At 45.3% G+C, this 118,311-nt stretch overlaps 1 protein-coding gene across 1 annotated transcript; it reads left to right on the top strand.

Annotated features, from left to right (window-relative positions):
* Window positions 1–32,292: 32,292 nt before the first annotated feature.
* LOC119972012 (protein LSM14 homolog A-like) lies at window positions 32,293–102,364 on the top strand (the record flags this gene model as incomplete). The annotated part of the gene is made up of 9 exons (XM_038808435.1): window positions 32,293–32,463; window positions 52,104–52,236; window positions 61,291–61,413; window positions 67,930–68,097; window positions 74,684–74,764; window positions 81,916–82,086; window positions 94,614–94,791; window positions 97,082–97,328; window positions 100,407–102,364. Coding segments are annotated over 9 exons (1,296 nt in total), but the record flags the coding sequence as incomplete, so codon positions are not given.
* Between the last annotated feature and the right edge of the window lie 15,947 nt (window positions 102,365–118,311).

Consider the following 118,311-nt stretch of genomic DNA (forward strand, 5'->3'; position numbering starts at 1 on the left):
CATTTGTTGGTTTAAAAACAAACACACCGTTACTCTGCCATTCATTGTCCCCAAGGGGTCTCTCTCTCTCTCTCTTGATGGTTTTCGACCCTCGTTTCATTGTTTTTTTTTTCTGCAGCATAAACATTGGAGCCTTCTTTTCAAAACACAATTGTCGTGTTGAGATTTCTGGGCATACAAAGTTCTTAAGTGTTAATTTACAGTACTTGCATTTATTTGTCCGGTGATAAATGTGGCAATGTCCAAGGTGCTGTTTGGAGTTGGTTATCACTTGGATTACTCTGAAGTTGTACCCTGCACACGTCGACCGTTTTTTGTCTCAAGTTATTTTTGTCTTGATTATTGGCAAGTCTCTCTCTTTCTTCACTTTCCCTTTGTTTCTCAAAAAGCAATCGCCTTATAACTTAATCTGTGCCAATGTTAGATGGCGAAGGCGTTTTTTTGAGCAGTATTAGTTTGGGGAAAAAATAACTTGGATCTATGATCATGGATCGATGCAATTAGAGTGCACTGTTTGATTACTTGGGTTAAATAGCCATCTGCCATCTGTTTTTTATGATGAGAGGATTTCATTCAATAGTGACAGTCTTCCAATGTACTATACAGGGGAGCTATAATATATTTTTGTGCTGGGGCCCTAAAATGGTAAGATTGTTGTTTGTTTTTGTAAACGATTGCACGTAATGGGTACCCTCCAAGAAGGCTTTCTTTAAAGACCTAACTTTGGGTCTGTTGCAGATGGAAACTGCTGATTATCTATTTGCAGTGCAGTGTATCCCACACATTGTACTGTACAAGTTATAGAATCTCAGAAGGAAGATATTCTGCCCATCGAGTCTGTGCTGGCTCTCTGCAAGAGCAGTTTATTTGGTCCCAGTTCCCTTGCAGATTTTGTCCCTCCTAGGTGCTGACCTAATTTCCCTTTGAAAGCCATGATTGAAATTGCTTCCCCCATACTTAGTAGAAATGTATTCCAGATCATAACCATTGGTTGTGTTTTTGGAAAGAAAATCCTTCTGTCACTGTTTGTTCTGCCAATCACCTTAAATGTCCTCTCAATAATAATCTTTATTATCACAAGTAGGCTTACACTAACACTGCAATGAAGTTACTGTGAAAAGCCCCTAGTCACCACATTCCGGCGCCAGTTCAAGTACACTGAGGGAGAATTCAGAATATCCAATTCACCTGACAGCACGTCTTTCAGGACTTATGGGAGGAAGACCCTGGAGCTGTGAAGCAACAGTGCTGCCCACTGTGCTACTGTGCTGCTTTATCAATGCTTTCCCCAACAGTGCAGAAGGAGGCCATTCGGCCCATCGGATCCACTCTGACCCTCTAGAAGAGCACCCGACCGAGGCCCACTCCCGCCCTATACCCGTAACCCCATAACCCCACTTAAACTGCGCATTTTTGGACTGTGGGAGGAAACCAGAGCACCCGGAGGAAACCCGCACTGACACGGGGAGAAAGTGCAACCTCCATACATGCATCATCAAGGCCGGAATTGAACCCCGGTCACTGGAGCTGTGAAGCAGTAGTGTTAACTATTGTCCCGCCACGCACAGATGCACCATGACTTTGAACAGCTTTATCAAATTCCTTTTCTCGAAATGAAGATTCACATGAGCTTTGATAATCTCTCCTCCGAACTGTTGCCAGGAATAAGGGCCTTCGTTGTCATAAATCTTTGCATTCTATTGAAAGCCTTCTGAAGGTCCGGTATCCAGAAATGGGCACAATACTTCAGTTGAGCGGAACCAGTGCTTTATATAGGTTCAGCAAAACGTTTTTACTTTTGCACCCTGACATATGCTTCTACTTAGCCCAGGATCCATGTGTCTCTTTTACTGTTTTCTGAACCAAATTGGATAAAATTGACAGCAGCGAAATAAACCATTTGTCCCAACCGGTCTACATTGGCTAATATTTAAATCCTACACCAATTTCTCCCACTCAACTTCAGCCCTATCAACATATCCTTCTGTTCTTCTGTGATGTGCACTTCCTCTAAACGTAGATTAACATAGAGCATATAGTGCAGAAGGAGGCCATTCGGCCCATCGAGTCTGCACCGACCCACTTAAGCCCTCATTTCCACCCTATCCCCGTAACCCAATAATCCCTCCTAACCTTTTTAGATACTAAGGGCAATTTAGCATGGCCAATCCACCTAACCTGTACGCCTTTGGACTGTGGGAGAAAACCGGAGCACCCGGAGGAAACCCATGCAGACACTGGGAGAACGTGCAGACTCAGCACAGACAGTGTCCCAGCGGGGAATCGAACCTGGGACCCTGGCGCTATGAAGCCACAGTGCTAGCCACTTGTGCTACCGTGCTGCCCTAAATGCATATGAAGGAAATAACTTCTTACCTCGAAATGGCACAGCAAAGGTTCACTAGATTGGTTCTTAGGTTGAGATTATTGTTTCAGGATGTGAGGTTGAGGAAATTAGACTGATATTTATATTCTCTTGGAGTTTAGAAGAATGAGAGGTGTTCCAATTTCATTGTGCAGGATTCAGCAGGGGCTTGAAAAAGCAGACCGTGTAGTTGACTGAGTCAACTAAATGTTCACTGTTAAATGCTCTCTGGGATGGGCAATAGTGACATCTACACCCCATGAAGGAATTAAAAAAATCTGAGCGATTACTTCCTCAGTCTGCAGAACCTAGAACATGGGCACAGCCTCAGGAGATGGGTGTCAAGCCATTCGGATTGAGATGAGGAGAAATTTCTTCACTCAAATTGATATTAATCATAGAATTCCTACAGTGCAACAGGAGGCCATTCGGCCCGTCGACCCATGGCCCATTGCCCTGCCCTATCCCCGCATACCCAGAGAGTAGTGGGGGCATGGAATGCACTGCCTGTGGAAGTAGTTGAGTCAGAAACATTAGGGAACTTAACGCGGCTATTGGGTAGGTACATGGATTACGGTAGAATGATGGGGTGTAGATTTGTTCTTAATCTCGGATAAAAGTTCGGCACAACATCGTGGGCTGAAGGGCCTGTTCTGTGCTGTATTTTCTATGTTCTATGTGAACCAGTAGCCCCACCTAACCGTTTGGCCACTATGGGACAATGTAGCACAACCAATCCGCCTAACCTGCACATCTTTGGAATGTGGGAGGAAACCGGAGCACCCGGAGGATAGCCACGCAGATACTGGGAGAATGTGCAAACTTCACACACGCAGTCACCCAAGGTTGGAATCGAACCCGGGTCTCTGGCTCTGTGAGGCAGCAGGGCTAACCCCTTGTTCGGACTTGACTGACCAGACATTTGTAGATGCTCCAACATTGGATCTATTTAAGAATGAGATCGGTAGATTTTTAATCCCTCAGGGGATGAATGGATATGGGGAGCTTTCAGGAAAATGGAGTTGAGGCAGAAGATCAGCCATGATTGTTTCCGATTTGGAGCAGGTTCAAGGGGGCACCTAGTTCACTGCAATTTCTTACATTCTTACCCACCTCATGTGTGCCCTGTGGGAGTGCGTTCCAAATTCTCACCAATCTCTGGGTAAAGGAGTTCCTCCTTTACTCCCTATTGGATTTTAGTGGCAATCTTATATTTATGGCCCCAAGTTTTGGACTTCCCCAAAAGGGGTGAACATCTCATGTCTCCCTTGTCAAACCCAATCATAATGTTAAATCAAATCACCTATGGACACCTTATTTTGGTCTGCACTTGCTAATATTGACACTCCTGGGTGATCCCTTGTCCCAAATTCTGAACTGTCAGCCAACCCCGCAGCAAACACTGCCGTCCTCACCAGAATTTAAAAAAAAACTAAATAATTGGAGCGAATAATATATTTGTTAAGCTGTGCATGCAGTGTGACCCTAGAGATTTGAACATGTAGCCATCTTACAAAGGTTCCTGGTAAACTCAGTTTTGCAAGATTTCCCACAATTGTCAGATTAAAAACACCCCATTCATTCAATTTACCTAAAATTGTTTGTCTGACTACGTTTTAAATTTCTTTTTATTATTGAGGGACAATTTAGCATGGCCAATGTGCCTTCTTTGCACATGTTTGGGTTGTGGGGTTGAGACCCACGCAGACAAGGGGAGAATGTGCAAACTCCACACAGGCCGGGATCGAACCTGGGTCCTCGCTGTCGTGTGGCAGCAGTGCTAACCACTGCGCCACCGTGACGTCCCTTGTCTGACAACTTGTTATTTATTTTGGTAATTAATTTACCGTAAAGATTATTTGAGTCATAGATACATAGAACATACAGTGCGGAAGGAGGCCATTCGGCCCATCGTGTCTGCACCGACCCACTTAAGCCCTCACTTCCACCCTATCCCCCACAACCCAATAAACCCTCCTAACCTTTTTGGACACTAAGGGCAATTTAGCATACCAATCCACCTAACCGGCACGTCTTTGGATGTGGGAGGAAACCAGAGCACCCGGAGGAAATCCACGCAGACATGGGAAGAACGTGCAGGCTCTGCACAGACAGTGACCCAGTGGGGAATCGAACCTGGGACCCTGGCGCTGTGAAGCCACAGTGCCAGCCAAGTGTGCTGCCATGCTGCCCTTGGACGTCAAGTGTTTTGAGGTGATAGTTTTTGATCTCTTGTTTTGGTGGCTGGCAATGCACAAGGAAACCTCTCCTTGGCTCAGATAGCCTTGGCTGACATCAGGAAACTGTTTTTTTTTCTGTCTGGCTTCTGAGTATTGAGCAGCCAGTTAGCACCAAATGCTGAGTGTGTGGCTGAATTTCTGATTTGGAGTAAGTACTGCTTTTCTGCTATTTTGTGGTGTATTACAGGATAATATCCACTGTTGAATTACACACATAGGACTTTGAGAATGCACCTGGGAGTTGTGTGTGTAGTTTTTGTGTCCTTGCCCAAGAAGTTACCTTCAGGAAGCTGCAGCCAGTTGGAACATAGTGCAAGAAATAGGAGCAGGAGAAGGCTGTTTGGCCCCTCTAGCCTGTTCCACCATTCAATAAGAACATGGCTGATTGCTTTAATTCCACTTTCCTGTATGTCTGCAATAACTTTTGACTCTCTTGTCAATCCAAAATGTGTGCAACTCAGCCAATGACCCAGCCTCCCACTGCTCTCTTGGATCGTGAATTTCAAAGATTAATGAAGAAAGTTCTCCTCAACTCCACCTGAAATGGGAGACTCCTTAGCTTTAAAATGTGGCTTGCCATTCTCAGTTCTTCCATGCGAGAAAACATCCTGTAGGTATCCATCCTGTCATACCGGTTGAATCTTATTTGATTCAATCAGATCACCTCTTGTACTTATAAAAAACAGTGAATATGGGCCCATTCTGCTCAACCTTTCCTCATTAAACAACCTTTTCATCCCAGAAAGCAATCTGGTGAATTTTCTCTGAACTGTTCCCCAGCCAAGCGCATCTCTTGTTAAATAAGGTGACCAAAAGTGTTCACAGTCCTCTAGGTTTGGTCTTGCCAATGACCTGTGCTGTTGTAACAAGATACTCCATCTCACTTGCATAAGGCCAGAGTTCCATGTGTCTTCCTAATTACTTGCTGACATTTTGTAATTCTTGTGCAAGGTTAGGCAGATCCCTCTGTACTACCACATTCTGCAGTCTTTCTCCATTTAAATAATGTGCTATTCCCACCAAAGTGGGCAACATCACATTTTCACACATTATACTCCTAAATTTCTGGTCACTTAACCTTTCTACAGTATACAGTCCAGTTTATTCCGTTTCTCTATATCACTGCAATGTTTTCTCCAATTGTACTTTTTAGTAACCTTTTATGTGTTACCTTAATTAATGTATTTTGGAAATCCACATATACTGCATCTACCGGTCCTCCTTTATCCATTGTGCTTGTTATTTCCTCAAAGAACCCTGATAAATTTGTCAAATATAATTTTCCCTTCATCCAATCAAGCAGAGTCAGCATGGTCTTATCATATTCTAAATGTTTTGCTTATATCCAAATGTGTTGTTTGTCCAATAGAGGCCCCAAGCACCATGATCCCCATCACCAGTGAGGCAGGTGCTGAGCCCACCCTAACCAGAAGGGGAATTGAATTGAAACCGTTTTGATCCTCACCGGTCATCCAGCCAACTAGTCCTTCCTACCACCACGACATAAGAGTTATTGTGGCATCATGTATGTTGTAGCGTTGAGCCATGGGTAGAGGCATCAAATGGCTGACTCCACCTTTTATCGCTCCCCAGTGTGTGTTTTGGAAGGATATACAAGTTGATACTTGAACTGTTTGGCTGCATTATGAATGCTCATTCCTTGGCCGTCATGTTCGTCAGTGGGACTTGACCCAGAGCTTCCAGCTTGGGGCAGGGATGACGTGAACTGTGCCACAACACCATCTCATGCTGGGTGACTGGCATTTTCCCAGTGCCAGATGTTCGGCTAACATGCCTATAGATTCCTACTTTCTGTCTCCTTCCTTTCTTGAACAGAAGTGTGACATTTGTGGTTTTCCAATCCACTGGGACCTGCCCAAAGTCTAAGGAATTTTGAAAGGTTACAACCAATGCACCCACTATCTCTGCAGACATTTCATTGAGGAACATAGGAGCATAAATAGGCCATTAAGCCCATCAAGCCTGTTCCACCATTTAATTGGATCGTCTATATCAAGACCACTTTCCTGTAGTATCCCCAAATGCTTTGATGTCATTAGTATCCAGAAATGTATTCATTTCTGTCTTAAACCAGCTCATTGATTGAGCTTCCACAGCTCCTGGGGGTAGAGAATTCCAAAGATTCACCATCCTCGTGAAGAAAACTCCCTAAAATGCAGGCGTTCAGGCCCATGGGACGTGTCAGCCTTTTGTCCCATTAGCTTACCCGGCACTTTCTCTCTTGCGATAATTAATTTTTGCACCCTGATTTTTATCCTATACTTTGGATGCTATTTGCATATTCTACCGTGAAGTAAGATAGAAAACATTGATCAGAAGTTTATGCCATTTCTTATTTTTTTTAATTTTTTATAAATTTAGAGTACCCAATTATTTTTTCCAATTAAGGGGCAATTTAGTGTGGCCAATCCACCTATCCTGCACATCTTTTGGGTTGTGGGGGCGAAACCCACGCAGACACGGGGAGAATGTGCAAACTCCACACGGACAGTGACCCAGGGCCGGGATTCGAACCCGGGTCCTCAGCGCCGTAGGCAACAATGCTAACCACTGTACCACCGTGCTGCCCCGTTTATGCCATTTCTTCTGAAGGACCAACATTTACTACAGCTACTTTCTTTTTTCATTGTCTTTTTTTTGTTGTGGGAATGTGGGCGTCGCTGGTTGGTAAGCATTTATTGCCCATCTCCAGTTGCTCTTGAGAAGGTGGTGAGCCACAATCGTGAACTGCTGCAGTCCATGTGGAGTAGGGGCACCCACAGTGATGTTGTGAAGGGAGTCCCAGGATTTTGACATGGCAACAGTGAAGGAATTGTGATATGTTTCCAAATCAACATGGTGTGTGGCATGGTGGGGAGCGTGCAGGCGGTGGGGTCCCAGATAACTGCTGCCCTTGCCCTACAAAAGACAACCGTGGCAACAGGTAACAAAAAGTCCCCTCTCCCTACATCACCATCAACCCCCCCCCACCACACACACACCGACTCTCGCCCACTTAGCTGCCACCATGGTTCCTGCCTCCCTTTTCCAACTTATCGTGCCCCCCCCGCCAACAAAAAGTAACCCCCCCCCCAACCCCCCTGCTGACAACTCAATATTCCTTAAAAAAATTGATAAACAGCTCCCATCTCAAGGTGAACGCTTTTCCACCCCTCGAATGGCACTCGTTAAGTTTTTCCAAATGCTGGAACTCTGCCAAGTTCCTCTCCATTACCCCCACCTCTGGGCTATCAGGGAGACGTCGGCCTCTTCTCACCTGTACTTCTGGATCCTCCAATACTCGAAATATCGCTACCTCCGGACTCGGAGCTACCTCGGCCTCCAAAATCTTGAACATTACATCCAAAACTTCCTGAACCTCAGTCATGCCCAAAATGTATGCACATTGTTTGGTGGTCCCGTTCCAGTCCTTCTTGATGGTAGTTTGATCATGTGTTTGGAAAGTCTGCCGAAGGAACCATGGTAAGTTGCTGAAGTGTATCTTGCAGATGGTATAAAATATGCAACAACAGTGGACGGGTTTAATAATTATTGTGATGGATGGGTTGCCAATCAAACGGGCTGCTTTGCCCTGGGTGGTGTTGAGCTTCTTGATTGTTGTTGGAGCATTTATCCGGGCAAGTGGAGAGTATTACATAACATTCCTGACTTGTGCCTTGTAGATAGTGGACATGCTTTGGGGGGAGTCCGGAGGTGGGTTACTGTCCGCAGAAATTACTGCCTCTGACTTGCTCTTCTAGCCCAGTATTTATATGGTTGATCCAGTTCATCTGGGCAGCAGTTCATCCAGGGCAGCCACGGTAGCATTGTGGATAGCACAATCGCTTCACAGCTCCAGGGTCCCAGGTTCGATTCCGGCTTGGGTCACTGTCTGTGCGGAGTCTGCACATCCTCCCCGTGTGTGCGTGGGTTTCCTCCGGGTGCTCCGGTTTCCTCCCACAGTCACAAAGATGTGCAGGTTAGGTGGATTGGCCATGCTAAATTGCCCTTAGTGTCCATAATTGCCCTTAGTGTTGGGTGGGGTTACTGGGTTATGGGGATAGGGTGGAGGTGTTGACCTTGGGTAGGGTGCTCTTTCCAAGAGCTGGTGCAGACTCGATGGGCTGAATGGCCTCCTTCTTCACTGTAAATTCTATGATAATCTGGTCGATGCTAACCCCCAGGATGTTGATAGTTGAAGAATTCAGAGATGGTACTGTCATTGAATGCTGAGGGCAGATGGTTCGATTCTTTCTTGTTGAATATGCTCATTGCCTAGCACTTCTGTGGCATGAATGTTACTTGCCACTTGTCAGCCCAAGATTGAATATTGTGCAGGTCTTGCTCTTAATTGATAGGGACGACTTGAGTAACTGAGGAGTCATGTAAAGTGTTAAATATTGTACAGTCAACCACGGAAATCCTCACTTCTGACCTTGTGGTGGAAGGGAGGTCGTGAATGCAACAGCTGTAGATGGCCGGCCTTGGGGAACGCTGAGGAACTCTTCCTGCAGTGATGTCCTGAGACTGAGATGATTGACCTTGGCCAATCCCAATTGACGTCCTTTGTTCTGGGTATGACTTCACCCAGTGGAGAGTTTTCCCTCGATTCCCATTGACTTCAGTTTTGCTCGCCCTCCTTGATGAGGTGAGGAATTGAGTGACCCTTGCAGAACCCAAACTGAGGGTCAGTGGGCCTGTTATTGTAAAGCACTTGTCACTTGATAGCACTGTCGATGATACTTTACATTACTTTGCTGATGTTTGAATGTTGACTGGTGGGATGGTAATTGGCTGGGTGACCTAGGCAATTTTCCACATTGTTGGGCAGCTGTGCAGGAACAACCAGGCCATTTGGCCAATGAAGTTTGCACCGACCTTCCGAAAGAGCATTCCCCTACCCTCTCAGTAGCTCCATCTAATCGTTGGACACTAAGGGGCAATTTAGCATGGCACAGTCCATCTAATCTGCACATATTTAGACTGTGGGAGGAAGCAGGAGGATCCAGAGGGGACGCACGCAGACACTGAGAAAACGTGCAAACTCCACACAAGCCACCCAGACTGGAATCGAACCCAGTTCTCATGTTACCTTGCCATCTGGAGCACTAGTTTTCAGTGCTGTTGCCAGAATGTTGTTGGGGCTTTCAGCCATTTCTTGATATCACATGGAATGAATCGAATAGGCTGAAGATTGGAATCTGTGAAGCTGGGGTCCTCCAAAAGAGGCCGAGAAGGATTATCCACTCGTCATTCGGATACAAACATAGAATGTCCAAAGATGTGCGGGTTAGGTGGATTGGCCATGCTAAATTGCCCGTAGTGTCCTAAATAGTAAGGTTAAGGGGGGGGTTGTTGGGTTACGGGTATAGGGTGGATACGTGGGTTTGAGTAGGGTGATCATTGCTCGGCACAACATCGAGGGCCGAAGGGCCTGTTCTGTGCTGTACTGTTCTATGTTCTATGTACTGTTCTATGTTCTCTATGTTCTAATAGGAATAGGACACTCAGCCCCCTGGACCCGCTCCACCATTCAATAAATCATGGCCAATCTACTGGTAACCTCAACTCCACATTCCTGCCTGCCCACAACAATCTTTGACCGCTTGCTCTACCTCGGTATTAAATAGTATTCAAAGTCTCTGTTTCCACTGCCAGTTGAGGAAGAGAGTTCCAGCGATTCACAACCCTCAGCAAATAATTCTCATCTCCGCTTTAAATGGATGACCCTTAGTTCCAGATTCTTCCACAAGGGGAAACATCCTTTCTACATCCACCCTGCCAACTCTCCTCAGGATCTTGTATGCTTCTATCAGCTTACCTCTTGTTCTTTTGACTGAAGGTGGCTGCAAATGTTTCAGCATTTTGCACTGATGTGCTGGAAATCCTCCCATTTTGTTTTTTTTACATAAATTTAGAGTACCCAATTAATTTAGCATGGCCAATCCACCTAATCTGTACATCTTTGGGTTGTGGGGGTGAAACCCACGCAGACATGGGGAGAATGTACAAACTCCACACAGACAGTGACCCGGGTCCTCAGCGTCGTAGGCAGCAATGCTAGCCACTGTGCCGCCTCACATTTTGTTTAATTGTCCAGTACCACTCAACTGGATGTGGTAGAACCTGCTCACGTTTGATCTGATGTCATGAGACTTCATGGGTCCAGAGTGGATTTTGAGGATTCCTACGGAAACTCCCTCCCCACTGTGTCCCATGTCTCACCACCTCAAGTGGGTGTGACCTGCGTGTGGGACAAGATACTGGTGTCTGGGGAATTTTCTGTAAAGCATGATTCTGTGAGTTTGACTGTCGGGCTGTTGCGTGATTAGTCTGTGGGATTGCTCTCTGAATTTTTGCTCAAGACCCAGGATGTTAGTAAGGAGGGCTTTGCAGGGTCGACAGGGCTGTATGTGTTGTTGTTTCTGATACCTCGGTTGATGCCACGTAGTCCGTCCAACCTTATTCACATGTAAGATTTCATTGATATTTGGTGCACTTCAGAGGGCTGTTAAGAGCCAACTACATTGTTGCCCAGACCAGGTAAGAATAGCAAATTTGATTCCCTAAAGGACAACAGTGAACCAGATAGGTTTTTACGACTGTTGACGAGATCTCCACCATTGGATGAGATTTTCATTCCAGATTTATTAATGGAATTGAGATTCCAGCTGCCATGGTGGATTTGAAACCGGGTCCCCAGAGCACATCGCCACCACCTCCCCCCAAAATGTCTGCTGCTTAATTGCTATCTTAGCTTGTAACCCATTTTCCTAGTCCACTGTAGCTAATTTGTCTCCATATCTTGATTTGCCTTTATTTAAGTTTAAGAAACTAATTTCAGATCCCAGTTCCTCAACCTCAAATGTGGAATGCGATCATGTTCTGACCACTCACATCATGGATGAGACAAGAATGTTATCCTTTCAAGACTTGAATGAAATAGGCCTATATTCTTAATAGACAATGAGGGTGATCTGATTGAAATGTATATATTTCTGTGAGGACTTGATGGAGTAGATGGTGAGAGTTACTTGATGCATGGTAGCACGGTGGTTTAGCACTGTTGCTTCACAGCACCGGGGTCCCAGGTTCGATTCCCAGCTTGGGTGCGGAGTCTGCATGTTTTTGCGTGGGTTTCCTCCGAATGCTCCGGTTTCCTCCCACAAGTCCCAAAAGACAAGCTTGTTGGGTGAATTGTAATTATGAATTCTCCCACAGTGTACCCGAACAGGCGCCGGAGTGTGGTGACTAGGGTATTTTCACAGTAACTTCATTGCAGTGTTACTAATACCTGTAGCTACACCTGTAGCACTAATAAAGATTATTATTGACTGGAACTAGAGGCCACAGTCTCAGAATTAGGGGATGATACAAGGAGACATTTATCTACTCAAAGGATTGTGAATCTTTGGAATTCTCTACCCCAAGGGTTTTGGGTGCTTCATTATTGAAAATATTCAAGACAAAGATCGATGCATTTTAGGCACAAAGGGAATCCAGGGATATGGGGATCGAGCAGGGAAGCCATGATATTAAATGGCAGAGCAGGTTTGAGTGACCATATTCCATCTCTCGCTCTCTCTCGTCTCTCTCTCGCTCTCAACCAGGAGACCTGCTTTCTGATCACCTGCAGGATTTACAGGCTGATAATCAACCTGTGTGGCCCATGTTATGAACATACGGCCATCAAGCCCGACATGGAGTGGGGCTCGAATCCGGAGCTTCTGGCTTGGAGATAGTTTACTCCTCCTATTTCTTGTGTTTTGCAGTTTGTCCTGTGTGTTGTATGTTTTTAAGAAGCTGGGTATTTTTTTTCTTTCTTTTATATAAATTTAGAGTACCCAATTATTTTTTTCCAATTAAGGTGCAATTTAGCGTGACCAATCCACCTACACTGCACATCTTTGGGTTGTGGGGGCGAGATCCACGCAAATACGGGGAGAATGTGCAAACTCCACACGGACAGTGACCCAGAGCCAGGATTCGAACCTAGGACCTCGGCCGTGAGGCAGCAATGCTAACCACTGTACCACCATGCTGCCCTGTTTTTTGTGTTTTTTAATCACTTGCTAAATTTATTTCTCATGGCTGCAGTTAATGGACCGTTGCACATCCAGAAGCCACGTTTTGGATTTGTTTAGATGATTGGATAGGGAGGGAAAGACGGGGAGAGAAAATGAGCCATGATTTCTGGTTAATCAAGTACGAGGGATGGCTGTAAAATTAAAATCCGCATTAAAAAAATCTCTGTGCCCTGCCTTCCCCTGATGTTAATTCCCATGGAGGTGAAAAAATGTGCAATTCTTATACTGCATTTCCTGAACTTAAGTAATAATGAACTTTATTAGTGTCACAAGTAGGCTTACATTAACACTGCAATGAAGTTACTGTGAAAAGCCCCTAGTCGCCACACTCCGGCACCTGTTCGGGGACACTGAGGGAGAATTCAGAATGTCCAATTCACCTAACAGAACATCTTGTATGTAACTACATGGTTCTTCTTATGCATATCATAGACTAACACAGGTATTTTGTGCACAGCAAGACCCCTTAATAAAGAGATGCACAAGTCCTTCAGTGTTGTTGATTGAGACGGAAGTGTTAATCTCGACACTGGAGGAGCACCTCTTTTGAAGTCTGCCATGAAATCCGGTTTAACGTTTCCTCTCGAAGGGTAATGCCTCTGAACAGTTCAGTATGATTCCAGAATTGCAAATAGTGACAACCAGGTTATGTGCACAATTTCTGGATGCTAGTCTGGATGGTTATGAGGTAAGTTATTGCTCAAGCTAGGACAATGACAATGTTATGCTGATACTTTTCATGGGTTGATAGAAATCTGTCAGGGGTTTCACTATAGTGCCTCGCTTGCTCAACAGTCAAAGCCTTGGCTGCGACAAGTTCCATATCAATGATCCACTTTAGTGTATGCCCTCTGAGATATCAATTTGTATTGGTTTGCTGTCTGAGCATTAAAAATTCCACAAACCTCTTAGTTGCAGATCTATTGGGCAAAGTCTTCTGTTGGGTGAAGTCTTTTTTTTTATAAATTGAAAGTCCAATGTTTCTTTTTCCCAATTAAAGGGCAATTTAGTGTGGCCAATCCACCTTCCTGCACATCTTTGGGTTGTGGGGGGTGAGACCCACGCAGACACGGGGAGAATGTGCAAACTCCACACAGACAGTGACCCGGGGCTGGGATCGAACCCAGGCCCTTGGCGATGTGAGGCAGCAGTGCTCGCCACCGCACCACCCTCTATTGGTGACCTGGCCATTATACCTGGCTATGATGGTAGTTCAGAGGTTTGAATCTCTCCCATCCAATGCATCTCTGGTTATCCCCGAATACGAAAGTCTTCATGTTAAAACTGACACTGACTACATAAAACTTCATTTTCTTTTAATTCTTACTTAACTTTTAGAGCTTTCTTCTCCCTGCCCTGAACAGCCTTCAAGTGTACAATGCCATTTTTTGATCATGAGGATCAAATCCTCAATAAGCAATTATTATTAAATCCTAACTTGGTTCCATGCCTTCGTTCCTCCTGTTCTTCAATTGTGTGAACATGGCCTTCTATGTGAGGCACTGTTCAACCTCAATTCAAGATATCCAATATCCTGGTACAATTTATAAATTGGAAGCTTGCTGTCAGCTCCCAACTTGACTCGCTGGCCCACTTCTACCTTCAGCTCAAGGTGGCGGGTGTGCAGGAAAGAGATTTGATTGGCAATGGCAGCCTCTGACATAACTGGCTGGAGCTCGAAGGCTAGACAATGTGTTGGTGTGATATCTGAGCATTGCAGTTGGTGTTGCATTTGCTACCATCTGACATGACTCCTACTCCTGTCTCGACACAAGTGCGCATCCCATAGTCAGAAGAAACAATTGTTACCTTTTTTAATTAATTCATTCTTGTGATGTAGGCATTATGATAGGCCCACATTTATTGCCCGTCTCTAGTTTTCCTGAGAAGGGGTTGGTGGGCTGCCCACCTGAAAAACCCCAATGACCAGCTTTGATACAATTTGACCCTTCACAGGAAAGTTTAAGAATCGTATGTGGGGGGCAGCATGGTGGCGCAGTGGGTTAGCCCTGCAGCCTCACGGCGCTGAGGTCCCAGGTTCAATCCCGGCTCTGGGTCACTGCCCGTATGGAGTTTGCACCTGTGTTTGCGTGGGTTTCGCCCCTACAACCCAAAGATGTGCAGGGTAGGTGGATTGGTCACGCTAAAATGCCCCTCAATTGGGAAAAAATTAATTGGGTGCACTAAATTAAAAAAAAAGAATTGTGTGTGGGCCGGGTGGGGGAAGCCCCCCCCCCCCCCCCCCCCCTAGTGTGAACTAGTTGGGTGGGGTTTTGAGACAATCTGATATCTACATTGGTTCCAGATTTTTATTTCTAATTTTTTGAAAACTAAATTCAAATCCTCGGTTTGACCTGGTGGATTTGTATTTGAAGTCTTAGATTTCGCCCAGAAACAGCCACAACACACAACCCTTGGATGTAGAGGTCAATTACTGCTCCTCTACAATCACACCCACTTGGCTTTGTGTTGAATCCATGTTTAGAACGTGATCATTTAGTACAGAGCCAGTTGGTGCTTTTTCTTGCAGAGTCACCCCAGAACATGACCATCTTATTGTTGTGTAACATGTGTATTGTGCCAATGAAAGTAAAAATAGAAGTTCCCTTCAAACTTGTTAAATCCCTAAAGGTATTTTGGTGATCTTGATAAATGTATGTTTTATAATCTCACTTGCCAGACGTGGTAATGATGTCAACACTGGGGGTGACCATTGGTGAGATTGGGACATTAAAGGACAAGATCAGAATTGAATTCATGGTGTGCTTTCAGTTTCTATATTTTAACCAGTTATGTCTGAAGAGGTACTTGATGGCAGTAACGCACTTTCCTGCTCGAGAATCATGTTCCTGATCCTACGCTACTCTGTTACTCTTCCTGTATAATTGTAGATCTTGGTTGTGTCCAAAGAGAACTCTTTTTGAGCAATGCAACATGAGGGTGAGTGAAAGTGTGCCATTGAAAATTAAGCACATCTCTCAGACTTGAAATTTATTGGCTTAATAATTACTTTTTGCTGATTACCAGTCTGTCACTGGAATGATGGAAATACATTTGAGATGAATTTGAGACTGCATTGGGAATCTCCCCCTTCCAGTGTAGGGTTTGGGTGTAAAACTCATGAAAGGCAAAACTTGATTAAAAATGTCTTTGGATGCTTTTTCTTTGGTCTGTTGGACACTTTTGATTACTTTTGATCCAGAGGGACCTGTAATATAATGCAATGTGATGGACAACTTTTGCACACCGCGGTGCCACAGGAAATATATTATGTTTTTTCTGCTTTTGGGGATGATAAAATGCCAGAGCAGAGCCATCAGGGATAGTGCCACTGGATCTTCACTGAGCAGATGAGACTGGCCTTGGTTTAGTATCTCATCTGAAGGACAACAGTGAAATGTTAACCCCTATTGTGCTCAAATCAACAATGGTGCTTAAGCTTGCTTGAACTTGCAGGCTGATGCTGTAAATTAGATTATCATAGAATTTACAGTGCAGAAGGAGGCCATTCGGCCCATCGAGTCTGCACCGGCTCCTGGAAAGAGCACCCTACCCAAGGTCAACACCTCCACCCTATCCCCATAACCCAGTAATCCCACCCAACATTAAGGGCAATTTTGGACACTAAGGGCAATTTATCATGGCCAATCCACCTAACCTGCACATCTTTGGACTGTGGGAGGAAACTGGAGCACCCAGAGGAAACCCATGCACACAAGGGGAGGATGTGCAGACTCCGCACAGACAGTGACCCAAGCCGGATTCGAACCTGGGACTGGAGCTGTGAAGCAATTGTGCTATCCACAATGCTACCGTGCTTGACACAGGTACTTTTCTAGCTTAAGAAGGAAACACTTGCCATGATTTGTTGGGTTATGCTGCAAAAAATAAATCTCAATGTAAAATTTTTTGGATTCACAGTAAAATCAAAATTGGGCAAATGTGCTCTCAAAGCCATCTTCTGTCAGACTTAAATATCTGTACGTCTGTGCAATCTCTCGTGGCCTCTTGGTGAAATTTAGCTATTTGTAAAAATAAAAACAAATAAACTAGAAATTGTTCTTCTGAACTTTTTGAGCTAAAGCTCCAGAAGTTCAGCCCAAATTAAATGCTGATATTTGTACCCAGTTGAGCCATGTCGTGTGAGTGTCCCTTTAAGAAATGTTTTTGTCTTATCATATGGCTTCAGTGATGTCATTGTGTGGGTGGAGCTGGGCTGTGGCACTGAGTTCACTTTCACTTTTGAGTTTGGACTGGTTTGTACTGCACAGGTTGAAAGAAGGGTTTCTCTATCTTCATTTTAAAATCAGTTTCCAGACTGCTTGATAACTTAAAAAAGATAATTACTTTATGGAAGGAATTCCAATCTGCTGTTTGGAAATGAAACAAGAGCATCTATACCAAGTTTTAAAATCAGTAAAAATGCTGGGCCACACCTTTGAAAAGGGGATTCTGGTTTTTACTTGGATCTTGTTATTAAATTGGAACGGTAAAGGGGGATTCATTCAGGGTTATGCATAGATTACTGGAGCTGTGTTGGGTCTTTCTGTTTGTAGTTGATAAAAATGCTTACTGTGTGTGTTTATGAAAATGTTAACTAAATTTGTAGAATAAAGCTTGTTTTTTGATTAAAAGCACCGAAAACCGCTGTTGAATAACACCTGAAAGGCAGATTCTTGTGCTCATCGTAACCAAAATCAATAAACAGCTGTAGGTCAGGTGAACTCCATGATATACTTTGGAGTTTTCTAAACCCTGGCCCGTAACAGGCAACATAATGCGAATAACAGAAATGAAAGCATAAGTTGTTTGAAAATACATTATTTTTGTTCATTGAAGGAGGAAGTGCCATACATGTTGACCTTTTCTTTGGCTTTCAGTGTCTAATTTTTGACAAGAACGAAATAACTCCTGTTAAATGAATCAGTTAATTATTACAATGAGAAACTTTGGAGTTTAAAAGGGTAGCACAGGTGGCTAAGTCAACTGTTACTGGGTAATTTATTAATGATTTCAGGAATTCCAGGCAACAGATGGATCGTTTAGTATTATTTATTCTTTAATAGTTACTTCTTATACCACTTATTAATGAGTGATATTATTTTTAAGGGGTTATCCCAGGTCATCTGTGCCTACAGGCAGCAAAACCTGGTTAGCATTCAGGCATGGGTTAATAATGGCATGTAGCTATTGTGTCAGGTAACGACATGTCCAATAAGAGTGATCCTTATTATCCCTGCCATCCAGTGCCATTCCGATTGCTGCTTCTCTCACCTCAGCACCCGGACCAGAAACTGAACTAGACCAGTCATATAAATACTGTTGCTACAAGAACTGCGTCAAAATCCTGGAATGCCATGCCTAACAGCACTGTGGGTGCACTTCCAACACATCTATGGCGGCTCACCACCATCTTCTCCCAGGCATTTAGGGATGAATATTCAATACTGGCTGTGATAGCAATGTCCACATCCCATGAACTAATTAAAAAGCAACACGCATGTCATTAGAGTTAGCACTGTCTTCAGATCCAAAGGGACATGTGTGTGCTTGGTCATGAGTCACTGAAAGCTAGCATGTAGGTGTAGCAAGCAAGTCAGAAGGCAAGTGATTTGTTGGCTTTCTTTGCAATTGTATAGAGTCTTGGTGAGGCTGCACCTGGTATGTTTTGATCTCATGTACGGAAGGATGTACTTGCCATGGAGGAAGTGCAGAGGAGATTCACCACACTCCTGGGATGGTGGGATTGTCTGATGAGGAGACGGGGCCTGCATGCTCTAGAATCTAGAAGGTGATGTCATTAAACCATACAAATTCTTGAAGACCGTGACAGCGCGAACAAAGAGAACACAGCCCTCCAAGCTTGTGCCGATCATGATGCCCTAACTAAAAACACAACTTTCTGCCCTTACTCAGTCCATATCCCTCTTACCCCCCTATTTATGTACCCATCCAGATGCTTCTTAAATGTTGCTAATGTTCCTGCTTCCACCACATCCTCTGGCAGTGTGTTCCATGCACCCACCACTCCTCTGTGTGAAAAATTTACCCTGCACATTTCCCTTAAACTTCCCCCTCTCACCTTGAACCTGTGCCCGCTTGTAATTGTTACTTCCACCCTGTACAAAGCCTCTGACTATCCACCCTATCTATGCCTCTCAACATTTTGTAGACCTCTATCAGGTCTCCCCTCAGCCTCTGTCTTTCCAGTGAAAACAATCCTACTTTATTCAACCTCTCCTCATAGCCAACACCCATGAGACCAGGCAACATCCTGGTGAACCTTCTTTGCCCTCTTCAAAGCTTCCATGTCCTTCTGATAATGTGGTGACCAGAACTGCACGCAAATCTCCAAATGTGGCCTAACCAAGGTTTAATATAGCTGCAACATGATTTCCCAACTCCTGTACTCAATGCCACGGCTGATAAAGGCAAGCATACGATTTGCTGTCTTGATCACCGTGGCCACTTTTGTTGCCACTTTTGGGGAACTGTGGACTTGCACGCCCAGGTCCCTTTATATGTTAATGTTCCTAAGGGATTTACAGTGTAATTCAAACCTAGATTTCATACTCCAAAATGCATCACCTCGCATTTGTCTGGATTAAACTCCATCTGTCATTTCTGTGCCCAAGTCTACAATCTAGCTACATCCTGTTGTAACCTCCAAGAATCATCAGCACAATCAAGAACTCCGCCAATCTTTGCATCATCCGCAAACTTGCTAATCGGACCACCCACATTCTCCTCCAGATCATTGATATGTACTACAAACAACTGTGGTCCCAGCACTGACCTCTGCGGAACACCACTAGCTGCGATCTCCATTCTGAAAAACCCCCTTCCATCGCTACCTTCTGTCTTCTATAACCAAGCCAGTTCTATATCCATCCACCAGCCCACCCCGAATCCCAGGTGATTTTAGTTTTTCTACCAGTCTGCCATGTGGGACCTTGTCAAATGCCTTACTAAAGTCCATATAAACTACATCCACTGCCATTCCTTCATTTTTATTTGTCATCTCTTCAAAAAACTCAGTAAAGTTGGTGAGACATGACCTTCCCTGTTCAAAACCATGCTGCCTGGCACTAATTAGTCCATTTTTCTCCAAATGTGCATATATCATATCCCTCAGTATCTTTTCCAAAAGCTTCCCCACCACTGATGTCAGGCTCACCGGCCTATAATTTCCTGGGTTGGGGTTATCCCTCCTCTCCTGGCTGAACTTCTCATTTAAGAAGTCCACCAGCTGCGCCATTGACCACTGGGCAGGCATAGCTGACCCTTTAATAATAATAATAATCACTTATTGTCACAAGTAGGCTTCAATGAAGTTACTGTGAAAAGTCCCTAGTCGCCACATTCCGGTGCCTGTTCGGGGAGGCCGGTACGGGAATTGAACCCGCATTGCTGGCCTTGTTCTGCATTACAAGCCAGCTGTTTAGCCCACTATGCTAAACCAGCCCCTCTGCCATCTTGACCTGTGCCATCTTGACCTGTGGCAGATGTAGATTCTCTTGCTCAAACTGCTCCCTTCTTCTCAACCCACTTCTGCTCCGTGGATCCATCCACCAGCCCCACCAGTGGAGTGTAACTTTCTTCAGTCACCTCTACACCCTTCTTCCCCAAAATATCCGTCCAGCAATTGGGGAAAAGGACCAAAAACGCCGCCTCGAGTGGGAGCTGCCAAATCGTGACCACTCACTCCATGGCCGCCACCAGAAGTCCAAATCCCGCAACATTGCATTTTAAAGAAATTATCCAGTTGATTGGCAGAGCAGTCTCATAGGGCCAAATGGCCCACTGCTGCTCTTGTGTTGCTTAAAGATTGGCAGTCCACTGATTGGGAGGCGGGGAATGGAAGAGGTGAAATCCGTTCGGACTTGCAGTAGCCGGTGGGATGGGAGGTTTGGGCATAATCTATTACAGTTTGGAGAGGATGCTGCATTGTCCAAATCATTGAACTGTATGCGAGATATCAAACCATGTCAGTCACGATGTTTCAGCGAGATGTTTGGTAATTTTAACTCTGTTGATTGAGATTTCACTGTGCAGAGTTGCAGCAAGGTAAAGGAAAACCCACCAACTTATTGTCTCCACTTGAGAAGTGCATTGAGATGTCATTGACCTTTCTATCAGTTGGAAGTAATGTTTTTAATAATTTAGTCTGACTTTTCTAGACTTTTGGGGATCAGATTTAATTCTTTCCACTTGCACCTGAGAATCATAACAGCACAAGTAGGCCATTTGGTTCACCAAGTGGAGATTAACCATGTGTTTTGATGACCTTTTTGTGGTTAAGTTACTGCAAAGGCCACTTGGGCCACAGGTTTTGAATGAGGAGCTCTGAAGGTTTAAACATGAAGGTCAGAGATCCATTTAAAGATGGAAGGCCATCTTGGGGAATTATTGTTAAACTTTAAGTCATCTGACATGTTTATCCTAATTTTGCTGCAAGTCCTGTTCCTGTGCAGTGCACTTGGTGTTGTCTGCCCTTGCCTTGCCTCGTGCGTACTAGTGAACTTAAAGGGGCACTAACAGATAAGATATCATGTGTGCTGGGTAAATAGTTAATACAGTAATCAGCTTGGCTCGGTCTGAGTGAATTCGAGCCCCATTCCAGAAATTTAAATGCGTAATCTTGGCTGACACATGAGTGCAGGACTGAAGAGCTCGTTGGACATGTACCTCTTCAAATCAGCTGTTTCAGCTAAAAGGACAAACTGGATAGCTTGACATGTTCTTGTAGATTAATCTGGGGAAAAAGTGTACCCTGTCCAACATTACTCTCTTCACCAAAATGACAGAAAACAGGAGCTGGCTTATTGACTCATTGCAGCTTGCTGAATCTTGATGTGTATAAATTAACGGCACAGGCTCAGATATGCCGGTGTGCTTCTAACCAAGTCATTTTATATGATCAGTTTTAGCATGGAAATGCAGCATTTTTCTCTCTCATTGTACTTACTGCAACAATGTCCCATTTCCTTGAGTAATTTTGTGCAATGGGAGAAAATGAGCTTGTGATCAAAAATGAGCAAATCCTCTTTAAACATGGCTGGAACAAGAGAAGTGTACAGATGGATGTTTAACTGTTGGCCATATGGCAGTGGTAGTGGTGGAGTTATTTTTTAAAAATAAATAAATTTGGAGTGCCCTATCATATTTTTTCCATTTGAGCGACAATTTAGCGTGGCCAATCCACCTACCATAAGACCATAAGACATAGGAGTGGAAGTAAGGCCATTCGGCCCATCGAGTCCACTCCACCATTCAATCATGCACATTCAATCTACCCTGCACATCTTTTTGGGTTGTGGGCGTGAGAGCCATGCAGACACTGGGAGAATTCCACACAGACAGTGATCCGGGGCTGGGTTTGAACTCGGGTCCTCAGTGCTGTAGGCAGCAGTGAGCTACCGTGCTGCCCATGGTGAAGTTGTTAAACAGGCCATGTGTCCATTCATGTTGAAGTGAGGAGGCAGAGAGCCTGGGTTGAGGGGAATAAAGGAAGAGCAGAGTAGCAAGGGTCACGTTGGAAAATCTGAATGGGTTAGAGGAGCAAAGGAATCTGCAAGAACAATTGCTGTACATAAATCACTACGTTGCAAGGTTTATTTCAGGAGGGATAGATTGAAAAAGTAGATAAATTATGCTAAATTGACAACAAACCTTGGTTAGACCATCAGTATTTCTACTGAGCTGCGCACATGTGTGACCTTGCAGCAACCTGGAAGGTATCGTGCACACCCTGTTCTGTGTTAAATTTGGTACATGCCATGAAAAATGTTGAAGGTATCACACAGTAAAAAACTGGATATGCACACAAGCACAAATGTACAGAGAACATTGTAGATGGGCCAGGGGGCGGCAACTTTTTATTCTGAAGAGCCCTTTTTAATACTGTTGCAAAACATCACTTTTCTATTCTGAATAAAACATCAATAACAAATTTAATTATAAAAATGAATGTTTTGAAAATGAATGTAATAAGTGAAATTGCCTTAAACTTGTTGATGAAGTCATCTTAACAAGATTTTTGTTTAAAATGCTCAGATCAAAGACAATTTTCCAGCCCATTGATTCTCATCATCTACAAATTGCTTGAAGTGGTATTCTGAATAATTAATTGTTTTGAGCTGTAAGAGAAACATGAATGTCGCAACAATAGAGCTTGATCCTCAGACCCATGGCCTTCTCCATAATCAGTATGACCCAAACAGATTCATTTCAAGCATAATGCAGTTTTCCATGAAGAAAATAATTTGAAACCATGCAAAGTATTATTAATTTTCATGTGGAAATCAAAGCTTTTGCTGGCTTCTCATTCCTTGAATTGACAATCTCTCAATATTTGTGTTTTTTCATGAAACTGAGAACAGTCTGGAGTTACATATGAAAAAAAAAATGAAATGAAAATCGCTTTTTGTCACGAGTAGGCTTCAATGAAGTTACTGTGAAAAGCCCCTAGTCGCCACATTCCAGCGCCTGTCCGGGGAGGCTGGTACGGGAATCGAACCGTGCTGCTGGCCTGCTTGGTCTGCTTTAAAAGTCAGCGATTTAGCTCAGTGAGCTAAACCAGCCCCATATGAGATGTCAAAAGGATCCATGTGGCTCCACAGCAGCCAATTATTGATCCCGTTTGCAGACTGCACTTGGAGTACTATTTATGGTTCTGGTTGCCTTTGTAAGAGAAGAGAGGCACAGGGAAAATGTAAAAAAAAGATTTCACCTTTGTGTTTTTCACATTTCTATCAAATCTCACCACTTACTCTGAGGAAAAGATCCCAGCTTTTCCAGTCGGCCTGACTAACTGGTCCCAGTGCAGAGGAGTTTCATTCTTGTCAATTTTTTCTGCATCCTCTCTGAAGCCTTCGCCTCATTCCTAAATGTGGTGCCCAAATTGACAACAGTACTCCAATTGAGGCCGAGCCAGTGTTTTATAAAGGTTCATCATAACCTCCTTGCTTAATGTATACGCCGGGCGCTGTCCTCTGCAAACAAAACGTGTCCAGACGTTGTGCCTTTTTCAAATAAACAAAGATTTGGGAGATGACCTGGCATTGTCCCGGGAAGTAAAAAAAAAAATTATTCATGGGACATGAGCTGGGCCAGCGTTTATTGCCCCATTGAACTGAGGGCATTTAGGGGTCAAACACCTTGCTGTTAGTCTGAAGCCAGGCCAGGTAAGGATGGCAGCTTTCCTTCCCTAAAGGAGAAGGAACCAGATGGATTTGAATGATAATTGACAATGATTTCATGGTCATCATTCGACTCCAGGTTTTCATTGAATTCAATTTTCACTATCTGCCATGGGATTCGAACCAAGCTATAATTTGGCTCTGAGTAATTTTAACCTACCCCTCTGTGCCCACCCTGTTTTGGCTCAATCAGCCCCACAAATATGATTGAGGCAGTGAGCGGTACCAACATTGAGCTAAGCTGGTATGTGCCTCGGCTAAATCAACTCACTGCGCGAAATTGAGCGAAGTGAATTGAGTCTTGTGGAAGTCAAAGTTTTATGATACTTTGTTCAAATTTGTTTTTCTCTGGTGTTGAGCAAAAATGTAATTATGAAAAATCAAATCAGAGGGTAGCATTTAATCACTTCATCATCGACATTTTCAAGTTTGCTTCTGCCCATTTGTGAGGCATTTTATTTGTAACCTTCTGGCTGTAGAACATTGGAACTGTGATTATCTTTGTACTCCTTGATCTTAATGGAATGCAAAATAGAGGTGAGGAGAGGTGCCCCCACGGCATTCAGGGTGAGCAGTAGAGCTCTCAAAATTGTAGGGCCTTGTTTCGATGACCTATTAAACCACTGAAAACCACCTGCAGTTGGTCATTTGAGTGCAAAGCAATAAACTAGTGATAATGTCATCGGATGAGGAAGTCCAGGCTAATTTTCTGGGGGGCACTGGGTTCAAATCCCACCACAGCAGCTGGTGGAATTTAAATTCCGTTTATGAATCTGGAATTAAAAATCTTGTTTCAGCCCATGAAACCATTCATTGTCAGTGTGGTATAATAAGCCATCTAGTCCAGGAATGTCCTTTTGTGAGGGATACCTGCGGTCCTTAGCTGGCCTACATGTGACTCCAGACCCAGAGCAACATGGTTTACTCTTAGCTGCCCTCAGATGACCGAGCAAGCCAACTCGCTTGCATCAAACCACTAGGAAGTCTAAAAGAGATGAAATCGGACAGACCACCCGGCATCAACCTCGGCATGGGAAACAATGGTGCACCCAGCCCTGTTGACCCTGCAACATCCTTCTTGTTAACATCTTTGGCCGAATTGGGAAAGCTGTCCCAAAGACTAGTCGACAACAGCCTGACATGGACTTGGACTAACATGGAATCTGACAAGGGCAGCACGGTGGCGGTGGTTAGCACTGCTGCCTCACGGTGCTGAGGACCAGTGTTCAATCCCTGGCCCGGATCATATCCATGTGGAATTTGCCCATCTCCCTGTGCCTACGTGGGTCTCGCACCTTTCCCTGAGATCCAGCCTCCAACCAGATGGTTCAAAACTCCTTCCGGAAAACAACTCCATCTTTAAAGTTACCAAGGTGGTTTGCCACACCCAATGTGCTTTTAGTTCACTGAAACAGCTTTCAAATGAAAACAGAGAAACACTGCTTTTTTTCTTCTGCAGTCCAAAGCAACAAACCAAAATGAAACCCCAATACTAAACTCCCTCTTGCCTGACAGCCACAGCCCAGCTCCACCCACAAATAACATCACTGAAGCCGTGCTACAAGTCATGTGGTCAAACAAAACATTTCTTAAAGATTCACTCGCATGACAGTTGTCACCTCTGGTTGTGATTGCGCGAGGTCTAAATGGAATCTGGGACTTTGGCTGTAAGCTATGATTCTGGGTTATAACTATGTCAGGCTATTGCCAGATATCTGGGACAGCTCTCAATTTTTCTGTGTATATTCGTAAGGAGGTCTTCACGTGGTTGACTACAAAAAGTTTGATTGGATTGGATTTGTTTATTGTCACGTGTACCGAGGTACAGTGTAAAGTATTTTTCTGCGAGCAGCTCAACAGATCATTAAGTACATGGGAAGAAAAGGGAAGAAAAGAAAATATATAATAGGGCAACACAACTCCCTCTCTCTCTCTCTCTCTCTCTCGCGGTAACTGCCCCTCACGCTCCCCCCCTATGTCTTTCTCTCTCTCTCTCTCTCTCTCTCTCTCTCTCTCTCTCTCGGTCACTGTCCCTCACGCTCCCCCCTCTGTCTCTCTCTCTCTGTCGGTCTCTGTCCTTCGTCCTCCCTCCCTCTCTCTCTCTCTCTCTCTCTCTCGGTCTCTGTCCCTCACGCTCCCCCTTTCTCTCTCTCTCTCTGTCGGTCTCTGTCCCTCTCTCTCTTGGTCCCTGCTCCTCGCGTTCTCTCTCTCTCTCTCTCTCTCTCTCTCTCTCTCTCTCTCGGTCTCTGTCCATTTCTGGTGTCTAGGTCGATGCCAGTTGGTTTGTCAGATTTTATTCTTTTTTTGAGTTGTCAGTTGTGGTTTGGTGCAACTGAGTTGCTTACTGGACCATTTAATTGCTGTCACATGTCGGCTGGACTGGGTACGAACAGTCGTTTCCTTCTCGAAAGGCCAGCAGTGAACCAGATGTGTTTTTTAATGACAATTGGGTAGTTTCATCGTCGCCATTGCTAACAACTTGTTTTCTGACTTTATTAATCAGTTGAGTTTTAAATGCCGCCAGCTGCCATGGTGAGATTAGCCTGGACCTGGATTACAAGTCCAGTAATGTTACCATGACGTCACCACTACTCTTATGAATCTTTAGATTGACTATGAAACTGGCTGTTGAGCCGATTGTGGCTGCAAACTCGTCCCGCTTCAGCGCTCTTAACCTGTAGCCCTGCAGTTTATTTTCTCCTTGGATTCTTACCCAATTCTCTTTCAAAAGCCATGAATGAGTCTGTACCCATCACCCTTCTGAAGTCAAACGTTCCTGTTCCTGATTTAGCTAGTCATCATTGGTTCTTTTGCCAGCATACAAGCCCGGCAGCATGGTAGGACAGTGGTTAGCACTCTTGCTTCACAGCGCCAGGATCCCGGGTCACTGTCTGCGAAGTCTGCACCTTCTCCCCGTGTCTGTGTGGGTTTCCTCTGGCGCTCTGGTTTCCTCCCACAAGTTCCGAAAGATGTGCTGTTGGACATTCTGAATTGCCCCTCAGTGTACCTGAGAAGGTGCTGGAATGTGGCAGTGTTAATGTAAGCCTACTTGTAACACTAATAAAGATTATTAGATTATTATTATTAAAACACATGTGCCCTGGTTCTCAACTCTTCTACCAATGGGAACAGTCTCTCTCTACTCTGTCCATCCCTCGATAATTTTCTCTGCCAGATTTCTGCTAAAGTTGAGAAGAAAACTTAATTATATTGAAAGGTTACAGACTCAAACCTCTGCCACATCTGTACGAGAGAGAAACAAAACCTGAGTATTTCCAGCATTTTCTCACTTTATTCCTCTCAACCTTTTCCAAGAGCCCTATGTTCTATCGACCTAAATCTCTCATCCCCGGAATCTTTCCTGCAAACTCTCTCATGCCTTCGTAACTAAAGTGTGGTGCTCAGAAATGGATGCAATACGATTGAAAAAGAGTTGTCATTTTTTGGCTTTTATAAAGCCTCAATCCCATTTGTGTTTTTAGTTGCCTTTTTGACCTCGCCTACCATCTTCAACAATTTATGCATATCCACCCTGAGCGCTGTCCTGCACTAACTACCTCTTTTAGAATTGCATCCTTTATTTTAAATTTCTTTCATTTGTTTTACCGTCGAAAATTTATCGCTTCACACTTCTCTGCATTAAATTTAAATTGCCACTTTCAATCCATTCCATCAGCCTGTCTATGTCCTGCATAACGTGCAACTGAAGTCTTTTGCTGCCTTTTTGCAATTCACACACTATTTGGGCTGTTTGCATTCAATCCCACAGTGCTTTGCAGAAGTCGCATATAGACCCAGATTGAGTAATGGTGGCAGGTATCCTTCCCAAAAGAAATCAGGGAAGCAGTTGGATTTTGGAGCAATTTTGCAGCATTGTGGTGTGATGAAACCTATATTTTTTTGGTGTTGGGCATGGTGCCACAGTTATTTTGCACCTGTGGGGTGGTCTGAGGGTAACTGGAGATTGTAACATTTTTTAAGGTTCAGGAGATTGTAACTTATTTTTAAGGTTCAGGAGATCGTCACATTTTTTTAAGGTATAGAATGTGCCCAACCTGGTTAAATGGAATTCTGACAGTTCTGTGTTTGGAGATATTAATACATCACATGGATCAGTTAAAGGGTTACTTAGTCTGGATCAGACGAAGGGGAATATCAGATGTATGCAGCTGAAGTGCTGTGATTAGCTCTGTGCTGTTAAGAAGGGCTGGGATTCAAGGGCAGCACGGTGGCACAGTGGTTAGCATTGTTGCTTCACGGCGCCAAGTCCCAGGTTTGATCCCGGCTCTGGGTCACTGTCTGTGTGGAGTTTGCACATTCTCCCCGTGTTTGCTTGGGTTTCGCCCCCAAAACCCAAAGATACGCAAGGTAGGTGAATTGGCCACGCTAAATTGCCCCTTAACTGGAAAAAATGAATTGAGTACACTAAATTTATAAAAACAAAAGGGCTGGGATTACAAAGCCTTGGGAGCCATTGGTAGCTCAGTGCTGCTAATAGAGGCCCAGGGCCAATGGTGTTCTGCTCCGAGGAACTGGAGTGTTGAGACCTTGTTGGTGATTTGTTGGTAGCTCTGAAAAGCTGGCAGTTGGGATAAAGAGGAGCCTGTAAGAGGTAGAGAGCTAGCGTTGTGCCAGTGATTTGGATGCTAGAGTCAATGGAATGCAGTCATACATAGAACATAGAAAATACAGCACAGAACAGGCCCTTTGGCCCACGATGTTGTGCCGAACTTTTGTCCGAGGTTAAGAACAAATCTACACCCCATCATTCTACCGTAATCCATGTACCTACCCAATAGCCGCTTGAAGGTCTCTAATGTTTCCGACTCACCTACTTCCACAGGCAGTGCATTCCATGCCCCCACTACTGAATGAAAATTGCTTTATTGTCACGAGTACGCTTCAATTAAGTTACTGTCAAAAGCCCCTAATCGCCACATTCCGGCGCCTGTCCGGGGAGGCTGGTACGGGAATCGAACCGTGCTGCTGGCCTGCTTTAAAAGCCAGCGATTTAGCCCAATGAGCTAAACCAGCCCCTCTCTGGGTATGCGGGGATAGGGCAGGGCAATGGGCTAAGGGTTGACGGGCCGAATGGCCTCCTGTTGCACTGTAGGAATTCTATGATTCATATCAATTTGAGTGAAGAAATTTCTTCTCATCTCAATCCGAATGGATTGACCCCCATCTCCAGAGGCTGTGCCCATGTTCTAGGTTCTGCAGACTGAGGAAGTAATCGCTCAGTTTTTTAAAATTCCTTCATGGGATGTGGATGTCACTATTGCCCATCCCAGAGAGCATTTAACAGTGAACATTTAGTTGACTCAGTCAACTACACGGTCTGCTTTTTCAAGCCCCTGCTGAATCCTGCACAATGAAATTGGAACACCTCTAATTCTTCTAAACTCTAAGAGAATATAAATATCAGTCTAATTTCCTCAACCTCACATCCTGAAACAATAATCTCAACCTAAGAACCAATCTAGTGAACCTTTGCTGCGCCATTTCGAGGTAAGAAGTTATTTCCTTCATATGCATTTAGGGCAGCACGGTAGCACAAGTGGCTAGCACTGTGGCTTCATAGCGCCAGGGTCCCAGGTTCGGTTCCCTGCTGGGACACTGTCTATGCGGAGTCTGCACGTTCCCCCCGTGTCTGCGTGGGTTTCCTCCGGGTGCTCTGGTTTTCTCCCACAGTCCAAAGACGTACAGGTTAGGTGGATTGACCATGATAAATTGCCTTTAGTGACCAAAACGGTTACGAGGGGCTATTGGGTTACAGGGTTAGGGTGGAAATGAGGGCTTAAGTGGGTCGGTGCAGACTCGATGGGCCGAATGGCCTCCTTCTGCACTATATGTTCTATGTTAATCTACGTTTAGAGGAAGTGTACATCACAGAAGAACAGAAGGATATGTTGATAGAGCTGAAGTTGAGTGGGAGAGATTGGTGTAGGATTTAAATATTAGCCAATGTAGACCGGTTGGGACAAATGGTTTATTTCGCTGCTGTCAATTTTATCCAATTTGGTTGAGAAAACAGTAAAAGAGACACATGGATCCTGGGCTAAGTAGAAGCATATGTCAGGGTGCAAAAGTAAAAACGTTTTGCTGAACCTATATAAAGCACTGGTTCCGCTCAACTGAAGTATTGTGTCCATTTCTGGGTACCGGACCTTCAGAAGGCTTTCAATAGAATGCAAAGATTTATGACAACGAAGGCCCTTATTCCTGGCAACAGTTCGGAGGAGAGATTATCAAAGCTCATGTGAATCTTAATTTCGAGAAAAGACGGCGAAGAGGAATTTGATAAAGCTGTTCAAAGTCATGATGCATCTGTACGGGGCGGGATAATAGTTAACACTACTGCTTCACAGCTCCAGTGACCGGGGTTCAATTCCGGCCTTGGATGATGCATGTGTGGAGGTTGCACTTTCTCCCCGTGTCAGTGCGGGTTTCCTCCGGGTGCTCTGGTTTTTCCTCTCAGTCCAAAAATGCGCAGTTTAAGTGGGGTTATGGGGTTACGGGGATAGGGCGGGAGTGGGCCTCGGTCGGGTGCTCTTCTAGAGGGTCAGAGTGGATCCGATGGGCCGAATGGCCTCCTTCTGCACTGTTGGGAAAAGCATTGAGAAAGCAGCACAGTAGCACAGTGGGTAGCACTGTTGCTTCACAGCTCCAGGGTCTTCCTCCCACAAGTCCTGAAAGACGTGCTGTCAGGTGAATTGGATATTCTGAATTCTCCCTCAGTGTACCCGAACAGGCGCCGGAATGTGGTGACTAGGGGATTTTCACAGTAATTTCATTGCAGTGTTACTGTAAGCTTACTTGTGATAATAAAGATTATTATTAACCAGAGGACAGTCTTTGGAGAAGAGATTGAGCAACGGGAGGTGAGCAGTTATTAGGGCAGTCTGAGTTGGAGTTGCTATTTGAGGGAAAGTAGTATATGATCCTTGAAAGATAGAAACTGTATTCCTTGGTGAAGAATTACGAATTTTGAAGAATTATTGTGACAGACTGTGATTGCTGATGTCTCGGTGAGTTTCTGAGAAAATTCATGTGACCTGTCATTTAGTATGCAGTTTGAGGTGTTTGACCATAGTTTGCCTGTCAATGTTTACCTCCTGTTAATTAATGTGTATGTTAAAATATAAGATGGATCATCTGGACTCATTGCTCACTCTTTAATGGTAAAATTTACGTTTGTTCAAAACAGTACTTTCTTGTGGCTTTATTCTTAGTAACTGGGATATCAAATGTTGTCTACTTTAACCGAGAAAATGTTACAGGTCATGAACCAGATCAGAATGAAATTTTGCAGTCTTGTCCTAGATTATCCCAAAATTTGGCTGTCTGGCCCAATGCTAAACCTGTAAAAGTTTTTTCGAGAATTTTCAAAGCTTGTGCTCTGTGTTGTTGATTCCATAGCTTCACCAGAACGTGATATAACCACCACATTGACAGAAAGTTTGAAGTTGGAGAATTTGGTTTTTAACTCCTTGCTCTTTCCTTTCCTACAAGTTCTGTGGCGCAGCACAAACCTTCATTTCTGGTCACGCAAAAGCCTCTTGGCAGAGTGTTTAACTTTGAGGCGGCAGGGTGGTGCAGTGGTTAGCACTGCTGCCTCATGGCTCCGAGGACCCAGGTTCAATCCCAGCCCCGGGGTCACTGTCCGTGTGGAGTTTGCACATTCTACTTGTGTCTGTGTGTGTCTCATCCCACAACCCAAAAAGATGTGCAAAGTAGGTAGATTGGCCATACTTAATTGCCCCTGAATTGGAAAAAAAAATGGGTGCACTAAATTTATTTTTTTAAATGTTGAGATATCGGCTATTTCCTAGGGCCGGTGCAGACTCAATGGGCTGAATGACCTTCTGCACTGTAGGGATTTTCTGGTTCTATTCCGTGATCACAATCGTGCTCAAAGCGTTCAAACCTCTTTCCTGGGGTTGAAGAATGCCTTCCAGTAGGTATTAAATTAGAAGTGAACATGCAATGTTTTATCATGGCCACTCCACCTAACCTGCACATCTTTGTGAACATTCACTGACTTGAACCATAAAGTGCCCAAGGAGTCATATGCACAGACTTGAGCGTTGTTGCAGCACGCTTGTAGTAAATGTTGCCGGGCCACTAATGCGTAATGTGGGGAGAGAGACAGTTCATGTTTCAGGTTGATGCTCTTTCATTACAATTGATTTGTTAGACTGCTTAACTCTGTTTCTCTCCAGATGCTGCCTGACCTGAGTAGGTCCAGGATTTTCTGTTTTTATTTCAGATTTCTGGCATCAACAATATGTTACTTTTGTGTTGTCTGGAAACTAAACCTATTTGTCCAAGAATTTATTTGTTTTAACTTTGTACTGTAAATGTTGTGAAAATCTCTGGTGTAATGGACCTTGTCTTGTCTTGCAGTTCGTTCTTTTGGGACTGAGGATAGGCCTACAGACAGACCAATACCACCACGTGATGAAGTATTTGAGTACATCATATTTCGGGGCAGTGACATCAAAGACCTCACAGTATGTGAGCCGCCAAAGCCTCAGTGTTCTCTGCCTCAGGATCCTGCTATTGTTCAGGTGAGCTGAGGTGACTTGTTGGGAAGATGTTGCTGCTGTATTCCAGATTGTGATTTGCGACTTCTGATGGGTGGGTACTCTTTTCTGGGTTTGCTGTTCGCACTGGCAGTGTACTGAAACGTGTGCAGTCATGAGCTGAGGACCAAATTGGGCAAATAAACCTAGAAGCACCCACATGAAGATGGCCATATTGGGAGAATTGTGCTCATGGTTCACCCCAGCAAGGAGCTGGCGGCTTTAGGGTAAGTTGGCAGAACTAAGCCTCGTTGTTCCTGAGGTGAGACTGTGCAGTGAGTTCCAGCAGGCTCTTTAGCAGGGTAGCACAGTGGTTAGCACTGTTGCTTCACAGTTCTGTGGTCCCGGGTTCGATTCCCGCTTGGGTCGTTGTCTGTGTGGAGTCTGCACGTTCTCCCCATGTCTGCGTGAGTTCCTTCCGGGTGCTCCGGTTTCCTCCCACAAGCCCAGAAAGACGTGTTTGGACATTCTGATTATATTATATTTAGTCAGACAGTGCAAGTCCTTCCCTCTCCTTATCTGCATTCACATCAGGATTATTAACTTGCCTCACCACACTAAGCACGCAAGAAATATTTACTCCTTTTCTGCACTGTTTCAGATTGGAAACTCAAGCTCATTTTTTTTAGGAATGTGAAAATTGCACTCAAGTGCTTCCAGTCCCCTTCTAGTCAATGTCATTGGACAGTGAGAAATAGGTTAATCTTGACTGTTCTCACCTACTCCTCTCTTTCCCCTCCCTCACAATTCTCCCAGCTAATTGAGGCTATTTATCGAAGGTAATTTTAAAACATTAGGCAAGAGTTAGGAAAGCCCTTGAGATATTTTGAGCCTGTCAGGTGGAGGTTTGTGTCCATGATGACCGTTCTATGCTACTCATAATGTGAAGGAACGTTTTTTGGGAGCACGGGCCATATGTAAATTGGGACTCATCACTTAATTAAGCATTTTTTTCCTCCTTTTTTCTTTTTTGTTATACATTTAGAGTATCCAATTCATTTTTTCCAATTAAGGGCAATTTAGCGTGGCCAATCCACCTAGCCTGCACATCTTTGGGTTGTGAGGGCGAAACTCACGCAAACACAGAGAGAATGTGCAAACTCCACACGGACAGTGACCCAGAGCCGGGATTGAACCTGGGACCTCAGCACCGTGAGGAAGCAGGGCTAACCCACTGCGCCACTGCGCTGCCCTTAATACAGCATTTTAATGCACGTATTGTTACGTATGGTGAATTCGGGTGACAGTTGACTATATAACTGGTGGTTTAAAAAGTTTATATTTCTGAAATGCACGATTGGAGGCAGCAAAAGCACATGTGATGAAAGCCATCTTAAACTGACCTGGCCTACTGTCCACCAGATATACTGTCCACTGTGTCACCCTGGCTTGAGACAGCAAAAGTAAACACTGGTCTGAGATTGAATTTGGGACCTTCCTGGCCTCTGCCAGGTCCATTCCACAGCAGGGATTGGTTTTCTCTTTTAAAAAAAATATAGAGTACCCAATTAATTTTGTTCCAATTAAGGGGCAATTTTGCGTAGCCGATCCACCTTCCCTGCACATCCTTTGAGTCGTTGGGGTGAGACTAGAGCAGACATGGGGAGAATGTGCAAACTCCACACGGACAGTGACCCAGGGCCGGGCTCGAACGCAGGTCCTCAGTGCCGTGAGGCAGCAGTGCTAACCACTGCACCACCGCCTGTGTGAATTTACACAGATAGGAGCTGCATCGGTGCCATCTTGAGGCATTGTTGTATGCAGTGTCAAACCAGGCAGCAAATTCTGGGACCACGTTTTTGTGATTTGGCTTTAAATTTAGTGTATTTTGTAAAGCCAATGGAATCAATCTACGCCCTTCATATTTATTCCTTAATGTTGTTAAATGCAGTGGAAAAAACAAAATGTGGTCTGTTAAGTTATTTTAGTGGATTGCTCACAGTGAATGTGTTCCCCTCAAACATAGTTCATCTGTGAATTTGTGAAGTTTTTGAGTTATTTTTTTATGTGAGACTGATGTGGGAATGGAGAGGGGCTGCATCTTCATTATAATTTAAGTAACTCTGTTGAATTTCACTTCCAAGTTGGGTCAACATTAGATTAAGAGATATGTTCTCTGCCGATTCCTGGACAAAAGGGATAACTTGTGACTCCTCTGTGAAGGTCTCTGATTAAGATTTGCATGGAAAATAATTCCAATTCCATGATTCCCAAAAGACTGGTTTAAAAAATGTCATGGATACTCAATAAATTCACTTAAAAGTGACTCCGCCCACAGATTGTGGAAACATGGGATTTGGATTAAAACGTGGCTTTCTTTACTGATTTTATCCCATTAGTTCCCTTTCTCATTCTCCATTCTAATAGAGAAACCTCTCAATGTGGTTTGATTGACATCAGTTGGCATCCAGCAGCTCCTCTTTGTTAAAGTAAAGTTAGCATAGTCCCAGGTGACCCGAGGCTGCTTTTCCCTTTGAGGGAGAGAGCTAACTGGAAAGAGCTGACTGGTGGTGATTTAACCTGAGGGTCACCGTACCCGAGGTCAGGGACAAGGTTGAGAATGCAGGAATTAAACACGCGTTGTTGGCCTTGCTCTGCATCATTAACTAGCTGCCCGGCCAAATGAACTAATCCAGCCTCCTCTTAGTAACCAATCATAGAATTACATGGCATACACAGCAGCAGGCCAATCAGGCCAACTGGTCCACGCTCCATCAAGTGTCTTCCCATCACACTCTACCCCCTCGTCTCAACCCATCAACATAACAGATTCCTTTCTCCCTCATGTGATTACTTAGTTTCCCATTAAATACCATATACCTCAACCATGCTAATGGCAACACAGAAGTTCCACTTTCTGGAGAAAGAGATTTTTCTCTAGTTCCTTCACTCATTTATTAGTGACTTACATTCATGATCCCTAGATTCGGATTCACTCACGGGGTAGATATGTCAATGCTTAAATATCTATTTATGTCACCACTTTGCCTTTTTTCCAGAGAAGCATTGTGCTTCAGACTTCTTCACTGTACCTCCTGGTGTTCAGTTATTAAGTGGTCAAGGTTTATGTGGTGGATGCCCTTGACTGGGGTTGTGGGAGGTGTACTAACAGAGAAACTGAAAAGGAGGCCAGTTGGCCCATCTTCATTATAGTAACATAGAAATCCAATAGGAAATTCAGAAGAAACCTCAACCCGAGAGTGGTAAGGCTGTGGAACTCACTAAACCGGCAGTGGTTGATGTGGACAGCATAGGTGCATTTAAGTGGGAATGAGACACGTTTATGAGGGAGAACGTGTCTCATAACGTTAGATTTAGCTGAGGAGTGTTTGGGGGGAGGGGGGCTCAAATGCACCATAAACACCAACACGGAGCACGGATTGGTTGGGCTGAAGAGCCTGTTTCTGAGCTGTATAGCCTATGTGTTGGTTGAAAGAACTCGCCAGCCCAATCCCACTTTCAAGCTCTTGGTCCATATCTCTGTGTCGGTTATTGCCTTTCCAAGTATTACTTTTACCTCTACCTGTGAAGATTATGGCCCATACTTCCTGCCGCTCGGCATCTGATTTGGGGAGTTACCAGGTTAAGGATTTTGGCCACAGTTGTCCAGTTAACTTCGACGGACAATTGCACTGCACTGGCAACCATCCGACAGCAATTTTATCGCTAACGTCGGATGGTTCTGCCAATGTAATGCTAACAGTTATTCTAAAAGAATGAGAAGAAATCAAAGCATGTCTAAGTTTGGCATAACTATTTTAAACACCCAGACCGAGCACCACCCAGGAAAACCCTCCCACTCTGGAGCTCCAACCCTCCGACTAATTACTTGTTACACACTTTTCAGAGAGAATGTTTTTGTTCCAGTTACTCTGGTTTGAGATGTATTGTTTGCTGAGAAATAGTGATTGGATTTCAATGAAACTTGGTTTACAGGGTATGACCCAGGTATGAACTGACTTAGTTCTTGATTCTGGAATGTTTTTTTTGAAGGATCGGTTAACGTTAGTTTTCGGATGAATTGCCTCTTATGTCTTTATTAGAATGCTATTGGCTGTTTGATTTTGAATGTTACAGATTGTCTCAGCTGCTGTGATGGAATTGTTCACAGCTGTCAGACTGTGCAGAGATTTCAGAGCAGCTTGTTGAATGTGGATTGACCTGAAGCCACCCATGAGATGGAGGCTTTTAATAAAAAGATTTGTATTTTCAGATTAATGGGTAGCAGAGCATCAACCAGGCAGCAAAGTGTCTCAAGACACTCAAGAAGAGCGACATAATTGTAGTCATGTTGAGTTAGCACAGCATGGCAGAGGTATGCGCCCTACTGAGTTCCCTCTTCACTTATTTTAAATCAATGACGTTTTTGGCCTCTGCCATCCTTTTCCAGTTCTAGGCATCCACCACCCTATGACTGTAAAGGTTTCTCCTGAACCGTCCTCTAATCCGCCTCCATATTAGTTAAATGTGCTACCTCGTTATTGATGAGCTTCTGACTGTCAGGCAAGGAGACCAACACTCAAATCTATACTCCATTTTGGATTTCCTCACAAAGTGAAACCTGACCAATTTTTCTTTTTTATAAATTTATAGTACCCAATTCATTTTTCCAATTAAGGGGCAATTTAGCGTGGCCAATCCACCTGCCCTGCACAGCTTTGGATTGTGGAGGTGAAACCCACACAGACATGAGGAGAATGTGAAAACTCCACACGGACAGTGACCCCAGGGCCGGGATTCAAACCCGGGTCCTCAGCGCCGTAGGCAGCAATGTACCACCATGTTGCCCGAAACATGACCAATTTATAGGTCCTAAACATTCTAATCCACCACCAGTGTATACTCTTTTGAGTACAATAGTTAAACAAATGAACTAACAAACCATCTGTGGGCAGCATGGTAGCACATTGGTTAGCACAGTTGCTTCACAGCTCCAGGGTCCCAGGTTCGATTCCCAGCTTGGGTCACTGTTTGTGCGGAGTCTGCACGTTCTTGCCGTGTCTGTGTGGGTTTCCTCCGGATGCTCCGGTTTCCTGCCACAGTCCAAAGATGTTCAGGTTAGGTGGATTGGCTATGCTAAATTGGCCTTAGCGTCCAAAAAAGGTTAGGTGGGGCTGCGGAGATAGGGTGGAGGTGTGGGGATAGGGTGGAGGTGTGGGGATAGGGTGGAGGTGTGGGGATAGGGTGGAGGTGTGGGGAGAGGGTGGAGGTGTGGGGAGAGGGTGGAGGTGTGGGGAGAGGGTGGAGGTGTGGGGAGAGGGTGGAGGTGTGGGGAGAGGGTGGAGGTGTGGGGAGAGGGTGGAGGTGTGGGGAGAGGGTGGAGGTGTGGGGAGAGGGTGGAGGTGTGGGGAGAGGGAGGAGGTGTGGGCTAGGGTAGGGTGCTCTTTCCAAGGGCTGGTGCAGACTCGATGGACCAAATGGCCTCCTGCACTGTAAGTTCTATAATTCTATGATCCCTGACAGGGGCACGGTAACAAAACAGACCCTTTTGAGCAGTAACATTTTGTGGGGAGACGAGCGCTCTGAGGTCTGCAGTGGCTACTGGTCAAGGATGGCCTTGATTGTTCCAGAGGATCCCCCAAGCTACCTCTTGAAAAACGTCCAGGCACAAATGTGGCCGTTGTTTAGAAACAGATAGTTGGGTTTAATGACCCTCTCGACCGCCTGCTGCCTGGAGCAAGGCCAGGCCCATGAGTAGGCCAACGAGGAGGTCTTGCAATCTGTCCACCCCTTCCTGCATCTGGTGGTCAAAAATACTGAACATGGGTCTAAAGGGCAAAGAAAACCGAAGTAGCAGCTGCCTAAGAGAATGAAACAGGCTTCAACCTCACGCATCCTCTGTAAATATAAAACACTGGTACCTGAAGGCTGCAGAAATTACAGGTGCCCTGGGAGTCCATAAGCCATTGTGATCTACTGTGTGCTACACCCTCAATGCCAAATCCCTGAGGACTTGGACGTAGAACGCCTCAGACTGGGGTTGCAAGCCACCTCTGGGTGTCGAGACCGTTGATGAGGGTGAGGAAGTGGTGGGTACACAGGAAATTCATCCAAGCAGAGTGGGATGGCACAGAGGAATTTTTGCAAGATGACTAAAATTGTGGGGCTGGGGTTCCTGAGGGCGGTTTCAGGACACAGTCATTGTGAAAATCCATCCTAATGGTTTGGTTGTGCACTGCATACCTGAGCCGCTAGGACACCATGATGGCAGTTGGGGCTGAGTACCAGGGTTTTTTAAATGTGTATATATTTTTGGGGGAATTTTTCATTTTTACAAATAACGCAACAAACCCTCAAAACTGGTACAACACAGCATAAATTCTCCTGTGTACATGGGCGCAGAGAAATACAGAAGAACACCAACACATCGGTTCAGCTTAATCATTAAACTTGGTGCTTCTGTTAATACATGGAAAAATAGTGGACAGATGAGGTAGAGAATGGGGGAGAAGAGGGTAAAGTCATGAAAACATGGCAAAGATGGTGCACACCTTCACGTGTAATGGTTGCTCACAGAGCCAAATAAAATATCGGATAAGATGTTTGCGGCCCATTCGGGCGTGCACTAAAACACACCTCCTCCTACTCCAATTGTACCAAAAGGACACACTGTCTTTTTATCTGGTACGAGTCCTGTCTGTATCTTTGCAGAAGCTAGTTTTCAAAAAATATATGTTTATTACAAATTTTCCAGAATAAACAATCATACAACACAATTTTAAAAATTTTTTTAGAGTACCCAATAATTTTTTTTTCCTGATGTTGTGAGACTTCTTTCTGTGCTCACCCCAGTCCAACGCCGGCATCTCCACATCATGGCGGCCTTCAGGACGCGCGACAACGCAGAATCGCCGAGCAGAAACTTATAGCCAAGTTCCGCGCACATGAGTACGGCCTCAACCGCGACCTTGAATTCATGTCGCATTACATTCACCCCCCCCACCATCTGGCCTGGGCTTGCGAAATCATACCAACTGTCCGGGTTTGAGACAATTCACACCTTAACCTGCTCCATTTGGACCTGTAAAGACTTAATTACCTGCAAAGACTCGCATTCAAAGTATCGTCTTGCATTTTTGAATTTGTCGATATATATGTTTCTGGAACCTACCTCTTCGTTCACCTGAGGAAGGAGTAGTGCTCCGAAAGCTAGTGATTCGAAACAAACCTGTTGGACTTTAGAACATAGAACAGTACAGCACAGAACAGGCCCTTCGGCCCTCAATGTTGTGCCGAGCCATGATCACCCTACTCAAACCCACATATCCCCCCTATACCCGTAACCCCTTAACCTTACTTTTATTAGGACACTACGGGCAATTTAGCATGGCCAATCCACCTAACCCGCACATCTTTGGACTGTGGGAGGAAACCGGAGCACCCGGAGGAAACCCACGCACACAGGGGGAGGACGTGCCGACTCCACACAGACAGTGACCCAGCCGGGAATCGAACCTGGGACCCTGGAGCTGTGAAGCATTTATGCTAACCACCATGCTGCCCCCAAAACCTGGTGGTGTAAGACTTCTTACTGTATTTTTTTTCCAATTAAGGGGCAATTTAGCGTGGCCAATCCACCTACCCTGCCCATCGTTGGGTTGTGGAAGTGAAACACACGCAGACACGGGGAGAATGTGCAAATTCCACACGGGCAGTGACCCAGGGCCGGGATTCGAATCTGGGTCCTTGGCGCTGTAGTCCCAGTGCTAACCACTGCGTCACTATGCTGTCCTAGATAGCACAATTTTTTTTTTTAATAAATTTAGATTACCCAATTATTTTTTCCAATTAAGGGGCAATTTAGCGTGGCCAATCCACCTACTCTGCACATTTTTGGGTTGTGGGGGCGAAACCCACGCAGACACGGGGAGAATGTGCAAACTCCACACGGACAGTGACCCAGAGCCGGGATCGAACCTGGGACCTCAGCGCCGTGAGGCGGTTGTGCTAACCACTAGGCCACCGTGCTGCCCTCTATATAGCACAATTAACCAAAGTTACACAATAAAAGAATGAGACTAACAAGCAAAAGCACATGAACTTTAGCCCAAAAAACTAAACTAAACACCTAACAGCTGACAGTGAGCAAGTAGCTCCTTAAAAAAGATGAATAGCTGCCACCTTGGGTAGAGCCCTTCGACCAACCCTTTAATGGGACCAACCCTTTAAGGGGCAGCACGGTAGCATGGTGGTTAGCATAAATGCTTCACAGCTCCAGGGTCCCAGGTTCGATTCCCGGCTGGGTCACTGTCTGTGTGGAGTCTGCACGCCCTCCCTGTGTGTGCGTGGGTTTCCTCCGGGTGCTCCGGTTTCCTCCCACAGTCCAAAGATGTGCGGGTTAGGTGGATTGGCCATGCTAAATTGCCCGTAGTGTCCTAAAAAGTAAGGTTAAGGGGGGGGGTTGTTGGGTTACGGGTATAGGGTGGATACGTGGGTTTGAGTAGGGTGATCATTGCTCGGCACAACATCGAGGGCCGAAGGGCCTGTTCTGTGCTGTACTGTTCTATGTTCTAATGGTGCACTTAACCTTCTCCAAATGTCTCACTGGGGCTGCAGATGGGAAGTGAAGGCAGATGTCCTTGCCTTTGCCTTGTTGATTGCCCGGAGGCGAGTTCTGCTCGGGTGGAGGTCTTCTACTCTGCCCAGCGTCTCGGTATGATTGGGCGACCTCATGGAATTCTTCTGCCTGGAGGAAGTCAAGTTCACCGTTAGGCGTCGGTTGAAGGGTTTTATAGGGGATGGCAGCCATTGGGTATTGGTCACTGTCAGTTGCTAAGGGGCAGTGTGGGGGGTTTGGAGTTTGTTTCATTTTGTTTGTTTTTGGTTTTCTTCTGTTGGTGGATGGAGTCAGTATGGTTGGTTGGGGTTTTTCTTATGTTGCTTTTTTGTATCATCTGCTGTGGCTAATTTGAGTTTTGTTGTAAAATTTATTGTAAAATTGAAAATACCTAATGAAAATATTTTTTAAACACCTTCCCCAAATGTAAAAAAGACCTGAGGTCACCCAAAAAAGCCGAGACACTGGGCAGAGTAGAAGACCTCCACCCAAGCAGAACTCGTCTCCGGGCCATCAGCGAGTCGAAGGCAAGGACATCCGCCTTCACCCCTGTCTAAAGCACTGGCGAGTCTGGTACCCCAAATATGGCCACCAGCCGACATGGATCCAAATTAACGTTGAGTGTCTCCGACACGGTGGTGAAGGAAGAGGCCCAAAAACGTAGCAACTTGGGATAAGATCAGAACATATTAGTGTGATTAGCCAGCCTCCGAGAGCAGCGCTCAAACTTTTCCTCCACCCCAGAGAAAAATCCACACATCCTCGCTTTCGGCAGATGCATCGCCTTGAATTAGATCAGACTTAGCCAAGCGCATGAAGACGTGGCGTTGACCCTGTGAAGGCCCTCGCTCCATACCTTCCCATCCAGAATGGGACCCAATTCATCCTCCCCTTTACACCCTGCCGAAGACAAAATCTTCTTCAACAGGGAAGAGGACGGTGCCAAACCCCCCCCCCCCCCCCAAATCTGCTCCACCCCCGATGGAGTCAGAGATTTGGGGTTGGACGAATCCAAACTAAGTTTCAGAAAACCATTTTGGTCCCCCACCCAAAATAAACTGATGTGAATCCAAATCTGGGACAGGGGTCAGCAGATTATTAATAACATTCATATTGTCCCAGTTTGGACCATAGGCATTAACCAGAACCACCGGAGTGCCTACCAGAGAGCCACAGACAATAATATTTCTGCCATTGGGGTCGGCCAAGATACTGGTGTCAGAAAACTGAACCCTTTTAATTAATATCGCCGCACCCCGGGCTCTACCATCGAAGCCTAAATGAAAGTCTTGACCCACTTGCTCCTTCAGGAACCCGAAATAATCCCTGACCAGCAAATGAGTCTCTTGCAAAAACACCACATTGGAATTTAAACTCTTGCGGTGAGCTTTTTCACTAGTCCCTTCAACTCCCTGATATTGCAGGTAATCAAACTAATTTGGGTCTTCCACACCCCCTCAATCCAGAGTCAGTCATTTCCACCAAGAGAGATCACCCAACAGATACATAAAATGTACAGCAACAGGCCCATCCAAGATGCCAAACCAAATCACAAGACTAAAGAAAGAAAAATCTGCAGGCAACATCAGCAAACTACCCACACCCCCATCCCTGTCCTCTGACATTACCAAATACGCATACAAATAGAAGCAATAAAAACACTCAACTAAAATTTACTCTAACAAACCTAAACAAGGCAAGAACTCCACATCACAAGACGTATCTCCAAAGCAAAGAAAGGAAAACCCAGGAAAAAGGAAACGACAGGATATCGCCTTCGGTACAAGACCTGGCTTGGCAGTGTACATTCTAATATACAGGAGCCTGGAGGCCCAGGATTCTCACACCACGCCAAGACTCTCTGTACAACAAAGCTCACTCCTCTCCAGCCTGATCAAAGGCACCACTCCGGCCCCTCCACCCGAAAAATTAAACAATTCTCCAGCAGGGAAACTCCATCGTCAAAGAAAAGGAGCCATCATGACTCCCATTAATGGAGTATCTTGGGAAGGGATAAGACCCTTTTCCCCTTGGGCAGGATAAGGGAAACCCTGTAGAATTAAATATAACAAATCAGAGCCTGTATCAGCTACTGTCCCACCCAGATAAAGGAAACCCCAAAGAGAGAGGAACACCAGGTTGGTTAATACACGTCAGACATGGTCAATCAATGTCCACTTTCACAAAAAGGATACCAGGAACTGAACAGCATAATCGCCTAAGAAACTGTATATGCACGTAACATACACATGCACACACACACGCACATGCACACACATTCACACCCAACCAGGGAAGCCAGGCCTGAAGGACAGTGTGGAAGTCCTTTATATAAGGTGACTTGGGTGAGGGTGACCTACTTCTCCATCCAGCCTAACCTCCGACTGAAGAAGGGCTTTAACACGGCTGAATTGAAGCACTCACTCACACTCGGCGGGGTGGGGCAACAAGATACTCCATTCCCAGGGGAACCAAAACTCGAGAAAGAGAGCAGTCCAGGAGCCTTCAAAAGGGGGCATCAGGGGGATGAAGGTGGCCAACGCCATCGCCTAACATGCCCACCATCTGACCCAGATAAACAGTTACTACTGCTCTAACCTCCTGAATCAAACTATACTGAGATCAACAACACACGAGAATAGGGGCTCAAGGATTCATTACTTTTATACATTGAACAAAGCAACTCTAACATGAGGCACCCCAGAGGCATCACTTGCCATCAACAAGATTCAACCCATTTGAAACATGACATTAATATTTCTCATGGGGGTTTTCCTCACCAAAGGCCGTATCAACACCTCCACCCACCACCCTGCTGTAACACCTACTCTTCTTATAAATAAAGCGAAGGGTACAAAAAATATGTACTCCCTCAGTTTAAAAGCAAGGATTAAAGCACATTAAATAAAAAAAGCTACATAAATACTGCACAACCCTCATGCCATACAACCAATGCAGCTGGATTTTCGCAGAATAACAGCTGACAAATGCCCATGTGCTCGGAACCGTGTCAGGATGAAAGGCAATAAACACAAAATCAGGGATATAATCAGAAGGGAACAAAGTTCAGGATTAATGATGAATGGCATCTACGGACCATATACAGAGATTGGAAAGGCCAAAACCACGACAGCATCTTTGAGCAACATCCAGGATCCATCCAGAGTTTCACCAAAGCCCCTACACTTCTGCTATGTCATTATCGCGAATCCCTGATGAACAGAAGCCTAGGCCTGGTGGGTGTGAAAGACCGACCCACCGCTTCCGGACGCTTCCAATCCTTCTCAACAAACATCGAGATGAAGACAACATGCGATCAGTCACACTGTGCTCCATCGAACTCTATAAATGTCCAACGTTCAAACTGAGATTGTGAAACTGCGGCAACCAGTTCTCGGGAGATGGGGCGCACACATACCCCTTGTCCTGCTCCATATCCCCGAATCAACCAGGATGTCCGACATACCATGCAGCAAGATTTCCAAAGACTGGAAGTGAGCCCTAACTGAGGAAACTGCCCTCTCGAATGACGGGATTCTCTTGCTCGTTTTAACCATTCTCTTTTGGATATCTCGCAGTTTGTCGTTGTGAACACCAATAATCTATGCCAGGGAGCCGAGACTATTGAAAAATTTCAGTCACAATGGCTGGCATCATCTCGATGCCAATGGCATCGCCAAGCGTAGGCCCACTCACCAGCGAAACCATCACTACCAGCTGGGCCCTACCCTGGCCGGCTCCGATCACTTCAATCAAACAAAGTACTTAACCTGGCTCCCCATCGCCAAATTTCAGCCAAGGTTATCTATGAACGTAGCATAGATTATACATATCAGGGTCAAATAATTGCGCATCAGGATAAAAAAAAGGATGAAAAGATGAGTAGCGCAGAGCTTGCTAAAATGCAGCCGTTCCTGTGGCAGGTGGCTTGCCCCCGCCCCCGAAGGTGCTGTCAAAGGAGCCTTCGTAAGTTCCTGCATCTTCCTCTGGTGCGCCACTGCATGTCGGTAGTGGAGGGTTTAAAAGTTTGTGGAAGGGGAGCAGTCAAGCTTGTTGAGTGTTGTTGGAGCTGCACTCATCTAGTAAAGTGGAGGCTTGTAACTTTGGACAGGTGGACAGGCTTTTGGGAGTCAGGAGGCGAGTTATTGGCCACAGAATTCTTGGCATTTGACTTCTTGTTGTAGCCACAGTATTACATGGCTAGCCCAGTTCAGGTTCTGGTCGGTGGAAACCCCCAAGATATTGATAGTGGAAGATTCTGTGATGGCAATGCCATTGAATGTTAAGAGGCAATGGTTAAATCCTCTCTTGTAGGCGGTTGTCATTGCAGGGCACTTGTGCGGTGTGAATGTAACTTGCCACTCGTCAGCCCGAGCCTGGATATTGTACAGGTCTTGCTGCATTCGGACACGGACTGCTTGATTATCTGAGGAGTCGTAAATAGTGCTGAACAAAGTACAATCATGAGTGAACGTTTCCACCTCTGACCTTGTAATGAAAGGAAAGTAATTGAAGCAGTTGAAGATGGCTGTCCCGATGAAAGTCTGCAGTGATGTCCTGGAGTTGAGTTGACCGATCTTGAAAAACCACAACAAATTTCTTAAGAGTTGCACGGGCTCAAATCTGTTAATACTGTTACTGAAGCTACCAATGTTGCCGATCCCGCTTAGTTCTCCAAGCATTTTCTGAGTTTTCCAAGCATTTTCTGACTTTTACCATCATCCTTTCTGCTGGGTATGACTCCAACCAACAGAGAGTCTCTCTCTCTCTCTCTTGCCATCTTCTCCTTCTTCTTCTTTTCCTCATCCTCTTCTTCTCCTCCTCATCATCCTCTTCTTCTCCTCATCCTCTTCTTCTTCTCATCCTCCTCTTCTTCTCCTCATTTTCTTCCTCTTCTTCTCATCCTCTCCTTCTCCTCATCCCCTTCTCCAACTCATCCTCCTCTTCTCCTTCTCATTCTCTTCTCATTCTCTTCTTCTCCTCATCCTCTTTTCATCTTCTCCTCCTTCTCCTTCCTGTTCGTCTCCTCTTCCTCTTCTACTTCTCATCCCTATCCTGCTCTTCCTCTTCTCTCTTCATCCTCTTCTTCTCCTCATCCTCTTCTACTTCTCCTCGTCCTCTTCTTCTTCTTCTCCTCATCCTCTTCTACTTCTTCTCATCCCTTGCTCCTCATCCCTTTCTCCTCATCCCTTTCTCCTCATCCCTTTCTTCTCCTCATCCTCTTCTTCTCCTCATTCTCTTCTCCTCATTCTCTTCTCATTCTCTTCTTCTCCTCATCCTCTTCTTCTCCTTCTCCTCCACCTTCTCCTTCCTCTTCTTCTCATCCTCTTCTTCTTCTCCTCATCCTCTCCTCATCCTCTCCTCATCCTCTCCTTATCCTCTCCTTCTCCTCATCCTCTCCTTCTCCTCATCCTCTCCTTCTCCTCATCCTCTTCTTCTCCTCACCCTCTTCTTCTCCTCACCCTCTTCTTCTCCTTCTCATCCTCTCCTCATCCTCCCCTCCCCATCCTCTCCTTCTCCTCATCCTCTCCTCCTCGTCCTCTCCTCCCCATCATCTCCTTTTCCTCGTCCTCATCCTCTTCTTCTTCTCCTCATCCTCCTCCTCATCCTCCTTCTTCTTCTCCTCATCCTCTCCTCCTCATCCTCTCCTCCTCATCCTCTCCTCCTCATCCTCTCCTCCTCATCCTCTCCTTCTCATCCTCTCCTCCTTATCCTCTCTTTCTCCTCATCCTCTTCTTCTCCTCACCCTCTTCTCCTTTTCATCCTCATCCTCTCCTCATCTTCTCCTTCTCTCCATCCTCTCCTTCTCCTCATCCTCTCCTCCTCGTCCTCTCCTTCTCCCTATCCTCTCCTTTTCCTCATCCTCATTCTCTTCTTCTCCTTCTTCTCCTTCTCCTCATCTACATCCTCTCCTTCTCATCCTCTCCTTCTCCCCATTCTCTTCTTCTCCCCGTCCTCTTCTCCTCATCCTCCTCCTCTTCTTCCTCCTTCTTCCTCCTTTCTTCTTCTTCCTCCTTCCTCTTCTTCCTCTTGCTTCGGTTCCGTTATGCCATACTGTATCAATTGCTGCCTTGGTGCCTAGGGCTGTTACCCTCACGTCACCTCTGGAGTTCAGCTCTTGTATCAATCTTTGAACCAGGCTGGAATGAGGTTAGGAGCTAAATAAGTGCTCCTGGTGGAACACAAACTGAGCATTTGTAAGCAAGCGCAACTTGATATCGCACGGGTCTTTTTGCTCCTGTTGCCGGAATTCCGTCTGAGCCCGAGCCGTTGCAATATCCTGTGCTTTCAGCTATTTCTTCAGAGTATATTCTGTGCCCTTGCCACCCTCAGTGCTGCCTCCAAATGTGTTCAGCATGGAGAAAGACTGATTCATCAGCTGAAGGTGGATGATATGTGATGATCAACAGGAGGTTTCCTTGTCTGTGTTTGACTTGATGGCATGAGACTTAATGGAGATTGGAGACTAGCTTGAGTACTCTCTAGGGAAAATCCCTTGTGACTGTATGCCTCTGTGCTGCCACTTCTGTGCCTGGCCTGCTAATGGGACAGGACATACTTGGGGATGGTGATAGTGGTGTCTGGTATATGATTTGTAAAGTATAACTCTGGGTGTGATTGTTGACCATTCTATGAGCTCTCCCAATTTTGGCACAAGCCCCCATATGTTAGAAAGAACAACTGTGCAGGATTGACAGAGCTGAGCTTGCTGTTGTCGTTTCCGATGCCTCGATCAATACCTGGTGGCCCATAAATTCCTTGGGCTTTGAAGCAGTTTGATAGAACTGTGTGGTTTGCGAGGTCATTTCAGATGGATTTCAGAGTCTACCACAAAGCTGTGGATCTGGAGTCATGTAGAACAGCCCAGGTAAGGGTGTCAGAAATATCTTCCCGAAAGGACATCAGTGCACCAAGTGGATTCTTCTGTGACAATCAACAGTGGTCACATAGTGATATTCGACTTTCAATTCCAGATATTGGGTTTCTAGATTTATTCATCCATACCTCTATGCCACCATGGATTTTATGCCATTGGGAAATTGGGGAGGACCAGGTGGAACACACAGGGAAGGTTAGAGGGTGGGGGAGATGCCAAAGATGTCATAGAACAAAAGGCAAAGAGAGTGGTAATGGTTGTAGTAAAGAAATACAGCATTGGTCCCGTGTAGGTGTTAATCACAGAATGAAGGTCTGCTTTGTCAGGAAGCAATAGCATAATACAGACTGGCACATGGCAAAAAAATTCAAAAGGACGACAAGAGTTCATGGTGTGAAGTTGTTGAACATAGAACATACAGTGCAGAAGGAGACCATTCGGCCCATTGAGTCTTCAAGCTCTCACTTCCACCCTATCCCCATAACCCAATAACCTCTCCTAACCTTTTTTGGTCACTAAGGGCAATTTATCATGTCCAATCCACCTAACCTGCACGTCTTTGGACTGTGGGAGGAAACCGGAACACCCGGAGGAAACCCACGCAGACATTGGGAGAACGTGCAGACTCCACACAGACTGTGACCCAGCGGGGAATCGGACCTGGGACCCTGGCGTTGTGAAGCCACAGTGCTAACCACTATGCTACCGTGCCGCCCGTAGTGCTGCCTGAACTCCATGTTGAGTTCAGAAGGCTGTAAAGTACCTAATTGGAAGATGAGGTGCTGTTTCTCCAGCTTGTTTTGGACTTCACTGGAACAGTTCAGCAGGCTAAGGGGAGAAACGTGAGCATGGGACCAAGAAGGTGAACTGATATTGTAAGTGATAGGAAGGTTGGGTAATCATACTTGCGGATTGAACAGCAGTATTCCCAGTCTGCCTTCGGTCTCCCCAATGTAGAAGAGACTGTATTGTGAGCAGTGAATGAACTGGACTAAATTGCAATATGTGCAAGTGAACTGCTGCTTCACCTGGAATGTTTAGGCACCTGGACAGTGAAGAGAGAGGCAGTAAAAGGTCATGTGTTATACCTCACGCGACTTGCACGGGAAGGGGATGAGGTGTTGGGGGTGATAGAAGAGTGGATCAAGGTGTCCCATAGGGACCAACCCTTCAGTCAGCATTCTGGGATGGGACGAAGATGTGCTTTACTGGCTGTGTTATACTGGAGCTGGCATAAATGGCAGAGGATGATCCTTTGAATACACAGGCTTGTAGGGTGGAACGAGGATATGAGGGAACCAAATTGTGGTTCTGGGAGGGAGGGCAAAAGTGTGGGAAATGGAGTGGGCACATTTGAGGGCCCTGTCAAGATAATAAGAGCAGGATCATAGAATCCCTACAGTGCAGAAGGAGGCCACCTGGCCCATCGAGTTTCCACTGACCCTCTAACACAGCACTCCACCCAAGCCCACTTCCCCGCCCTCTCTCAGTAACGCCTTAACCTAACCTGAACATCTCTGGATATTAAGGGACAATTGATCATGGCCAATCCACCTAACCTGCACATCTTTGGACTGTGGGGGCGAAACCGGAGCACTGGAGGAAACCCACGCAGACACGAGGAAAATGTACAACCTCCCACACGCAGTCACCTGAGGCTGGAATTGAACCTAAGACCCTGGCACTGTGAGGCAGCAGTGCCAGCATCCTGCCCTCTCCTCCGCCATCCAACATATCCCCCACTCTGGCAGCCCAAGCCCCCTTTTCCACCAGCCGCATGAAACCTGTACTGGTGGCGATGCAGATTCCTGAGCTCTCAAACGATATCTGTTACTCCTGATGGGAGGGAGCTCCAGTGGGAAGCAACATTGTTCCAGACCTTGATAAGTTCCTGGTGGAAGACAGGAAGTTCCAGCAAGGAGACACTGAGATCTCCCAGGTCTGTGAATAAGAGCTGCAGATCAGAATTGATCTGCACATGGCAAGAGAAATATGTCATCAATGCACAGCATCTGGGGGCAGGCTCGATATAGAAGTATTGCTGCAGGATCTGAAGCCAGCGGGCACACCACTGCCTGACTGGCCTCGTTAAGCAGGAGTCTCAGTATCTCAGCAGCAAACCTGTGCATCTTTTTTTTCCTGAAAGAAGTAGATGAGTTTTTTCAGTACCTTCGTGACAAACTCCTGGAGAGGAATCCAAGGGACTGACTGGTACCACAATATTGCGGCCATTAGATTTTTTTTAAATGTATTTTTTAAAAAACCTATTGCAGCCTCAGAATATATGCGTGTGATTCACTGGTCCTCACCCACACTTCTCATACGGGTCTGCCACCCCCTGGAAGAACCCACTCATTCTTGCCCGAGTCATATGCATCATCTTAAACTGAATCAAACTCATCCTCACACTTGAGATTGAAGCCACCCTGCGCATTTCCTCACTCCACACTCCCCATAGCAGCAAATGCTCCAACAGGGTATACTCCAGCAGCTTGGGAAACCCTCTCCATTCCTTCCGCACAAAGTCCCTCGCTTACATATATGTGAACTCGCTTCCCTTCGGCAGCTTTACCCACTCCTGCTGCTCTTCCAGACATGCAAACCTCTTCTCCAGGTACAAATCCCTCGCCCTCGCCAGCCCCACCTCTCTCCACCTCCCATACATGCCGTCTGTCTTCCTCCGGCTTAAACCCATGGTTCCCACATGACTATCATTGCGGACATTGGTATGTGCACATTATGCAATGAGTGTCTCACCTTTATGCATTTGACACTAATTTACAAAATTAATATGACCCCTTTGCTAAGGAAAATAGGTTCATCCTATCTGCTTTATCTCGGCCTCAACTTTACACAGGTCAATTAAGTCTCCTTGCGACCCAAGCCTATCCAGTCTTCCCTCAAAAATACAATTCTCCATTTCTTGGAGCATCCTCAAGTTTCCTCTGGACCCTTTCCAGTGCGATCACATCCTTCCTGTAATGTGGTGATCAGAACTTTGTACAGTATTCTAGCTGAGGCCTAATTACAGTTTTTGTTTTGGTACAGTTCCAGCATGACCTCCCTGCCCTTCTAGTCTAGGCCCCAACCAATAAAGGAGGAAATCCCAGGTGTCACCGTGACTCCTTCTACCTTCAGGGATATGTGAACATGCAACTCAAAGCCCCTCTGTCCCTCTAGATTCCTCAGAGTTGTACCATTTATTATGTGTTCATAGAACTGTAGAATCCTTACAGTGCAGAAGGAGGATATTTGGCCCATCGAATCTGCACTGATCCTTCGAATGAGCATTTTACAGATGCCCATTCACCCCATAACCCCGCTCATTGTTCGTGGCCAATCCACTTAACCTGCACATCTTTGGACTGTGGGAGGAAATCAGAGCACCTGGAAGAAACCCACGCAGACACAGGGAGAATGTGCAAACTCCCACACACCCTGTCACCCAAGGCTGGAATTGGCACTGAGAGGCAGCAGTGCTAACCACTGTGCCACCCTGTTGCCTTGTTTGCCCTCCCAAATGCATTCCCTGGCACTACTTCAGATTAAATTGCACTTTCTTTTTTTCTGCCCACCTAACCAATCCATTGATATCTTCCTGCAATCTACAGCTTTCTTCCTCGCTGTCTATCACGCAACCAATTTTTGTCGTGCTTGAAAACATCTTGATCATGCCCCCTGTATCTTAAGTCTAAATCATTGATATATACCTCGATCAGCACAGGACTTCATATTGAACCTTGGAGATCCCCACCGGAAACTACTTTCCAGGTCCATAAACACCTGTTGTGTCCCGTCACTGAACCAGTTTTGGACCCATTTTGCCTCCCATGAGCTTTTGACTTTCGGACCAGTTTGCCATGTGGGATCTTGTCTGAAACCATGCTAAAATCCATGTAGACTGCATTAAATGCAGTACCCTCATCAATCCTCCTTGTTATCCCCTCCAAAGATTCAGTTATTCAGACACGATTGCCTCTGAATAACTTCATGCTAAATGTCCTTGATCTTTTAAGATTACAATTCATACCATTCATCAGAACTTTATCCAATAATTTTCCCACCAAGGTAACTACTTGGCCGTGAAATTATTGAATATCAAGGAGGAGAGTGGAGCTTGTAAGCTGCAGGTTGATTCCTTGGGACTCTATGGCTGGATCATCACCATTTTTTTCTTCTTTCCCTCCACAGTCTTCACTTGGCTCGTCCTCGAGCTCTTCTTTCCAATCCGTGAGTTCCTATCCACCATTCAGCAGAATGCCAGCATACAGCCAGTTTGGGCCAAGCCCGCTAGTGACGCAACAGTACAATGCCGTGGGTGTCGGTAAGTTTTTGATTATTTTTGTATGAAGTTAGTAAATGGAAAAATCCTCCAAATTAGAAATGATTCCACCCAGTGCTGCTGCTGCTCCTTTCAATGTGGCATAGAGGAAATGCTGCCTCGTTAAAGCCATCGTTCTTGAGTGCGTTATTAAACCAGAGACCATGTATTTCTGCTGAAGTGGATCTAAAGGATCCCAAACACTGTTTGAAGAGCAGTGCTGTTCTCCTGATGTTATCTCTTTGTTGTGACTGATGCGAGAGTAGATCCCAGGTTATGTCTGGTGGAATGTTGCTTTGGCTTTACCTATCCTGCTCCAATGAAGGGATGGTTGCAGTCTTGCAGATCTTTACTATTCTTGAAGTTGTGGAGCAAGTTGAGATGGGATATATTGGTAGTTGTTGATGGTGAGGTTTGGTTGAGTAAGATTAATTTTCTGTTAGATTATTTGGTTAGGTTATTTTGGGTAGCACAGTTACCCAATTAGCATTGCTGCCTCACAGTTCCAGAGACCCGGGTTCAATTCCGATCTGTCTGCCTGGAGTTTGCACGTTCGTCCCATGGCTGTGTGGGTTTCCTCCGGGTGCTCTGGTTTCCTCTCTCAATCCAAAGATGTGAAGGTTAAGTGGATTGGCAATGCGAAATTGCTCCTGATGAGGTTACGGGAAGAGGGTGGGGCATTGGGTCTCGTTAGGGTGCTTGTTCAACTGACCCGATGGGCTGAATGGCCTACAGCTGCACTGCAGAGATTCTATTGAAATCCAAACTTATTGGAACCCAAACATGTTCAAGTAGAGTAGAACATAGAACAGTACAGCACAGAACAGGCTCTTCGGCCCTCGGATGTTATGCCGAGCATTGTCCAAAACCAAGATCAAGCTATCCCACTCCCTGTCATTCTGGCGTGCTCCATGTGCCTATCCAATAACCGCTTGAAAGTTCCTAAAGTGTCCGACTCCACTATCACAGCAGGAAGTCTATTCGACACCCTAACCACTCTCTGAGTAAAGAACCTACCTCGGACATCCCTCCTATATCTCCCACCCTGAACCATATAGTTATGCCCCCTTGTAACAGCTACATCCACCCGAGAAAATAGTCTCGGAACGTCCACTCTATCTATCCCCCTCATCATCTTATAAACCTTTATTAAGTCGCCTCTCATCCTCCTTCGCTCCAATGAGAAAAGCCCTAGCTCCCTCAACCTTTCCTCATAAGACCTACCCTCCAATCCAGGCAGCATTCTGGTAAATCTTCTTTGCATCCTTTCCAATGCTTCCACATCCTTCCTAGAATGAGGTGACCAGAACTGCGCACAATACTCCAAATGTGGTCTCACCAGGGTCCTGTACAGTTGCAGCATAACCCCGCGGCTCTTACACTCAAGCCCCCTGTTAATAAATGCTAACACACTGGAGGCCTTATTCACAGCTCTATCCACTTGAGTGGCAACCTTCAGAGATCGGTGGACATGAACCCCAAGATTGCTCTGTTCCTCCACATTCCTCAGAACCCTGCCGTTGACCCTGAAATCTGCATTCAAATTTGTCATACCAAAATGAATCACCTCACACTTATCAGGGTTAAACTCTTATCAGCCATTTTTCGGCCCAGCTCTGCATCCTATCAATGTCTCTTTGCAGCCTACAACAGCCGTCCACTTCATCCACTACTCCACCAATCTTGGTGTCATCAGTAAATTTACTGACCCAGCCTTCAGTCCCCTCCTCCAAGTCATTTATAAAAATAAGAAATAGCAGAGGACCCAGCACTGATCCCTGTGGTACACCACTGGCAACTGGTTTCCAGTCTGAAAATTTTCCATCCACCACTACCCTCTGTCTTCTATGTGATAGCCAGTTACTTATCCAATTGGCCAAATTTCCCTCTATCTCACACCTCCTTACTTTCTTCATGAGCCAACCATGGGGAACCTTATCAAATGCCTTACTGAAATCCATGTATACAACATCAACTGCTCTACCTTCATCTATACACTTAGTTACCTCCTGAAAGAATTGAATCAAATTTGTGAGGCAAGACTTAACCTTCACGAATCCGTGTTGACTATCCCGGATTAAGTTGCATCTTTCCAAATGGTCATTAATCCTATCCCTCAGGACCCTTTCCATGAACTTAGCGACCACCAAAGTAAGACTAACCGGCCTATAATTACTCGGGTCATTCCTATTCCCTTTCTTGAACAGAGGAACAACATTTGCCACTCTCCAGTCCTCTGGCACTATCTCCGTGGACAGTGAGGACCCAAAGATCAAAGCCAAATGCTCTGCAATCTTATCCCTTGACTCCCAAAGAATCCTTGGATATATCCCACCTGGGCCCAGGAGACTTGCCGACCCTCAGGTTTTTCAAAATTGCTAATACAGCTTCCCTCAGAACATCTACCTCCTCCAGCCTACCCGCCTGTATCACACTCTCATCCTCAAAAACATAGCCCTTCCCCTTGGTGAACACTGAAAAAATCCTTACATAAGCTTCCATTTTCCTCTTGACAAGACATTCAACCTCTTTTGTAAACCATGGTTCCCTCACCCGACCACTTCCTCCCTGCCTGACGGGCATACCTATCAAGGACACGTAGTATTTGTTCCTTGAACAAGCTCCACTTTTCATTTGTGCCTTTCCCTGACAGTTTCTGTTCCCATCTTATGCTCCCTAATTCTTGCCTAATCGCATCATAACTACCCCTCCCCAAGTAGATTAGTATGTTGATGTGTGTATTCATTTTAAGTATACTTTCATGGGTTGTGGGCAAACTCAGCATTTGTTGCCCATCGCTAAATACCCTAGAACTGAGTGGCTTGCACAGCCATTTCAGAGGACATTTTTTGTCAACCGTGTTGTTCCCAGTGCTGACTGGGCCTCTTGATTAATTGATTTTCAACCAAAACAAAGCAACTTGATTCAAGACCAGATATCTAACTGGAAGAACTAATGTATTTTTTACATCATAGTGCCACTTCTGTACTGCATATAAAATAGGCGCATCCAGTATGAACTTACTACTTTCAGGAATTTCAGGGAAGAGCTCCAGGTTTCAATGTTTTTGGGTGCACCATTTTTAAAAAAACAACTGTTAAAATATTCTCCTTGTCCCTCGCGAACGGTCTCGGGTCACCAGCCTTTTTGTTGGAGACTTTGGTCGAAGAATGATCCAAGTTTGCTGGAGTGCGTTGACTGAGATCATACTGTTCATCTGACTGCTACAGCAGTTGTAATCCGAGACTGCCACACCACATGCTCAGCAGCTTCCTCAAGTGTCTTCCAGCATTTTTCTTACTGAAGATAATCCTGAGCCTTGAGTGGAATTTGAGGTTGGGTGAATGGATGTCAGGTGAAAAACCAACTAGGTTTGACTGTGATGACTCTGCTTGAATCTGCTTACTTCCAACAGTCCAGCTCGCATTTAAACCTAAGTACAGGTTGAGTATCCCTTATCCGAAATTCTGAAAACCAAAAAAATTCCAGAATCTGCACTTTTTTGGAGCATCAACGTGGCAATCCCACAAGGCTCCCAGGCGATGCACAGTTGCCAACGCACAGCACACCTGAAGTTCCCAACGCGCTGTACATTCTGAAAACGGCAAAATTCCAAAATCCGACACACATTCAGCCCCAAGCATTTGGGATAAGGGAATTTTCAATCTGTATCAAGTATTGAAACAAAGAACCAAGTGTTCTCCTGTGCCGCAGCCTCACTTGCTGGTACTTCTCCAATGATACTTTGTCAAAGTTCTTCGTATGGGCCTTGAGTTTCAAAGGCAGGTCGTGGCCATAGAGTCATTATGACGCAGAAAGGGGCCATTCGACCCATTGAGCCCATACCGGCCCTTTGTAGAAAAGTCCAGTCATTCCCATTCCCATCCCCCACTCTATTCCCATAGCAATGCAAGCTTATTTCCCTAAAGTGCCCATCTAATTTCCAGCAGATCCCAGATCATGACGACAAGCTGCAGGAAAAGAAAAACCGTTCTTCCACATATATTCTCCTGCATCTTTTGCCCAAGACCTTTAAAATCTGTGTCCCCTAATGCTCGTTTCATCAGCGAATGGGAACAGTTTTCCTTTGTCTGCCATATCTGAACCTGCCTTAATCTGGTACACCTCTATCAAATCTCTCCTCAATCTCCTTTGCCCCAAGGAGAACAACCCCAGCTTCTCCAACCTAACATCCGTCATCCCTGGAACCAATCTGAGAAATCTCCTCTGCACTCTCTCAACGATCCTCACACCCTTCCAAAAGTGTGGTGACCAGAACCAGACAAAACTCTAAATGCGGCCTAACCACAGTTTTATAAAGCTTCAGCATAACTTCCCTGTTTTTGTGCTCAATGTCTCTATTCATGAAGCCCAAGATCCCATTTGCATTGATAATCACTCTCAGTACATGCTGGATTAAAAACAAATTACTGCGGATGCTGGAATCTGAAACGAAAGAGAAAATCTCAGCAGGTCTGGCAGCATCTGTAGGGAGAGAAAAGAGTCCGATGACTCTTTGTCAAAGCTAACAGACAGACAAAGTGGGAAATATTTATACTGTGGAGTGAGAATGAAAGATGAGTCATAGCGGGGCAGTACGGTGGCCTAGTGGTTAGCACAACTGCCTCACGGCTCTGAGGTCCCAGGTTCGATCCCGGCTCTGGGTCACTGTCCGTGTGGAGTTTGCACATTCTCCCCGTGTCTGCGTGGGTTTCGCCCCCACAACCCAAAAATGTGCAGAGTAGGTGGATTGGCCACGCTAAATTGCCCCTTAATTGGAAAAAATAATTGGGTAATCTAAATTTTTTTAAAAGGTGAGTCATAGCCACAGAAACCCAGGGAAATGGGGTGCTACTGGCCACAGAAAGCAAGGGGAAAGAGTGCTAATGGCACTCAGAGAACAAAAGATGTGAAAGGCCAAACAGCAGAGAAACTGCCATCAGAGGATGAACAGTAGATGTGGGAGAGGGGGAAGCAAAGTGGAGAAAGGTTAAGAAAAGGTGGATAAGATTGTGCGGCGGGGTTAAATATGTATTAAGAAAGAAAGAAATGGTAAAAGACAGTTAAAATGAAATGGGATGAAAACAAATGGGTCGAGACGGGGTAAAGCTGATCATCTGAAGTTGTTGAATTCGATGTTGAGACCGGAAGGCTGTAGCGTGCCTAACCGGAAGATGGGATGTTGTTCCTCCAGTTTGCGTTGAGCTTCACTTGAACATTGCAGCAGGCCAAGAACAGACATGTGGGCATGGGAGCAGGGTCTTTTGTTAAAATGGCAAGAAACGGGAAGGTCAGGGTCCTGAATGCGCACAGACCGAAGATGCTCGGCAAAGCGATCACCCAGTTTGCTTTTGGTCTCTCCGATATAGAGGAGACCACATTGGGAGCAGCGAATGATGCAGACCAAATTGGAAGAGATGGAATTGAAACGCTGCTTAACCTGGAATGAGTGTTTTGGGGCCTGGGATGTTACGCATGCAAGAGGTAAAGGGGCAGATGTTACACCTCCTGCGATTGTACGCAAAAGGTACCATGGGTGATTGGAGAGGTACTGGGTATGCTGGAGGAGTGGCCTAGATTGTCTCAGAGGGAACGGTCTCTGCGGAATGCTGACAGAGGGAGTGAAGGGAAGATGTGTTTGGTGGTGGTATCACGCTGGAATTGGCGAAAATAGCGGAGGATTATGCTTTGCATACGGAGGCTGGTGGGATGAAAAGTGAGAACGAGGGGGACTCTATCCTTGTTCTGGGAGGGAGTGGAGGGGGTGAGGGTAGTGGCATGGGACATGGACAGCACACTGTTGAGGGCCCTGTCAACAACTGTAGGTAGGAAATCAGTACATACTGTCAGCTTTAAAGATCTATGCATATGCACCCCTGTTCCTGCACACTCTTGGAATTGTGATATTGCGTCTATATAGCATTGATGGACAACCTGGGCCAGTGAGTGGGCTGCACAAGTGGCTCTCCTTCATCTCCATGGGCTGCAAGATTGAAATCGGGCTTGTTGACTAACCGTGACCCCATGAATAAGATTAAGTGCATTTAATACATGCCGAATATTTCATAACTCGTTGTAGAAAATGCTTAATCATTGATATATTAATAGAACTATCATCTTCAAATGGTGAAAACAAAATAAATATTCATACTTTGGATGCAGAGGGAGTGCACGACTGTGTCAGTCAATGTTGTGAGCAATCAGCACACACCTCACTTTTCTTGCCCTTGCTTTGTGTGCAAATCACTTCAGTCATAATGGGAGGTTTAAAAAGTGCACAGATGGAAATCAGCAGAATGTGGTCACCCTGAGCATGACCGACAATCAACAAAATAGATCTTTATTTAAATATAAATTGAGTATCCAATTTTTTTTCCAATTCAGGGGCAACTTATCGTGGCCAATTCACCTAGCCTGCACATCTTTTGGGTTGTGGGGTGAGACCAACGCAGACACTGTGAGAATGTGCAAACTCCACACGGACAGAGACCCGGGACCAGGATCGAACCCGGGTCCTCAGCGCCATGAGGCAGCAGTACTAACCACTGTGCCACCATGCTGCTCCCAAAATAGATTTATTTTGAAGATCAGCAGCGATATTGAGAAAGAATGGCAGAGTTGATTGCATCTGTTCTCGAATGACTCCAGATTTCCACCTTTTCTGCAAGAATCCATCCACTCCTAAATCTCAGCTTTAAACCAAGCTCCATGCCGATCAATTCTGAAATGCTGACATGTATTGAATCTAACAATTCTGTTTCCATTCCTCTTCCCCCTTCACTGCTCCACTAATGTGGAGACTCTCAAGAAGTTCACCCAAATGACCATTGTTTGTATTAAAACTATGGTAGTCAATGGTACCCGGTTATTGGATCTTTCAGGGCATCGCAGCCAAACCCAGTCTATTTGTTCATCCATTAGGAGGCTTCAATCTACCTTGTCAACACCATAGAAAGAAGTGGCTCAGCAGTTTCTTCCTCACCTTCCAAAGCCACCATATTGTTGCTCTGGCTGAAATCAACTAACTTTGGGATTGAAGTCTTGATGATTTGATCTGTGGCTTGCTCCCTCATTTGTTTTTCAATTTAAAAAAAATCCCATCTGTAAAGCTACAAAGCAAATGCGCAGAGTGGACTGGGCAAACCCTTAATCTATCTCATTGCTTGTTCCAAAAACCAATTTGAATTGAAGCCAGTTCACAGTTTCCACAAGAGAGACATACAAGATCCAAGCTGACAAGTAAAGGCAATGCACCTCATCTTGGGCTTGATCTGATACTTGACCCGAGCCAAAAGACCGAGAAAAGATTGTTGCCTCAATTTGTGTGGGCAGCACAGTGGTTAGCACTGCTGCCTCACAGCACCAGGAACCCGGGTTCAACTCTGACCTCTGGTGACTGTGTGGAGTTTGCATTTTCTTTTAAAATTTAGAGTACCCAATTCATTTTTTCCAATTAAGGGGCAATTTAGCGTGTCCAATCCACCTACCCTGCACATCTTTGGATTGTGGGGACAAAACCCACGCAAACACGGGGAGAATGTGCAAACTTCACACGGACAGTGACCCAGTGCCGGGATCGAACCTGGGACCTCGGCGCCGCGAGTTTGCACTTTCTCTCCGTATCTGCGTGGGTTTCCTCTGGGTGATCCGGTTTCCTCCCAGAGTCCAAAGATGTGCAGGTTAGGTGGATTGGCCACATACTAAATTGCCCCATAATGTCCAAAGGGTTAGGTTGGATTACTATGTTTCGGGTATAGGGTGGAAGTGTGGGCTTAAGTAGGGTTCTCTTTCTGAGGACCGGTGCAGACTTGATGGGCTGAATGGCCTCCTACTGCACTGTTTAGCTTTAGCTAATCGACAGGTATTAACCATAGCAATCTTCCACCATCTTTGACCAGCGATTTCCATATGAACAAGGTGATTTGACACGCCTTAATACCTTTGTTGCATGAGGGATGGAGCTGTGTTTGACCTCCAGTTCCTGTCTAATTATATTTGAAGATTAACTCTGCAAAAAGTTGACATTTTCTCTTTGGAAATGACCAATAGAATGGATTCTATTCTGAGCAGGGACAAATGATTTGGATGTGTTTCCGATTGTGCAGCTTTCTCCAAGGTCATCTCTCAAGAAGGGTGATCTGAAAAGCCTCAAGTAATTCTTACAGTAAACAGCAGTTACTTTATGGTCCACCTCTTCTGAAGTGGAGTGTTCCTCCTGAATTTCTGTTTTATTTGGGGAGCTATTATTGAAGAAATTGGAACACCCTAACTTGGAAAAGCTTTTACAAATAAACCAGCCTCAGCATGTCATGCATTGTCACAGCTGACCCCTGGTGTTTGTGAAGTTTGTTACATGTAGATTTTTTTTTTTTGTTTTTTTTTTTTAAATTTAGATTACCCAATTATTTTTTTCTATTAAGGGACAATTTAGAGTGGCCAATCCACCTACCCTGCACATTTTTGGGTTGTGGGGGCGAAACCCACGCAGACACGGGGAGAATGTGCAAACTCCACACGGACAGTGACCCAGAGCCGGGATCGAACCTTGGACCTCAGCGCCGTGAGGCGGATGTGCTAACCACTAGGCCACCGTGCTGCCCCGTTACATGTAGATTTGATGTCAATGTATATAATAGATTTTGTTTGGAAAGTTTTTTTGCTTTATGATGTGGAGGGAAGAATAGAATTTGCACTGTGACAATTCAACAATCCACCAATGGTCATGGTTGGGATTCCCCCCCCGTTCGTAATCTTGAGTCCAACCTTCACATTGGGTGTGGGATATTTCATTTCAAAGATTCAAAACTGAGCACGACATTGCTTCATGTCCGATGGTTGAGGGTTAGTTTGTATCCATGAATTTGGATGTGACCTTTTTTTAAACTGAATTTTAACAGTCTAACAAGTAATTTGTAAGAGAGCATGGGAAAGGAATGTGTTTTGCTTTGTACTGTTTGTAAAAATAGATTCTTATGTGCCAATGATGGCAAGACCATTGTAATCTTTTATCCTTTTTTCTGAATTCTTCCCCGTGTTATTGTTACTGCACACAAACAGGAGGTCCGTCGTCATCTTTCAACAGCAACAAAACCAGCTTCGCATCACTTACACAGACCAGTTCACTGGGTCCGACCGTCAAACCTGATATGGGCTCACTGAAATTGCAATTAGCTTTTCAGGGTAAGGCTTTAACATATTAATCTTTTTTTGATGTCAAATTATGAAATCAAAAGTTTCCATTTAAGAATTGAGAGAGGGGGCACTTCTGAATGTTTGCTGTAAATTTTCAATTGTGTACAGTCACCCTTGCAATGTCTGAATTCAGCATTATGAAAATGCTTCAGGGCCCTCAAAAGACTTGTGCAAATCTGAAATGCACAGTCTATTTCAACCATTCCCCTTGCACGTCGTTTCGAGCTGGGGTTTCAAGGGCTGAGCGATCTTAACTATCTTATCAATTGGTTGTTCTTCAGATGCATGACAAAGCAGTCAGTGGACTCCACAGAATCAGAGCTGCTGTGGTACAGAAGGAGGCCATTTGGCCCATTGTGTCTGCACTGGCTCTGCAAACGAACATCATGACATGGTGTCATTCCACAGCCTTTTTCCCGTATCTTGTTTCTATTCAAGTAATCATGTAATGCCCTCTTGACTGCTTCAGTTCAACCTGCCTCCACCACAGGCAGCAGATTCTAGACCTGAACCACTCGTAATGTGAAGAAGTTTTTTCTCACATGTTTGCTTCTTTTGAAAATCTTTTCCAATTTGAACCCCCTCATTCTTGATTCTGTTACGAGCAGGAACAGTATCTCCCTATTTACTCTGTCCAGCCCCTTTGTGATTTTGAACATCTCCATCAAATCTCCTCCCAACTTCTTTCGAAGGAGCACAGTCCCAACCTCTCCAATCTATCTTCTGGAACCATTCTTGTAAATATCTTTTGCACTCTCTCCAATACGTTTATATATTTCCTATAGTGCGACAATATTCCAGCTGAGGTCTAACTAATGTCTTGTACAAGTTCAGCATAACCACCTTGCTCTTGTACTCTATTCCCCTATTAATAAAGCCTAGAATACTATATGCTTTATCAACTACTCTCTCCCCACCTGTCCTGTCACCTTCAATGATTTTTGCACATATCCAGCCAGGTCCCCCAGCTCCTGCACCCTATTTAAGAATTTTATCCCTTATTTCATATTGTCTCTCCCCTGTTCTTTCAACCAAATGCATCACCTCAAACACATCTACATTGAACTTCTATGTTCCACCTATCTTTCCGACTCCACCAACCTGTCTGTGTCCTTTTGAAGTTCTACATCGTCCTCTTCACAGTTTACAATACTTCCAAGTTTTGTGTCACCCACAAACTTTGAAACTGTCCCCTGCACACCAAGATCTATTCAGCCAGTTTTGCGTCCAGGTTGCTACTGTTCCTTTTATTCCATGAGCTGTAGCCTTTCTCACAAGTCTGTTGTGTGGCATTGTATCTAATGCCTTCTGAAAGTCCAGTGGCTGGTTTCTCCATTATTGGGACTATGTCCCCACGCCGGCGTCAAAACCGTGGAGTTTTACTGAAAATCCTGGAAAAAAGCGACACTAATTCACAGCCCTGCAGGGGGCTAGCAGGGGCCCGGAATAAATGTCACTACTATTGCTGCAGATACGGGCCCCCGGACTTCCAGGTCAGAGGCCGCGCTTGTGCACAGCGGCGGCCTCCAGCAGCCACGCCATGCTCCATGACGGACCGCAGAGCTGGATCCGAAAAAGCGACCCCCCGATCAGCCATGCGCCGACCCTCAAACCCCACACAATCATTCCCTGGCCGCCTATAAGGCCCCCCCTGACCTCTGATTGTCCCGCCCCAGACCAGGGCGGCCGCGGACTGAGTCTGCAGCTTCCACGCGAGCATCCGAACCGGCAATACCAGGTTAGTTCCATGCCGTTGGGAACTTGGCCGGTTGGGGGTGGAGGATGTCGGAGTGGGCCTCTGGCAATGGTCCCCGGTTGCGCGGTGCACTCCCAGGTGACGCCGCGTTTTGGTGCCCGGAGAATTGCTGGGCCCGATTTCGACATCAAACTGGATTCTACGCCCTGGTGCCGGCCGCGATTTCGGCGTCGGGGTGCAGAGAATCTAGCACCGAGCATACCACACCAACTGTATTACCCTCATTGACCCTATCTGTTACCTCCTCAAAAAACTTCAAGTTCGTTAATCACGATTTCCCCTTTAGAAATTCTTGCAGGCTCTTCCCAATCAACCCATGTTTTTTTCATGTGATTAATTCCATCTCTAATAGTTTCTGGAAGTTTGATCAATTGCCCACCACTAATGTTAAACTGGCCTGTTATTGCTGTGGCTATCCGTAACCTTTTTTGAACAAGGGTGTAATATTAAGGATTCTACAATCCTCTGGCAGCTCCCCTGAGTCTCGAGATGTTTATGGCCTGCGCCCTGCAATTTCTGTTATCACTTCCTTCAATATCCTTGGATGCATCTCATCCGGTCCTGGTGCCTTGTCAACTTTCAGTACCGACAACAATTTCAACACTTCCTCCTTAACGATTTTGAATTCTTCTAGGGACAAAATGTCCTCATCTATCTCCATGTCCTGGGTAGCAACTATCTGCTTTGTAAAGACTGATGCAAAGTTTTCAATTAATACCTCAGCATGCCCCCAGCTTCCATAAGTAATTCCCTTTTAGATCCCTATTCCTTTTGCCACCACCCTTTTACGATTTATATGCCTATAGAAGATTTTGGGATTTCCCCGATGTTGGCTGCCAGTCTTTTATAATAATCTCTCTTTGTTTCTCTAATGTGCTTTTTCATCTCCCCTCTGAACCTACTCTATTTTCTCCCTGACACCTGTCATAAGTGCACTTTTTCTTCCTTATCTTCATTTCTATCTCCTATTTCATCCAGAGAGCTCTGCATTTTGCCTTGCCTTCCCCATCTAAGGAAATATAACAAGTCTGTGACCAGATCATTTCCCTTTTCCGTGCTTGTTAGGTGAATTGGACACTCTCCCTCAGTTTATCCGAACAGGCGCAGGCAGGGGTGTGTACAGTACTTTGCTTCCTGAAGATATTGACCAGCTCCTTATTTTTGCTGACATTAAGGGAGAGAAAGTTGTCATTACACAATGCCACTAGGTTCTCTAGCTCCCTTTTGTATTCTGATTCATCGTTGTTTGAGATCCGACCCACGATGATCGTATCATTAGCAAACTTGTGGATAGAGTTGGAGCCAAATTTTGCCACACAGTTGTCTGTGTGTGTATCGGGAGTGTAGTAGGGGGCTAAGCACGCAGCCTTGCGGGGCTCCGGTATTGAGGACTGTCGTGGAGGAGGTGTTGTTTATCCTTTCTGATTGTGGTCTATGGGTCAGAAAGTCGAGGATCCAGTTGCAGAGGGAGGACCCAAGTCCTAGGTTTCAGGTTTTGGAGCTTTGATATGACCGTGGCCGTGATTATGGTGTTGAAAGCGGAGCTGTAGTCAATGATTAGGAATATGAAGCAGGAGTCCTTGTTGTCTAGATTAACTTGCTATACTAGTGCATTCAGTCCCTCCCAGTATATTGCGCATCCTGGTATTCCTCTCTCACATTTCCTCTTGGTTCCCTCACCCCTGCAAGTTAGCTTAAAATCCTCCAAACAGCATAGGCAAAATGCCCTCATGGAAGTCAATGCCAGCTCTGTTGAGGTGCAGCCTGTCCAGCTTGTACAGGTGACATCTCCTCCAGAGCCAGTCCCAGTGACCCAGGAATCTAAAGCCCTCTCTCTTGCACCATCTTTCCAGCGATGCATTCATCTGCCTTCATTTATGGACTCACTTTCACGTGATAATGGGATTGAAGCAGAGATTATTACGTTTGAGGTCCCGCTTGCTAATTTTCTACTGAGCTCCCTAAATTCTGATTGAAAATGAAATGAGAATCGCTTATTGTCACATGTAGGCTTCAAATGAAGTTACTGTGAAAAGCCCCTAGTCGCCACATTCCGCCGCCTATTCGGGGAGGCTGGTACGGGATTGCAGGACCCTATTCCCCTTCCTACCAAAATCACTGGTACCAATGTGGACCACAATCTTTGGGTGTTCACCCTCCACCCAGCAGAATGTCCTGTAGCTGCTCTGACATATTTGACCCTGACACCAAGGAGGCAACATGGGCAGCATGGTAGCACAATGGTTAGCACTGTTGCTTCACCGCACCAGGGACCAGGGTTCAATTCCCGGCTTGAGTCACTGTCTGTGCGGAGTCTGCACGTTCTCCCCGTGTCTGTGTGGGTTTCCTCCGGGCGCTCCGGATTCCTCCCACAAGTCCTGAAAGACGTGCTGTTAGATGAATTGGACATTTTGAATTCTCCCTCCATGTACCCAAACAGGCGTTGAAATGTAGCGTCAAGGGAATTTTCACAGTAACTTCATTGCAGTGTTAATGTAAGCCTACTTGTGACACTAATAAAGATTCTTATATGCTGTCCTGGAATCACATCTATGGCCACAGAAACGCATGTCTGTTCCCCTAACTGATGAATCCCCACCGTTATTGCTCTTTCCTCCCTCCTGTACAACTGAGCTGTTCATGGCACTATAAACCTGGCTTTGACTGCACTCCTCAAGGAGCTGGGTCCTCACCAGATTCCAAAACGGAAAGCCGATTTCTGAGCTGAACCCCAGGGGACTCTGCACTACCTGCCCAGTTTTCTTGGGCTGCCTCGTGGTCACCCATTCCCCCTCTGCAGCCAGGCCCTTAAACTGTGATGCGACAGCCTCTGTGAATGCGCTATCTGAACAGCTCTCAGCCTCATGGATGCACCACAAACTCCTTCTGCAGCTTGAGCTCTGAAACCTGGAGGAGCTCATATGGTCGACGAGGACAATGACTTCACACACATTCCAGGACATGCATTCCTCTCGACTTCAGGAGAAACATTGGAGCCGAGCCTGATTTTGTCTTTATCCTGTGTCCTGACTTTATCATTGGGGTCAGTTGATTGAAATTGGGAATTGGAATCCTGCTTTGACCTTTTCCCATTCCCGAACCTTAAAGCCTCAAGGCCAACTGTAATATCCTGACTGAAATGAGTAATCCCAGTACAGACACTGGAACGAATCTGGGAGTTACTCCATTCATATGACCTGAGTAATGCTTGAACCAGGTCACTTAACCAATTGACCCATTCCAGGAGCCATCCATATCCTTTCCTTTTTGTATCTCGGGAGGTTAGTTTATTACAGGTGGTTGGAGTGGATTGTCCCTTAGCTAAGGTTCCACACCGAGTTGAGTCTCCGTAATAGTAACTAACTTGTCATTATTTTTATTATCAATGAGAGTTACACTTCTGTAGCTTCTGATTTGGACAGTTCGCACAGAGGATCAACTGGATGATGCCGCTTGAAAAGTGTAATAACATTTGAGCCATTTGCAATGTTCCAAAATATGCACATCTAAATACGTCGACAACAGGACTTTTATGTAGAGTGTAACTCCCGCATCAGTGCAGCACTGAAGGGGTACAGGGGAGGGGTCTAATGAAAGAGGCAGGATTAAGGAATGAGTTGGGGAGACCGAAAGATGTTTGCTTTTGTTGGCTGGGAAGGCTGTGGAAATGGCAACTTCCAGGAAGTAGTGTTTGATGTTCGATTGAGGCAGTGCTTCAGGCTTCACAGTTGCTATTCTGTAATTTTCACCCAAGTGGAAAAATGCCAGATGATGCTTTTGAAAAGAATGAAGAGAGGTGATTTTTCGTACCTCGTCCACTTTTCAAATCTGCCTGCTTCACCCATTCTTCAAAAAAAAAGCACACCTTTGACGCATCTGTTCTTTGAATCTACTGTCCCATCTCCAACCTTCCTTTTACATAGAACATTACAGCGCAGTACGGGCCCTTCGGCCCTCGAAGTTGCGCCGACCTGTGAAACCATCTGAAGCCTATCTGGCCTACATTATAGAACATAGATATTTCAGTCCTCTAATGTGTTGTGACCTCGGAGATCTGTGTTCATTTTGCCCACAACTCTCATGTCTGAACCTCTCTACTCTGGGTTCTGCCCCTGCCACAACATTTAAACAGCGCTTATCCAAGCCGCAGATGACATCCTTTGTGATTGTGATTCCAATGAACAATTCATCCTCTTCCTACTTTGACCAATCTGCCAACTTTGACAGAATTGACCACACCACCTCCCTTTAACTCCTTCAGACCCCACAACCAACTGAGCCAAGCCAGCAATAAATATATTTAACATCTACATATTTATGAACTTCTTCTAGGTTTTCTTGACCTTTCCCTCACCGTCCCCTTCTGTTAACTATGCTAAAAGGGGTGGTGTATATTGGACACAATGTAAGCAGGGGGAAGGGCAGGATAAGGGTTCTAGGGCCGAGGGACTGACCATCTCCATGATGCACCTGGGCAACTGATATGTTTCCTACTCATTGGTTAAGGATATTGGCAGCAACTTGGGAAACTTCTGCCTACCTCACAGGTCAGCGAGCAAGGAGAGAAGCTATGAAGGTGCTTGAAACTCCATGTGTGTGTATGTAGTTTTGCAAGTCATTGTCATTCTGAAACCTTGCACGCTCAGCCTCTGGTTAGCCAACATCTATTTCAGCTCCAGATATTTGCAGTGTACCGTCTTTGAGGGTGGATGTCTTTAATGTCGGCATTTGGTGCATTTCTTTTTTAGGTCGATCAAGTCCAAAGCTGGATTCCTTGAGGAAAAGTCCGCCAATGGAACAGGCGGTGCAGACCAATGTTTCTCAGGCTCCTGTGGGCAGAAGGAGTCCTGTCTTAACCAGACCTCTGCCATCAGTTCACCACCACAAACCAACAGACTCTCACGATGCAAGAAAAGGTATCAATTGAGTTTGTGTCCAATTCACAGGTTGCAGTTTTGAATCTAAGAAACTTGTCCCAATTCTCCCTTCTGCTTGAGTGTACACTGATGTGGTTTGCCTTTTTGGAGATGCACATAAATCTCATGTCTTGATGCTGTTTTACAGATTACCTACAGTACAAGTTTGGTGAGGGTTCAATTAGTGTGAAATGCATCCCATAAATAGAGCAGTGCAAATTCTTTGAATTCTCGCTGGAATGAGGAATATATAGCTCCCGGCTGGAATATGATTTTTGAAGGGGTTTTGGTCTTAGAACATAGAACATAGAACATAGAACGATACAGCGCAGTACAGGCCCTTCGGCCCTCGATGTTGCACCGACATGGAAAAAAAAAACTAAAGGCCATCTAACCTACACTATGCCCTTATCATCCATATGCTTATCCAATAAATTTTTAAATGCCCTCAATGTTGGCGAGTTCACTACTGTTGCAGGTAGGGCATTCCACGGCCTCACCACTCTTTGCGTAAAAAACCCACCTCTGACCTCTGTCCTATATCTATTACCCCTCAATTTAAGGCTATGTCCCCTCGTGCTAGCCACCTCCATCCGCGGGAGAAGGCTCTCGCTGTCCACCCTATCTAACCCTCTGATCATTTTGTATGCCTCTATTAAGTCACCTCTTAACCTTCTTCTCTCTAACGAAAACAACCTCAAGTCCATTAGCCTTTCCTCATAAGATTTTCCCTCCATACCAGGCAACATCCTGGTAAATCTCCTCTGCACCCGTTCCAAAGCTTCCACGTCCTTCCTATAATGAGGCGACCAGAACTGTACGCAATACTCCAAATGCGGCCGTACCAGAGTTTGGTACAGCTGCATCATGACCTCATGGCTCCGGAACTCAATCCCTCTACCAATAAAGGCCAACACACCATAGGCCTTCTTCACAACCCTATCAACCTGGGTGGCAACTTTCAGGGATCTATGTACATGGACACCGAGATCCCTCTGCTCATCCACACTACCAAGAATTTTACCATTAGCCAAATATTCCGCATTCCTGTTATTCTTTCCAAAGTGAATCACCTCACACTTCTCCACATTAAACTCCATTTGCCACCTCTCAGCCCAGCTCTGCAGCTTATCTATGTCCCTCTGTAACCTGCAACATCCTTCCGCACTGTCTACAACTCCACCGACTTTAGTGTCGTCTGCAAATTTACTCACCCATCCTTCTGCGCCCTCCTCTAGGTCATTTATAAAAATGACAAACAGCAACGGCCCCAGAACAGATCCTTGTGGTACGCCACTCGTAACTGAACTCCATTCTGAACATTTCCCATCAACTACCACTCTCTGTCTTCTTTCAACTAGCCAATTTCTGATCCACATCTCTAAATCACCCTCAATCCCCAGCCTCCGTATTTTCTGCAATAGCCGACCGTGGGGAACCTTATCAAACGCTTTACTGAAATCCATATACACCACATCAACTGCTCTACCCTCGTCTACCTGTTCAGTCACCTTCTCAAAGAACTCGATAAGGTTTGTGAGGCATGACCTACCCTTCACAAAACCATGCTGACTATCCCTAATCATATTATTCCTATCTAGATGATTATAAATCGTATCTTTTATAATCCTCTCCAAGACTTTACCCACCACAGACGTTAGGCTCACCGGCGTTTTCAGTCTGGGCAGTATGTTTTTTTCCCCCACTCTGACTAGGACCTTGCTAGCTGAAGACTTTGCTCACTAGTTTGGTTTGAGATAATGAGCTTAAGTGTTTTTGGGTTTGGGGTTAGTTGTGGGCATGGTATTTCATTGGTTTTGTGGTTATTGGAATGTGCATTTGCCTGTGAGGGCGGTGATGGGGAGTGCGGGTTGAGAGGGGGGGGGGGGGGGGGGGGAGGAGAGAGAGAGAGTTTGCTGACTGTAATACAGATTTTTCTTTGTTTTGTCTTGCCGGTGGGTATGGCGGCCATCTTGGCTTAATGCATCGACTCGGAGGGGGGGGGGGGAGAAATATGAGGCCCTCAATTTGGTTGGTCACCTGGGACGTAAGGGGGTTGGTTGGCCCATGAGGGTTTGCTCACCTGAAAGGTTTGAGTGCCGATGTTGTGTGTTTTTGCAGGAGACTCATTTGCGAGTAAGGAAGGAGTGGGTGAACCGGGTATTTCATCCAGGCTCTGGGGGGGGGGGGGGGGGGGGGGGGGGGGGATCAATTTTGATCAACAACTGAGTTTAATTTTTGGCTGCCAAGGTCATCGTGGATTCTGGTGGGAGATTTGTTATGGTCAGTGGGTCTTTAGCGGCCACTTTGGTGGTCCTGGTCAGTGTCTATATGCCAAAGTGGGATGATACAGGGTTTATTAGGAGGTTGCTGGTCTCTATTCCTGACTTGGACTAGTCTTTTTTTGGGGGGGAGGGGTTTTCTTTCTCCCCCTGGGTGAAGAGGGCAGGGTAATCGGCTGCTGTGATTTCGGACCATGCTCCACAATTGTGGACGTGGTCCAAGAGTCAGGTAGGTCCCTCTGAGCGCCCGTCCTGGAGGTTGGATATCGTTGAACTCCGCAGCTGACTCACCGCCTTACCGGTTGATAACAATTCAAATCAAGTCTTCAGCTTTTTTCAGCTCTCAAGAAACTCGGGGCTAGGGGCAAGTGAGTACTGGTGGTCCACCTCAGGGATGGAATCCATCAGCCTCTGCCGCTCCAATTTTGAAAACTTATTCTCAACCGTTGAGGAATGTGTCAAGTTTAACAAGAGTGAGTCTATCACACCTTCTACTCGATGGGAAGCCCTGAAGGTGATTATTTGAGGAGATAATCTCCTGTAAAGCACATATGAAAAGGCCTGCGAGGATGGAGCGGCAGAGGCTGATGGATTCCATCCCTGAGGTGGACCACCAGTACTCACTTGCCCCTAGCCCCGAGTTTCTTGAGAGCTGAAAAAAGCTGCAGACTTGATTTGAATTGTTATCAACCGGTAAGGCGGTGAGTCAGCTGCGGAGTTCAAAGGGGGTATTTTATGAATACAGGGAGAAGGCCAGATGCCTTTTAACTCATCAGCTAAGGTGGCTGGTGGCTTCCCGGGAAATGATGCAGATTATTTGGGTGGCAGTTTGGTTTCCGCCCTGTTTAAGGTCAACGCAGCTTTCAAAGCATTCCATTGAAATCTTTATAGATCGGAGCTCCCGGAGGAGAATTCGGTCATGCTGGAGATTTTATTTGGGTTATCCTTCCCATCGGTGGAAAGAGAGAGAGAGAGATGGGAGGAGCTGGAATCTCCATTGAGTCCTGAGGAGATTCTGAAAGGTATTGGGTTAATGCAGACGGGTTAAGCTCCCAGCTCTGATGGATTCCCCATTGAGTTCTGCAAGAGGTTTGCAGTTAAGTTGATTCCGTTAATATTGGACATATTCATTGCCCAGGCTTCTATTTCTATGATCCTGAAGAAGGACAATGATCTTACGGAACGTGGGTCGTATCGACTCATATCGTTTTTGAACGTAGAGGCTAAATTACTTGCCAAGGTTTGTCGATTGGAGCGTTGCCTCCCAGAGATGATTCATAGAATCATCAAATCATAGAATTTGCAGTGCAGAAGTAGGACATTCAGCCCATCAAATCTGCACCGGCCCTTGGAAAGGGCACCCAACTGAAACCTCCACCCTGTCCCAGTAACCCAACCTAACATTTCTGGACACTTAAGGGACAATTTAGCACAGCCAATCCCCCTAATCTGCACATCTTTGGACCGTGAAGAAACCGGAGCATTCGGTGGAAACCCAGATCTGCGATTTCTTTTGTGGAAGACCGTCCCTTCATTTCCCTTGACACCGCCATCCTCCTTGTTGAAGAGGAGTTTGTCTTTGGCCAGGTCTGGTGGGGAGAATATTTCGGGTATCTACGGCCAGATCCTATTAGTGGAGTCAGCTCCGTTGGATGAGGGGGAAGACAAAGTGGGAGGGCGAATTGAGTCCTATTTTGGATGAGGTGGTGTGGAGTGAGGTTCTTTGTAGGGTTAACTCCACGTCCTCCTGTGCTCTGTTTAGTCTGATCCGGTTCAAGGTGTGATGCACAGGGCTCATCTGACCAAAGCGAGGATGAGTGGATTTTTTTCGGGGGTAGATGACAACTGTGGGCAATGTTCACAGGGGGCCGGCTAATCATACTCCTATGTTCTGCTTGTGTCCTAAGTTAAACCTTTGGGTCTCTTTTTTTAAAATTTAGAGTACCCAATTCATTTTTCCAATTAAGGGGCAATTTACCATGGCCAATCCACCTACCCTGCACATCTTTGTGTTGCGGGGGTGAGACCCACGCAAACACTGGGAGAATGTGCAAATTCCACACAGACAGTGACCCAGAGCCGGGATCGAACCTGGGGCCTCAGCGCCGTGAGGCAGCAGTGCTAACCACTGTGTCACCGTGCTGCCCGGGCCTCCTTTTAATGCCATGTCAGAGATTCTGACCTGGAGCCTTGTCTGATGGTGGCCATTTTCGGCATACCAGACTCGGCTGGAGATGGGAGCGAAGCTGATGCTCTCAACTTTGCCTCGTTAATAGCCTGGAGGCAAGTCCTGCTTGGGTGGAGGTCTCCTACTCCACCCAGTGTCCCGGCCTGGTTGGGTGCCCTCATGGAACTTTTGCAGTTGCAGAAGGTCAAGTACACCATTCGGGAGTTGGTAGAGGGGTTCTACCTGAGATGCCAGCCATTCATTTCCTTTTTTCAACAGTTAGTCACCGGCCGTTGTCTAGGGGGCTTTATTTTTAATTTAGTGTTAGGTTTGAATGTATTCTCAACTGTTGAGTGTGTTCCTCTTATATTGTCATTTATAACATCTGTTTTATATAATATATTGTTATAAATAAAAATATTTTTAAAAACAAAAAAGAAAGCCATCTTGACTTACCAGGATAAAAGTTTGCAGTTGGCGAGGAGTATACAACTTTTAAGTATTTATACCTCCTTGTGATCTCTGTCTTATAATTAATCAGCAAGTTAATTTATCTCTGGCATCCGCAGCCATATAAATTGGATTGATTGTGAACTAACATTGACTTGAAGTCTGTTTTCATTGTGTGTTAGAGAAATACAGCACAGAAACGGGCCCTTTGGCCCACCATGTCGCCCCAAACTATGTCTCTCATAATTTTCGCCCCTCAGCCTCCTCTACTCCAGGGGGAAAAAACCCAGCCTTTCCGTCTCTCCTCGAGCCCAGGCAACATCCTGGTGAATCTCCTCTGCACCCTCTCCTGTGCAATCACATCCTTTTGATCGTGTGGTGATCAGAACTGCTCACAATATTCCATCTGTGTCCTGCCCAGCGTTTTATAAAGTTGTAGCAAGATCTCCCTGCTCCTATATTCTATGTCCCGGCTAATGAAGGTAAGCATTCCATATGCCTTCTTCACCACCCTATCTACCTCTGCTGCCACCTTCAGGGATCCATGGATTTTTACACCAAGGTTCCTTTGTTCCTCAATACTCCTAAAGGAGCTACCGTTCATTGTATCTATCCTGTCCTTATTAATCTCCCAAAATGCATCACCTCACACTTATCAGGATTAAATTCCATCTGCCATTGTTCTGCCCAATTTACCAGCTGATCAGTATCAATCTGAAGCCTAAGACTATCCTTGTTACTATCAGCAATGCCACCACTTTTCTTGTCATCCACAAATTTACTAATGATACCTTCGCCATTCATATCCAAGTTGTTAATGTATATAACGAACAGTAAGGATGCCAGCACGGATCGCTGGGCACACTGCTGGTCACAGGCTTCCAATCACAAAAGCAACCCTTCCACCAGCACCCTTTGCCTCCTATTAACAAGTCAATTTTGAATCCAATTTGCCAACTTGTCTTGGATCCCGTGGTACCTTTTGGACCAGCCCTCCATGTGGGACCTTGTCTAAGTCCTTACTGAAGTCCATGTAAACCACGCCAACTGCACTACCCTCATCAATATATTTAGTCACCTTATCAAAAAGCTCAATTAAATTAGTGAGGCAGGACCTCCCACCAACAGGTCTGTGCTGACTATCCCTGATTAATCCCAGCTCAATCCCAACCTTTCCATGTGCTGATTAATCCTGTTTCTCGGAATTTTTTCCAATAATGTCCCTCCCGCTGATGTCACGCTAACTGGCTTGAGTTACCTGGCTTGTCCCTTCTGCCCTCCTTTGATAAAGGTACCACATTAGCTATCCTCCAATCATCAGGCACTTCATCTGTGACCAGTGAAGATTTAATTATCTCTGTCACGGCCTCTGCAATCTCCTGCCATAGCAGCATGTGATCTCTCATCGAGCCCAGGGGATTTATGCACCTTTATGCCAGCTAATAATACCTTATCCATCTTAATGTACTCTAGAACTTCACTGTCCAAACGGAAGTCTCCAGCTACCATGTCTTGCGAGGTGCTTTGAGAGTATTTCCTCACGTTGTATTACTGTAACCCTCTTGAATTGGAGTTTAAAATATCAAAACTGAATCTCCTCAGTATTGAAATGTTGGTACCATGAAACACTTTGACAAATAATGCTGACCGTTATTTATTATTGCTATTGCATTTTTTCTTTAATTAGTTTTTGAATCACAGAAAGGTCTACGGCCGGAGAATGATCACTTTAAGAATGAAAATCGGGAACCAAATAGGAGGCCATCGGGTACGTGACTTGCCTTGCATCCAAATGTAACCCTTTCTTTGTTCAGTGCACCTCATTCACTGCTGAGAAACATTATTTAAGGCTGAGGGTCAGTCCAACTATAATTGGGAGCAGGCTCGATGGGTCGAGTGGCCTAATTCTGCTCCTATGTCTTATAGTCTGAGAAGTAAATGGGAATAGTGTTACTTGCTCTTCATTTCCTGAGCGTTGATGATGACCTCGACTAAAGAGAGAGTTTTTAAGAATTTTTTTTCCAGCTGAAGGATTCTCGTCTAGCTATTCTAGTGAGAAGCACCGCAAGTAGTCAGCTTAAATGCTATGAAACCATGTCTCGATAATGTCTGTAAAATGTCGATGATTACACATTAGCGTTTTAAAGCTAACTGACCAACAGAAGAGCTAGGGCCGTTGATCGTGCTCAAGAGTTTCGCTTTGAAATGGACTTTCACTTTCCCTTTCGTCTCCATGATCTGCTTCTCTTCCATCACAGTCAGAATCTCTTGTGACTAATGACTCGTCTCTGGAATCTACTTTTGAGACCAGAATGATGATGTAAGGGTTGTTTCTCTGAAATATTTTTTTCAAGATTTGGTTTGCATAAAGTTTTGTTGCATACCGTATATACTCGCGTATCCTGCGATCTCGCGTATCATGCGACCCCTAAATTTTCGTCCCCAAAACATGATTTTATCATATATCTTATGTATCATGCGAGTCACTTTTTTGAGATACCAGATGACACTAGGTTAGGCTTTCCGCCGTAAACAACCGAATGAGAAACAGCTGTTTTTCTGTTTCTAATCACGATAATAAACAGTTACCTAACACGTAACAAGTACCGTAACACATAACAACGATCAAATACATTCTACCCTTAGCCACTATGGAGAAAAGATCTGCGAAGAAATATACTGCCAAATTGAAGCTGCAAGTTGTTGCCGAAGCAGAACAAAGCAACAACGTTAAAGCTGCAAAGCTGTTTGGTGTCGGAGAAAGCTGTGTCCGAAACTGGAGAAAACAAAAAGAAAAATTGAAGGAAACTCCTTCCTATAAATGCGCAAATCGTGGGTCGAAATGTCATTGGCCGCAGTTAGAAGATAAAGTATCAAAGTGGGTGTCCGAAAATCGAGAAAATGGTTATATTATAACACGATCTAAAATAAGACTTTATGCTTTACGAGAAGCAAGAAAAATGGGCATTTGTGTGTTTCCTGCAAGTCCCGGATGGTGTACGCGGTTCATGAAAAGACATGACTTTGTGTTAAGAAGAAAAACAAAAATTGCAAAGAAACTCCCAAAAGAATTAGAAGAAAAAGTGACTAGTTTTCAAACATTTGTAATCAAACATCGCAAAGCTAACAGCGATAAGTTATCGTGCATTGGAAACATGGATGAGACACCCGTGAATTTTGATATGCCATCAAACTCAACCGTTAATAAGGTCGGCGAGAAAAGTATTTTTATCAAAACTACAGGGCATGAAAAGACACATTTTACGGTTGTACTAACGTGTATGGCAGATGGGACGAAACTTCCTCCAATGGTTATCTTTAAACGGAAATTAATGCCCAAACTAAAACTTCCAAATGGTATCATTGTCCATGTCCATGAAAAAGGATGGATGAACGATAATGGCTGCAAGATTTGGCTGAAGAGAGTTTGGGAATCAAGAGCAGGTGGTTTACGACGCCAAAAAAGTTTACTTGTGTGGGATATGTTTAGGTCACATCGAGTGGATTCTGTTGTGAAAGCTGTTCGCAAATCGAACACCGATATAGCAATCGTTCCAGCTGGCTTGACTAGCGTCGTTCAGCCACTTGACGTATCCATTAATAAGCCATTTAAAGACAATATAAGAAAGAAATGGAATGACTGGATGATGGAAGGAGAGAAATCATTTACGAAGGGAGGGAATATGAAGGCTCCGGATTTGCCTCTACTGTGTTTGTGGGTAAAAGAAGCATGGGCTGAGATAGATGGAGATTTGATTGTTAAAGCATTTTAAAAATGTGGAATAGCAAATGCTTTGGATGGAAGTGAAGATGATGCTTTATTCGAAGATGCAGGAGAAGAGGATGAAAATATTGAAGACCTGGAAGATGATCAGTAAGACGACTGCCTCGATGAAGAAGAATTCCAAGCTTTATTTGATGATGACACTGATAACAATGAAAGCGAATTTGAAGGATTTTAGTTTACCTGTAATAGTTTGTTTTAATAGTGTTTTTATTTTATTAAATGTTAATTAACCTACATATGTATTCCTGTTTTATATTTCATTATGTCCAAAAATAAATCTAATAGTTTCATTAACTACTGGGTACTATTTGACTTACCGTAAATGGATACGGTCTGCTTAACAGCCCAACAGCCTAATCTTGGCCAGCACTTCACACCCGCAAATTTTGTATCTCGCGTATCATGCGACCCCCCAAATTTAGGTTACAATTTAGGTTTTCAAAAGTCGCATGATACGCGAGTATATACGGTAAATGTAACTCACTTCACAAAACTGATTGGAAATTTGTCTTTTCAAGAGGTTGACAGGATAAGCGAGAGGTACAATGAGATGCGAAGAACAATATGCATTTAGAAAACGAAAACGAGCAGTGTGGGGGGGAGGGGGGGGGGGGGAGGGAGATATTACTCATAAGCTGGCAAAAGTGTTTTCCAGTTTGAATAATTTTGGTACTGCAGGATGGTTTTTATAGCTGTTGTTGGCCTCATGGCCCTTGAACAGTTATCCAAATGTAACATTTGGTTGCTTGCTCAAGAAAGGAGTAGGTTTCATTTAGTAAAAATCACTGGTGATTAGCATGTTTTTCCTGTTTAATTTTAATAAGTTGCCAAAATATAGTTTGGGGGGGGGGAAGATAAATAAAAGCAAAACACTGCAGATGCTGGAAAACGGAAATAAAAAGTGAAAATGGTGGATCAACTCAGCAGGTCTGGCACCATCAGTGGAGAGAGAGAGTTAATGTTTTGAATCCGTTGACTTTCCTATAGAACTGTAGTAGAGTTGGACCCACACAGACGCGGGCATGCAACACATCTGCAGTTGGTTTGTGTGTGCCAGGAAGATGAGGCAGATATTCTGAGCTCTAAAGGAAGAAATCCTGAAAAAACTGCTGGCGAACTGAGTTGAAGGAACTTGTATTTTTCTTTTAAATAAATTTGAAATACCCAATTCATTTTTTATCCAATTAAGGGCAATTTAGCGTGGCCAATCCCCCCCTATCCTGCACATCGTTGGGTTGTGGGAGTGAAACCCACGCAGAATGTGCAAACTCCACGGGTTAGGTACGTTTTGGCGCAGCCATTGTGGTGCGGCCGTTTTGGCCATAATAACATTTCTTTATTTGTAAATTAGCCTCAGTTGAGTTGGCTGCTGGTGCGGGTCCGCTGTCACAAGTGTTTCGTTCTATCACCATCTTTTTATATATTGAATGAGATGGATAGAAAACTGTTCGGAAAAGTAGGAATTAACGGCTCTTCTCCAAATTGCAGGCAGTGTTTAGAGAGGTACCGCACGGATCGGTGCTGGGACCCCAGCTAGTTAGAATGTATATCAACGATGTGGATGAGGGAACAAAATGTCATCCGTCCAAATGTACAGATGACACAAATGTGGGTGGGACGGTGAGCTGTGAGGAAGATGAAAATATCCTTCAGTGTGATTTGGACAAGTTGAGTAAGTGGGCAAGTGAATGGCAGATGCAATTTATTTTGGATAATTGCGAGGTTTTCCACGTTGGTAGCAAAACAAAAAGGCTGTCTATTACCTGAATGGTGATACATTAGTAGAGGGAAAAATGCTACGAGACCTGTATGTCCGCGTACATCAGTCACTGAAGGTAAGCATGCAGGTGCAGCAAACGTTAAAGAAGGCAAATGGTATGCTGGCCTCATTGCGAGAGTATTAGAGTACAGGAGCAGGGATGTCTTGCTGCAATTCTACAGGACGTTGGTGAGCCCACACCTAAAATAGTGTTGGCCATAATAACATTTCTTTATTTGTAAATTAGCCTCAGTTGAGTTCGCTGCTGGTGTGGGTCCGCTGTCACAAGTGTTTCGTTCTATCACCATCTTTTTATATATTTTTTAACTAAACCAATTTGCATACCCATATGTGAGCAACAAAACCGGTGCAAAGCACGGCTCCATACTAAAGCTGCAAACGTGGTGAGGCAGCTGAACAGCCATTCGCATGATGCTTCTGCTGCACAAGTAGAGGTTGCACTCGTGAAAACTAAAATAAAAAAGAGAGCACAGGAATCCCTTGAGGCACCGACTGTAGTTGTTAATGAATGTTTGACAGACATATCCCAAGCTAGTCTACCACCCATTCCTAATATATCTGCTTTGAGGAGAATGATAAGCAGAAAGCGTAATTATGTATTGAACGCCCCCACCAATCCAAGTAATTTACAACAATTGATTGTGCCAGAATGCTACAGGATATATGACCCTCAACCAGGAGTGGAAGAAAATTTTTTACGTTGTGATAGTGGACCAGGTCACGACCGGATATTAATCTTCAGAAGACAGAGTTAGCTACAGCACTTATTGACATCTGATATGTGGTTTGCAGATGGCACATTCAGTATTGCTCCCAGCCTCTTTTCTCAGATTTATGTAATTATGGTAAAAAAACACGGAGGAGTTACTCCTACGGTTTATGCTCTTTTGCCCAACAAGCAACGCACCACATATGCGAGAATGTTCGCATTATTGAAAGAAATCGAACGCAACTTGAAACCCAGTTCAATCGTCTGTGATTATGAACAAGCTGGGCACAGTGCTATGAAAGACATATTCCCTGATGTTCAAATAAAAGGATGTTTTTTTAATTTAGCTCAAAATATGCAAAAACATCTAGCTAGTATGGGGTTCCGTAGTTTCTATAACACTGATCCAGATTTTGCGTTAAAAGCCAAAATGATTATTGCCATTGCCTTTGTACCTTTGAACAAAATCGATGAATATCTGGATGCTTTAGCGACCCAACTGCCGCAGGAACTTCAAGATTTACTCAACTGGTTTGAAGATACATATGTTGGTCGTCTGAACAGACGAGGAAATGGTAGACGAACACTTTTATTTCGCCCTGAGATTTGGAACCTTTATCAGAGAACATTAAACGGGGAACACCGCACAAACAATAATGCGGAGGCAGCCCACCGTCGATTGAAATATGAACTTGGCATGCATCATCCCACCATATGGAAACTAATTGATGGGTTGCGTAAAGTACAGAAAGGTAGAGATGCATATTTTGAAAGGTTACTAGCCGGCCATGAACCGCCACAAAAACTAAAAAAGTATAGAGATGCAGATAAAAGAATACATGAAACTGTTCTTAAATTTGAAAACATGGATGCTATTGAGTACTTGAGGAGCCTTGCTCATAATTACCAAATGAACTAAACTAAATGAACTAATTTAAGGTTTTTAACTAAATGAACTAATTTAACGTTTTTAATTTACAATAAAGTTAGTTTAAAAACTTTTTAAAGCTCATCTTTTAATTTACAGTTTTAAGCTTGCTTTTAAGTCCTTCCTTCGAATGATACTGAATCTTGCAACAATTTACTTGCAACAATTTACTAGCCACAAAAACTAAAAAAAATTCTGTCGTCTGCACCCAAACGGCCGCGCCAAATATGCTGCGCCCAATTGTCCCATGGCGCCCAAACGGCCGCGCCAAAACGGCCACGCCCAATTGTCCCATACCGAAACTCCACACAGACAGTGACCCAGTGCCGGGATTGAACCCGTACTGTGAGACAGCAGTGCTAACCACTGCGCCACCCTGGAACATGTATGTTTGCTCTGAAGCTGAATTATTATTTGAGTTGAAGTTGCACTTTTTGGTCTACTAAGAAATTTTCTAGCCGTTGGAACTGTTTCACTGGGCCAGCTGAAGCACGAAACCATGGTGTTAAGTTGGGAGTAAATGTTCACTGGAGGTTTGTGTCTGTTAATGCTGAGATAAAAGGAATAATAATAATCTTAGTGTAACAAGTAGGTTTACATTAACACTGCAGTTAAGTTACTGTGAAAAGCCTCTAGTCACCACACTGTGGCGCCTGTTTGGGTACACTGAGGGAGAATTCAGAATGTCCAATTCACCTAACCGTGTGAGTTTCTGGTGTTTGTATTGAAACCTTTACAACATTTTTGTCCAGTTTCTTATTTAATCAATAGTTTATTTGCATTAAAAGTTCATTAGCGGATTTTGTCATTGTCTTACCTCCATGATTTCTTTAAAAATCAGTTGGAATCTATCAAACCAACTTTCACTCTGGAATCTGACTGTCCAGTGCCAACGTCATCATAACAATACCTAAAGCTGCACCTCTGCAATTGCAAGAAAAAGTATTCGCATTGCTCAAACCCTGAAATTGTATTTCAGGGCACAGTAAAAATGCACCTTCACTACATTCACTCATTCTGTCCCGATGGTCCTGATTTCACCAATGTACAATTCACTTGTTGATAGTACAGTGGTTAGCACTGTTGCCTCACAGCTCCAGCGTCCAGGTTCGATTCCCGGTTTGGGTCACTGTCTGTGCGGAGGTCTGCATGTTCTCCCTGTGTCTGCGTGGGTTTCCTCCGGGTGCTCCAGTTTACTCCCACAAGTCCCGAAAGACGTGCTGTTAGGTGAATTGGACATCCTGAATTTTCCCTCGGTGTACCCAAATAGGCACCACAGCAACTTCACTGCAGTGTTAATGTAAGCCTACTTGTGACACTAATAAAGATTATTGTTGTATGATAAAGTGAGCCTTATGGATGATCTGGATTCAAGGTTGCAATTTAAACTTGGTAGTAGTTTTTGTTTTGAGCTGCGATTGATTACGGGCTGTCTGAAGGGGTATGAGGTGGTGTAAGTCTCTTGATCAGCATGTCCATTCACAGATACGTATTGACTTGGTTTATTTATTGCTTTATTAATGTTCCTCTTTAGTTGGACTGCACTGTAGCCGACTGGATTGTTGCAGGTATCTTACAAAGAAGACCATGTCTTTGTTGCAGTCTTCAATGTTGTAACTGTGGCTATTTGAAGTTGTGATGTTGACCATCTTGCTGCTGTTCGCGGTTCTGACCTGTCTTCTTGATGTACTAACATGCTCTCTCCTGATTATCAGGGGGCCAGTCTGTCAGACGGGGACGTGGTGGGAGCCGAGGAAGGGGAAGATTTGCTGTACGAAGAGACGGTCCAATGAAGTTCGAAAAAGACTTTGACTTTGAGAGTGCGAATGCCCAGTTTAACAAAGAGGAGATAGATAGAGAGTTCCAGAATAAGCTGAAATTGAAAGGTAATTTTGTTTTCTTCTCCTTGCTCTTTGATGAGGCTACAGTTTGCGCCCAGCAACTTCCACAGCTGAGGACAGGGGTGCATTTCCTAATTGTTGCATTTACTGCATAATGTGCTGTCATTAATGTCCTGTGTTGTCTCCCCTGATTGGCCTGGCTCCCATATCCAGGCCTGGTGGGAATTTTTTTTTTTTCTTTTTTTAATTCAAATTTTCACAAAAAAGAAAACAATAACAGAAAATTCTAAGAACAAAAAAAACAGAACCCCCCCCCCCGCCCCCCGCTGACCTTTTGTTTTTACCGTTCTGCCAGGAGATCTAGGAATGGTTGCCATCTCCTGAAAAACCCCTGCACTGACCCCCTTCGGGCAAATTTGACCCTCTCCAATTTAATAAACCCCACCATATCGTTGACCCAGGCCTCCACGCTTAGGGGCCTCGCATCCTTCCACTGAAGAAGAATCCTCCGCCGGGCTACTAGAGACGCAACGGCCAGAACACCGGCCTCTTTCGCCTCCTGCACTCCCGACTCCACTGCAACCCCAAATATTGCGAGTCCCCAGCCTGGATTGACCCTGGATCCCACCACCCTCGACATCGTCCTTGCTACACGTTTCCAAAATTCCCCCAGCGCTGGGCATGCCCAGAACATGTGGACATGGTTTGCTGGGCTCCCTGAGCACCTAATACACCTGTCCTCAGTCCCAAAAAACCGGTTCATCCTTGTCCTGGTCATATGAGCCCTAGGCAGTACCTTAAACTGTATGAGGCCAAGCCTCGCACACGAAGAGGAGGAGTTAACCATTCCTAGGGCATCCACCCACGTCCCCTCCTCTATCTCCTCACCTAGCTCCTCCTCCCATTTATCTTTCAGCTCCTCCATCGAGGCCTCGTCTACCTCCTGCATCACCTGGTACACGTCCGAGATCCCCCCCCTCCCCCAATCCCTGCCCCGCTCCAAGAACACCTGTCTCACCCTTGGAGTCCCGTGTGCCCACACAAACCCCGTAATGCTCCTGTTAACCCGCCTGAAAAAGGCCTTCAGGATAAGGATGGGGAGGCACTGGAACAGGAACAAAAACCTCGGGAGCACCGTCATCTTGACTGACTGCACCCTACCCGCCAAAGACAGCGGCAGCATGTCCCACCTCTTAGACTCCTCCTCCATTTGCTCCACCAGCCTTGTGAGGTTTGTGAGCTTATGCAAGGCCCCCCAGCTCCTGGCCACCTGAACCCCCAAGTACCTGAAGCTCCTCTCCGCCCTTTTCAGTGGGAGCCTCCCAATCCCCCCCCCCTCCTGGTCCCCCGGGTGTGTCACAAACAGCTCGCTTTTCCCAAAGTTAAGCTTATACCCTGAGAAATCACCAAATTCCCGGAGAATCCCCATCACCACCGGCATTCCCCCCACCGGGTCCGCCACATACAACAATAGGTCATCCGCATAGAGCGACACTCGGTGCTCCTCCCCACCCCGGACCAGCCCCCTCCAATCCCCCGACTCCCTCAGCGCCATAGCCAGGGGTTCAATTGCCAGCGCAAAAAGTGGGGGGGATAGGGGACGCCCCTGCCTCGTCCGTCGGTATAGTCGAAAATACTCCGACCTCCTCTTATTCGTGGCCACACTCGCTATCGGGGCCTCATACAACAGCCTCACCCAACTGACAAACCCCTCCCCAAACCCGAACCTTTCCAGCACCTCCCACAAGTACCCCCACTCGACCCTATCAAAGGCCTTCTCCGCGTCCAACGCCACCACTTTCTCCGCCTCCCCTTCCACCGCCAGCATCATAATAACGTTCAAGAGCCTCCGTATATTAGTGTTCAGCTGCCTCCCCTTCACAAACCCCGTTTGATCCTCGTGGATAACCTGCGGCACACAATCTTCTATCCTCGTGGCTAAGATCTTTGCCAACAACTGGGCGTCCACATTCAGGAGTGAGATCGGCCTGTATGTCCCACACTGCAGGGGATCCTTGTCTCGCTTAAGGATCAAGGAGATCAGCGCCCGAGACATCGTTAGGGGCAAAGCCCCCCTCCCTCGCCTCGTTGAAGGTCCTAACCAACAGGGGGCTCAGCAGGTCTGCATACGCCTTGTAAAATTCAACCGGGAACCCATCCGGCCCCGGCGCCTTTCCCGACTGCATGTTCCCTATCCCTTTAACCAGCTCCTCAAGCTCAACTGGCGCCCCCAGACCCTCCACCCGTCCCTCCTTCACCCTCGGGAATCTCAGCCGGTCCAAAAAGGGCCCCTTCTCCGCCGGAGGTTCGGACCGATATAGTCTCTCATAAAGTCCCTGAAGACCCCATTAATGCCTACCCCCCTCCGCACCACATTTCCTCCCCGGTCCTTAACTCCACCAATCTCCCTAGCCGCATCCCGCTTACGGAGCTGGTGTGCCAGCATCCTACTCGCCTTCTCCCCATACTCGTACACCGCACCCTGAGCCTTTCTCCATTGAGCCTCTGCCTTTCTGGTGGTCAACAAGTCAAACTCAGCACGAAGGCTGCACCGCTCCCTCAGTAATCCCTCCTCGGGGGCCTCCGCGTACCTCCTGTCCACCGTCACCATCTCCCTGTCCAATCTCTCCCTTTCTCTCTGCTCCCCTCTCATCCTGTGGGCCCGAATGGAGATCAACTCCCCCCGAACCACCGCCTTCAGCGCCTCCCAGTCCATCCCCACTCGGACCTCCCCATTATCGTTGGCCTCCAGGTACCTCTCGATGCATCCTCGAACCCGCACCCTCACATCTTCGTCCGCCAGCAGCCCCACCTCCAAGCGCCACAACGGGCGCTGGTCCCTCTCCTCCCCCAGCTCGAGGTCCACCTAATGCGGGGCATGGTCAGAAATGGCCTCTCTCCCGCCCCCTGCTTCTCCAGCGCGGGAGAGAGGCCCGCTCCCCCCATCCCAAGCCCCGCCCCCGACCCAAAACACGGGAAGACAGGCACATGACCCAACAGGGCCACGAACCCCACCCAAACCCGTAACCAGTGAAATAATAAAAATCCCAACATGACATGGGGCAGCAGGGTAGCATGGTGGTTAGCATAAATGCTTCACAGCTCCAGGGTCCCAGGTTCGATTCCCGGCTGGGTCACTGTCTGTGTGGAGTCTGCACGTTCTCCCCCCTGTGTGCGTGGGTTTCCTCCGGGTGCTCCGGTTTCCTCCCACAGTCCAAAGATGTGCGGGTTAGGTGGATTGGCCATGCTAAATTGCCCGTAGTGTCCTAATAAAAAAAGTAAGGTTAAGTGGGGGGTTGTTGGGTTACGGGTATAGGGTGGATACGTGGGTTTGAGTAGGGTGATCATGGCTCGGCACAACATTGAGGGCCGTAGGGCCTGTTCTGTGCTGTACTGTTCTATGATATGATAAACCACCCAAGTAAACAGATAACAGTCCCGAAAATCAGAAAAGAAAGGCAAGACAGCGAAAACAAAAAAAAAAACATCGCCCAATAGAACCAAAAAGAGCGAAAGGATATCAAGGAGGACAAAGCCTCTGGGCTGCGTACAACGTTCCCCAGTCCTCAGTTCAAGTCCAGCTTCTCTGCCTGGACAAAAGTCCAGACCTCCTCTGGGGAGTCAAAATAAAGTTGGCGGTCTTTATAAGTGACAGGCGTGCCGGCTGTAACAGGCCAAACTTGACCCCCTTCTTGTGGAGCACTGCCTTCGCCCGGTTAAACCCAGCCCTTCTCTTCGCCACCTCTGCACTCCAGTCCTGGTAAATCCTGATCTCCGTATTCTCCCACTTACTACTCCTCTCCCTCTTCGCCCAATGAAGCACGCACTCACGGTCGACCAAGCGTTGAAATCGGACCAGCACCGCCCTGGGTGGCTCGTTCGGCCCGGGCTTCCGCAGCCGCACCCGATGGGCACTCTCCAGCTCCAGGGGTCCCCGGAACGACCCCGCGCCCATCAGCGAGTTCAGCATCAGGACCACGTAGGCCCCCAAATCCGAACCTTCCAGCCCCTCCGAGAGGCCCAAAATCCGCAGATTCTTCCGGCGGGAGCGGTTCTCCATCTCCTCCATCCTTGCCAACCATTTCTTGTCAAGCGCCTCGTGCGACTCCACCTTCACCGCCAGGCCGAGGAGTTCTTCCTCGTTCTCCGAAGCCTTCTGCTGCAGCTCCCAAATCTCCGCAGCCTGCGCCGTCTGAGTCGCCCCGGGCCTGTCCAGCGATGCCATCAACGGCTCCAGGATCTCAGCTTTTAGTTCCTGGAAGGAGCGCAGCAGCAGCTCCTGCTGTTCCCTCGCCCACTGCTGCCACGCTGCCGGTTCTCTGCCCGCCGCCATCTTGTCCTTTTTGCCTCGCACCTTCTTCTGCTGCAAAGTTGATTTTCTGGTCACTCCACTTCTAGTCCAGCCCATCCACCGGCCGCGAAGCGCCGAGGCTGCATTCCCACCTGGGGAAAAATCAAATCAGCGCCGTTGCGGGCCTTTAAAAGAGCCCTTGGTGAGATCTTTTCCAGTTGTTCCCTTTGCTGCTAGAATCCAGCTTTCACAAGGCCCCTCAGGTCAGCTTGAGGCCTCTAACCCAGCCCTTTCCCCGCCTGCCTGCTGAATAGGCTTTGTCTCTCTGCTGCAGTCCCAGCCAAATCCTACACTGTTTCTGCGGGACTAGAAACCAAGAAACATATCATTCCTGGGTGAAAAAACTCCTCCAACATTTCACCTATACTTTTTCATAAAACTTCCACTCCATATTGCTTAAAAAAGAGCTCTTTTCTGTGACCTTAGCAGGAGCTGCCGTGTGTGTGTGACCACTCACTCCATGGTGCACACCGGCCTGGTGGGAAAATTAGACCATGTGGCCAACACGTTAAAATGTTATGGTTTGGAGAGTGCAACTGTGGTGCTTTTCCTTCAGGATCTGCTGTTTTTACTTTGGTTGTACTGGAACGACACCCTGGGCAAGTGCAAGGTTAATTCCAGTGCCACTCGACCCAGAGTCACAGCACAAGTGAATTAACAAATAAGTCTGATAAGAATTGCCAAACCCGTTGCTGCTCATCAGCTACAGTCACTAGGTGTGTAAGTTGAAACACTGCCATCTACCCACACACATAAGGCAGACAAACACAGTGGGGGTGGGGGGGATAAGAATAATAAGGATGAAGATCAAAAGATAAATATAATTGCTTCAAATGGTGGTTCTTTTGCACGCTTTCCTCACAGCATGCTCGCTGATTAAAGTCTCTGGTTTATTTGTGGTTAATAGGAGGGGAGCACTGTAGCACAGTGATTATCACTGTTACTTCACAGCTCCAGGGTCCCAGGATCGATTCCCGGCTTGGATCACTGTCTGTGCAGAGTCTGATCATGTACTCTAAATTGTGTACTCTAAATTTCATTTTTTTTTTAATTTACTGCCGTCCATGTGCCTGGCCAAGAGTCACTTAAATGTCCCAAATGACTCTGACTCCACTACCTCTGCTGGCAGAGCATTTCTACCTCTGACATCTCCCCTATACCTTCCTCCAATCACCTTAAAATTATGTCCCCTCGTGACAGCCATTTCCACCCTGGGGAAAAGTCTCTGGCTATCCACTCTATCCATGCCTCTCATCACCTTGTACACCTCCATCAAGTCACCTCTCTGCCTTCTTAGCTCCAGTGAGAAAAGCCCTAGCTCCCTCAATCTTTCTTCATAAGACATGCTCTCCAGTCCAGGCAGCATCCTGGTAAATCTCCTCTGTACCCTCTCCAAAGCATCCACATCCTTCCTACAATGAGGCCACCAGAACTGGACACAATATTCCAAGTGTGGTCTAACTAGGGTTTTATAAAGCTGCAGCAAAACCTCGCGGCTCTTAAACTCAATTCACCCATTGATGAAATCCAACACACTATACACCTTCTTAAAAACCCGATCAAACTGGGTGGCAACTTTGAGGGATCTATGTACCTGGACCCCAAAGTCCCTCTATTCCTCCACGCTTCCAAGAATCCTGCCTTTAACCCTGTATTCAGCATTCAAATTCAACCTTCCAAAATGAATCACTTCACATTCATCAAGGTTGAACTCCATCTGCCACTTCTCAGCCCAGCTGTGCATCCTGTCAATGTCCTGTTGTAACCTGCAACAACCCTCAACACTATCTACAACTCGCCCCAACCATCGGCAAACTTATGAACCCACCCTTCCACTTCCTCATCCATGTCATTTATAAAAACCACAAAGAGCAGAGGTCCCAGAACAGATCCTTGCGGGACACCATTGGTCGCCGACCTTCAGGCGGAATACTTTTCATCCACTACCACTCGCTGTCTTCTTTCGGCCAGCCAATTCTGTATCCAGACAGCCCCCTAACTTTCTGAATGAGCCTACCATGGGGAACCTTATCAGATGCCTTACTGAAATCTACATACACCACATCCACTGCCCGACCTTCATCAATGTGTCTCGTCACATCCTCAAAGAATTCAGTGAGGCTTGTGAGGCATGACCTGCCCCTCACAAAGCCATGCTGACTATCTTTAATCAAACTATGTTTTTCTAAATAATCATAAATCCTATCTCTCAGAATCCTTTCCAATATTTTGCTCACCACAGATGTAAGACTGATGGGTCTGTAATTCCCAGGGATTTCCCTATTCCCTTTCTTGAACAGGGGAACAACATTCGCCTCCCTCCAATCTCCGGTACTACTCCAGTGGAGAGTGAGGAAGCAAAGATCATCAGCAACGGCGCAGCAATCTCTTCCCTCGCTTCCCGTAGTAACCTTGGGTATATCCCGTCAGGCCCAGGGGACTTATCAATCCTGACGCTTTTCAAAATTTCCAGCACATCCTCCTCCTTCATATCAACCTGTTTGAGTCTATTAACCTGGTTCACACTGTTCTCATGGGCAACAAGGTCCCTCTCTCTAGTGAATACTGAAGCAAATATTCATTTAGGGCCTCCCCCATCTCCTCAGACTCTAGGCACAAGTTCCCTCCGCTATCCCTGATCGGCCTTACTCTCACTCGATCATCCTCTTATTTCTCACATAAGTGTAGAACGCCTTGGGGTTTTCCCTAATCCTTCCCGCCACGGCTTTTTCATGCCCGCTTTGAGCTCTCTGCAGTTCATTTTTGAGTTCCTTCCTGGCTACCTTGTAATTCTCTAGAGCTGTGCCAGATCCTTGCTTCCTCAACCTTATGTAAGCTTCCTTCTTCCTCTTGACTAGAAGCTCCACTTCTCTTGTCATCCAAGGCTCCTTCACCTTACCATTCCTTCCTCGTCTCAGTGGGACAAAACTATCCAGCATTCGCAGCAAGTGCTCCTTAAACAATCCCCACATTACTGTTGTGCATTTCCCTGAGAACAATTGTTCCCACTTTATGCTCCTCAGCTCCTGTCTAGTAGCTGTATCATTTCCCCATCCCCAATTAAATACCTTCTCATACTGTCTGTTCCTTTCCCTCTCCATGACTATGGTAAAGGTCAAGGAGTTGTGGTCACTGTCACCGAAATGCTCTCCCACCGAGAAATCTGACACCTGGCCTGGTTCGTTGCTAAGCACCAAGTCCAATATGGCCTCCCCCCTCGTCGGCCGATCCACACATTGAGTCAGGAATCCTTCCTGTACACACCTGACAAAATCTGCTCCATCCAAACCATTTGCACTAAGGAGGTTCCAGTCAATATTAGGGTAGTTGAAGTCACCCACGACAACTCTTACTTCTGCACTTTTCCAAGATCTGCTGCCCAATCTGTTCTTCTATCTCTCTGCTGCTATTGGGGGGGGGTCTATAGAAAACTCCCAATAAAGTGACTGCTCCTTTCTTGCTTCTGACTTCCACCCATACTGACTCAGTAGACAAACCCTCCTCAACTACCTCCTTTTCTGCAGCTGTGGTGCACTCCCTAATTAACAGTGCCACTCCCCCTCTTTTATCTCCCTTCCTAGTCTTCTGAAAGCATCTAAACCCCGGAACATCTAACAACCATTCCTGCCCCTGTGAAATCCATGTCTCCATAATGGCCACAACATCGTAGTTCCAAGTACTGATCCATGCTCTAAGTTCATCTCCCTTATTCCTGACACTCCTGGCATTGAAACAGACACACTTTAACCCATTCCACTGAGTGCAACTTTGCCCTAACAATTGTCTATCCTTCCTCACAGACTTGCTGCATACTATTTCTGCCTTTTCAACAGCTATCCTATCCTCTGATCCATAGCTCTGGTTCCCATCCCCCTGCCAAACTAGTTTAAACCCTCCCTAAGAGCTCCAGCAAACCTCCCACCCAGGGTTTGGATTGGATTGGATTGGATTTGTTTATTGTCACGTGTACCGAGGTACAGTGAAAAGTATTTTTCTGCGAGCAGCTCAACAGATCATTCAGTACATGGAAGAAAAGGGAATTAAACAAAATTCAAGAAAATACATGAGAATACATAATAGGGCAACACAAGATATACAATGTAACTACATAAGCATTGGCATCGGTTGAAGCATACAGGGTGTAGTGTCAGTGAGGTCAGTCAATAAGAGGGTCATTTAGGAATCTGGTGACAGTGGGGAAGAAGCTGTTTTTGATTCTGTTCGTGCGTGTTCTCAGACTTCTGTATCTCCTGCCCGATGGAAGAAGTTGGGAAGGTGAGTAAGCCGGGTGGGAGGGATCCTTGATTATGCTGCCCGCTTTCCCCCGGCAGCGGGATGTGTAGATGGAGTCCATGGATGGGAGGCAGGTTCGAGTGATGGACTGGGCGGTATTCACGACTCTCTGAAGTTCCTTGTGGTCCTGGGCCGAGCAGTTGCCATACCAGGCCGTGATGCAGCCCGATAGGATGCTTTCTATAGTGCATCTGTAAAAGTTGGTACGGGTTAATGTGGACATGCTGAATTTCCTTAGTTTCCTGAGGAAGTATAGGCGCTGTTGTGCTTTCTTGGTGATAGCGCCGACATAAGTGGACCAGGACAGATTTTTGGTGATGTGCACCCCTAGGAATTTGAAACTGCTAACCATCTCCACCTCGGCCCCGTTGATGCTGACAGGGGTGTGTACAGTACTTTGTTTCCTGAAGTCGATGACCAGCTCTTTAGTTTTGCTGGCATTGAGGGAGAGATTGTTGTCGTTACACCACTCCACTAGGTTCTCTATCTCCCTCCTGTATTCGGACTCGTCGTTATTCGAGATCCGGCCCACTATGGTCGTATCGTCAGCAAACTTGTAGATGGAGTTGGAACCAAGTTTTGCCACGCAGTCGTGTGTGTACAGGGAGTAGAGTAGGGGGCTAAGTACACAGCCTTGCGGGGCACCGGTATTGAGGACTATTGTGGAGGAGGTGTTGGTGTTCATTCTTACTGATTGTGGTCTGTTGGTCAGAAAGTCAAGGATCCAGTTGCAGAGTGGAGAGCCAAGTCCTAGGTTTTGGAGCTTTGTTATGAGCTTGGCTGGGATTATGGTGTTGAAGGCGGAGCTGTAGTCAATAAATAGGAGTCTAATGTAGGAGTCCTTGTTTTCGAGATGCTCTAGGGATGAGTGTAGGGCCAGGGAAATGGCGTCTGATGTGGACCGATTGCGACGGTATGCGAATTGAAGTGGGTCAAGGCGTTCTGGGAGTATGGAGGTGATACACTTCATGGTCAGCCTCTCGAAGCACTTCATTACAACTGACGTCAGGGCCACCGGGCGGTAGTCATTGAGGCATGTTGCCTGGTTCTTCTTTGGTACCGGTATGATGGTGGTCTTCTTGAAGCAGGTGGGGACCTCGGAGTGGAGTAGGGATAGGTTAAAGATGTCTGTAAATACCTCTGCCTGCTGGTATGCGCAGGCTCTGAGTGCACGACCGGGGATCCCGTCCGGGCCCGTCTCCTTCCGTGGGTTCACTTTCAGGAAGGCCGATCTGACTTCGAAAGCTGTGATGGTGGGTATGGGTGAATTATGGGCTGCTGGGGCACTTGACAGCGGATTGTTGATACTGCTCGGCTTCGCTTTGTAGCCCGTTATGTTGTTTAGTCCTTGCCACAACCGCCGAGAGTCTGTCTGTGACTCTAGCTTAGTTTGATATTCTCTCTTGGCATCTCGGATGGCTTTGCGGAGGTCGTACCTGGATTTCTTGTATAGGACAGGGTCGTCTACCTTGAACGCCTCAGATCTGTCCTTCAGTAGGGAGTCAATCTTGCGGTTGAGCCATGGTTTCCGGTTGGGCATCCACCTACTCTGCACATTTTTGGGTTGTGGGGGCGAAACCCACGCAGACACGGGGAGAATGTGCAATCTCCACACGGACAGTGACCCAGAGCCGGGATCGAACCTGGGACCTCAGCGCCGTGAGGCAGTTGTGCTAACCACTAGGCCACCGTGCTGCCCACTTACAGCTCTTCTTAAACAAGGGTATAACATTTGCTATGCTCCAATTTTCAGGCACCTGTCCTGTGTCTGTTGATGATTCAGATATCTCAGCTAGGGGACTGTCAATTTCCTCCTTAGCCTCACACAATGTCCTGGGATACATTTTATCAGGTCCCGGGGATTTATCTATCTTGATGCACTTTAATACCTTCGTCACCTCCTTCTCTGTAATATGTACACTCCTCAAGACTTGACGTTTTATTTCCCTAACATTCGTGCCTTTCTCAACAGTAAATACTGACTAGAAATATTAATTTAGGACCTCTCCCATCCCTTGTGGATCCGCACATCGATAACCTTGTTTATCCTTAAGAGGCCTGACCCTCTCCTTAGTAACTCTTTTGCCCTTTATGTATCTGTAAAAGCGCTTTAGATTTTCCTTTGCCTTATCTGCCAAAGCAATCTCATGTCCCCTTTTTGCCCTCCTGATTTCTGTCTTAACTCTACTCCGACAAGCCCTCTTCAAGGAACCCAGCTGCCTATGCATGTCATATGCCTTCTTCCGTTTGAGCATGGCCTCAATATCCCGAGTCATCCAGGGTTCCCTATTTCTACCAGCCTTATCCGTCACTCTAAGAGGAATGTGCTCACCCTGAACCCTAGTTATCACCCTTTTGAAAGACATCCACTTACTAGCTATCCCCTTGCCTGTAAACACGCTCCCCCAATCAACTTTTGAAAGTTTGCACCTAATACCATCGAAATTGGCCTTGCCCCAATTAATTGTTGGGCCAGAATTATCATTCTCCATACCGATCTTAAAACTGGTCCCAAAGTGATCCCTCACTAACACTTCCGTCACCTGCCCTTCCTTATTCCCCAAGAGGAGATCATGTTTTACCCCCTCCCTAGTCGGGCCATCCACATATTGAATGAAGAATTCTTCCTGAATACACTTGACAAATTTCTCTCCATCCAAACCCCTAGTGCTATGGCTGTCTCAGTTAATGTTGGGAAAGTTAAAGTCCCCTACTATTACCACCCTATTTTTCCGGCAGCTATCTAATCCCTGTACATATTTGATTCTCGATTTCCCGCTGGCTATTTGGGGGCCTATAGTAAAGTAATGTCAAAGTGATTTCACCATATTTTTCAGTTCTACCCATATCGACTCTGTGAGCGAACCCTTGGATATATCCTCTCTCTGTACTGCTGTGATATTGTCCCTAATCAAAGAACAAAGAAAAGTACAGCACAGGAACAGGCCCTTCGGCCGTCCAAGCCCGTGCCGACCATGCTGTCTGTCTAAACTAAACTCTTCCACATTTCCTGGGGCCGTATCCCTCTATTCCCATCCTATTCATGTATTTGTCAAGAATCCCCTTAAACGTCACTATCGCCCCAGCTTCCACCACCTCCTCCGGCAGCAAGTTCCAGGCACCCACTACCCTCTGTGTAAAAAAACTTACCTCGTACATCTCCTAAACCTTGCCCCTTGCACCTTAAACCTATGCCCCCCTAGTAATTGACCCCTCTACCCTGAGAAAAAGCCTCTGACTATCCACTCTGTCTATGCCCCTCATAATTTTGTAGACCTCTATCAGGTCGCCCCCTCAACCTCCGTCGTTCCAGTGAGAACAAACCGAGTTTATTCAACCTCTCCTCATAGCTAATGCCTTCCATACCAGGCAACATCCCGGTAAATCTCTTCTGCACCTGCAAAAATTAATTAATGAAAATGACGAGGTGACAGAGTTCAGTTTGTACATGTCTAGCTCACTCAGTCTCCGAGTGCTCACTCACTTTGAGTGCATGTGTTGGTGTGGGGTGGTGAGAGTGAGGGAAAATTCTGAGGCTGGGAGTAGGGCACACCCATTCACTGCCACATGTGCATGTCTGCCCACTGCCACACACATGCCCACTGCCACACGCATGCCCACTGCCACACGCATGCCCACTGCCACACGCATGCCCACTACCACACGCATGCACACTGCCACACGCATGCACACTGCCACACGCATGCACACTGCCACCCACCCAGTTGCCACCCCCTACAAATACACTTGGGAATCCTGAGGTTGTGAAAGGTGTGACATTCCTGAGATTGTGAAAGGTGCTATAGAAATGCTTATTCTGTCACTTGATTTGGAAATAATTTTTTTTTTTGAAGAGTTTAATGATTTAGACAAGGTTTGTGCTCTTTAATTTATCAGTAAAGCTTATGCTCTTTTTGTTTCTTGACAGATGACAAGCAGCCTGATAAAACGGACAAGGCTGTTAATGGTGAAGATAAAGGTGACTCAGGGATTGAAACACAAAACAGTGAAGGAAACGCCGACGAGGAGGAGGCTTCAGGACCGAAATGTTATTATGACAAAACCAAATCCTTTTTTGACAACATTTCCTGTGATAATGAAACCAGGTATTTATTTTCTGCCAAAATTGGTAGCTTCACAAAAGTATCAATAGTGTATTTAAACAATTTCGGAATGGAAGATGCAATTTTCTGTCCCATAAGTGCAAACACAAAGCAAGCAGTGTGGTGTGGAACGTTTTGGAGCAATGCTGCTTTTTGGAGAGACTTTTCCGAGATCTGCAAACCACTCCTGCTCCCAATGTGTGCAGTGGTGTGGTTAGTAATGCCGGTCTGCTAGAATTATCCATCTGCTCGACTGCGGAGTGGCACAGATGGTGCCCTGGATTAAATTGCAATGTAAGCTGTGGGTCTTTGTCAGATGTATATAGCCTTTAAAGGATATGTTTGCACTGACTCACCATCAACTTTTCATGGGCAACCGAACCGGGGATAAGCAATAAGGGTGGCCCTTACCAATGACAATTAATGAGAAAGAATGTTTAAAAATATAATTTAAAAATATAATTTGCATTAGAACAAAAGACAACCATTCTCTGTTGAACTGCAACATAGTTGTAGGTGGCTTTGAAGTCAAAATGCTCGTCTCGGTCCTGGCTGTGGACACCACTTCGAGGAAGCACCCTGGAGGAGTACAATACACGGCAATCAACTGGGTGTTTCCTTGCCCATGTTTGACCTGTCACCAGGCCTGTAAATTTAAACACCATTTTTATTAATAACTAATATTAAATATGCAGCAAAACAGCTGGTTGACTATTACCCAATTCTAACCCTAACTCGCCCCACCCATACACACGAGAGGCCAATACAGAGGGGAAAAGACGGGTGCCCACTATTTCCAAACCGCTGCCCACTCTCCAATTATCTCAGAAAAAAAAAGAATGTATAAAGATAGCAGTCTTTGTTTCAGATTGTTTCTTTGGTCTAGGCTTTCAGTTTGAGGTTTTTGCTTTCAATCTGTAATAGTTTTCACTGTAGATTTATCCAGGTTTCAAGAACGTCTCTAAGGTTAAGAGGTCAGGAGGCAGCATTTCTGAAGAAGGCGGTAGACATGAACAGCTTCCTCTCTAAGCGTCTAGGATCCGACTGTCACTTCCTGCGTCCCCGAAAATCCTTCTCATTCTGCTGGGACCCAATCACCATCTGTCGATGGGCAGAATATGGCTACCAGCCAACCAGTCAAACCAAATCCCTCCGATCTCTCTCGGGTGCCGAAAGGTGTGAGTTCTGCTGTTCAAAAGCTGCATCTCGAATGCACGGTGTGCTATTTTGCAACTTTTGAGTTCCCCACTACCTCTGCTCGACTTAAAGGTACATGTCCAGTAAATATCCATGGATAAAAATGATAACCACAAAGTAAAATAAATGGAAATAGGGAATCAACAGGAAGGACCCTTCCATTAGTCAGGAGGCCGTTGCAGGGTAGACGGGGCTATTTGTTGTTGTCGTTTCCGGTGCCTAGTTTGCTGCCAAGTGGTCGGTCCGGTTTTGTTCCTCTTTCCTGTTTTTCTAGCGTTGGATACCACTGAGTGGCTTACTAAGGCTATATCAGTGGGCATTTAAGAGTCTGTGGGTCTGCAATCACGTGTCGGCCAGACCAGGTAATCGGCAGGTTTCTTCACAGTCAACCAATTGGATTTTTAATGACAGTCGACAGTAGTTTCATGGCCATCATTAGACCAGATGTTTTATTGACTTTAAGTTCCACCATCTACCTTGGTGGGATTTAAACCTGCATCTCTGGCTTACTAGTCCAGCGACAATAATTCTGCTTCACCACCATGTGGGTCAAATATTTTGGGTTCTTGTGACTTAACATTAAAGCTAGGCTATTTAGGAGTGAAATTGCAAAACCATTTTCGCAGAGGGTTTTGGAGTCCTAATTGAAGCTTCCAAGACTAAAGAAAATGTTTGTAATGGAAGGGTCTTGAGGGATATGTTTCCAAGGCAGGTTGCGGTACAGACATGATCTCGGGTGGCACGGTAACACAGTGGTTAGCACTGTTGCTTCACAGCCCCAGGGACCCAGGTTTGATTCCTGGCTTGGGTCTGTGCGAAGTCTGCACATTCTCCCTGTGCCTGCGTGGCTTTGCTCCGGTTTCCTCCCACAAGTCCCGAAAGACATGCTTGTTCGGTGAATTGGACATTCTGAATTCTCCCTCTGTGCACCCGAACAGGCGCCGGAATGTGGCAACTAGGGTTTTTCACAGTAACTATAATAATTATTATAATTGTAAGGCACAGCAATCTCAAGGGGCTAAATGGCCTCCTTTTGCAACTAATGTTTCGCAGGTGGTTCACATTTTATGAGCATGCAGTATAACTCTCTCGTCAGCTATTTCTCTTCCAGGGATCGGAGACCCACCTGGGCAGAGGAGAGGCGGATGAATGCGGAAACATTCGGAATACCACTACGCCCAATGCGTGGTCGTGGGGGCTACAGAGGACGAGGTGGTTATGGATATCGGGGCGGGCGGGGTCGTGGAGGGAGAGGAAACTATGGGCCTCCCCGTGGTGGTTATCGTGGAGGACTCCGAGGAGGCCGTGGAGGAGGCAGAGAATTCTCAGACTTTGAATACAGGGTAACACATCATTTGCAATTTCTTTTCATGTAACATTGCTCAAAGTCCATAAATCGGTGATAGTGTGAAAGGCTTACACACTTCTTAACTCCTCGTTTTTGCCCTAGGTGTTGTAGTTTTGGACTTCAGTTTTTCTGATGATATTGAAATCAGGGAAATCCTGTTTACCCAGAGAGTTAGAATTCTCTTCCACGAGGAATATTTGAGGGGAAATACCATTTAATGGAAGGTAGATAATTATATTTGGGGGAACAAAAAAAGATATGCTGATAGAATGAGTTGAATTAGAATTAGAACAGTACAGCACAGAACAGGCCCTTCGGCCCTCGATGTTGTGCCGAGCAATGATCACCCTACTCTAGCCCACGTATCCACCCTATACCAGTAACCCAACAACCCCCATTAACCTTATTTTTTAGGACACTAAGGGCAATTTAGCCTGGCCAATCCACCTAACCCGCACATCTTTGGACTGTGGGAGGAAACCAGAGCACCCGGAGGAAACCCACGCACACACGGGGAGAACGTGCAGACTCCACACAGACAGTGACCCAGCCGGGAATCGAACCTGGGACCCTGGAGCTGTGAAGCATTGATGCTAACCACCATGCTACCGTGCTGCCCGTTGGGTGGGAGGATGTGGAGCACAGTAACTGGCATGGATCAGTCAGACTACGGTTAAGCACAAAATGTCTAAATTCTCTTTTGATTAAGTCTGACTTTTTTTTAAACAACTGAGTGCTTTAGGAATCTGGTCCAGCCAGCCAAGGTTGCAAAATTGATGGTTTGTCCCCCCTCCTGTGTTCTGCCCTTTGTTCTTTCTCTCCTGAAGGCACTGACTGTTTGTTTAAGGTATGGATGTACAAGTGATGGACATCCATCATGAATTCCCCCAAGCTGCCACTCAGTTCAGAGCCTTATGGTGAGTGTTACCACGATTCAAAAAGGGGGACATTGCCAAGCCCAATTGGAATCCCTGATGACATTTTTCTTCTTCCTTCTCCATTCCACCCCCAAATCCCACCTTCCCCCATGTTCCTACCACAGTCCTTGAACTCTCCACAGATCTGTGATTGAACCTTCCTGATCTTGACAGCACAAACACAAAACAAGGATTTGGGGCTTTCAATAATCACCAACTAAACCATCAGAACAGCTGCACTTTTTCATGTGTGGAATCGGAGGCTTCTGCTCATGTCCGAAGTGTTGTCATCTGGAACCTTCTGGCGCCCTTGTGTATACAGGCTGGGTTCTTTGCCTTTGAGAAGCAGTATTGAACCTTGTGAGATACCAGAGGGCTGCTGCTATGGGGACTAAGCCCTTCATTTCATAGAAGCAGAGAAAAGTATACTTCAGAAGGAAGCCACTTGACCCATTCAATCTGCACAGTCTCTTTTGAAGAGCCAATCTATTTAGTATCCCAACTCTACTATTTTCCCAAAACTTTGCAATTTTTTCCCCCTTAATGTATTTTGATTCTGCGTGCACCACTTTTCTGACCGTGTATTCTGCACCCTCACCACTTGTTTCGTAAAAATAAAATCCTCATGTCCCCTCTGCTTTTTCTGCAATTCCCTCAAACCTGGGCTCATTTTGCTATTGTCCCTTTAACCATTGATAGCTTCTCATTATTTACTGTATTTAACCCGTCATGATTTAAAATACCTTTAACAAGTGTCCTCATGGATTCTCTGCTCTAATTGCAACAACCTCAGCGACGCAACGTATCTTTCCTTTTGGCAATATTCAAGTCCAGTTTCTTTGTGTGGACCTCTCATAAATTTGAACACCTATATCAAATCTCTTCTAAACTTTCCATTTTCATAGAAGAAAAACCCCATTGTCTCCAATCTGCCACAGTGACTGGAGTCTCTCATCCCTGGATCCATTCTCGTCAATCTTTTCTGCTCAGTGCCCAGAATTGGACACACCACTCCAGTGGAGGGCAAACCAATGCTTTATAAAGATTCATCGGAACTTCCTCATTTTTGTATTCTGATTATAAAATCTAAGATCCTATTTGATGTTTAACCACTTGGATCAACCAACCAACCGAGCATCCTCAATAATTTTAACACATACAACACAGGTCTATGCTCTTGCAACCCCTTGTAATTGCCTCCTTGTTCTTCTGACCCTAACATGTCACTTAATATTTCTCTGCATTAAATTGAAATTTGACACCTATCCGCCTATTCAGCCAGCTTCTCTGTGTTCTCTTAATTTATCGCTACCATCTTCATTTCACAATATTTTCAAGTTTCATCTCTACTGCAAATTTTGAAATTGTGCTCTGTATTCCCAAATCTTGGGCGATATGTTCAGAACTATTGTTTTTAAATTCTTGTACAAGGCTTAACTCCAGTTTCATTTTAGTTCCCAACAGTGTGTCATATTTTTGTTCGTCTTTTCAGTTAAATATTGGCTTTTTTTTAACTTATTGGCACTCTCACCCGGGTCTGGAGGTTGAAGTGCTACTTCAGGTGCTTGAACATGTAATCCAGTCTGACTCCCTCTGCAGCACTAGAGGGAAGCTGAACTGTCAGAGGAATCATCTTTTGAATGAGACACCTGCACTTGTGCAAAAGCAATCACTTTGCACAGAAGAGCAGGGGAATTCTGTGTGGCGCCCTGACCATTTACTTCTCCCTCCTTCACATACTGCAAATGCTTGAAACACTCAGCAGGCCTGGCAACAGCCATGCGGAGAAATCTAGAGTTAACATGTCAGGTCTGACGAAAGATCGCAAACCTGAAAAATTAACTCTGTTTTTCTCTCTCCACAGATGCTGCCTGACCTTCTGAGTATTTCCAGAATTTCTGCTTGTACTTTGCCGAAATAGTTCATTGGAGACCCTGAAATCACGAGAGTGCTTTGAAATCTAAGATTTTTCCACATGTTTTTCAAAATAATGTCTTAACTCTTTTAACGTGCTTGATGGCATATCACCATTTTAGTCAATGATGAAAACTTTCACGCTGGGAATGCAGAAGTTGGTTAACACCTGTGAAGAGGGAAGGTGGATTTTCGCCCCAACTCAAGCATTTATTGATGTGCTTCTATTTTTCTTTTCACAGAAGGACAATAAAATTGCTGCATAGTATACAAGCTGGATTTCGCAGAAAAAGGACTTTAGATCTACCCAGTCCAGAGAATTTGTTTAGTTTCAAACTTATTTTTTAACAGCAAAAGTGAAGAAATTAATTTGCTGTACATTTGTCACCAGCACTGGTATTTACGTGCTTGACTTCAAAGGGGGAACACGCAATATCTTGTTGTGCAGAAGGTCCGTCTTTACAATGTTGAGCATTAAATATTTGTCTTTGAAATAGCAGAAGGAAAATTTGTAAATGTATAGATATGACTAGTATGTTGGAGCTTTCCAGTATTTTTGCATTGATAACGAGAGTGATTTCTTATTACTGAAAATGTTTGATAAAAATGCTGTCAGTTGCAAGAAATACTGTTTGCAGCTAGCCATCTACTGTGATTGCAGTTTGCCTCTGATACTTTACAGGAAACTACATTGAAAGCTATTCAGATTTATTTTTTCCCAAATGATAAAACTTAGCTTTAATCTGCGTAGGACAAATGCATACCTAATGTGTGGCGAGAATTTCTTTTAAGGAGAAAAACATGGGATCAGAACATCTTTCATGACTTAAGACCTTGGAGATGCCTCGCCTGCCCCCCGCTAGGGTGGAGTTGAGATACCAAACTTTCTGGTGTCTCCCAACTATACTTCATTGTTTTATGAAGCTGATAGAATTTTTCATTTCGAACAAAAAATATTAAATTTGTAGCTTTTTTAAATTGTGGGTAAATTTAGCTCTTGAGAAATACAAAGCAAAAGGGATCCAAAGAGGAAGAATTTTTGAATTTATATAGCCATGTGAAACTGATTTTGAACTCCACTATTGACATGTAATATATAGTGTATAGTTAATGGCCTGATAATGTCTTACCCATAAATTTGAGCTTGATGATCCAAGAGATGTATTTCCTCTGTCACTGTCATTATTCATCTTTCACCAAGTTCTTTGCTATGCTCTTCAAATAACAATAAAAGTAACTATACACTAAATATTATTGAATAGCTAACTAACGTCAGTCAGTGAGTTTGAGGAAGTAATTCAGTCACTTGGGACTTGCTGTGGTGTTTCATGATATCCAAGCTGCTTGATTTGAATCTGTTACCTATTTATTCGAATGAATTACAGACTTTGAGCGGGGGGTGGATGGGAAGAACGGATACATATGTAGTCCCAGGTAAATGCAGAAAAATTAGCTCCAGGGTTATCTTGTAATGAAGCCAACTCCTCTCTCTCTCTATCTCTCTCTGTCTCTGTCTCCATCTGTCTCTCTCTTGCTTTCTCTCCTCTCTCTCTAGAATAATGCTTTGGAATAGTGTCTAAAGGAGTGGGGAGGCCGGAAATGCCCTTTCACATTACAGGTCATTGATGACTCACATCTAAAAAACAGGAGGGCCAAATATAACCAACCTAAAACTGCACTGCATTTTGCACATGGTGGGATGCAGCCATGATCAGCAAGTGTCACTGACGCCCATCAGAGCTACATACAAAACCGACTTCCAAAAAGATAACTCCGTAGATTGTATACTGTGCCAGCTCTTCAGTGAGAGCAGTTTTCACATTGTAACTAGCTTTATTTAAAGATTGAGTCCCAATTACAAATTTGAGATTTGAGTTGATACCGGCTCCTTTAACCAGCGAACGCCACTCAGTGCTTGGAAAGATGCCATGCAAATCAAGACAGATGTAGCAGGTTGGTGGTTATGTCTAACAATTATACCGTATACAGTGATCATTTAAATTGTTTCTTGCTGTATCCAAATACTACAGATGCTGTGAAGGTATAAATTTTTTTCCTCCCCCTTAGCTTTGAATATTAATATTCTGGTGTTTACCTTGACCCAGAGATTTACAGCATAGTGTATTTTCTGTTTCCCTCGCTGACGTGACATGAGGTTTTTATTCAATAATGAGAAATAAACCATTGTTCAGAAAATTCAGTTGCTTGTTGGTGTGTTTCAAGGAACTCCATTTATTTGCAGTCAACATGAAACAAAGGCTTGGGCTGTTCAGCGAGGCTGGGTGAAGACTTTAATTTCCTCTTCAGCTAGAGGGCTCTTTCGACAAAGTTCCCTGAGCATAAAGAAAAACAACTGGTTTGTTAGTATGATGTGTCCAGTCTACTTTCACGGTAGTTGAGTCAGTCATGAAGATTGGCATTGGATGAGGTACTGGAGAGCTCCTGATTACCCAGCAAACAAGTTAATGTCTATTGGGAAAGGGGTAAAACGTGAAACACCATTGCATCTGCACGATTGATTGGCCAATGAGTTACTTGTGATAAACTGGAAGAAGGTTGTTCCAATCAAAGAGGATTCTTAACGCTTCTGCAATGCTTCTAGAAGACCTGATGGGTTGAGTAATATTGCGGTCAAATTGGAGACATATTTTGTTTTCGTTAAGTGGAGGCAGGAGTTGGGTCTACTTGATTTTGGGTTGTTGGGGTGGGCAGTGGGGGAGAGGCGGTGCAAAATGACTTGGCCCCAAATTGTAACCCTCTCTTCTGATTGTGTGAACCTCGCCCATAATAAGGGACCAAAAATATAACTTTCCCATGTGTGTACAATCTAGTACAATCAGTGTTTACTTATTGGCGTGCATTAGGAGACACTGGAATCCAATGTGAACACCTTTTGGGAGGAACCATAGAAAAGTTACAGTGCAGAAAGAGGCCATTCAGCCCATTGCGTCTATGGTGGCCAGCCAAAAAAAGAAACTAGCCCCTCATTTTATTCCCACTTTCCAGCACTTGGTCCATAGTCTTGCAGGTTACATCACTTCAGATGCAGATCCGGGTACCTATTCAAATGAGTTGACATTTCTGCTTCAACTATCAATTCGGGCAGTGAATTCCAGACAGCAACTACCCTTTGGGTGAAAACTCATGCCCCCTCTAATTGTTCTTCCAACCACATTAAATCTATGCACCCTGGTAATTGACCTTTAAGCCTGAGGAAGCGAGTCTTTCCCGTCTACCCTATCTAGGCCCCTCAATTCTGTACACCTCGGGTCACCCCTTAACCTCTTCTGTACCAAGGAAAACAATCCGAGCCGATCCTATCTCTCCTCAACTGCAATTTTCAGACCCTAGCAACATTCTTTTAAATCTTCTCTGCACTCTCTCCAGAGCAATAAAGTCCTTCCTGTGCACACAATTCTAGTTTAGGCCTAACCAGCGTTTTATATAACTACATCCCTGCTTTTGTATTCAATACCTCTAATAAAGGAATGCATTCCATATTCTTTCTTCACCACTGTTTCCATCTATCCTACCACCTTCAATGACCAGTTGACATGCACTCACTTCCTCTACCCCCGTCAGTATCCTCCCATTTACTGTATATTCTCTAGCTTCGTTTACCGTCCCCAAATGCATGAGATAACACTTTAAAAATATTGATTTCTGGCATGTGGGCGTCTCTGGTTTGACCAGCGTTTATTGCCCACCCCTTGTTGCCCATCAGAAGGGGGTGATGAGTTGACTTCTTGAACCACTGCAGTCCCTGACGTGTAGGTACATCTACTGTGCTGTTAGGGAGGGAGTTGCAGGATGTTACCCCAGCGACAGTGAAGGAACAGCAATATATTTCCAAGTTGGGATGGTAGTGACTTGGAGGTGATCCTCCAGGTGGGGTTCCCAGGTATCTGCTGCTCTTGGCCTTCTAGATGGTAGTGATTTTAGAAGATGCTGTCTAAAGAACCGTGGCAAGTTCTTGCACTGCATCTTACAGACGGATGGCACTGTTCGTCAGTGGTGGAGGAATTGAATATTTGTGGAAAGGGGAGCAATCAAGCGGGCTGCTTTGTCTGGATGGTGTGAGCTTTTTGGAGCTGCACTCATCCAGGCAAGTGGAGACTATTCCATCACACTCCAGACTTGTGCCTTGTAGGTGGTGGACAGGCTCTGGGGGTCAGGGGGTTAGTTACTCGCCGTAGGATTCCTAGCTTTTGACCTGCCCTGGTAGCCACAGTATTAATGTGGCTGGGTCCAGTTCAGTTTCTGATCAATGGTAAGGCCACCCCCCAGAATGTTGATTGTGGGGGATTTAGCGATGGTAATGCCATTGAATGTCAAGGGGTGATGGTTAGATCCTCGCGTAGGAGATGGTCATTGCCTGGCACTTGTGTGGCGCGAATGTGACTTGCCACTTATCAGCCCAAGCCTGGAGATTGTCCAGGTCTTGCTGCATTTGGACACGGACCACTTCATTATCTGACGATTATCCTGGATTGAATTCCATCTATCGTTTTTCCACCCACTCACACAAACAATAATCATTCTGGTGACAACAGCTATCCTCTTCATGATCAACTACAAACCAATTTTTGTGTCATCTTCAAATTTCTCAATTATACCTGCCACATTTAAGTCCAAATCAACAATTTATACAACAAACAGCACGGGCACCAACAAAACCCTGTTTTCCATTTGCAAAAACATCCATCGACCATTACCCTTTGTGTCCTGTTGCTCAGCCAATTTTGAATCCAACCGGTCACCTTCCCTTGTATCCCATGGGATTATTCTTTTGATGTGTAGTGTGCCAATTGGGACCTTATCAAAAGTTTTAATCAAACTCATGCAGACAACATGTATTGCACTATTCTCACCAATTCTTCCAGTTACTTCCTCAAAACTTTCTATTTAGTACGGTACAATCTTCCCTGAAAAAACCATGCTGACTATCCGTGATTACTCCAAGCATTTCTAAATTTATCCTGTCTCTCAGATTGCTTCCAATAATTTGCCCACCACTAAAGTCAGACTGACCAATAGTTTTCTGGTCTTTCCTTCACGCCCTTTTTAAATAATGATACAGCATTCACAGCCCTCCAATCCTCTGACACCTCACTTATGTGTAGTCAGGATTGGAAAATGATCCTCGGAACACCCGCTATTTTCCTTTAATAGCCTGGGATACAATCCATCTGGCCCTGGTGAATTATCCACCTTCAAGGATTTCAGTCCTCCAGTACTTACTCACTCGTATTTCTCGTATTTATTGTATCTAATATTAACTAGAATGTCTGCATCATCCCTCTCCTTGGTGAAGACAGACAAAGTACTCATTGAGAATCCTACCCTCCTCAGCATCAAAGATGTGCAGGTTGGGTGGATTGGCCATGAAAAATTGTCCAAAATTCTATGATTAACCTAGGACAAAAGTTCGGCGCAACATCGTGGGCCGAAGGGCCTGTTCTGTGCTGTATTTCTCTATCTATCAATGCACAAACTACCATGATAGGCCCTCCCCATCCCGTTAGTTATTCTCTTGCTCTTAACGTACTGGCAAAACATCTTTGCGTTTTCTTTGATTTTACCTGCCAATATTTTACAATATTCTGTTTGCTTTCCCAATTTCCTTTTTTACTTCACCCCTGTACTTTCTGCACGCCTCTAGACTTTCTAGTATTCAGCTTTTTATGACCGCTATAACGTTTCTTTTTCTACCTTATTTTACCATGTGTGTTTCAATATAACTGGGGCTCTAGATTTGGCAGCACCACCTGTTTATTTGTGGGGACCTCCCTAGAGTGTGACTGTACAATCTTGCTTTTGAATGCCTCCCACTGATTTGCCACTGGATCGAGTGGTGCAGTGAATTTTGACTTTTCTTTTCACCTCCTGAGGTCTGGATACAAAAGCAGATTTGCAGACTAATGGGATTGCAGGCTTTGCTATTTGGTAACAATGTGAATGAAAATTAGTTCAGGAGGTCTCAACTTAGTTCCTGGAGGCCATGTTCCCACTGCATCGGTTGCCAGTAAAGCAGTTGGAAATGCCTGGTGTGCAAATGGGTAAAAGAGCACACCAATTTACAGGTGACCAATATAGGACTGGGGATCATGTGGAGGGAGCATTTTACTCCGCATTGGACCCATGCTGCACGTAACTTTGGGGACTGGTTGAAATGGAGAATTCAGTATAAAAATAAATTGGGTTTTCACATGTTTAAGCTGGCGGTTCTGCTGCAATCATGATGTAACCTGATCGTTGACTTAATTTTGAAGGAGTTTTGAACTCCTGATTTTCTTTCACTTGAAACATTCCCCCCTTTGTTTCCAAAGCTTGAACTACCTGCAGTTATGATATTTCTGAATTTTATTTTTGGCAGAGATGTTCTTTGGCTCCGAGAATTTTTTTTCCTCTTTTGAAAAAAAAAATTTAATCATAAGAATAATCGCTTATTGTCTCAAGTAGGCTTCAATTAAGTTACTGTGAAACGCCCCTAGTCACCACATGCTGGTATGGGAATTGAACCCGCGCTGCTGGCCTTGTTCTGCATTGCAAGCCAGATGTTTAGCCCACTGTGCTAAACCAGCCCCACTTAAGAGTACCCAATTCATTTTTTCCAATTTAGCATGGCCAATTCACCTAGCCTGCACATCTTTGGGTTGTGGGGGTGAAACCCACCCAAACACTGGGAGAATGTGCAAGACGGGCAGTGACCAGAGCCGGGATCGATTCCGGGACCTCAGCGCCGTGAAGCTCTGAGCATTTTGATTTTTATTTTCTTAGCCTTGTGATTGTCCATAGTTCAGCTTGTGGGCTGCAAACGTAAGGAAGTAGGTTTGCAATGTGCTTAATCTGGGACCAAACTTGGCATCATCAGAGGATGCATGTGGTATATTACACATCTTTTCAATTAGATTGTGACATTGACACACAAGTAATAATGTTTTGTCTTTTTTGTTGAGGTTTAAAAACTGGAAGCTTTTAACCAAATGTCCAAACTGAAAAATCTTTGTGATTTCTGAAAACAAATTTTAAATTTTTGCCATTTTAATGAATTTTTAAATCACTGAATTGGATCAATTTGTTCAACTCTGGGTGCTGTCTGCAACAGATAATATAGTCTTGAGAAATTGATTCCAAAACGATGGAGAATTTGTATGTAAAGTTCTGAAGTTTTGGACATTTGTTGACTTTTTCACGCTACCAAGAAGCATTTTAATATTAACGTAATTGATATTTGGATGCCGGTAGATGTACAATATCCCTGCTTCTTCTGCTAATGCAATTACTTTGAGTTATTTTGTCTCATGCCCTGATACAATTTTAAGGATAACTTCTTGAAAGGCTTTTACAGTGCAAGAAATGTTAGTTATTTGTACACTGAGATTGGCTGGAATCTCTAGGAATGGCAATGTAGATTTGCAGGTTTGCATTGAAATTTAGGCTAAAAAGTATCGATTTATTTTTTTAAAAACCTTGTGTAGCTTAATACAGATGTGTCGTTAGTGAGTGCCTGACATTACTATTAAATATTGCATTTCATGGTTATTGCCAAGTGTATTCCAATGGGATATGTTGTAACACTCTTGGCTCAAGGTAAAACTGAACTTGAAGTCACCCACCCCTCTCCATCTTGAGCTGCAGACATGCACAACATGCTCTTGGTGAAAGTCATAGATCATAGAATTTACAGTGCAGGAGGAGGCCACTCGGCCCATCGAGTCTGCACCGGCCCTTGGAAAGTCCACCCCACTTAAGCCCATGCCTCCACCCATCCCCGTAACCCAGTAACTCCACCCAACCTTTTTGGACACTAAGAGCAATTTAGCATGGCCAATCCACCTAACCCACACATCTTTCGACTGTGGGAGGAAACCGGAGCACCCGGAGGAAACCCGTGCAGACTCCGCACAGACAGTGACCCAAGCCGGGAATCAAACCTGGTACCCTGGAGCTGTGACGCCACTGTGCTACCATGCTGCCCGAAAGTGGATGTATCCTGCGGCAATTAATTTTTAAAAATGGAATTGGATAATCACTGCTAAAAGGTTAAAGATTTCTCAGCAGGGGTAGGCTGATGAATCAAATATCTACTGGAATATAATGGTTCCAGTACTGTCGCGGTAGGGTATAATATGCTGGAGGTGTCAAGTGGTTGCCTGTGGTGCAAAGCGGGTCTACCATTGAATGGTGGATGTCTCACCGTTTGAAAATGCAGCAAGGTAGCCACCCACTGAGCTTGCCCTATTTTTTTTTCAACGGTTTTTAAATCTAGTTTTATTGTCGTAACTTTGAATAAAATGGGATCATTTGAGTTTGAATTGAAGATGAAACATTGAGTACTATGCGGGTGCGCAACCTCCACGCAAATGTGTGCTCTTTCCAATTATTGATTTGATGGGTTAAGATGCAGAAATGCCGGATCAGTGGAAAGATTCTGTGCTTTGAAGTGTCGGCATGGTTACTGTCACTGCAGCCAAGACAGAATTGCATTGAATACAGCAATGGAAAATGTGACGGTCGTTACATCCATTAATTGTCTTAGTTTTCTGGTGCTCTTTTTCCTGGAATGGTTCCCCACAAGCCCTTTCTCAAGATGGGAAAAATGTGCCCGTCTTTCCAACAGTAGGTCTTCTGAAATCTGTATGCAAAGGCCTCTTTTTCATAATTGTTGACTTGTAGATAGGATTAGGTAAATGAGCCTTAAAAAGTTGAACGGGAAAGTTGAGTTGGGTAGAAATTGGTAACCAGACCTGCTTTAATTAAGGACATAATACATCTGAAGAAGAGTCCCATTGGACTTGAGGTTAACTCTGCTTCTCTCTTTACACAGGCTGCCAGATATGCTGAGCTTATCTAGAATTTTTTGTTTTATCATCCACTCAAGGTTGTTGGGGCTTTGAAATGTTGGACAATTAGGCACTTTATACTATTAATGGAAAATAATCCTATCTCAATTATCTGGATTTTACAAGATCACGATAACAATGCTGCAAGCTTCCTCCGTATTGACCGACATTGGTTATAATTTGCCTGTATATCTTTTGGTGGGAAAGAGAACTGATGAGCACATTCTCATTTACTGGTCCATTGCTCTTTCATGGCTGCTACTCCTATTGGATATGCAGTTTCATTGAAGGAGACGGCAAATATGTTTGAAGTTGACAATTTATTAACTGTTAAATCGAAATGGATTTCATGTCATCAAAGTGGTCTCTGTACACCTGGAACTGTACTCGAACAGATCTGTACAGCAAGACCTACCACATTAGAAACAATTTTGAAAATTATATACAAGTCCAAATCTAAAGCATGATCAGGTCGCAATAACAGATATCATGTTCTGTTCTGCTACAGCAGTGGTCGCAATGCTGTGGTTTGGTGGCAAACGCAGGTTCTTGTGTACCTGCTTTTAAAACATGTCCCACTTTATTTGGCGTGGTCCCCTGCCCCCCCCCCCCCCCCCCGACGCCTCACCTCTTCTCCCCCCCCCCCCCCCCCACCCGAACAAAAAAACACAAATTTGGCATTAAATCAAAGCAATTTCTTTTTTTAGAAATGGGAAGTAATCAACTGACTTTGACCTGGAGCATAGCAGAACAAATTCTCATGAGCTTTCTTGATGAATTGTACCTGTGTGTCTATGTATGTATTTCAAACATCTTAATAATAAAAAGGAAATGCACAAGAAGTTGAATGTGTGGATTTTCTGATAGAATTCCTTATCTAGAATGCCAAGTTGGTGGGTGACACGGTAGCACAGTGGTTAGCACAGCCGCTTCACAGCTCCAGGGTCCCAGGTTCGATTCCCTGCTTGGGTGACTGTGTGGAGTTTGCACGTTCTCCCCGTTGTGTGGAGTTTGCACGTTCTCCCCGTGTCTGCGTGGGTTTCCTCCGGGTGCTCCGGTTTCCTCCCACAAGTCCAAAGATGTGCGGGTTAGGTGGATTCGCCATGGTAAATTGCCTTTCGTGTCCAAAAAGGTTAGGAGGGGTTACGGGGATGGGGTGGAGGTGTGGGCTTAAGTAGGGTGCTCTTTCCAAGGGCCGGTGCAGTCTCGATGGGCTGGACACCCTCCTGCAATGTAAATTCTTTGAAAGCGATTGCTTACCTTGTGATGAAGTTACTGTTTTTATTGGGGTTTTTTTCATTTAAAGTACCCAAACCTTTTTTGCCCCCAGTTAAGTGGCAATTTAGCATTACCTATCCTGCACATCTTTGGGTTGGAGGGGTGAGACCCACACGGACACGGGGAGAATGTGAAAACTCCACATGGACAGTGACCCTGGTCCAGAATCGAACCCGGGTCCTCGGCACCATGAGACAGAAGTGCTAACCACTGCGCTACTGTGCCACCCAGTGATGAAGTTAATGTAATCAAATGATCTTGATCTCATGGAATCAGGTGGCACAGAAAGGAGACCCTATGACCTATTGTTCCTGTGTCATATGTCCCATTCTCTCTTTCCCTGTTGCAGGTAATGTATCCGGTTTCCTTTTGAAAGTGGTGATCCACCAGTTTTTTGGGTAGTACGTTCGAGATCATAATTTGTAGGACAATTTTTCCTCCCCTTGCTTTTGTTCTCAATTACCGTAAGTCGGTTTTCCAGGAGCAGGTTTGGGGAATTATTTATGGGGTTTACCAATTGTCAGGTCATTTCTTTCTCAAATAATGACTTTGTTATTCCTTGGGTTCCAATGTCAGACTAACGAAACCTATTAATTTATTCACGCAACGAGGATATTGTTGGCTAGGCCAGCATTCATTGCCCTTTCCTAATTGCCCTTGAGAAGGTGATGGGTGAGCTATCACCTTAAACTGTCATATGGTGTAGGTACTCGCACAGTGTTAGGGAGGGTGTTCGATGATTTTACCCAGCGACAGTGAAGGAACAGCCAATATAATACCAGGCCAGGGTGATGAGCGGCTTGCAGGTGGTGATGTTCTCGTGTCTGCTGTCCTTATCCTTCCAGATGTTGGCAATCGTGAGTTCAGAAGGTGCTGCCTCAAGAGCCTTAGTGAGTTCCTGCAGTGCATCTTGTAGAACCGGAACCTGATCGTTTTCTTAATTGAAGAGATTTTATTCTTTTACAAACTGATTTAACATGTTCTAATTAGACATTCAAACCCAAGAATAACAGGCATTTATATTGCACCACCTCATAATTCTTCACACACGCTGCTATTTTGCTCTTGTCAAGATTCCACAAAATGTCTTGAGAGGAGTAACCAGATATTCTGCATTTACCTCACTGTAAAAAGTCACAAAACCCCGTTGGCCACTCGGAAAGAGTTGCACAATCCCCCAAAATTTAATTGAACCCAGAAAATTCTGAGTTCAAGACCGGGAATTCTCAATGTTCAGTAAGAACAGTCAGTGTAGACTTGGAATGAACAGTTGAAGGGAAAAAATTGTTGAGAGCTCAAACTGACCGTGTAGCTCCCGTGGGGTCTTCCATTGCCTCTCTTTAGGTCTCCAGCCTTGGATCTCCATACCTCCAGTTATGGCCTCTTGTGAATCTCTCATTTCTTTCCACCTACCATTAGTAGTTGCGTCTTCAGCTGCTTTGATCCTCATATTTAGAATTCTCCTTAAATCTCCCTCTTTCTCCATGGTGTTCCTTAAAGCCACCCTATTTGATGAGGCTCGTTGCCATGGGTGTACTCGAGTGCAACAGCTCACCAGGACTTTCTCAAGTGAATTTGGGATGGATAATAAATTCTGGTGTTATGATCCCAGACCAGACCCCAGCAGTGGCTAGAATCCTGGACAGAAACCCCAATATTTTATTTTAATTTTGTACGTCTGCGAGGAAAGGATAACCTCGCTCCAGGAATTATTTCATGCAAAATAGGGATGTGGTATATTAAAACCAACATTATTGCTAACACAGTATTGAAATATATTTAATATTGCACGTGAAAATAGATTACAAGTGCCCTTAAACAATGTGAATCGCTACATTGACACAATAACCCTTAACTGCTATCTTTACTTCCACTCAAACAATAAAACCATCTCCGATCCCAATCCACTTTCAAATACAGTTAGTACTCAGGAATGCATGATGGTGCAGTGGTTAGCACTGCTGCCTCACGGCGTTGAGGACCCGGGTTCAATCCCGATTCTGGGTTACTGTCCGTGTGGAGTGTGCACACTCTCCCTGTGTCTGTGTGGGTCGCACCCCCACATCCCAACGATGTGCAGGGTGGGTGGATTGGCCACGCTACTTTGCCCTTTAATTGGATAAAAAATAATTGGATTCTCTAAATTAATTTTTTAGAAAGGAATACTTGCTGTACAGAGATGTCTTGAATACTCCACTTTGAGAAAGAGAGGCCGTTTGAAACTGCTTTAAAGAAAGAGACCCAACACCCTGTCAGAATAATGTAGAATCTCTGGCTTTATTCAGGAACCTTCTCGGCTTACCTTCCACTCAAAAATTAAAACGCTGAAAACCTCAACACCTGACAGCTTGAGCCCCTGGCTCCTCCCATTGACTACTTCACCTCATTAAACTGAACACTCTCTATAACTGACCACTCTGCAGGGAACCCTCTTAATATAAGCAAAAATCCATTAACCCAAACTTTTATGATTTAATTGCAGCTCTGGCTCCCCAAAACCTTGCTGTCTTGCAAACCAGGATTTTTGATTGGATTGGATTGGATTTGTTTATTGTCACGTGTACCGAGGTACAGTGAAAAGTATTTTTCTGCAAGCAGCTCAACAGATCATTCAGTACATGGAAGAAAAGGGAATTAAACAAAATTCAAGAAAATACATGAGAATACATAATAGGGCAACACAAGATATGAAAACCCTATTGTAGCAGTCATACAGAACACAGGCTTCCTGCATCAAATACATATAATACAATATGTCTCAAATTCCTATGTTCACCACACTGGCCTTTCAGTGATACCCAGGTCCCATAAGTGTACAAGCGGATGCATAATTCTGGGGAAAAACAATAGCAAGTCTGAAGATTGAGAATGTTTTAGTAAAGAGCCACTTTAAAGTCGATTAAAAGGGTGAAAATGGAATATGAGTAAACTGGTCAGAAATACAAAATAGATTGTAGGAGCTCCCAGTATCAACACCACTGCCCATCCTAGGCCCTCCACCAGTCCCAATCCCTCATACCCCATTTCTCCCAGCCCTTACCGGGTGTTCACCATACCCTCCGACCTTCCCCTCTCTGAGGCTGAGCGTGCTGTTCTCAGCAAAGGACCCTTTGTACCCTTACGTCCCCACCTCAATGAATTCCGGGCTCGACATGATGTTGAACTCTTCTTTCGTCGCCTTCATCTCCGTGCTCACTTCTTTGGGCAAGAATCCTCCCCCCCGTTCCACTGATCCTTTCATGTGCCTCCAATATTCTGCCTCCAAGTGGACACCCTCCCCTCCCTCCCCCCCCCCCCCCCCCCCCCCCCCCGCCGGGGGCCGGGACAATTACCTGCCCTTGATCTTGTCATGAAGAATTGTCGACATGACATTGGCCCCCCTCACCCATTCCAACCTCTCTCCTTCCGAACTTTCTGCTCTTCAGGTTGAACCCCGATTTTTTCATCAAACCTGCCGACATCGGGGTGCTGGTGTCATCTGGCGCACTGACCTCTACCTCGCAGAGACTGAGCGCCAACTCCCAGATACTTCCTCTTACCTTCCCCTGGACCATGACCAGACCACTGAACATCAAGCCATTATCTCCAACACCGTTAGTGACCTAATTTCCTCCGGGTGCCTTCCCCCTACGGCTTCCAACCTCATAGTCTCCCACCCCAGACAGCCTGCTTTTACCTACTTCCCAAAATCCACAAAAAGGACTGTCCTGGCAGGCCCACTGTGTCAGTATGCTCCTGCCCCACCGAACTTATTCCCTCTTATCTTGACTCCATCCTCACTCTTCTGGTCCCTTCCCTCCCCACCTACACCCAGGATTCCTCTGATGCCCTGCGTCATGTTGACAGCTTCCAGTTCGCGGGCCCTAACCACATTATTCACCATGGATGTGCAATCCCTCTACACCTCCATCCCACACCAGGATGGCCTGAGAGCTCTTCGCTTATTTCTCGAAAAGAGGCCCGGACAATTCCCATTCAGTCTGGCTGAACTCGTTCTATCTCTCAACAACTTCTCCTTTAACTCATCGCACTTAACTCCAAATCAAAGGTGTAGCAATCGGTCCCATTTTAACATGGGTCCTATGGTGCTTTGAAAATGTGTTCCTTCTTCCTCAACCGTGATTTCCCACCTACAGTTGTTGACAGGGCCCTCAACAGTGTGCGGTCCATCTCCCGCGGCACTACCCTCGCCCCCTCCTCTCCCACCCAGAACAAGGATAGAATCCCCCTCGTTCTCGCATTTCATCCCACCAGCCTCCATATGCAAAGCATAATCCTCCGCCATTTTCGCCAACTCCAGCGTGATGCCACCACCAAACACATCTTCCCTTCACTCCCTCTGTCAGCATTCCGCAGAGACCGCTCCCTCCGAGATAATCTAGTACACTCCTCCACCATACCCAGTCCCTCTCCTATCACTCATGGTACCTTCCCATGCAATCGCAGGAGGTGTAACATCTGCCCTTTTCTCTCTTCCATGCTTAACATTCCAGGCCCAAAACACTCATTCCAGGTTAAGCAGCGTTTCACTTGCATCTCTTCCAATTTGGTCTATTGCATTCGCTGCTCCCAATGTGGCCTCCTCTATATCGGAGAGACCAGACGCAGACTGGGAGTTCACTTTGCTGAGCATCTTCGGTCTGTGCGCATTCAGGACCCTGACCTTCCTGTTGCTTGCCATTTTAACAAAAGACCCTGCTCCCATGCCCACATGTCTGTTCTTGGCCTGCTGCAATGTTCCAGTGAAGCTCAACGCAAACTGGAGGAACAACATCTCATCTTCCGGTTAGGCACGCTATAGCCTTCCAGTCTCAACATCGAATTCAACAACTTCAGATGATTTGCTCGACCCCACCTTGAGCCATTTATTTTCATCCCATTTCATTTTAACTGTCTTTTACCATTTCTTTCTTTCTTGTCTTAAAATATATTTAACCCCCCCACCCCATCTTATCAACCTTTCCTTACCCTTTCTCCTCTTTGCTTCCTCCTTCCCCTCCCCCCACATCTACATCTGTCACAGTTCACCCTCTGATAGTTTCTCTGCTGTTTGGCCTTTCACATCTTTTGTTCTCTCTTGGGACTGCCATGAGCACTCTTTCCGCCACGTTTGTGTGGCCATTAGCACCCGGTTTCCCTGGGTTTCTGTGGCTATGACTCATCTTTCATTCTCACTCTACAGTGTAAATATTTCCCACTTTGTCTGTCTGCTTTGACAAAGAGTCATCGGACTCGAAACGTTAGCTCTTTTCTCTCCCTACAGATGCTGCCAGACCTGCTGAGATTTTCCAGCATTTTCTCTTTCATTTCAGATTCCAACATCCACAGTAATTTGCTTTTACAGATTGTAGGAGCTTTTGTAAGTATATAAAATGAAGAGAGTAACTGAAGTAAATATTGTGCCCTTCTAAGCAAAGACAGTAGAAATGTTCATGGGGAAATGGCAGAGGCATGAAACCATTACTTTTGTCAGCTTCCACAGTGGAAAGTGCAACTTGCATACTGGAGAAATACAGAGTAAGCCAGGAGGTAAAAAGATAATTAAATTAATAACAGCAGAAAAAGCATTGGAGAAAATAAGAGACAAACATCAGAAAAATCCCTGTGATATGATGGCCTACAATCTTTGGGTTCTAAAAGAGACAGTAACAGATATAGTCACAAAATTGTGACAATCCAGACAGAGGTCATTTGGCCCATGTCTGCACTGGCTAGCTGAATGAGCAATTCACTCGTCTTTTGTGTGGCACTTATCACAATGTCCTTTCAGAAAGTGGCGGATATGCTGTGATTTTTGAAATTCCTTTGATTCAGGAACCGTGCTATCAGGTTCGAAGTTGTCAAGAAAGGCGGAAGAAAGAAAACTACAGGCCAGTTCGGCTTAAAATCAAGCAGGAAAATCATGGAATCTATTTTCAGGAAGTCTGAACAATGCACCTAAGAAAAGTATAGTATGATTAGAACAAGTTAACATGGTTTTACTAAAGGGAAATCCTGTTTACAAATCTATTAGTTTGAGGATGCAACTAGGAGATTAGGTAAAGGGGAACTAGTGGATGTAGCATACCTGGATTTCCAAAAGACATTCGATAAGGTGCCACACAAAAGTCTAACAGACAAGATAAGGGCTCATTGAGTTGTGGGTAATATATTAACATGGATATAGGATTGGTTAACAGACGTGACAAAGAGTGGGTGTAAACATGGATTTTTCAGTGAAGCTGTGACTTGTGGCATGCAGCAAGGATCATAAGACATAGGAGCAGAATTAGGCCACTCGGCCCATTGAGTCTGCTCCGCCATTCAATCATGGCTGATATTTTCTCATCCCCATTCTCCTGCCTTCTCCCCATAACCTCTGATCCCCTTATTAATCAAGAACCTATCTATCTCTGTTTTAAAGACACTCAGTGATTTGGCCTCCACAGCCTTCTGCGGCAAGGAGTTCCACAGATTCAACACCCTCTGGCTGAAGAAATTCCTCCTCATCTCTGTTTTAAAGGATTGTCCCTTTAGCCTGAGATGTAAGTACACATAGACGAGATAGACACTAGAGAGAGCACCAGAGACATGACACACAGACACTCAACCAATAGATCAGTAAGATAGGACACGACCAATGGGCATTCACGATACACACAGAGGTGATACTACCACAGGGGGGCATTACACCAACCCATATATAAAGGACACAACACACATGATCTTCCTCTTTCCAGTGGAGACACTCAGTGAGTACAGACACAGGGTTGATTCAACATCACACCCACCACGTGGATTGTAGCAGACTGGTTTGTCAGTCTGAGTAGCTATAGAAGGATTAACAGTAGAGGCGGATCCGAGTAGGAGAATTGTTAACAGTTCAATAAACGTGTTGAAGTTATCTCCACGTCTGAACCTTCCTTTGTCAGAGTGAACATCAAGGAAGCAGCTTATGCTATGTCAAGAGCATAACAAGACATGGTACCAGTTGAGTGACTGTTTCAATCCATATAGTTACAACTCAGCAAACAGTGACAACCAGCAACAACACCCAGGCAAGATGTTCGAGATCCCGATTCCGCAGCTGCTCCAGTGCCACGGCAATCTCCGCGAAAACTGGCGTGCATTCAGCCAAAGGTTTGAGGTCTTCCTGGTAGCAGCCGACCTATAAGACGTGGCCGATGCTGAACAGACAGAGCTTTTGCTCACCATCGCTCGTGCCAGAGCAGAAGAGATCTTCAAAATATTCAAGTTCTCCAAAGGGCAAAACAAGAGCTACTTCCAGGCAGTCCTGGACAAATTCGGTAAATACGGCGAGGAAAACACAAACAAACCAACAGAAAACGGTGAGAGGTGCCAGTACTTAACACGAGGCTGCGTTCCCGGAACAGAGAACGACAATTTTGATCGGCCATCTTGGTAAAGGTACTGCACATGCGCAGTTGTGCGAGAAGCAGTGCATGCGCAATTGCGAAAAAGGCCCCCAGTAAAGGAACAGCGATATGCGCATGCGCAATCGCTTCCTATGACCGACGTCACACGCTTCGTGACGTCAGAGGCCCCAGACCATGCCCACTTAAAGGGGAAATGTCCCAAAAAAGGAAAAAAAAGACACCACGATAGAAGAAACGCAAGACTCCAAAGCGCAGTCCTTGCATGAACAAGAAGTGACTCGAGTGACACAAGCCTCCACAGCGAGCTCATGGACAGCCTCCACGATAGAAGCAACGCAAGACTCCAAAGTGCAGTCCTTGCCTGAACAAGACCATGAGGGTCTAGCAACCACCTCTGAGCAACCAGCAGCAGACAATGCAAGTCTGCCACACTCAAGTGAAAAACAGAAAGACTATGACAGTCTGCCATGCTCAAGTGCACAGCAAGAAGACTATGACAGTCTACCACGCTCCAGTGAACAACAAAGTGACTATGACAGTCCACCCACATTGCTTGAGCCACAGGAAGAAGACTCTGACAGTCTACCCAGCCCAAGTGAACAAGAAGCTACAGAGGCTCTACCCACTGTATGTAAGACAAGTGACGA

Source organism: Scyliorhinus canicula, chromosome 9 (assembly GCF_902713615.1).
Source record: "Scyliorhinus canicula chromosome 9, sScyCan1.1, whole genome shotgun sequence".
Lineage (NCBI taxonomy): Eukaryota > Metazoa > Chordata > Chondrichthyes > Carcharhiniformes > Scyliorhinidae > Scyliorhinus > Scyliorhinus canicula.